We start from the raw sequence: 142,668 nt of genomic DNA on the forward strand, positions 1-142,668 counted from the left end.
GCTGAGGAGCACCAGACTCTCCTGAGGGCTACGCCAGGTCCTGTCTGGTCTCCAGGATGGAGACGCGAGATGGGTGGGAGATCAGAAACCAGCCCATTTCTCACAGCTCACCCTCCTTCGCGGCTGCGAGCTCCACCATGGAGATGGGTCTGGGGTGGCCACGCCGGGCGCCAGCTGTCCCCAGCCTCTGCTGCCAGTCTGCTGGCACATGCCTTACTCCAAGACCTGGTGTCTGCATTTGGTTGAGTTCTCGGAGCCGCGATCGCCCTGCGAGGCTGGAGGAGGCTGTGGAGCAGCTCAGGGGCTCGTCAGCTCTCAGCGCTTGAAGGATTCCTCGTGCATAGGGCTGCCGCGTTTCTGCCCGGGGTTTCCCAGGCAGAGCCGTGTGTGTGTGAACTCCGGAGTGGGTGGTAGTGTTGTTACAGCCGGAATGATCTAGGGATACCATTGAGATAAGGTTGGTTTGGAGAGGTAATATCCCTTATTGCAACACCTGAGATGGCTGGGGAAAAAAAACCCCAAACTACAAGAGCTTTTGTGCACACAAGCTCTTTCTCATCCCAAACTGAGCTGAACGCACCGGGGATGTTTCGGATGGACAGTGGCGGATGGTTCGTGACGATGTGCTCCGTGGCCGCTGGGCCAGGACGCTGCTGGCTCTGCCAGCCCCTCGGAGCAACTCCCGACAACCGCTCTGCTCCCGCTCCTCGGCTCCCGCTGCAGCGCAACGCCCAGGTGGGGCAGGAGGCCAGCGCTGGGAGGAGCAGGCTTCGAGCCCCAGCTGCAGGGAAGGGGGATCTTTGCGTCTTGGCTAGAAATGTGGTGGAATGAGATTAACTGGTTTAGCTGCAGCGCATGAAGAGTGCCAGTGTTTACTTATGAGAGACCGCAGATGAGCTGTGGCAGTACCCGGAGAGGCCTCCTGCCGCTCGGATGGGCTGGGTAGCTCTTGATTGCAGGGCAGGAGATGCCCAAGGAGAGCGATGCTGTGTAAAAGCGATGCTGAGAGAGAGGAAAAAAAAATAAATAAATTTAAGAGGCCCCCAGCAGAGACAAGCTGCATGGATGCACGCACAAACTTTGAGGCATCCCGTCGCACCCCTGCAGACCAGGGCATGCTGGGCAGGGGCTCGGGTGAGGACGGAGGAGGCTGGCAAGGCTTGGACAAGGTGGTGGGATGAGCCGGACGGGAGGGCTGAGGAGCCGCAAGGAAGGCGAGTGGGGCGGGAGGGAAGCGTGGATGCTGTATGTGGGGCTGATCGCTGCCTTTCACAGCTGGAAACACTCAGGAGTACGAGAGACCCAGAAGAGAGCCCAGGAGATGCGCAAGACAACACGGGGGACAGCACTTGCGCGGCTTAATGGAGAATATGGACCAGCAGCGAAGAGCTCATTAGAAAAGGGCATCGCGCAGCGAAGAGAGGAGAGCTTATAAACCATGAGAAAGCTGATAAAAGACAGAAATGGAAATCTTTTAGTCGCAAAGAAAGCAAGGATGGAGTACATTAATGAGCTCCTTAATGGCGAGGCAAGTAAAGGTGAGCAGCAAATGGCTGTTTCCAGACAGCTGAGCTGAGCGCGAAAAAACAGATGTTGGTGGGATGTGAGAAGTGACGGGCACATACGGGAACATCGGCGCACCCTGTCTCATTAACATTCCCAGAGAATTATTAAAAAGACACACGCAGGCAAACTCGGGGGCTTGGCAGCCCCTTTTGGTTACTCTGCAGGGACAGAGAAGTTGCAGAGGGAGAGAAAGCGGCACGTTCACATCCAATTTGGACCAAAATGAAGGGCAGCAAAACTAGAGTGAAAACCAGCACCTTGCTTGGCTACTCCCCGCATGGTGAAAATCCACCTCTGATACTTTTGTGCCTTCTTATCCCTTGCACAGCGGAAACTGAGTCCAGAAAAGTGGCTTCACTCTGGATCAGATGTTTCCCTTCATTAAATACTGGCTGGTGGGTGGAGGGAAGGTGGGAATGAGCAAAACTCTCAAGGTGGCATTTGGATAGTCTCTACCACCCTGCCGGTGGTGTCGGTGAGCTGGCTGAGAGGGGTAAAACAGAGGATATGACACAGAAGAGGTGCGAAAAAGGGGAGTGTTAACTAAATTCAGGTGAAGCCGAGGTCACTGCTGCAAGGCAAGGAGTAGCTGATGGGTTGGCTTCTCCGGAGCCACCGACCACGGCCACCGGCAGCTTCACTGCCTTCAGCGCCGCAGGGCATCGGCTGGCAGCAGTGCTTTGGAGACGAAGGAACGGAAATGTGCTGTACATCTCTCTCTGCAGAACAATTTCACCTCCTGACACCTACCCAGGAACACCAACTTAGGGCCCCTGGATGGAAAGCCTGTGGTGAGTGAATGGGTGGGAGGAGCAGGAGGAGCTGGAGGAGAGGGCTGGGCCACCTCCGAGGTCCAGACCGGGCACTGCTCCGTGGAGCCGGGCAGTGTTGCAGCCACGCTGCCACAGAACAAGACCCGTTCACATCCCTCCACATTTAAGGCAGGATTGGGGCATCCCCTGAAGCCCGTCCCATCTCCTCTGCTCCATCCCTGCCCTGTGTCCATGTCCATCCCCATGCTCACAGCTCCAAGCCTTGGGGTGGTGGCACGGTCCCCACAGGGGCGCTGCGGAGGAGTGGGACGTGGCATGCATGGAACTGGAGCTGAAGCCAAGGTGAGCCGGTCCCAAACTGGGCAGGGAGGGTGCTGTTGGTCCTGCCCGTGATGAACACACACAGATGCCAATAAATTCTGACTTGGGCTCCCAAATTCCTGCTCTGCCGGCTGCGCTAAAAATAGCCCAACGCAGTGCGTGCTGGCTTCAATCACCCTCATCGATCCGGCGCTTTTGGGTCGGGTCCAGCAGCGCCGCAGCTCACCCCTCCGCAGCCCACGGTCCCCCCCCGTCCCCTCCTCACCCAAAGGATGTGTACGATGGGGCCACCTCCACCGCGCCGTCCCCCACCCTTGCTAACCCCCTTCTCCTGCAAACGAGGTGATTTATTGCTCCAGAGCCCCACGGGCGGCCAGGCTGCAGCAAGTACGTGACCGGGGGTTCCTGTTGCACCTCCTGATTTCTGCAGAGCCACGTCCACCACGGTGATGAGTTTGGGGGTCTCGGGCGATGGAGCTCTTGCTTTGCCAAGACCCAGCCCCGATTCGTGGAAGGGCTGATCCAGAAGCGGGGCAGAGGCGGGTGTTTGGAGGGGTTTTCACCGGGGATGGTGAAATGGTGATGGTGATGGTGCCATCACTGGCAGTGAGGGATCATGAATGTGCAGGAGCTGGCTGGGCTGCCCAGGGCCCTGCTCTGCCACTGTCTCTCCAGTGGCCCTGGCCATCACCCAGGTGCGGATGCTTGGGCTCACCCATAACTATCAATGGACATGGGGGAGAAGTAGCTCCAGTGGCGCTTGCAGCCCTAGGAGAGGTCCCACCACCCAGCCAGCACTGCAGGTCGCTGGCTTGATTTGAGCAGAGCAGCACAGCCTGGCTGTTGTCATGGTCTGGGTGGCAAACGGGGAGCGCCTTCCTGCCTTAGGGCCCCTGTGCATCCTGATGGATACCCTCCCATGGGATCTGCACCTGCTTTCGTGGCAGACTCAGCTGAAGCCAGCAGGAGGCTCAAATACCAGACCTGGGGCAGGTGTGACCCCTCCAACACCCACCAGCTGTGCAGAAGGAGGCAGCCACCAGCTGCAGGGCTGCCACCTCCCTTCTCAAGTGCTCTGCTGCCTCGGGGAGGAATGTGGCCAGGCAGGACCTGCCACCCTTTGTTGTCCTACATCTCTATCTGTGGACATTGCGCTTCCCACGGGCCATGTTTTGAAACATGGACTCAACTGTTGTGCGCAGCGGGGCAGGTGGGTGCTCTCAGGGACGCTGGGCTTAAATGGTGTGTGTCTGTATGGAGAGAGGCTTCTGTCCTGATTTACAGGATTTTAAAAAATATCCAGGCTCTGGATGTCACACAGACTTTGCAACACGTGGCGGGGTCCTTTGGTGACTCTTGGCCGGAGCGAGGATTGAGCTGTGGGTACTGTGGGCTCTGATTTAGTCTTTGCTGAGATGCTGGGGGAGGGATCAGAGGGGGATTTTTGGTCCTGCCTTGGTTTTGCCCTTGAAGACAGATGGTTTAAACAACAGCAGTTTTGTGGGCACACAAAGGGCATCAGCAGGGTGGATTTACACATGGCCCCAGCGCTATCATCGTCCTGCAGGGAACGGCAGAGCCCTCGGGGGGGGATTCTGTGCTGGCTTCTAGTTCACTGGTCCCCGTTGTCCCTTGAGGTGGGGCAAAATGAGGGAGGAAGCTTTGCCCTGGCCTCCCCTCCTCCTCACTCGGACTGTCTGTCCCCCGTCCCCTCTTCCTGCTTGGCAGGGACCCCTCTTGCTTTGGGTGGGTTTGGGGCTGTAGGAACAGCCTGGCTGGCCAAGGTGTCATTTCTCTTTGCAGAAGCAGCTTGAGGGCTTTGGTGGTCGAACAGGAGATAAAATAAAGACAAAAAGCACCCAGCAGGTCGCGGGTGGTGAAATTCTCCCTCTGCCCTCGGAGGGGTCTGTAAAGCAGCTGCCTTGGGGGGATGAAGGATGCCATGGTCAGAGCTCACCTGCGCCTGTGCAGAGCCACCCCAGGAGGTCCATGCATAGGGCAGTGCCTTTGGGGACAGTGTGACTTCTCCCCTTTCCTTGCCTGGCTTTTCCTCTCAGCTCATCTTGTGGCACCTCATGCCAAGGGATGTGGACCACAGCTGCCAGGACTGCACTATTGCAAGGAGGCTGGAGGGCGCTCAGCAGCGTGGCCACTGCGCCGTCACCCAGGGAGCCATCTGGGGCTCTCCGAGACCCACGGCAGCGCCCCGCTGACTATGGGGGTACGGGGCGCCATGTGTGCAGGGACCTCCTTTGGAGATGGAGGGGCCTAGATCTTTTCTAACCCTCCTTTTCTCCAACTGCAGAGGGTTTGCATCTGGGAAGCGTTTCATTTGGAAAGGCCAGCGCTGCTGTATCACATTTCCTGGGTCGGTCTCTGTTGGTTTATGACCAGTGAAATCCTGGTGTGAAAACAGAAGCGGGCTTTGATTTCATCTGCCCCTGCTGTTTTATGCCACTAACAACTTTGCATTTCTATAGCGGCTTTTATTCTAGGAGCTAAATGGTCTTCACAGACAGGCAATTAATTAATTGAGCCTCCCCAACCAGCCTACGCCCTCAACGCCACAAGGAAGCATTTTGCAGAGGAGGAAACGGAGGCAGAGGGGAGCAAAATTCTTCGCCCCAGGTAAAGAGATGAACTCGCCGCTGCCTCCGCAGCGCGGTGTTGCGCTCTGCCGGTTGTGCCGTCGCCCCCGGCTGCCGTGGAGATGGTCACGATGTCATTGCCAAACTGGTGGGGGAACTGCTCTCAACGCGGGGGAGAGACTGAGGAAGGTCTCTCGGTGTCTGTCAGTGACTGCCAGCGACGGAGCATTGAGCCCAAATTAACTCAAAACTGCCACCGCCTTTGACCACCCCAGCCTCTTGCTGAGGAATCCCCTGAGGCCGTGAAGCAGCACCAGGAGTTTGGGCCACCGTCTCCCCCATCCGTCCTTGCTGACCAGCTCCTCTTTCTCCAGGAGGCACTTAGGGCTTGCAAGGAGAGGTCTGACTGAAGGGTTTGCTTTGGTCCAGGTGCCACAGCGGAGGTTTGGGGACGCACCCGCCGTGGCGTCACAGGACGAGAGAGGGGTGACCCTCAGCTCCCCTTTCCAGGTCCTGCTCACTGACTGGTGAGCGAGACACAGCCCTGGTCAGCTGTGTGCTGCGGGCAGCGTCTAGGGCACCTGAGGGAGGTGGAGGAATGTGCCTTTCCTCATGCAGAGTGAATATGTTCCCGGGGAAATTGCCTGCCTTTTATTATGAAACCCTGCTAATGGTTTGTTGTCTACACAAATAACCACGGGGAATGAACTCGTGCTCTTCCCAGCCTGCTCCGTGTCTTCCTGGCTCAGCTCCTTTCTGAACAAATATAACCTTTTGCAAGAATACCTGTCAAAATCGCTTTGAAATATTGAAATAACGGGATGGGATATGGTTTGCTCCTGGGCCCTAGTGCTCATCCGTCAGGACTTGGGATGTCCAAGAGACTTGCGAGCAGGATGCAAGGGAAAAACCTCTGGGAAGCAGCAGGGCCCCAAAGCGCTGCATTTGGGGAGCTCGTTGCCTCACTGGGCTCCCACGCACTCCCCGGGGGAGCAGACCTTTGTGGGGCCCCCGCTTCATGTCGGTCATGGGGCGAGACACGGGGGCTTGCAACTCAGCTGGAGCCTAATGTGGGCAAAATTGTGTCCTCTGGCCACCAGCATGGCCTGGAGTTGCCTTCATGGCCTGAAAGCCTCCCTCCTCCTCCTCCTCACCCCATGAGTACAGCATCATCCGTGAGTATTTTACAGATGGGGCAAAAAGCTATTGAGTCTTGGGCAGGCACTGGAGAGCAATGGTTCAGGGGCACGCGGCTGCTTGGTGGGCACCAGACGTGAGCACAGGGCCATCCCCTTCCCTTCCAGCCTTGGGGTCCCACGGGCTGCGCAGGGGCGTGTTGACTTACGTGAAACGGGAGCCAAAGGGCCTGTGGGCAGCGCTGGGCTGCAGGCAGGAGGTGCTGCACTCGCTGCCTGAGGCTGCGGCTGCGTTTGGGGTTATCCACGGGGGACCTGCTGGACGTGGGGTGGTGGCAGTCCCAGGAGCGAGGGGCAGGGTTCCTGGGCCAGGTCCAGTGCCTACTGTAATAGCTCCCAGCATGAGCAAGCTGTAAATGCTCAGTGTCTTCTCCCTCAACAAAACCACCCCTCAATGACACCCTTCTCCGGAGAGTGTGGCAGGAGTGTTTCTGCTCTAACCCGTCGCCGACTCCCCATCCTGCAAGGTAAGGGCATAATCCACCCTTCACAGCCTGGCCCCAATGGCCCCCGCTCTCCAGACACCCCCCCAGCTGGGGGAGAGACCGATACCTTTCAGTTTGCAGGAGAAACCCCACTGCTTGGTGGCACCTGCTCAACCAAGAGCCCTTCACTACTCATCCCCTTCCCTGTTCCTGGAAGTGATGGTCTCCCACCTGGAGGAAGGTGGGGGATTCCGCTTTTCTGGGTACTTGCCCTTTTTTCTCAGTGTACTTGGAAAAGACGAGAACTTGGTCACAATTGTTGGGAGAAATCAAACCCAAACACTTAGAGACCCAAACACTCCCCTGCCCTCCAAAAATATACCCCCAACCAACCAACAAAAAAGTCCTTCAAACCAAACTCCATCTCTTTCTCTAAAATCCATGATTAAAACCTGGTACAAACAGGTGAATATAGATATATATATATATATTTTTTAGTAGATGTAGTATTGTTTTTTTTTTTTCTCCTCTCTCTTTCTCATTATACAGCAAACATTGCAAATATAGAAATTTTCTCTGTACAATTAACGACTTCGGTTTACAATGCAATGTGTGGTAAAACCTCTCAGTGAGTGGAAAATGTGAACGGGCCTTCAACCGGGTGAAAGTCTAAACTGGAAGACTCCGTTTTGCAAAAACAGCCCAAAGGACGGATCTCCTTCTGGTCTCTTTTTGGTTTTTTGTTGCTGTTTTTGTTGCCGTTGATTTTGGAAGGGAAGGAAGGAAGAACACAAACTGTTCACAAAGAATCCACAAAATCACGGAATAGGGACTCATGCAATGCGATATTGGGAAACGCCAGACCTCAGCTCTCTGCCCGCTCTTTCGCTTTCTTTTTATATTCAATTTTTTCTTTTTTCTTATTTTTTTAAAAAAATCAAAATGAAACAAAACTTTTTTTTTTTTTTCACTCCACAGTTTGTTTGTTTTGTAAAGTTTGCGTTCAAATTTGGTGCGTGTCTCACCAATGTGAGGACGTTTTAATATCTCACTTTATATATTATATAGAATATTTATAGATTTTTCATAATTTGTTCTCTCTTTTATTTTTATTGATTCTTTTTTTTTTTTAATTTTATTTTGTTTCAAAGACAGTCTGAATAAAAATAGCTGCTGCAGATTTCTTTTGGTCCAGTTAGTGTGTTAAGTCACGAGTTGTGTGAGGACTCAGGACTTTTGCTGGGCAGAGACGCCCTTCCAGTAGTCTAAGATGTCGTGAAGATCCTCGTCTTTGGCAAACTGGACCTTTTTGCGTAGGGCATGGCCGGCTGCCATATACTCCTCCTCGTCTTTGTGCCGCTTGCGGTTGAGTTTGAAGCGCTCCCAAATGCTGTGCGATGGTTTGCAGGTGTACTCTGGGCTGGAGGTGTAGCTCAGGTTGTGGTATTGAGGCGAGAGCTGGGAATAGGCCAGGTCTCTGGGGCGAGGACGGGTCAGAGGCTCCAGGATGGAGGGCTTTCGCCCCGCCATGCTGTCGTGCTGCTCCCCTTGGTGCGAGCCGGGGTACGAGTGCCGGTGTTCGCTGTACTGACGGATCTTCTCCGCCTCTGCCCGCAGGATGGCCGCAGCCGGTGTCACAGTGAGGATGGTGTCAGTGGTGGGGGACGTCTTCTCGATGTATTTGGCTTCTGATTTGTGGCCCGATCCCTCAGAGCGGTAGGACCTGGGGCTCCGTATGGAGCCGCTGGAAGAGGTGCTGGAGCGTTTGGGGGCCGCCTCCATGCTGTGGTGCCGCTGGAGAGGGTGGTTGTAGCTTTCCTTGTAGACGGGGGAGAGGAATCCATGCTTGCTGGGGATCTGCTCTGATAAGAGCACCAGCTGAGGCTCCACCGTGGCGACTGCCCCTGATTTCACCCCTTGGAAGGAGGTGGACTCAGATTTCAAGGCATCGATGCAGTTGTTGATGATCTGGTTCACCTTGTCCACCTCCTTGGCAATGGTGGAGATCTCGGCCACAGAGCTCTGGGTGTCCGGCGGCAGGGACAGCTCACAGTCTCGCCTCTCAGGCTGCTCGCCCGTCCTCACCTCCATGTAGTTCCCCTTGGTGGCCTTGGGGGTCTCGCTGCTGTCAATCAGCTTGTACTGCTCGACCTCACCAGCAGAAGGCAGGTAGGGGATGCGGGTCACCGTCTCCCCGCCCAGCATCTGTCCCTGGGACAGCTGGGTGATGCTGGTGGTCTCCATTTCTGGCCCATATTTCAGCTCGATGATGGTCTTCTTCATGCTGCCGGCAGCCTTTTTGTGCTTCTCCTCCTGCTGGCGCCTCTTCCGGAGACAATAATACACAACACCCAGGACAATCACCATGCCAAAGAGACAGCCCAGGATTGTCATGATATAATGAGTGGCAGTGGAAGGGGTGGGCACCGGCTCCTTGCGGTTGGGTCTGGTGGGTGTGATGGTGACGCAGGTGTGGTTGTACTTGGAGTATTGGTGGACAGAGACTACACAGTAGGTGTAATCTCTTTGTGCTACTAGGTTGCTCACGGTGATGTTCTCCTCCTTCTTCCTGAGCTTGGTGATCATGGAGGAGAAGCCATTTTCGAACTGGGAGAGGATGTACATCTTGCTGAAGGGGTAGGGGATCTGCACGGTGAGGACGGCCGAGTTGTGGTTGAGGTGCTTCACCTGGATGTTGGGGCGCACCTCCGTCTCGCCGATGGGCGTGAAGAGGGAGAACTGTGGGGTCGTGCCATCGCCAGAGGAGCACTCGTCCTCAGAGCAGGGGCTTTCGGAGGGTGCCGTGGTCACCTGGTACCTGGGAGGGATAAAACGAGGGATCACAGTGTAGGAGCCACCGGTGCAAAGGGAAGAGAGCATGCTCAGAGCATTGCGGTAGCCAGTCCGGCCTTGGCCTAACAAGTAGTAGCCCGTGTAGTCGGGTGGGGAGTCGCACTGCATCCGGTCATACGTGCGTGTCATGTTGGTGAAAGCCTCCAGCCATTGCAGGAAACCAAGGAGCTCGCAGGAGCAGTAGAAGGGGTTACTGTAGAGTTCACAGACAGAGAGCTTGTTTAGGCCCCGAAAAGTGTTGCTGTCGAGTCTCTGGATCCTGTTCATGGACAGGTCAATGTTCACTATGTTGGGGCACTCCCAGAAGGCATTGGGGGTGACGGACTCGATGAGGTTGGCCTGGAGATAGAGGTACTCTAGCTTCCCCAGGCCCCGGAGGATGCCCTCGGTGAGGTTCCTCAGTCGGTTGTAACCCAGCTGCAGCACCTGGAGGTTGAACTGTCCTGAAAAGGCACCATCCTCGATGTAGGAGATCTCGTTCTTCGTCAGGTTGAGGTATGTCAGGTTGCCGAAGCGGCTGAGCGAGGCGTACTGCACGCTCTTGATCTTGTTGTCATTCAGCCGCAAGTCCACAATGGTGCTGTTGATTTGCTGGGGGATGGACTCGTAGGGGGGCTGGTTTTGGCTGCAGATGGCCAACCAGACAAAGCCCTTGTCCCCCTCGATGAGCCAGCAGTCTGCCCGCACCCCACCGGTGTGCAGGAGAGAGACGGCGGCCACGCACACGCAGAGGGCTGACGTCGCGGCCCACCGGCGACCTGCCATCTGGAAGGGCGGCGCAGAGAAGGGGTTCCTGGTCTGCCAGAAGCGGGGAGCGGGATGGGGCTTGGGAAGACGTGGGCTAGTGCTTCTTCAGCAGCTTTGCTCGCCTCTCCCTTCTCCTCATGGCTTGGAGACAGGGGGGAAGCATCGGTGGAGAAAGAGGACCTCAGGGCCCGCGGTACACGGCAGCCGCCGGCCAGGGGCTCCTACCAAGGCCTGGGTGGCTGAGGTTGGTCCCACATCACCAGGGCTCTGGCATCTCGGGGAGGGAGTCATGAAGTTAGGTGCCCGTGCGGAGGAGTCCCTCTGGCTTAGAGACGAGCCTTCCTCTCACTTTTTATAGTACATCTCCTCGTTTTCTTTTTGCTGCCCATCGCGACACTGGTCCCCATCTCTACGTGCCTCTGCTGGTCTGTCTGTCCCCACTCAGTCCCTCGGCTCACCTGCTCCAAACAAAACACAAGGACAAACTAAACACAAAAAAAAGACAGATAGCGCTTAGAGGTGTTGGAAATACATCCATCTGCCCACTTAATGTTAGGGAATTGCCTTCTAACTCCGGCAACCACCTTTCAAGGAGCCTTTGGTTTATTTGGGTGCTGCCGCCAGCGCCATTTGGCAGCGCGAGGGAAGGTGGTCACTGACCATGGAGGTCACCCTCCTTTGAGCGCATTGTCCAGCGTTAGAGGCAGGGGAGAGACCCACACGCATCCAGGGCACTGTTTGTCTGACCTATTTAGGTGTCTACCTTAGGAGGAGAGGAGTGATGCCCCAGAAGTGTCTGTTCCTCTTCACTGAGAGCAGATGAAGTCTAGACAACTCACTCTGATGTAGATTTGAAGCTGCAGCGTTTTGCTGAGGGGAATCCTAACTGTCTCGCGTGCTGGTGTGTGCAGCAGCGGTGCCTACAGAGGGGGATGCTGATTGAGGACACCGTGTCTCTCTGACCGCATTGCTGCGTAGTGTCTAGGATGAAGCCAGCATCAAGCGCCTGTCCTGTTTCTGGGAACCTGAGCAGTAGTTATGGGGCACTCTTTTGACTACAAAACATGCTAGCATGATTGTCCACCACCCGATGTCCTTGTCTGTGGTTGAGGCTTGCTGCCTGTCTCCAAGATCTCTCTCTCCCTCCCGAGTGAAGTGATGCAGAGGTGGGGAGGACCCTCAACCGTTCAGTGGCATAACAAGAGTATTTGCAGAAGACAGGACGAGACCTTCCCTCCTCAGCCACAAACAGCCATTTGAAGACCGGGAAGAGTCTTCACTAGACACAAACCAATGGGGAAAGAAATCTATGGGGCTTCCAGCAGCCTCTGTTCCCACAGAAAAACTCTCCTTCCTGGCTCACATTTTCCGTTATTTTTTTCTGCATTTTGGACTAACATAAATATCCATGGGCAGCACTTCTACTTCCTTTTGTAATTTCTTAGGGAAACAGGAAGGCAAAATGGAGAGGAGGGAACATCAGCACCTCCTGGGTCATGATGTTCCACAAGATGTTGAAAATATCATCTGTGGACATCTCTACTGCCAAACAGCTCTCTGGGCTGGTAGGGTACACATGCAGTGAGGTGTTGTGGCAGAGATGGAGTTGCCCACAAACGGGGAGGAAACATCATGGTCTATCTAGAAAAATCCTTCTTGAGACTTTTGTTGGGAATGGGAGCTCTGGTTGTCTCCCTTCTCCCAGGGCAGGCTGTCAGAGGCAGGGAAGACACCACCAGCGCTCACTGAAAGCACAGCTGGTAGGAACTGGAGGTTTCTTGGGCATCCATGAAGGAGACAGGGGCACATCTTACATCTAAATTGTCTTTCATTGGATCTGCAAAATAGTACAAATCCAGAAACCGGTTTCCAAACCGTTTCCCAGTGCCCAGGCAGTGAAGGGACTGTGCTGGGTGCTGCGCGCCTGAAAATCGTGTGAAGCTGATTGTCATGGGGTGTTTAGAGGAAGATGCCATACCCTCACCATTGTCCTGAAGAAACCAGGTTCTTTTCCACCCGTGACACCAGGCAATGAAGCAGACCATGTTTCGTTGCAGAGATCCCTGTTAACCATTCACAGTTTATACCTCGGTAAACAGGCCAGTAATAATAAGCAGTAAAACAGTTTATTTGTTCTTTCTGGATTATGAACAATGAGTCTATTCCCTGGTGGCACAGTTGGGTTTCCATTACGTGAGTAACAAGATCTGCTCTCGCATCAGCTCTCTGCACATGAGACTCTCTGGCTACTTTGTCCTCCTGCAGATGCCCCACCAGCTGCTGGGGGAGATGAGGCTGTGGGGAAACCAACAGCCAGACACCCCGTGCCCGCAGCGAGGGCAGGGCATGCGGTACACCCTGCTTACGGACTGTATTGTCTGCGGTGGGTGTTCAGGGTGAGATGTACTGGCCCTAAAATGATGCTCCTGTGGGGCCCTGCCCGGGTACTTGCGGGTCTCTGCCTCCCCAGTGCCTGGTGGTGTCCTGTCCCAGCTACATTTGGCAGAAAACTCAAAATAAACCCCAAGTTTTCAAAAGTTTACTAGAAATGGGGCTTGGGTGGAGGGGTTGCTCAGGGCAAGGCAGCTGAAGCTCAGGTCTGCTCCTTCCTGGGGTTAAGAACCTGGAGTTTATCATGCTTTTACATTGCTATTCCAGCCAAGCTCTTTTATCGCCGCAGTGATCCTGATGTTGTGGGTAGCCCCAATTTGGGGAGTAGAACGTGCCACACTGCGGGGAGCACGTTTGCAAGGTTGTGCTGTCCCTTCCCTGGGATGCTTTGCCAGGACCTGGCAGCTCATTTCGGCGTAGCCGAGTCCTTGGAGCCAGCGAGGAAGGGAAGAAGGACTGTGGTCCCTTGGGTGCTGCAGGTGAGTGTCCCCCTCCCCGTCCCCAGCTGCCGGGGAGGCACGGGCTGCCGTGCCAGGCTGAGCGCCGTCTGCTGACACATCCCTCCCGGCACCGGGCAACTCAATTAACCTCTCTGCGCTCCAGGCTCCTCTCCGGTTCCATGAGATAATGAGAGTGCTTCGTGGGGCTGTGGGACACTGAAGGAAAGTGCCCCGAGCTCTTCTTGTTGGGATGATAATCCCAGCAGATGTGTTTCGCTCCCTCTGGTTGCAAGCTGGGCTCTAGATGTGCCCACTTTCCTCTGCCACAGGGACCAGCCTGGTCCCCATCTCCTCAGCTTGCCTCCCGACGGGGGTGCAGGTTGTCCCTAAGGGTGTGGGAGAAGGGCAGCGAGGGGTGGTCCTGGCCTGCAGAGCCGTCAGCCAAGGGTCGCCCAGTTGTTCCATGGGGATGGCACGGGGGGTGCTTTCCCCGCCTGCTGCCCTGCAGTGCTTGCCCTTGGCATGGACATCTCCCTGCCCTCCTCCACGGGCTTGTGCATGTCGGGGAGCTCCTGCAGGCAGGGGAGGCCCTGCCGAATCGAGACAGCACGGGCAGCGGGGAGCGATGCATCCGGGCGTATTCTCTTTAGCAAGCACTTACTCTGCCTCCTCTAACTCCCGTTTTTGACCCAACCATCCTCTCTGGGAGAGCTCGCGTCTGGGATTGCTCTGCGGAGCCAAACCAGCTTTTTTTCTTGCAGGGGGGAGGGTTTTTGTCGCTCCTCCCTGGGGAGGCTGTGGGCTGCAGCCTGTGCCAGAGGCCATTAGCTAGCGGAGCGGGACCACCCCGTGAGCAAAGAGCAGAGACAGACCCTCCACGGACAGACCGCCTCCAGGCTGACCCCCTGTAGCCTCCTCATCACCTGTGTGACTCCCTCAGCTAATTGGAGGTGTCGGGGGTGAAGGGCAGCAATGGCAAATGACTCAAACACGTTCAGTAAGGCTCCTGCTGTGTGTTTTCTCTTCTTTCCTGTACGTTGCCTATCAGACAGTCCTTCCCAACAACAGAAAGGAGAAAAGGCATTTTATCAGCAGCCTGAGTTTAATTTCAGCTCATTAAAGCAAGCAATTTGCTGGTTTATTTGCTTTGCAAAGTGTGAATAAAATGACAGCATTAAGGAGATGTAAGAGAGGAAAGAGGGGCTAATCTCCCTTTTTATTAGATTGCGAGGACATGACTGGGGAGTGGAGAAGTAGGTCTTGCTGCTTTGTGCGGAAGGGATAATTGTTCATCCTGTTGGCTCCCGAAAGCCTGCTTCCCAGCACCACGCCGACGCGGGTGCGTGTGGGTGTGCGCCTGCGTGCGTGTGCCGCGACGGCAGCCCAGCGCCGAGCATCCCGCAAGGCAGGACGGGAGCAGGGGCTCTGGATGTGGTTCCCGGCTCATCCCTGCCGTGACAGCAGTCAGCAGACATCCAGGAGGTTTCTCCTTCCCTTTTCTACCTTTTCCCTCCCCTCTAATCTCCCTCTCCCGTTCTTTTCTGCTTCTGAAATCCCGGGCTTCGTGCTTGCGGGTTAGAAATAGAGCAGCCGGTCGGCTGAGGAGCCTTTGCTGTCCCTGACCTCCTGCAGCTGGGAGGTGGCTCTGGAGAGCAGGGGAGAGACCCCCCTGCCTCTTCCCCACAGACTGGATAAAAATCAGTAAGAAAAGCCAGTGTTTGAACCCTCCTTCCTGACTGATTTGTCTTTGCCCAGCTGTCCTGGTTTTATTCTCCCGATAACCCAATTGCACACCACTTTTCCCAGTCCTCCGACCCTCCACGGGGAAAACCTGGGAACAAACCCCCTGCAACTCTAATGAGAAAAACAACCAGGAAGGTGGAGATTTGAGGTTCTCCTTCACTGATTGAGAAAGAAGCAAAAGAGAGGAATGCATACCGTGTGGAATAACAATAGCAATGACTCAAAACGATGAATTTAATCTCAATCGGAGACATCTTGAACTGTGGCACCACGCTGACGATGACAGCAGGCCATCTCCATGGGGAGGCCGTGGTACTCACCCAGCACCTTGCAGGAAATATCATTCCTGCACAGAGTTACCTGTGCACCGCAGACACTGCTGTGTTTCCCTTTCTTTCTGCTTTGACAAGGCAGCATGGTTTGGCCAGCTGAGAAGATGTTGGGCTCATGTGGCTTACAGAGGCCAGCAAAGGGGCAACAACAATTCCCTCACTCCTTGCTGCTCCTACTCCTTGCCTCTAATCTCCAGTATCCCTGCTGGAGCCCAGATCCGTGCTTCGCCCTGCTAATCCTCAGCCCTGACCTGCAATGTCCTCCCCTCCTACCTGTCCCTGCTCCTCCAGCCCTGGTCCTCATCAGCAAGCCACCGGCAAAGAGGGACCGCTGTGATTTCGTGATGTCCACGAAGCTGCAGCCTGCGCTGGACGAGCAGCAGCAACCTCATCCCGGCCGAAAACCCACAACAAGGCAAGAGGAAAGGAAAAAACAAAGCTGGGGCTCCAGAAACCAGTGCAGGCAGGCTGGTAAGTTCGTGCTTCCATCTCCCGACTAATGGCATCTCAGTAAATTAAACCAGAGCAGCAGCTGCAAGGAAGCAAACAAAGCAGCCGTGGGGGCTGGGTAGGTAGAGGGAGAGCGAGCTGGGCGGCACATATAATAACATGCTGTCCGGGCACTCAAGTCCTAATTTTGTTATTCTACTGAATGAGTTATTTCAAACTGTGGATTAGATTTACTGAGTGAAGGCAAGGAGCCAGACTGACATGCGTGCGCGTGTGTGCACACGCATACACCCAACAGTGCTCCTCTCCGTGTCATTTCTGCGTCTCCGTAGCTTCCTTCTCCCTAGCTGCTCTGTCTCCAGCTGGCCAAGTTTCAGCTTCTCTCAGACCCTCTTTCAGAGCCGATCTGGCCGTTTTATCAATAAATGAAGGAGATCCACTACAAAGAGAGCCATAGTGAAACAGGAGCGATACATTACAAACGATAAATGTTTAATCACCCAAAGAAGCGGCGAGGGAAAATTTGGCTAACAGGCACCAAATTTTAAAATGATCCTTGGCTCTTCATTATGCGTAAAATAATCCAAGGAGGCAGCTCTAAGATGGCAGAGAAAACATTTATTAGTGATGAAGTCTCCCCTAAATGGCTCGATGTCCATCCTGTATATGTCAGGTGGGAAAAGGAGGCTTCCAGGCAGTTTTTTCTGCTCATTCGTATTCCTGGTGTTTGCTACTTGCCTCCTGCCGGGTGATGTTGGTCAGAATCACAACCACACTGAATAATAAAGATGCCCAGGCCTGTAAAATTCAAGTTCATTTTATATCCAGAGGTCCTGGAACTAATATTGCCTCCGAAGACAGGGTTTAGGCAGCATTTTGTGCATCCCAACCTTATTCCCAAATGCCTCACAGTTTTAGATAATAGAGTTCTCCAGTCGATTCTACTCTCTCTCCTGCTATTATTTATTATTTAAGAAAAATAGGCAAGGGAGAAGAGATATATTTTCCACTGAGGTTTGAAGAGAGACGAAGGAGGAATGAAGCAGAGAGGTAAAGAGGGGCTGGGAGAGAAGTGCCCAGCATTGCATAAAGGGTAGCTTTTACTGAGACGTTGGGAAGCCACGGACTAGACGACAAGTAGCCAGGTGGGCGAGCTGGGGAAGAGATCACTTTCCTGGGGTAGGTTGGGAGAAACAAACAGGTATTGCACACTCGGTCTCTCTACAGGGGCACTACTATTACCGGTGTATTGACGCTCATGGGCTCTATACGGTGCTAGAGCCAATGCTTCTCTCCTTGGGTTGTTCCTATCAAGGGGAATACAGCTCAACAGAGATAAGACGGTGATGACTCTTTGGTGCCCACGGACTCTCTGACGGCTGGATTATTTTGCAGTCTCTTTTCAGGAGGCATGGGACACTTTCTGCAGACCAGTGGCCAAATGAATGTCAATGTGAGGAGCCTCAAGTGCGTCTGGTTGTCAAGGCCCTGAAGACACTAACGATCCTGATCAGCCTCACCTGGGGCCTCCACCCACACCCTCCGCCCACGGGCCCAGGAGCTCCATATAAGCTCAGCCCTGGGCTTCCAGTCCCCTTCTGAGCTCTGCTGCTGGTGTGCCTGTCCCTAGTCTTCCACCTGGTCCTGTCTCCAGGGTGGACCTCAGGCCTATGTGGTAGGTGGTTTTTCTCCTGGACGGACCCCTCAGACATGCATTGTAACTTGTGTCCAGTTCTGCCCCTCGCCCCATCTCCTTTTGCTCCTGTCTGGACTCCTTGGATGGACCCTGGAGATGGTTCATCTCCTGTCTTGCCTGGGACTGTCAACGGAGCCTGTTGCCAGCACCCTGCCTGCTGTGTTCATGTGCTGGGAGACACCACCCTGGGTGGGGAAGGGACCCCCTGTGCTGGGGCCACCCCTGGCTCCTGCCTCACCTGCCCTTTGAGCAGCCAGCCCTGGCCACTGCCTGACGTGGATTGCCACAGGAGACACCTTACTCTGCAGCTGGCTGCGTGGGGAATTCTACGGAAAAATGTTTTTCTGGTGGGAAAGGCATTTTCTGCAAAATTAAATTAAACCTCTGGCTGAAAAGCTATGATCTTTCTTGGAAGTTGAGATTCGGGTCAATTTAGCTGTAAACTTGTGGGTGCTGTAGTGGCTGATGGGAGCCCTAGTTCAAAGCCATCGTGCCTTCACCAGCCAGGCTGAGACTAGTGCTGCAATCTGGGAATGGCCAAAACCACCCTGTTTGCACAAACATTTTTAAGAACCTTTTTGTTCTACGGCCGAATAAATCCTGGGTTAAAATGGCAATATTTTCAAGACAGGTTAGCTCTTGGGATTTTAGGAAATACAGATAGTCTGCTTTTCACTCAGCTGCAGTCTGAAGTCATTTACATCCATCTCATGCTGCTTAGCTTCCAGGGTCTATTGAGATGACAACCCTACTGCACACTGCTGTGGGCCACTGAGAAAAATTCTCCGCTGAGTTTAAGAAAATGCATAAATGATCTTCTGGTGAACAACCTCTTAAACCCAGCTGGGTTACCTGTGCATTAAACCAGCCTTCTGAAATACCATCACGGGCAGACACGAAATGTCAGCTGCAGCCCGTGACAGTGCAGTGGAGCCCTCAAAGAGCCAAGGAGTGCAATTAGAGGGGCAGAGTTAGAGGAAGGTGAAGAGGAAAAAGACTTTAAGGGATGTAGAGAACTAAGGGCTCTGATCAGGTAGAACAGTCGTGATAAGAAAAGTGTATTTCCGTGGGAAAAAGCCCCTCTATTATTTACTTGATGGGGTTCCTCCTTAGATATAATCAGCCAGAATCACAGTTCCGTTATGGGATGGTTATGCTGATGTTAGCCTGGGGGAAAGCAGAGGTCTGGTGTGGAAGCAGGACTCATGATTTCCCCCCTGTAAATAGTGCTGAAGATCAAAGCCTGTTTTTCCAGCCCCGATAGGATGGAGGGAGCCAGCCCTGTGCTGGGAAGCGAAGCCGCCGGTGTTCCACAATCTGAACTGTGCCTTGTCTCTGCTGCATTGTCATCCTCGCTCAGATCTTTGCTGCTATTTGGAAGCGGGTTTTACTGCTTTCATTCATTAATTTATTTTTGCAGGAGGCCCGCATAACCCTTTGCATCCCTGACAGGAAAATCCCCTTTTATACAGAATGAAATCTGGCTGGTGGATCCATGAAATGGTTAGCTCTGTTAGAAATTACTTTCAGAGGTGCAAGTGCTTTGTTTGCTCTGATTTATTTCTATGGTCATGTTTTCAAAAGGACTCTCCCCTCTCTGTTCCGCTCTTCCCCTGCGAAGGGCTCTCCATCCAGAAAGTGTGGGTCTCTGGCCAGTGCCTAGCTCAGTCACAATTTCTAGGTGGACTGTACTGCTGAGTGTTGGCAGGTGGACAAGAAAATAATACAGCACATGTAGGGCTTCATGGTGACGGTCTGCTGGGATCTCTGAGTAGGCAAAAAGAAATTCACCGCCTCATCAGCAAGTGTCCCGCACACAGGAATCGCTATGGCTGGAAGCAAACACCTCTGCTAACCTCTTACTGACTTGTTCAGGTTGGTCCTGCTTCCCTGGTTGGAGAAGACTTCCAGATATCTCTTCCAACCTAAATTATTTTGTGATTTTAAGGATCTAGTTCTCTTCCTCTGGAGCCGAGGAGCCCAGCTTAAGGCTGAACCCTCTGGCTGCCCGCTTTTGGAAGGGGGGATTCTGCCCAGTTATAGCAATATCTGGCAAGCCCCAGTGCCCTACAGGCCTAATTTTAGCTCAGTGCTGCAGGCTGGCTTCCTGTCATGGGCCAGGAGAAGGTTAATGATCATCTGGGCAGCTCTCCAAAACCAATCTAATGTTTATTCAGGATAACAGCATTGCAGAGGAAACCAAGCGTGACCACCTTCCACGCACAGCTTATCCGGCACAGCTCTGCTGGAGGAGTTCAGGTTTGTCAGCTCTTGGAGGAGGAACCCTCTTCTGCTTCCCTAGGTCAAGACAGGTCCTCTGCAACATCTCCAACCCTGCCTATGTCCTGCCCTCTTAACCCAAACAGATGCTATGTTTCTGGAGAAAAACACTTTAACAGGGTGTGGGTCTGTTGTTTAAGTGGAAATATGCACTCACCTTTCCTGCTAAAATTTGATAGCAAACTCCTCATGGGTCAAATACCCATGCTACAAACAAATATGCATGCCACGAGCACCTTTGTTGTCCGCTACGAAGGGAGAGTGTTCAGCCTCACGGCACCCTCCAGATCCCTGCAGTGCGAGGAGGAGCTGAGGGCTGTGGGACAATGGTCCCAGCCTGGTCGTGGTGGCTCGGTGGGGCTGGATGTTGTAGGTCTGCGCTCCAGCTGGGTCCGGGATAGGGGTGAGAGGACGAAGGGCTGGTACAGAATTGCGCATGAGGTTGTGGAGGGATGTGAGATAGCAGAGACTGTACCCTCTGGCAGAGGGCAAAGCCCATTAGATGGTTGTGGGTGTTTATTCACCTCAGCTGCTGTTTAACAGCTTAATTTCAGCCATGAACTTACAGCCTTTTCCTCCCACCAGTGCAGCCCCTGCAGTTATTCTGCCATGCCTTTGACACAACAGGAATGGACGTGGAATGGACTCATCCCAAGGGTCCCCCCCAGACCTGTAGGGACGCGAGTACGCCGCTTGCTTGAGGCTGCCCTTGGCTCCCTCAGGGCTCCATGGAGGGTTTGGTTATGAGCCATAAAGCCTGAAGGCATGGACGTGTTGTGCTGAGGGAATGACTCCTCCAGCAACGAGAGCTCAGAGACACACACGGGCAGCAGCTGAGCTCTTGCTGCTTCCCTTGGGGTGTGGAAAAAAAATAACAGATAGCAAAAAGTGTTTTCTCAGGGAGCCCTGAGATGCTGGTACTGGCTTCACCATTGACAGTCCCAAAATAGCTGGTACTTGCTGCTTCCCAGCCATGTGCTGGGAGGCATCGTGAGAGCATCTATTTAGCAGGGTCTCTGGGGACGCGCCTCCTCCTAGCTGGAATGGTCGGGGAGATGGCTGGGCAGCCAGATGGCCGTATTTGTGTGGAGCTGATATTAATGTCTCATTTGATTGTGTTTACAGCATGTGGCTGTAATGTGGCTCCTAGATTTCTGAGCAGGTACCTTTATCATGTTAAATCTAAACAGAACAAAGATACGGCTCTACCGTAGGCTTGGCTGGTTAAACTCTGTGCCAGTGATTCCCTCAAGGCCAGATGATTTCCCACTGAAGCATGCCAGTGTACTTGTGGGAATAAGCAAAGCCCATCTTTGCCCATAGAGGATGCTCAGCCACAGGTGTGAGGGACCACTGGGTGTCCTCTATGGTGTCAGCAAGCCTAAACCCCAACCAAATGGCCTTCTACCCAAAAATGTGCGGGTGGAAGCTTGGAAAAATGTGCCATGTACCTGCAAGAGAAGCTGTTTTTCTCACATGTGGTTAATGCCAAACTGCTGGGGAAAGCACCAGTAGGAGCTATTGGTGTGTTAGCATGGTCTTGTGGCACACAAAAGCCCTTCCTCACCATCATGTCTGCTCCTCAGCAGGGTCTATGGCCACCCTCAGGGCTGCTGTATTCCCCTGCTCGTCCAGAGACCTCCAAAAGATGTGGACAGTGGAAAGAAAAAGTTTGAAGCCCAGGACAAAAGAAGCAGGGAGCTGTGCCAGGATCTGGATCGCCTGTCCTTTTCATAAACATTTCATGTGGAGGTTACCCAGGTTGAAAAAGCAAGTGAACCCGGAACACCCACCCTCTCTGGAGGAATGGAGTTTATCGTTAATAATCTACTGCTAAAAGGGTAACATCTGTTTTGGGCAAACTGTAATGAGATTTAAACCCCAGGTGGAGGGAGGACTTCACAGTAATAAATGACTTTCTGTATGTCTAAATAGTTTTAATTTTTTTCCTGGCAGAAATAGCTGCGTTTCACCTCAGGCTTCTTTTTTGCCAGCTCTTTTTGTTTAATGATTGCTATTAATTTCCAGGGTGGCAGATGGATTCTAGCCTGGTGTAGTCTGAAATTAGGAAAAACAGCCCATGAAGGTGTGAGCTTGCCGTGAATGTGTGCACAGGTCACACGTGTGCTGGTGGGATGCCACGTGTGGGTGTTTGCTTTCCAGGGGAACTATTGCTTCTTGATAGCTGCTCCCCACCCCTGGGATGTTTGAGCATCCCTCCCTTGGGTAGGAAGAAGAATTAACGTTCCTGGTCACTGCTAGTGGCTCTGCCCGTTTAGACCTTGATTCAGCAAAGCTGCTGATTTCAGCAAGGCTTTGGGAGGAATTCAAACCAGCACTTAAGTGCTTTGCTAAATCCAAGCTGAAGTGAGCTGGAGAGCAGCACGGGGTCCCCAGGACATGGGAAGAAGCTCCCTGCCCTGGCCAGGCAATGCCCATGGCTGGGTGCTGCTCCTTGGGCATGAAACACACTTTTTTTTTTTTTCAGTGCTTTTCCTGACTTGTCGTGCTTATTTATTTATTTTTAATAGTGTGAAATGCTCCAAACAGGCAATCCTTCTCCATCCTCTGGCTGTGAAGACAGGTGGCTGCTGTTGAACCCAGCACACCCTGCCACAAGCTGCTAGTGTCCAAAGGAGGACATTCTATATCCTCTCTGTCAACACCTCCTTTTCAAGGAGAAGCCTACTGAAGAGCTCATCCCAACTAGCGCCGTGGGGTCCTGCTGGGGTGCCCTCCCTTCCCTTTCCCCCATTGTGGAGCACCTCTATATGCAGGTGTGGGGGACATGTGGGCGGCCAGGTGAGAAGCTGGGTCCAGGAAACAAGGCTGATGATGAACAACCATGTGGCAGCACCCTACAGCCAGGTAGCTGCCCTAAGGTAAGAGCATGGTGGAGGACAGGGGAAGGAGGGAGGGTTTTTGGTGCTGTGGGCTGGGTGAGCCCTGGGGATGGAGGAAAAGGGGTAGAGATAGAAAGTGCAGCATCTCAGGTGATGCAGATAATCTCCTTTAATCTCCTGCTCAAAATAACCCAAAGTCAAGTAAAGGAGGGATTATATGGCCTAAGCCACTGTTATTGCCAGGGTGTAACAGCCTTAGGTTGGATCTGAAGGGCTGCTGCGGAGGAAGAGGAGCGGCAGCGAATATTGGCCTCTACTGGAAATGCCTCCCGAGCCAGGGTGGCTGGGTGGGCTGGGGACCCTCCTGGGGTGGCCCAGGGCGAGTGGGGGCTGCAGGGTGGGCAGCTGCTGGCAGGCGTGGGGAGACATTGTCTTAGATGCCCACTCGTCACCTTGGCATTACCGATGGGTTTATTCTTAGTGCAGGATCCAAAGCGCTTTATAGCCATTAATTATCCTAATGGGGCAGCAGTGACCATCAAACCCATTTTACAGATGAGAAACAGAGCCCACGAGGAGGTAAATGACACACCAGGTGATGGGGCAGGGCTGGAGCCGGGTGGTCAGTCCCTGCCTTCCCAGCTTTTAATGGGCCTTTTCCTACACCCTCTTGGGTGCACGCTGGTAGGCTGAAGGCATCTCCTACCCCTTGCCAAAAAAGCCACACCGAGGTCCAGCTGCTGCCAGAGAAAACTGAATTGCAGAGCCCCGTTCACCAGCTCCCGGCGATGCCTATGAGACAGCAGCAGCACAGAGACGGTGTGAAGTGGGATTGCAACAGGGAGGGAGCAGAGCATGTTCATTTTAATGAGCTTGTCCCTGCCTAAAGGAGAGAAAAAGCGAGAGGCCAACCTGGTTTAATAAACTCCAGCATGCGGATTTAATCAGATGGATTATTGTTCCCCTGCACAGGGATGAATATATTAAAAAAAATGATTCAAACTTCCCCCCTTTGTTTTTCATTTGTATTATGTGCTACGGTGTGATAAAACATCCTGGGGCCAACTTGCAAGGCAATAAAAGACCCAGTAAAGCAGAGGAAGGCGCTGATCCGTGCGAGCGAGCCCAAGCGCTGCGGGGAGGGAGGCTGCTGGTGGGCAGGGCTCCGAATGAGGGGCTGCAGCATCCCCAGCCCCACACCAAAACCCCAGGGAAGAGGCGGTTATGGGGTCTGACCTGCCGCCAGCTCCTTCTCAGGCCTCCAGCCTTGACAGTGCAAAGAGTTTGTGATCTGAGATGACTGATAGGAGTTTAAGTAAGTCCAGTGCTAAAAGCTGTCCCTGGTCGAGCTTGAGACCTTCATCTCACTACAGAAATGTCTGTGCACAGGTGTATCCCCGTGCTCCTGCCCCAGGAGGGAAAGAGGGACTCACCCAGTCCCCCACGTCCTGCGGGGACACCAGCTGGAGCGATGTGCTGGCCGTGTTTTGGGGTTAGATGGCACTTGCCTTCAAGGGAATGGTGCAACAGGACAAAGTTTCCTCTGGACTCCCCCCTCCTCCTTATTAGGAGTCACTTCATTGCTGCCTCCCCATTGCACCACGTGCCAGGCAGCTAGGAGTGGGGTCCTGGGTGCTGCTTATTAATTTAGAGAAATTAAATGGCTGTGGTTGCAAATCTGCACGCTGTTGCGTGCACGGCAGCAAGGAGCGAGGGCTGTGCTAGAGGACGGAGCGGGGCTCTGCCACTGCTGGCGGGCTGAATGTCACGTCGCTGTGCCCTCGGCCTGTCCCTGGGGACAGCGGGCATCGCAAGGGGGCTCGGGAAGACCTTGGTGCAGCGCAGCGAAGAGCGAAACGGGTCTGCAGGCAGGATTGTAGCGGCGTGTGCCTCGGTCGTGCTTTTTGCTCGGGGCTTTGCAAGTCTCTTGCTACGTGGGTGTGAATAAAGCCAGCTTAGGCAAAATAGTCTTTTGCACTAAATCCTGGACAGACCACCTGGAGCTGTGGGCACAGACAGGTCTCGGGGCCTCCAAGCTGCCTCCATGGAATTCACCTCCTTTGCCCTGCCCAAGCTCACCGCTCAGGCACAGGCTTAATGTCCTCCAGCCCTTGCTTTGCTCACTCTCTTCTGGCCCGTCAGGCTGCGTGCCGCCCTGCGACACGAGGAATAGGCTCTCCAAGGCTGGGACAGGGCACCCAGCTGGATTTTAATCACTCTCCTTTAATATTAGAGCCAGAGGTGTCCAGCTGCACCGGTGTGTGGCGAGACAGCCCTCAGGAGGACAGCGAGCATCCCTGGCAGGTTATGGATGGACTAAAGGCAGCCCGGAGGCATTTTTGGCAGGGGGGCTGCATGTCCCCCTGCCATGGAGCAGGGCTGTGCCTGGCAGGCCTGCGGCCCAGCCCTAGGACACAGGCTGGGTTTGTGGTGAGAACCCAGAAATCGCTCTCGGCTCGGTCCCCACCTTCCTTCGGGATGGATCACTGCGGGGTGACGGTAGTGTTTGCAGGAGGGAGAAACGGTATCTGCTGCCTTTGGAAAGATTGCTGTAATTGTGTCATTGACCCGTTCACTGAAAAATCACTTATTGCCACTTGGTGTTAAGTATCACAAACTTTGGCTTCTAACACACCCCCATGCTACTGCTTCATTACTTTATCCATTATTGCTCATAAACACTAATAAATAATCCTATTTTCATTCTTACCATTGTTTAAATGGTCATTAATTGTGGTTTATATGCTGTCTTTGTGTATTTGTGTACGATCGCTTCTCCATGATTCCTTGATTAACTGTGATTGATTGTGTATTTTAAAACCAATTAAAAGTTTCAACACTAAAAGGTAGAGTCTTCAGCAGTAATGCTCCGCGACATTGCCATTTATAATGGAGCTATTACAGTGCCGGGATCCATTAGTGTGGCACGCTGTGATCTTTATTTTCCGGATCCATGCAAATACATATGGTGTATGTGAGTGGGCACATATGTCTGTGTCTCCTTTGTGTGGGTTGTATGGCTGGAAGAGGCTGTATGGTGTCCCTGCCCAGGGCAGGGGCGTTGGAACTAGATGACCTTTAAGGTCCCGCCTAACCCAAACCATTCTATGGTATGGGAAAGAGTCAGCTTCTCACGGGGTTGCTGGACCACATAGGGTGGGCTGGCATTTGTAGGTGACCAGGTATCACCCACTCCGTTCCTTAAGACATTAATGCAAGGGGCGAGTCCCAGGACCCCATAATTCCCTTGCTGGGCACGACAGCGCTGCGTATTACTTTTCTGTTGGTGAGGAGGAACTGGCTGCTAATACCCTCAGCTGAACGGGGCCACAAAGCGGGATGGGTGGCTTTCTGCGTTGCTGTTTTAGTGTATGTATCTCTGTCTTGGTGGGGTGGAGGTGGGGGATATGTGGGAGGGTGGAGGTGACTGTGGTGGTGCTGATATATGATGGAGGAGGAGGAGGGACAGCCACCACCTGGGCACCAGGGCATGTGCTGGAGCACAGATCTCTCTTCCCTATAACGTCATGCCTGTATTGTATTAGTCCTCAGCTCCTCATACTGCTGTTGTGCCGGGAAAATGTGTGTCCCCAGCACCGGATCAGGAGGAGATGGGGTTAACACCGCTCTCTTCGTGCTCACCACCTTCCCCCCAACATCTGAACCCAGCATGCCTACGCCTCTGTGCACTCCAGAGCATCTCTGCCCGGGCAAGTTCTCCTGGCTCATCCCCTGAATTAGGGCTGAGGACGTAAGAAATTTTGTGCAGGTGCTCTGCAAGGGAGCAAAATCCCCAAGGAGCCAGCGGGAAATCGGGCCCTTCCATTCGATCCCCTACTTGTCCCCCCATCCTCCTGGATGTCTGCCCGCTGCCCGGAGCAGGGCCCTCCCAGCCATCTGCCAGCTCGGGCAGAGGATTCCTGTGCACTAAGCTGCTCAGAGACATTTGTCACCTACCCCTGGTCCAGCCACATGCTGCAAAAAAATGCCTCGGTGCCCCCAGTGCAGCTGCTGGGAGCGCCCGTGAAGGGAAATCACCAGTCTTGTTAAACGGTGGGAGAACGGGTTTGTGTAAGCCCTGGAATGGGATCACTCTGTCGTATTAACTCACCCGCTCGCATTGATGTTAATGAAATAAAGAAATATGATGGTTCCAGACTTTTAAACTTCTTATAGCTCGATTTGCATAATGGCGACCGCTACCCTGAACAGGAACTGATCTGTCGAAAAATATTGTTCCAGTCCTCTATCATTCAGCTCAATGGAAGGCGCAGATTGGCCCTCAGGGGCTGTTTTTTGCTGATGGAGTGGAGTTTGCCTAGTGCCGAACATAAAAAGCTAAAATTAGGACGCAATCCAATATTGTAAAAAAGAAATTGGTTAAAAGTTATAGATCAATAACTGTTAACGTGACTCTATTTTTCAGACAGACCGGGTTTCTGCTGCTGGTGACGTGGAGGCAGGCTCCTTCCCACTGGCTGAAGCAACTCCGTGGTTCCCCCTCGGAGGAGCCTGTGGCTGCCAGTGGAGGCTCAGCTGCCTTGAAGGACCCTGCGAGCTCTCTATGCTTTGTGGAGTTTCTTGTGGAAGTTTGTCCCTCCCTCCCCTGGGCAATGAAAGGTTGGTCAGGGCTTCACCCAGTACCCAGGTCTGGGTGTCAGTCCCATCTCTGCCTTCCTGCATGACCCTGGGCATCAGGCTGTGAGCCCTGGAGTGATGCCGGTGCTCTGGGAGCATCCGTGTGAGATAGATCATGCCTCACTCCTTGATGCCCTAGAGCACTCCTGCTTAGAATCACAGAATGTGGTGGGTTGGAAGGGACCTCTAAAGGCCATCTAGTCCAGCCCCCCTGCAGTCAGCAGGGACATCTTCAACTAGACCAGGTTGCTCAGAGCCTCATCCAGCCTGGCCTTGAATGTCTCCAGGGATGGGGCCTCCACCACCTCTCTGGGCAGCCTACTTGATGCTTTAGTTTGTTGCTCCTTCATTACCTAGACCTCTGCTGCTCCATGCCCTAGATCCCTGCTCCTTGATTATATAGATCTCTGTTCCTCCATGCCCTAGATCCCTGCTCCTTGATTATATAGATCTCTGTTCCTCCATGCCCTAGATCTCTGCTCCTTGATTACCTACATCTCTGCTCCTCCATGCCCTAGATCTCCTCTTGATTATCTAGATTTCTGCTCTTTGATGCCCTAGATTTCTGCTCATCAGTGCCCTAGATCTCCGCCTGCTGCAAAGACCGTGCCTCTCCCAGCAGACGCTCCTGCAGTGCTTCCAGCTCTTCGTGATCAACTGGATGCTTTCGCCCCCGTGGGGAGCAGGGCCTTGGTCTTGGCATATCTCTGTCTCATTTGTAAAGCGAGGTAAGCATCCCTCCCCTCCACCCTGTGTATTTAAACCATGGTGCCCCCACGGCAGGGACTGTCCCTCTCCATCAGCCCCTGTTTAGGGTGTGCAGACCCAAACGCTCAGCTACGATGACGGGGACAGGGGAGCATGTGGGAGCGGGGAGCCATCTGAGCATCACACACCAGTGTGACGATGGCCCTTCTGCCCCCACTGACCTTGGGCTTGCCTCTGATAGCTTGTTACAGCCCGCCTTTGATCACTTGCCTCTCCTCCTCTCTGTATTTGGAAACGCTGGAGAGCTTTCCTGACCAATATCATCAAAAAGGACATTTTTATTTCCAAAATATACCACGTAATTAGAACGGCGAAGGGAGAGAGCAGCCAGTCCATAAAAACACCCGCTCTGCGACAGTCTCTGTCCTGACTCTGCGGGAACTGGGGACAAAAGACGACTGGTTTTCAGTGGGAACAGGGCGGTTTCCCAAATATTGGAAATACCCCTCAGGTCCTAGCCAAAAAGGGGTTCTTCCACTGCATGAGAAGGGTTTGGCATGGAAATGCCCTCACCTGCAGTCAAACAGGCTTTGCTGAATCGGGCCCGTTGCAAGCGTGGATTGAAAGGCTGCAACCAGCAGCACAGAGACCCTCACCTAGACCATCATCGTGTAAATGTACCTTCTGATTGAATTGCTGAAGATCTCACCGTCACCCATGGTTTTGCTAACACACTCGCTGAACTGGGACCATTTCCAGCGGGGCAGGTCCACCCCATGGCTCATGAGGAGCAGGTTCCACCCCAGCTGCTGGCTGTGGGCAGGGGCTGCCTAACAAACCCAGGTCCAGCCGTTCCCGTCTCTGCGGCTGCCCCGTGAAACAGCTTACATCTTAAAAATTGATGGGGTTCATTTCCAGCCTCTGTGCACTTACTGAAAGCACCACTTCTGCCATTACCAGGGACGTCCACATTAATTACTATCATAACCCAAGTACCTTTGCATGCGCTCCCTTGCCTGGAGAGTCTGTCCCAGCAGTGACCTGCATTTCTCTCCCCTCGAGACCTTTCCCATGGCTGGGATTTCCATCAGTGCTACCTGCAGCAAAACAAAGCTGATGCCGGGGTGATCCCGGGGAGGATCAGATCAGATAGGTCTGCCGACAGGTCAGCTCTGGCCCAGGCTCAGAGGTTCACCTGGAACATGGGGGTTTCCTTCCCCTCCTTCTCCCCTTGTCTCATTGAGCATCATCATCTGTCCTGCCCCATGCCAGGGGATGTGGCTTTTCTATATTGTGCAAATGATTTAAATATTCATTGGGAGCCAGAGACCGAGTCCGTGGCTGGGTGGTGGAACTGCTTCCCCTGGGACTGTCTGGGGTCCCCATGTTGAGTCCTTTCAGCTCTGAGACCCAGGGACCAACCTGCAGCTTTCCTCCGGTTTCTAAGGGGAAAAAAACCCAAAAAACCAAGTAATGGAAAAATGCCCAGCTCACTCTAAACATAGCTCCTGGGCGATGGGAAACAGGCCATTCTGGTCTGCTTTTCAGTGCCCTGTGGACTGCCGAAAATTACAAATCTCATCTTCTTTGCATAAAATGCTGATTATCCAGTGTTAAACACAAGCATGTCTTAGACCGTGAAAGGACACGCATGAAAGAGATAAAACACTAGAAATCATGAGGCAGAGGGAGCCAGCAACTTAAACAATCATCAACAAAGCCTCTTCAGCATGGACTGAATAGCATCCAACCCAGGTATCACACGGTCTAGTCAAAAGCCTGACCAAAAATGTACTTTGAATGCATGAACACACCAAAATCAGGGCCTGGAGGGGACTGGCAAGTACAAGAGAACACACGGTGCATTCAGGATACGTCATTCCTGCCTTTTGCTATTCACCTGAAAACCCCCGGGGAAACACCAAGCCTACAAACCATCAGCAGCAGTTCCCCAGGAAAAGGTCTACGAATTATAGCGGGTCATGAGCCGAACACGAGGTATCGGTGTCGCATCAAGAGGCAGACGGTGCCCTGGGATATACAAGCTGCCAGCATGGCCTGCGAGACTCACAAAATCATCTTTCCCGTCCATTCGGGGCTGGTGAGGTCTATGCTGGAGTAGATTCTGGTATCGGCGGCCCCTATCAAAGAGGAGGTGGCGCTTGCTGCAGGCAGCGCGGAGGAAACAGAATGATCAGAGGTCTACAAGACATGACCTACAAAGAAAGATTGAAAGAATTGGGTTATTTAGCCTAAAAGAGATGATGGAAGAAGAGATGTGATAACAGTCTTCAAGTGCTTAAAAGGATGCTGCCACAGGGAAGAGAATAATCAGTTCTTTATGTCCATGGTGGACAGGACAAGAAATAATCGGCTTAAATTACAGCAAGAGAAATCAGGTTAGACGTAAGGACGAAAAGGGCTCGTGGAGCATGGCAGTGGGCTACCTGGGAGATGGAGGGGCTCTGTCACTACAAACACACTGGGGACAGGTTGGCAAACATCTCTCGGGCTTTCCGTGGGGAGGGAGGATGTGCTGGGGCAGCACTGCACCCCCTCCACATCCCTGTGGTGCCTTCAACATGAGGTCTGCTGCTCCGGGTTTGCCCAAAGCGAGGTGGTCCTGCAGCGATCGCTACAGCTGGCTGGATGAATCCCAGGCACCTCGGCTGGTGAGAACTTCCAAGACAGAAAAATTTGATTTTTGTGGCAGATTGGGGGCACAAGTCAACATTTTGGGTTATTTTTTTTTGCAGTAAAGAAATACTTCAAAATGGATTTTTTTCCCCCCATCTCTTTCAGCTGCTCTATTGCAACACAAACAAAGCGGAGCATCCCAGCCACGCCACCTGGGCAAGCTGAAATGACACCGTCCAAATGAAACTTGTTTGATAATGTCCTTGCAGAAAACATCAATGAAATCAATGTCTCCCCTCCAAACAATTAGGTGAAGTCAAATCACCAGTTTCTGAGTGAATAGACTTGCCTTGAGACGTTTTTCAACCAGCTTGGAGGATTGTTGCTACCAGAGAGGCAAAAAGAAAACACAAAAAGGGCTCCTTCCAGCCCAAGTGTGCCCAGCAGCCAGTATGGGGGATCCACCAAGGTGTCCAACAGCGGCTTGATCCACTTCCACTAGGCAGCACCTCCGCCGCGCTGCTGAGCACGCACCTTTGGGCTAAAGATTAAGAAATTCTGTGTTCTCGGGAGAAATTATTATTACCCCTGGATTCCAAGAACCATCCTTTATTTTAAAACCTGCCTCCTAATTCATTTTATATTTGCCCATAAAATCTTGGCCAGGGTTTCTGAGAGATGCGGTCTTTTGGAAAGGCCAAGTTTTAAATGGAGCTGACTCAGCAGAAGCTAGCTCGATTGAAGCAGTGCCTATTTGAGTATACACCACTCCTGGACAGGGTTGAAAACAAAGCAGAAGAAGCTGGATTCTCCCCCGACTTTGTTTTCTCCACAAGCTCTTGGCTATGGGCAGCAAACCTCGCTGCTGACCTGCAGGGCTGGGGCTGGTGAAGTGGTGGCGAGCAGAAGGGAGCCGGCAGACTCCCTGCGGTGTATCCCATCATCTGTTGACTTACAGTTTAGTACAGCTGAGACGAGAATCAAAAAACAGAAGAAAAAGGAAGAAATAATGAAAAAAAAAAATTAAAACCCTGTTAGCGATTAATTTTCAGCCTCACTGCCCAGCATCGCTCTCAAGGAGGGGACTGGGGATGGAACTAAAACTTAGCTTATTAAAATAGCAGTTTGGTTCGCCCCAGGATGCTCTGGGACAGGCAATCCCTGCCCAGGGGAAGGTGGTCGCAGCTCCCTCCCACACCACAACGGGGGCATGCCAGGACTTGGACCAATTTTAACATAGCCCGTGGCGCAAAGCCTGTTTCTGCCTTTCTTTTCCCACGTTGCGATCGCCTTAGTTGTGCCTGTGGTGCAGCCTGGCTCTGGGCACGATGGCAGCACGTCTTGCTCGTTCATGTTCACGGGGCAGTGCTGTCCCAAGCAGCTCTTGCTTGGTAGATGAGTGTCCCCTCCACAGTGTTACAGCCTTCATCCTCAGGGTCTCCTCCTCACCAAAGACCTGGAGCTGGGAGGAGAAGATGGGTCACAGAGGACGGCCGAGCTGCCACGCCAGTGTAGGACTGGGGATTACAGTGGGATCTTATCCCAGGTGGAACAAGTTTCCTTTACTTCACGGAAAAATTCATTTTAGCAACAAGAGAAAAAGAGAAGAGTGCTGGAAGTTGACCACCTTCTCGTACCGTGAAGAGTGTCTGCTTCTGATGTCCTCGCTGCTATGAGGCGTTTGAGTGACAGCCAGGCTATGAAATATGGCCGAGGCTTTTTGAACTTGACAGCTCAATCCATGAACAAGCAAAGTCCAGAAGAGAGTCCAGAGCTGCTTAGCAAGAGCAGGCTAATAGCTAAGCACACAGCGAAAACCTAATGGGAACACCAGTATCTCCTAACTCCAGCTTCATTCAGAAAGCCAAGAATACAGAAGTGAGTCAATTTGTGTCCAAAGACCATAATGAACATGCCAGTGAAGATGCCCAGAAGCAATAATACCATAAATTGGCAAGGTGGCAGCTGCATTCATCAGCTCAAACAAGAGCTGGTCATCCATAATCCAGCGGTATCAAAGACCAGTACTTCAGCTTCGATGTTATTTCCACCTTAAAGTATGGGTGGGAATGCTTGAAATTTGCCAGCAGCCCCAACAGATGTGTCACTGCTGCCGAGAGCCAACACCGGATGGTGATCCAGGGGTATGAAATGCAATTAATTAATTATAGCAAGTGCTGAGAATCGTGATTTGAATCATGGGGACTGAAACCTCCTCAATCCCCAATTCCTCTGGAGAAGTGAGAAGTGAGCGTGTGCCTGGGGCGTGCACCAGTAATGGTGATCAATGACCCGTTGAAGTGGGGCAGCCCAAAACCTGCATTTTGGGCACCCTACAGCAGGGCAGCGATTCGGGGCCAGCTCTGGCACAAGCCAAAGCGTGGTGCCCGTTGGGTTTGTGCTGCAGGGACAACACACAGGACCCTGCTGACTTCTCCTCTCCACGCACGGGGCTTGCGTCCAACCTGCCGGCACGAGCTCAAAACCACAAGGCAACCCGCCAGCTCCCATCCTTCCCTTGGGAGCCGGGGAGGAGGGTGGGAAACATGCTGCAAGTGCCCAGTAACTCCTGCCCGCTCCCGCCCGCTTGCAAGAACCCCTCCATCATCCGCGTCTCTCGCTGCCGATGGGGGTTCGCGGCCGCCGCCACCACGCCGATCCCCACAAGAGATAGCATGGCGTTATCTTTGCCCTGCCACTCGCGCCGCCGCATTTGCCAGGGAGCAATTTGTGCGGGGAGATAACTTTCCTCCAGGGTCGCATCCTGCCTTCCCCCGCGCAAAGCGATGGGACTCCCGGCTGTCACGGGGCTCTGGTACCCTCCCCGGGGGGAGCGCTGGCTGTAGGGGGGCGGTTTGCTCACCCCAGGGTAGCCCATGATGCGGTGGCTGTGGGGAGAGGAGCCGTGAGTCCCCAGCGAGGACCTTCTCTTCCCCCCGCCCCCCACCTTTCAGGGAAAACGGGGTGATTTGAACGCCGTGGGCCTCCACGAGTCGCGCAGCGTTATTCATGTAGCAGCTAATGGAGCTCACTCAATCCATAAAGATTTTAAGTCAGGGGTTTGATGTTAATTATGGACCAAAACATTTAATAGCCCGTTACACTTCCACGAGGCATTTTTTTAATTAAAAAATGATATATTGCACAAAAGGGGAAAAAAAGGGAGAGGAATAATTGAAGACTCTTTTATTCCAGAACAACCAGAGGCAGGGAAGGCAGCGAGGAGCCGGCGTGTTGGGGATCGTGATGGAAATGCCGGGAACTGGCGGTGCGGGAAGCCAGGGAGGGAGCAGCCTCATCCCACCAGGAGAAGGTACCCTGGAAAGGGGAGAACAGCCTGGCCGGAGGCAGGTGGGTGGAAATCCAGGTCAGGCTTTTGGCCACCACATTGGCTTCCCCTTACCTGTTGAACCATTTCCTTGCGCTGCAGAAGGCTTTGTTTCAAACCCCTCGTTCTGAATCCCCATCAGCTGTCTCTCAGGAAAAACGGCTAAACCCCCAGGGTGAGAATTAGTCTGGAATAGTTCAGGGACGAAGAAAGTCTGATATGTCTCGCGCTGACGCTACTCCGCTTTTCATTCAATATTTAAAGACGGGTTTGAGCAGGGGCTGGCCTGCGATGCATGCAAATAGTCTGTGCAACATGGAAGGTCTTCAGCAGAGCAAACCAATGCTTCCCCTGGCGGCTCGTGGTCCATGGGGCAGGGGGGCAGCAAGGGAGAGCCCAGGAGGGACCATCTCCAGGTGGGAGGTTGTTATGACAGGAGGAAGAGAAGTGGGATGGAAACGGGGCTGCCCAGGAAAAGTTAGGGTGACTGCTTAAAATCGGAAGTAGCAGAGTATGACCCCCAAGTCCCTGGCCATGGATGGACTTGCCCAAGTCCTCCTGCGTCTCCAGCTCTGCGCCTTGCTGTTGTTCGCTTCCCCCAACTCTACAATGGGAATAATATTATTCCCTCCTCACAGGGTTTTGAGATGCTCAGTTACTATGGTGATGGGGCCATAAAAGTACCAAAGATAGCAAGAACAATAATAATATCAGACATGGTAGGAGCCAAATAATTGCATTTAGGGCACGCACACAAGACAGAAAGGAGAGCCACCTCCACGCACCACAGCTCTCAAACCCTGAAGACAAAACTTTTGTTATACCAACGGGCTCGCAGCCTGCTTAAAGGGCCAATTTCCAATTCCAGCACCACCCACCCAAATGCGAGGAGTTGGCCGCCAACGGCCGCCGCTCCAGGACTGGTCCCACCTCTCCCCAGGGCCAGCCAGGACGAGGGGGGAGCAGCGGGACACAAGGCCCCTCGCCAATGCAGAAATCAAATGTTCCTCGCACCAGCGCTGTAACACAAAGTCCCCGCAGATGTTCGGCCGCCGCATTGTTTGACCAGCTGAGCGTTTTGCCGCCCAGAGCGGTGAGCGTGGCCAGCACAATGCCGCTGGCGGCTTGTGCCTTTGTCTCTGCTGAGCATAGCGCTTGCCTCATTATTTTTTTTAATTTATGGGCTTTTAATTGAAAAAAAATGTATAACATCTGTGGCTGCTTAATAACACCTGTGCGCGACAAGGCTGCTTTTCAGCAGCGATTGTCACAGCGTTCTCATCTGGGCAACGCCGAGCCGGTGCTACGTGGCCTCCTCTGAACTGCTCAGGCAAGAACGATCCTTGGAGGGCACGTAATTAACAGGCGATGCGAAACAAGATGCCATGAAAAAAATAGGAGCGAGATCTCTTCTAACAAGGGGAAAGCTTTGGCGATGAGCAGGTGATGAGTTTGTAATGCCTCTTCTGAAGAAATGCCCGCTGGCACGCGGACAGAGAGCCGGGCTGCCAACCCAACGCTGGTGCTGTGGTCAGGGGAGGTGTGGAGCGGGTCTGGCCTTTCCATCAGCACTCCGGGCACTGTTTGCACCTTGTTGAGCACCCACCTTGTGGCTGCCCCCAGCTCTAGCCCAGGAGCTGCCTGCTCCCTGATGATGGCACGGGCAAGGCTCGTCCACCCCTTTACAGCAGCACGTGCCACCAGAGCAGTCACTTACTGCTCTGGTATTTGCTGAGCCCAAGGGGGCTGTCACCGACGTGAACACAAACTGCCCTTCTGCCATTTACACAGCAGCTCTGTCACAGCTGCGGGGGACCCACCGTGCGCATCCGTGCTCTAACAAACATTTGCAGCATCCCAGACGCGGGCTGGGAGATGTCACCACCCGTGCTGCCCACACGACGTGTGGGGAGCTGCTGCAGCACCGGCTGTCCAAGCCCGAGAGCTGGGGACCTTGCCCCAGCCAACGCAGAAGGCAGCAAACACCCCTGGATGGCCAAAAACCCCAAATCCTCCTCCTTCATCGCGAGGTCTGGAGCCCCAGCACCCCCCAGGTAGTTTTTACCACGAGTAAGAGGATCTCTAAGCTCCTTGCTGGTGTCACCACCCAAATCCTCATGGTTTTGACAGCCTTGAGTACTGAGGCAGCTCCTACCGAAAGCTGCCTCCTTGCAGCATCTCCCAGGGCTTGCCGTGCAGGTGCTGGCTATAACTGCTTGGCTGTTCGGGAAGCACAAAGCAGCCTGGGAGGCTTACAGGTGCCTCTTACATTTATACATGCTCATGACAAAGCTGCCGGCAGCACAAGTGAGCAAGGAGCCGGGGGGGACACGGCTCCGGCTGTGCCCAGGCTGAGGCTTCTTACTCGCCAGAGCCGCCCTGCACAAAGCTGGAGGAGGTTTTATCCACTCCTCACAGCTCTGGGAAGCTCAGGCTGCCCTGAAATCCCTCTTCCCACTGTGACTTGGTAAATAAATAAAATCCTGTTCCCTGCTGAGCTCAGTAGTGGAAACGGGGCTGCCAGGGCTGCAGGCAACCAGCCTTCCCCGGACTTTGCCAGGGCTGGTGGGTAGAAAGCAGGGGCCAGCAGAGAGGTTTGGCTAGGGAATAAAGGAGGCAGCAGTGCAAACATTTCCACGTCCAGCCCTTTGTCACCCTTTGTAGTCCTTTGTTACTCCACGTAATATGGGGTATTTGAGCAGATCCCCTCCTTGCACATCCCCCCCAGTGCAGCCCCCGCTCTCTCCCCTTCAGCACAGCGAGCTTCAACGGCACGGCCCCTCCCTCGCTCACACGCTCGGGCTATGAATTCCCCGCGTCTCTCAGGGTACATGAAAAAAATCAATGTAATTACACAGCAAACATTAATTATGATCCAAAAATGCAATTGAGAGGGATCGATCTGGAGGAGAGCTGCAGCTAGCCACCAAATTACCAAAAACCAAGTCAGCGGGGCTGAGGCCATGGGGATGTGTGGCCGGTCCAACCACCAAAGCATCCTTGGAGGTACCTGGCTTGACCATTTTAGTCTCTGGTTTCTTTTATTGACTTTTCCAGCTCGTGTTGTAAGTCGAACAGATGAATTTAATGTGCGTGTAGATAGATCTAGGTGCCCCTGGCCATGAGACCCAAATCCTAAAGGTTTCAGCACAATCAGGCATGGAGTCACCACAGCCACATTGGAGGGATGGGTGGTGCAGACCCTTCGCAGATGGTACAGACACAGGAATAACTCAACCTGGTAATTTGTTCACTGCAAAGTCATGCTCGTTTCGATCTTCTTCCCCAATCTTAGGCCGTGAATAGGCTCTTTAGGTATCTCCACGATGGACAGAAATGAAATTGTGGTCTGATAGTAGAAGAAACCTGGAGCAGAAGCGTGGCTGGGAGCATCTTGCCCAGGTGTGTGAGGGACACTGCCAGCAGGACCCTGGGTGGGTGGGATGAATTGGGCACATCAGAGATATAACCCCTGCGGGCCCTGGGAGGTTGGCCATGACCTGATACGGCTGGTAAGAGGACATGAAACAAGGAATTTCTTGTCTCAGCCTGATAACCGCAAGGACGTGGCTAATGCTGCTTGGGGTGCTGGCGAAACCTCATCCCCACAGTGGGAGAGAGAGTGGGTTGTGCTTGGAGGTGACCACCATGCAGGTGTTCCTTCAGTTGGTTGTTGAAACCCTCCAGGGGACAGGGCTCCCACAGGCCCTTTACAGCCTGCGCCAGCCAACTTTCTCTTAGGAAGCTTTTCCTCAGCATCTAACCCAAGGCCTCTTGGCTGCAGTTTAAGCCTATCGCAGCTTGTCCAAGCCTCAACCAATTGATCACCGTCATTTTTATAACTGCCTTTTCCACCCTGGATGAATGTTACACATCCCCCCGCCTTCAGTCGTCTCTGTCCTGGAGCACAAACCCGGCTCCTTCAGTCCATCTTCCCGGGGCATGTTTTCCAAACTCTCTGAACTCCCTCAATTTGTCTGAATCTCTCTTAAAGTTGTGATGCCCAAACCTGGAGATATATGTCGCCAGCTGGTGCCTCACTAGCACTAAATAGAGCCAAATAAATTACCTCGCTGTCTTCCACCTGAAACTATTAATACATCTGCGGGCAAGATGTGCCTTTTCTTTCCTTTCCTAAAGCACCAGGTTATTGTCTGCTGCTCAGTTTGAAGGCTACTCCACTGCTCGAGCCTTGGCCGCACTCCTGCTGGCTTACCAGTTCTTCCCCATCTTACATCTGCAATTTTGATATCGCCTTCCTAAGTGAAACACTTTGCACTTGACTTTATTGAATTTCAGTGTATTGATTTCAGGCCATTTCTCCAATTTATCAAGATCATTTTGCTCTGAGGAATCTTGCAGCAGCTTGTCTTGTATCTGCTCTGTTGACAAAAGGTCTTGAGTCCTCGGGGCTATCAAGCCAGGACTTTGCATTAGTCCTTAAAATAGTCAGAAAGAACCACATGGGAGGCGGGGGGACAGTGGAGGATGGAGGTGTCGGGCTGGCTCACGCAGAAACAGCCCCACGCTGCCATCGCAGCCAGGCAAGGTGCAGAAGCAGCAGGAGGAGATGGAACAAACGTGATGGAAATGCTAACGGTTCCCTGAGGGTGAGAGCAGGGATACCTGCTGAGAGATGCTGGGACCCTGCTGCAGGCCCAGGGACAGCCCGGGAGGACGGAGGGGAGGGAGATGAGCACCGGGATTTAATGTTTCCTCTTTCTATGCAGGTCAGTGTGTGATGAACTGCCCTGTTCCCACCTGGGGCCTCACCAGCAGACCAGGAGAAGCCCTGCAGCATCTGGCATTAATGGCACTATTTGGGGACAGCAAAAACTGGACTAAGATGGAGGCAGAAGTCCACCCTGGTGTGCACAAAACAGGTCAGATGGTTGTTTTATTATTATTATTATTATTATTATTATTATTATTATTATTATTGCCCAGAGGTCAGAGTGCTCCACTGTTTAGGGCAGAGAAAGAGGCCTGGGGAGGCGCTGCTCGTCCCAGGGTAGAAGGAGCAGCTCCTAACCCTTCTGCTTGGGCACACTGAAGAAGCACAAGGCTTTGGGGGAGCATTGTAGCTCTACAACAGCAACCACCCTCCCACTACGCTTTCCTTTCCCTGCTTCTCCCATCAGCTTGCCAACAGCACCTTCCCCTGCCTCCTCCTCCCACTCCCTAAGGCGGGCCAAAGTTCAAACAACATTTACCCAGGTACTGGGAGGAATTTCCTAGAAAACTTTGCAAAAAAGCACCTCCTGCAGAGCTGCCTCCTGATAAGTCCCCATTCTTCCGCGGGGGGCAGGCGAAACGGCCGAGCTTCAGCTGCAGGCACAGCGGGAGGGCTGGGGAAAGCATCGGGAGGAAGATGCAAACAAACCTGGGGAGGGGGCAAAGCAGAGGCGTAATGGAGGGGCCGGAACAGCTTGGGAGACGGCAGTGAAAATGGTTTCCTTAGGAAAAGGCTGGCAAGCCTCACCTGGAAAAGGGACAGCAAGAGAGAGACGGGAGAGCTCCTCTGGGTGTGGAGTCCACGGGGAGAGAAGGGAGAAGAGGATCGAGGTTTAGGTGAAGCCCCGGCAGACGCAGGAGCTCACCCTGGCCCCTGGCATGGTAATGATGCAGACACAGACGTGTGATAAGCCCTGCTCTGCACACACTTTAAAATCTAAGTAGCTTATGAATAAGTAATAATCCCTTATTCCCAGTGCCATAATCTATATTTAATTAAGAAAATAACTAAACGGTGGGAGTACAAGGGGCTGCGTGGGGAAATGGAGACAGAAGCACTGTCAGATAAGTCGCAGTAAGAAGGGGAACAAACGGCAGCCTCAGCATGGCAGAGACAGCAGAACCACGGCCTCCAGCTTGGCCACGAACTCAAGGCAACCTGGCCTGCAGAAGACCTGTCTACAGCAAAGCCGGCCACAAGCAGCTTCTTGGGTCAACAGGTGGGATGAAGGTTGGCCAACAGGGACTGGGGCATTCACATGCAAGCGTGAATTTTCCCTCCTGTTCAGTCCTGGTGGTGGTGCTGGAGTGTGCATGGACAACAATGCACCAACCTGCCAAAGCAGCCCATGACCTACATGGGAGCATTCAACAGCACCCAAAGCAGCGCCTTCAACGCTGCCGCAACAAGCTGTTTGGTGCCTGCATCCTACAATGTTTCTGTGCTAAAGCATCCTTGGCCAGGATGCTCCAAATGTCTTGCATTGGCAAATGGAAGCAAGCCCTGCTCGCTGACTAGCACTCGGGGCTGGGCTGGTGTGCCAGAGTAATCCACGCTGTTAGACTGGGAGGGCCCATGCCAGGCCAATGCTGGACCAATGCCCAAAGCAAGCAGAGATGTTCCTATTACATATGCAAGAGTTGTCAGTCCGGGCCAGAAGCCACGGCAGTGCTCTGATGGATCCCTTAACGCACCCCTGGGACCGCTATCCTTCTCACTGTCACCTCAGCACCCATGGGCATTAGCTACTCTTCAGAGGTCTTTGCCAACTTGGAGCCAGGGAGAGGCCAAAGACCAGAGTCTGGCTTTTCTCCTGGTCTCCATGCTGGGAGTGCTGCGGATGGTGCTCATGTCAGCTCTGATCAACCTCTGCTTTGGACAAGAGAGAAGATAGACAGCGTTGTGACCATAGATAGTCCAAGTACACGAGACCTTTCTATGCCACCAAAACCACTTCCCACCTACAGCCCCAGACCTTTCCCACCCGGCATCTTCCACCAGTTCCCCAAAGCAGCGCTGCAGCCCTGCGCCGTGAACTGTGTTTTGTTTATTGTTTCACTCGTGGGGTCTGCAGGTGACAGAAGCCTCTCTGCTTCCTTGCATTGTCAGTAGTGGAATCGAGAGCACGTTTTAAAGACCGGGTTAAAGAAAACAAAAAAATCTCGGTCCACATACTATACAGTATAAATAGACTGTCTGGTTTTTAAATTGAAAACCAACAATAATCACTGCTAAGAGCCTGCTGAAGAACAGCGGCCCCATTACCACTGGGACAGATTCGTTTTTACCAAAAGAGCACAAATATTTTTCAAGCTGCTCTTGAGCTCCTGAAGTGGCTAATGTCCTGCTGCTTCCCCTCCTCTCTGTCCTGGGGAGCCACGGGAGGCACAGAGCCGCCGCGGGGACGGGCAGGGTCGTGTGGGCAGGGCGAAGTGGGGACAATCCCTTCGGCTGTGGGCAAGGGAGAGGGAGGCACTGTGGGGGAGGCTCAGCCACGCCAGGCTGCAAAGTTACATAAAACTGCGGTATTACGGCAGGGTGACAAGAGGTCTGGAGAAACCGGTGGCTTGGCCTGGGTGGAGCTGGGGAGTGGGGATGGGACAGGCTGCGTTGCAAGGGGCACAGCTTGCAACAAGGCAATTAAGCTTGTCTTTCCATTCCTATTAAGCAATAGAGAAAAGCACAACTTCCAGAGCGGACGTAGCGTGCACAGAGCCCACGAGTGCAGTGGGCGTCTGCCGCTGGGAAGGTACTGCGCTGAGAGGTACGGTCCATGGCAGCTTGGTGGGCAGGTGTACGAGCTGCAGGGACTTCTTGGATTTGGGTTATCAAGGGGGCTAGATGAGATAACTCTACCTCACTGTCCCATCAGAGCTGTCACGCTGCCAATAGCAAAGTCCAGAGATGGGCAATGAATGCGCTGAGGGGCCTGGAAGTAGTGGGATGGTATCCCCAAAACTGCCTGCCCGCCACTCCTTGACCAGAACAAGCGACCAGAGCAGGGAGATGGGTCTACAGAAATTGCCATGGGGAGCAGGGTGCATCTCAGTGGGATGACGAGCATTGCCAGCGGGCATCGGGGCTGGGAGAGAGCACAGCAGCCAAGCACGGGAAGGGGATAACCATCACTCCTGCAGGGTGCTGCCCCCGAGGCAGGCTGCACTAAGAGTGGTGGGCTGAGATTTATGCCCTGCGGGAACATCATCCTGGGCACCACAAGGAGTCCAAGGGCCGTCCAGAGGGTGCAGAGCAGGCTGAGTTCTCATACAGCACAGACATAGCACAGGAAAATGAAAGCAGCCCCACGCTAAGGTCCTGTGATCTTTCTTTCCTCTCTTCCCAGGCCATAGTATGGCGAGATCACTAGGAGCCAAGTGCTGGCTGCTAAATCTAATCTGCCATGTACTTTGGGAACAGCGTGGCACTGCAGAAGTCAGCAACATGCTGTGAAGGTGGCCTCCAACCCGGAGGCAGGAGAATGGCTTGAGCAGGTGGGAGACTGGAGCAGGTGGAGCTAACAGTGTTTTACCTGGGTTTTGGTCCCTGAATCTGAGGGCTGGACACCATTAGCCATTACTGATCTGGAGCCAGCATCTGAATGACTGCTGAAGAAACTCACGCTCCCTGGATCCCTGCCTGGGCACCGGTTCAGGCACGGCTGCCAGCAGGCTCATGCAGTTGGCCCATCCTGTGCTGTGATCAGAACAAGTGACATGGGACTGACAGCGTCCCACAGCCCCGGCCACACTAGCAGTTACCCCGAGTACAGCACTGGAGCAGCCATACCCTCGCAGATGGGGCTAACGGGGTCTTCTTTCTGCCCGAGTCTGAGTGTGGCCAGTGGGGAGCGACCATGGACTTGTAAGGTTGATCAGCCAAGTGATGCCGACTGCCCCATGTTGGAAGTTGTCTTTCTGAGTGCAGCGTGCAGGTTCAAATGTTACAGAGAGATAAGCAAGGTGCAGCCTTGGAGCCGGAGGAGAAAGGAAAGGAACAAAAACAATTTAATAATGAATACATTATGTAGACATGTCATGCCTCTTGCCTGCTGGCATGGATTAATATCCATAAATCAAAGAGGAAGGGACTGTTTTTAATGCTGGAGATGGAGGCTGGTCCTCAGAAAATTGCTAAGGGGGCATTAATGAGGAGAGACATCTGGGAATGGCTCCAGGTGCATTGGCTGCACGCACGGGAAATTCTGCAGAACTGTTTTCAGCTAAAATTTATTCCTGTGCTGTGGACGCGTGTGGTCCATGAGGACAAAAGCGTGGGGACCATGGGTCCCCATGTGGAGGCGCTGGTCAAGCTCAGGAGGAAGGTGGATGGTCCCTTGGTTCTCTGCTCCTCAAGGCAGCTCCTCACCTTCCTTTCTGTAGGCCTAGCCTTGCACACCAGGAAAGCTGGCCCCAGCTTTTGACTTTGCTCAGCAAGAAGGTCCACATGGACCGAGTGACAGGACAGTCTCAGCCTGTGAAAGCCAGGAGCCAAAACTAAGGTGGGGCATGCTATTACATCCATCCTGCCTCTGCTGGGCATGCAGTCTCCAGAGATAGGGGTCAGGGACAGTGTTATCTCACAGCCACCATGATTGCCATGACCCAGAGGATGAGGAGCAGCACCTCTTCCTGCTGTTTAAATAAGCGTTGGATTGGCCAGAGACAAGGACAGCCCTTTGGTACTAGAAGGAGCCTTCCAAATCTGAAGGAAGGAGCTCTGACATTACATGGAAGGGACAAAGGGCTCAAAGCATGGAGCATCTTCCTACGACATTTCTGGAGCCCACCCTGAGGGTGGCTGGTGGGTATCTGGGCAAGAGGCAATGGCCGTGATGCACAAGCCCCAGTGCATTAATCAGGGTCTGTCCTCCTCGGGACGCTTCCCTTTCAGCAGCACAAGGCCCCTGCCAGGATTTCATAGGAACATTAAACTCACTGGAGATGGCACAACGTGACCTTTCACGTCCCTTGGAGGGCTCTGCATGGCAGGGGCTGCTGTCGAGAAGCCGGGGGTCACTTCTGCTGCCGGTATTTTTTCCTAAGGAGAGGGTAGTGAGTGCCAGGATTTCATTAGTCACATTCCACGTGCATTTTAAAAACCCTTGAAACCTTCACTTTTTAAGAACGTCACCCTCGCCTTCTCCTCTCCCCATAATCTGGCATTGGTGGCCTCGTGCCTGCTCTCCCTCTGCCCTTCCCAGGACCACCTCCTTCCACTCGCACTGACCCACTTTAGCCGTCAGATTTACAGCCGAGCAGCTCAGCCGGGGAAAGAGGCTGGATTCACGGAATAAATTTGCAGAGCCGGGGAGCCAGGCGGGGAGGAGCGAGCAGAAACAGTCTCCGGGAGAGAGACACCCACACCCGCGCACACGGGGAGAGGGAGAATCCTGCCGGGGAGATGACTGGGAGCAAAGGATGCTAAGAAAGCATATGCTTGTGGTACGAATGGATTAGAGGGGAAAAGCCGAGCAGGAAGGCAGTGAGGGAGGGAAGGGCATGGCAGAGAGGGCGCAGGGCAGCGGGAGGGAAGCCCACCAGCCAGCCAAGGAAACAAACCCCGCCACAGCTGCCATTTTTCAGGTTCCACTGCAAGGAAAATGTGTAATTTGGGAGAAAGCTTGGTCCTAGAAGGGGGCGGAAATCTGCTACCAGGAGGGTAAGAAGGGACACGGGTAGGGCAGGACGGGGAGCAGGGAAGTTGCTGGCTCAGAAGAGGGAAAGGGGAGGCTTGGAGGGTCTCCAGGGCTGCAGGGAGGGAGCTGTGCAGAGGGAAAGGAGGGATGGAGGAGGCTGAGCATTTGGAGATGCCTCAGCATTTCAGGGCTTATTTGAAGTGAACAGCCAGCTCCTTCGAGGCTCACCTCTCATCTGATGGAGCAGCCCTGGATCCTGACAGCAGAGCAGAAGTAGCTGCCGTCCCAGGGTCCCGGTGGAGGGATGGAAACCCCAAGCACGAGATCCGGAGGGTTACTACAAGCAAACCCACGTGGCGACAGGAGAAAGCCATGCCGGGGCTGAGCTCACAGGCAGACAGGCTTAGCCCTCGGAGAGCAGGGAATTGCTGTCTGTCTGCGTCTCTCTCTGTTTTCCCTGATTTTATTGTGTTTTGTTTAATTGAATCACACACACACATGCACACAAAGCCCCAGCTCGTGGTGTAAAGTCTGTGAGGAAACGAGCAGCAAATTAACGTTCCAGGAGGAGCGATGCCGAGCAAAAACACGGCACGAGCCACAGGCGGGAGGGAGGGAAGCATCAGGAGGAAAGGGGGAAAGAGGAGAAATCTGCAGAGAGGGAAGAGGGAGCTGCAAGAGGGTTTTCCAAGGGGAAATGGAGTTCAAAAGGGAAGGAGGAAAACCCAAGAAGAGAAGGGAGAGGGCAGCACAGATGATGCTGGTGTTACCTATAAGGTCATTGTGACCAAACTCTCCCCAGTCCCTGTGTGGAGCAGTTCAGAGCACGGGAAGAGGAAGCTCCCACATCTCAGGGCCGGGGGATGCTGGGCTGAAGGGACAAGGCTCAAAGTCCCGGGGGGTCCTTCGCTGCCCCAGAGCTCTCCTGCCCAAATATGAACAAAACACCCCTCTAGTCCACCTAGGCTTCCATCATGACCTGCTCAGCTTCTCTTGGCATGGCAACCGCACCCCCCGTCTCGACCCCCGGCTCAGCTACAGCCCCCACTCCCCTTCCTCTTGTGGTGGTACCTGCAACTCCACGCAAGGTGCTTATCCTCAGGAAATTATGGGATCCTGAGGAACAAGCGACATGCGGGGTGAGACCGTGATGTGCTGGGGGATGTGCTCCAGAACTCTCCAGGCTCTTCGTCCCCAAGGAGCAGCACACCAATGGCACCATCCAAACCCTGGATGACCGGTGCAGCCCTCAGCCCTGCCAGAGCTGGCGGACCAACAATCTCCTCCACTGTGACCACAGTGCAGAGATCAGGGACACCAGAGGAGAAGCAGCATCTCCAGGATGGAGGGTTGATTGCAGAACGGCCTCACCTCCCAGCTCACCCCCGCTCCCGAGGTGCTGGGAGGTAGCACGATGCTGATCAGCCACTCCACGAGAAGAGATGCTCTTCAGCGCTGGAGAAGTGCGAGGTTAAAGAACGTGAACATCCTGCCCAGGCTTGCTGTGACAGGCCTCACATGCGTTTAGTCACATCCAGCTATGAAGCCACTCTGGAAACCAAGACATTTATTCAAAGGAGCAGCGGCATTGCACACACATCTGCCTGTGTGAAGGAGAACTTCAAAAGGGCTGACAGTCATGGAGCCCAGCAGTAACCTTTGGCTAATTAGCTGTCTTGATTTCCTTGCAGTTTATTTTTACACTTCTTGGGCTCTGAAATGCATTTACTGTAATGTCAGAAAGGTCGCGGTAAATATAAAGCTTCCTAGCAATAACTATAACCACCCCACTGGGCTTTCGGGACTGATAGCTACAGCTTGGCTCGGGCCAGGCAGGCTGACAATGCTTTCCCGAGGTTTTTGTCTTGCACAGGAACTATTGAGACTGTGCTGGGGGGAACGATAAAGGCTCCTGGGGCAAAGCAGGTACCTGCACGGAGCACAATGCGCACAGAGCAGAGGGCATGTGTAAAAGTGCTCTCCCGGGGTCAAATCATAGATGAGCAGGAAAGACAGAGGGACAAGGAGACCTGCAGGATGCAGAGGCATGACCCAGCTCAGGAAGCAGGTAACTAGAGGGATGGGAGCGATGCTGAACCTGCAGAGAGGAGCAGGTGGGACCCCACTCTAAGCATTAATGAAATCATCAGCTGGAGCTGCTGTCCTGAGAGCCTTCCTGCTCCCGGGCAGAGGAGAAGGGAGCTGGGAAAGATGCTGCTGTTAGATCTCAGTCAAGAAGGGATGTGAAAGCCCCAAGCCCCGTTGAGGTAGAAGGTGCCTATGCTCATTGAAGTGGGCCCCTCTGCTCCTTGCCCGACCTGTGCTTGAAATAAGCCCGTGCTTCACGCATCACTGCGCGGTGCCACAGTCTCCCTGTGACCCTCATCGGAGGGTGGGGACTGTCACCGGCTGGGACCTGACGTCCCAGGGCCCCCCTCGGCTGCTGGAGGAGCTCACAGGCCCCGGTGATACCCCCTCCATCCCAGGAGCTTCCCGCCCTCCACAGACCGGAGCATTTCAGCGCTCATGACTTCCATTTGGCCGAGGTGTTGGGGTTAAACTGCAGGTGGCCACAACCTGAGCTATTCCCGCTTCTCTCCACAGGGGCACGCAGCCCTCGCTGCCAGAGCATCTGCCTCCCACCGCCTCCTGCGGGCTCGGGACCCGCGCTGGGCAGAGGCGTGAGCCCAGGCTGAGCCGCACCGTCAGGGAACGCAGAGGGTAAGAAAACAGCTTCATTATCTTTGCCCTGTGATCTCCAGCACAAACCACTCGATATTTGGCTCCCCTCAGACTGTGCACAGAGAGGATCAGGGGAAGGAAACCACAGAAGAGACTGTTGCATTAATGATCAGAAATGAAGCAAGGCTCCTCTGCTACGCTGGAGAGGAGACCTCCGAGGACCCGCAGATGGGTGGCAGGCACCCAGCGCTTCAAACAGCCCTCCCGCCTTGGCTCCACCTGGGTGTCGCTCTTCGGGACCAGTCGGAGAACTCAATGCCAATTAAAATCCAGGCTGTTGTATCCTTTGAACCGCTGAGAAACAAGGCCCTTGAATTCAACCTTTGCCTTTTTTTCTTCCCTTCCCCCCGCCCCCCCCCCCCAAAATGATGTCAGGAGTTGAAGAGACAGAACAGCGCGGAGTGCAATCGCTGCCGAAAGCTGCTGGCTATTTCAGCGTGCTGCTTGAGCTGCGCCGGCGGAGGCTGCGCTGGAGTCGGTAGCCCAGCTGCTTAACTCCAGGTCTTTAATTTTAAGGGTCAGATCATTATGAACTCTCTCAGGGAAGTTAAGAGGAAGTTTACCCTTGCTTCAGCTATGTCAAATCAACAAGAAATTCCCCACCGCCCACAGTGATACACTGTCCCATCTCCAATCCCAAGCATTCCTTCCTACGATTCAAACTCATGTTCCTTTTTCATTTTTAAACCCAGCCTTACAATTAAAGCTTACGCTGCCTGATTAGAACCTAAATGTTTTGGATGACTGGCAATAAGACAAGGGGCTTGATTTCGGGGCTGACATCAGCCAGCTCTCCAATCTGAGCCTCCCCACTTCTCCTGCTGAGATTCAGGTATTTCAGGCCCGAGCTCTCTGCTGGGATGACACACCTGCATCTTTGCAGCGCAAATTCTGAGCACGGCTCCGTTCGGCCCCTCGGTGTGCAGCCGGCTGGGCCCTGGCCACACCAGCAAATCTCTCTGGCTGGCACCCAAGCACCTTAAAAGCCCTTTGCAGCTCCCTGTACCAAGAACCCGCACCTGGGCTGCTACAAGGGGTGAATAACCTGGGCACAGTTTCAAAGCATCTTATTGACCATCAGGCAGAGCAAGGCACTTCGGTACCTATAGTCTTAAAACCACACAGAAATAACGGTGAGCCATAAGCAGTGAAGGTTTCAGCGACATGAAGGGAGTTGTTACATTGCTCCAAGGAGGCAAGGAGGGACGAGCAGCATGGAGACCCTCATCCCTATCGGTCATTTCACTGCCCTTCCCCATATACCTGGGACAGATGTGGGGGATGCCTGTGCATCTGAGCCCTCTGGCACCCCCGTGATGCAGGGATCCTTTAAAGGGGTTGATACCATTCAGGAAAGGAAGGTCCCGAGCTCGTAGGTCATGCATATATACGTGCATATACATTATTTATACCCTCCACATGACAGCTGCTGGCTGTATCTACAGACTCTCTCCACTGACGCCTCTCTCTGAGTCATGGCTGCGTAAAGCTCCCTGACAGACCTGGAGGATGAGAGACGTGGTAAAATCCCAAACATGAGTATTGCATCAAAGGTACGCCGATTATCAGAGCGCAGATAAATAACAGCTTCCTCACAATTTCGGGGGTGGGGGGAGAGCTGGGGCATCCTCCCGGAGCTTTCACCCCGGGGGGTGGCAGGAGCGTGGGGTCCAGACCCAGGGACACAGCAAATCTGTGCCCGTGGCTCCAGGGCCAGTCCCAGATGCTCCGCTGGGGTGCGTTGAGGGTGTCTGTCCGTGCTGGTGGCAGAGGAGCTGGGGAGCTTGGCGAGGAGCTGGTGGGTGGACTTGAGTGGGATTTCTCCTGCGTGGAGAGCTCTGACAGTCCTCCACGCGCGCCTGGCTGCGTAAGCCACTCTTCTTTGGGCTGACACTCAGCAGAAAGCCTCATACGAGACTTTTAGAGGATGTTGCAGGCAAATAGTGGGAGATTGACCCAAATATCCTCCTGGATGGGCTGTGGTGAGCCTGAGCCTGTGACACTATGCAGCGCAGAAGGAAGAGGGGTGGCTGGGATGGTATCAGCAACCCGTCCTGCCACTGCATCTCCCATCTCCTGACGATTTTCCTTCTCTCGTTACCATCTTCCTTATTTTCCCCAGGACTTTGGCCTGCTCTGAAACTGCCGCTGTGTCAGCTGCCCAAGATGTGGGAAGGATACGGGAGCATCCTGATGGATGCAACAGCCAACAGCAGGTACCCTCCATTGCAAGGGGCATTCACATCTACAGCCACTATTCCAACCAGCCCTTGAGGCTGGCCAGGAGCCCTTCCAGCCACACGACGGGGGAGCCCAGCCCTGGGGCCAACTGCAGCCCCAAGGAATCAGTGCCTCTGTACAACCCTACTCAGCACCACCAGGCTCTGAGGCCTGGGGACCAGCACCGGTTAAAGATTGCCCCATCCATACCCACTCTGGGAACAGGGACAAGGAGCAAGACATCCAGCAGGATCATCACTTTCACAGGGGTTTGCTAGCAGTTAAATCTGCTCCTTCCAACTCCCCCTCTCTGCAGAGTCAGTGACTCCCCCCACCATGGATTACATTCTATTCTATAAGCGCAGCGCAATTTCCATTGAGGGCAGGGACACTGAAGCACAGAGAAAGAGGAGAATAATATCTTATCTTCCTTTAATCCCCACCATCCCAAAGGATCCCGGTGCCGTTTGCTTTACTTTCTATACGTATGCACAGTTAATTAGCATTACCACAGAACTACAGGTATTCTCAGACTTAGTAGAGGGAATATCTTGTAACAGGAGGGTAAGCAAATTGTTTCTGTGGTTTCTATTACAGCCAACTTTGATTATCCAGGGTAATGGGATAACAGGGACAAAGCAAAAACATGGATAACATGAAACCTATGCAAATTAAGTTAGAAAAAAGTGATGCTGAGAGTAATGGAGGAAAGAAAGGTCAGCGATAGTGATTAAGAAGCACGGAGATCCCTGCGCTAGCACTGCCCTAAGCTCATAAATCCATACACGCCGGTACCTGGGCACACGGTTATGGAGCAAATCTGTAAGGTCTGTCACTATGCAGAGGAAGCAGAGACACAGTAAAGCCAAGCTGCAGCAGAGGGAGGCGAATTGCATTTAAGCCGAGCGTTTCAAAGCCTCCATGTGAGGGATTTGTCATTAAAATGAATAAGATTTGGGCACTCAACCCACCTCCTCCCTACACGAGCAGGAAGAAGCCCAATTTAAAGGTCAGCGTCTTAATGGCTTTCGCTGTGTATATACCAGGATAACTCCTCTCCAAACAGAAATCCAGCACCTGCTTGGTGAAGCCACAGCCACTGTTTGAAGGAGCACGACAAGAGCATCCATGGCTGAGGAGGTATCGGTATACAGATAGCTACAGCTTCTCCGTGAAAACAGGAGGGGAGAGGCTAAGAGGAGAGAAGAGCTGTCTCCAACGGCATCTCCTTGCAACATGGCCCACGTTGAGGAAGGGAAACAGCACTTGAGTTCCTCTGTAGTCCCCCGTCTCGGCAAAGACCGGATTCACTCTGCTCTGCCAAAGGGGATTTTCAAATCCTCGGCACCAACACCGTGGAGGCAGCTCTGAAAAATCTCTGGTGGTGGGTGGATAAAAAGGGCACTGGTGGAGATGAGACAGAAAGAAGAGAGGGAGGAATCTTAGAGGAAGACGAACCTTCTTAATAGGTTTTATTGATTTAACCCAAAGAGAGAACAGTAGGGGGAAATTCATGCCATTTAAATGCAAACCAGCAATAAAAATAATCATTAGAGTCATAATCTCAATCTGTTAGCATTTGATGTAGAAATGAGCTTAATGGGAAATATTTTCCATGTAAACTATTTGCATTTACTTAGTACGAATGAGCCTCTTAAATATAATTCAATCATTACCACGGACTTTTTTTTAAGGGGTTGTTTTCAGTCCTCAGTTCTTCAAAGTGCCTGGTGGTTTCACAGCCCTCATTGAGCCTGACTTGGAGAAACTGCTGGCCCACCCACCCCAGCTGTGAGCCAATGTCCATATCCCTGTGGATGTTCCCGTTTCCATACTGGAAATACACGTGGATTTGGATGGCGATTAGAAACCATCGTTCCTCACCCAAATGGTGCTGAGATTTTGTAAATGGCCAGGGAAGCTGCATTGCTCAGTCAGATTTTGGGATCTTCGATTGAGGAAAAGTGACTTGAGAGCATGTTTCCAAACCCTTCATCTTCCAGAAGAAATGGGAATCACCTGACAATCATTCTTGGCTTTTCCTCTTGTAAAAGAGGAGGAAAATGTGGGGGTTTTCCTTCATGGAGCAGGGCTGGCGGTGAAGATGCCCAGCCCGGGCGGGATGCCCTTCCCTGGCGCGGGAGGGGAAACAGGATGTGTCCGCCTGCATCTCAGAAGGAGCTTTTCTGGCCGGTGCCTTGTCCCCAAGATCAGCCCCTGCGGGGACACGGTGCTGCCCACGTGCAGGTGCTCAGGGGAGGTCACCGTCCCTGTGACTCCCACGCCACACACATCTCAGATGCAAAGAAAGAAATAAATACCCTCTTCTGCCTGGGAACACCTTTTAATCTTCTTGCTAGATTTTCATACGCTAGTCCGGAGTCTCAGCTGGGCCCGCCATGATCTCATTTAGCATCCCATCCACAGGGCTCTGCTAAACCAAGGCTGCTATTTTATGCCACATGCTGGTAGGGGCTGGGGCCGCTCTCATTCATGGCATCGGGGGGGTCCCCACCAGCCCACAGCAGCCCACACCCTGCCCTAGAGAGGAGAACATCCCATGGAGGTGGCCACCTGGACTAGCATCCCCAGTGTTGGGAAGCTCCCAAGCCTCTTGCAGACCTGCTGGTGGCAGGACAATTGCAGGTGACAGCGAAGTGGCTCTCCAGGAGCCAGGCAGCTGTCAGGGTCCCTTTGGCCAGGGGCCGAAGCCACCGCAGCTTCTTGAGTGGGTCTGGCCCTGCGTCCACAGCCTGGGGAGCTGATGCAGCCCCCGATGCTCATTGCCAGGTCTCTAAACGCACACCGGACCTCACACCGCGTGGGTAATTCCAGCTCCCAAGGGGGTTATTAAAATCCATTCAAAGCTAATGTCAGCCATTTCGGTGTTAATGTCAGTGGCTGAGAGGCACAGCAGGAGCAGGGAGAGAAGGACTTTGATTTCCCCACTTTAATTTCCGAGCAGGGTGAGCGGTGGGAGACAGGGAGCGGCGGCGGGTGGGAGCGGGTGACGCCGCATCTCACACCACAGACGGGTGGGATTCGCAGTTTAATCCCATCAGCCAAACATTTCACTCCGTGTTTTACTTGACAGCATCTATCCTTTGCCGGCCGTTTCAGAGGCACGTTACCTGCCAGGATCCCAGCAGGTGAGTCCTGAGCCCTCAGCTCCAGCGCGGCGGCTGGAAAGGGGCTGACGGTGCCCCGGGCTCCATCAGGTCTGGCAGGTGGGATCGGGCATCGCACCCAGGCACTTCCCATCGGGTGCATCTGAGGTTTAAAACCTCTTCTCCCAAGTTCAGCCCTGGGGCTGTACGGACTCGCAGACCCCCACAGCCGCTGGAGGTGAAAGCGGAGCTGGAATTTGCTCACGTTGGTCAGGTGAGTCCGAACCAGCCCCTGGATTTTGAAAAAAAGCCGGGTAATTTCAGGATGTGGCTACCATCATGCAGGCTAAGATAAGAGTAATCGGAGCTTCGGGCCGTAAGCCGATTCCTTGGGAGTCTCAGGAAGGAATTAGCCCCGTCTCCTCCGCCCCGTGCTGCCCAGACGCGCTTGCACACATGGGCGCACACCTGGTGGGAGGCTGCACCATGGGGACACACGCGTTCCGGCACTTGCTGGGTGACAAGGACCCTGTGCAGGCAGTGGAAAAGTCCCACGGGCAGAAGGAGGGGCCCGGAGAGAAGCGAAAATCTGCTCTGACCACGGTCTGTGGGGCAGATATTGCCCTACCTCCTTGCACAGGCACGGGGGTTCTGGGACCCCGGGGTGCCATGCTGCTCGCTCTCCATCCCCAGGAGGTCCCTGCCCTGTTTCTCGCCTGGTTTCGGCACGTCTTTGCAGCAGGGATTCCTCCATGTTTGCTGAGAAATGCATTGCAGTCTCTTAACAGCTCATCCTGGCTGGAAGCTTTTCCTCGTATGTAAATACTACGTGTATAACAGTGGCCTCATTTCATGCTATGGAAGTGCAGCAGAGGCAGCTAAATGTTTAAGCCATGAAGATGGCTTAAAAGATCCAAATTTAACATTTGGTTATGTAGTCTGAAGATTTCATTGAGTTTTTAGGTCGGAAAACACTGTAACTGCACTCTGACCTCCCGGACAGTGAATTTTTCCCAGGGATTTAAAGCAAGTCTGACCATTAAGCTCCATCCTTCTGACAGACAGAAAGTAGCCTGGTTCATAAGCAAGAACGGAGGCTGCTGGAGGCAGATTGATCACAAGTCACCCAAATACCAAAGACTGAAATGTTGACCAGCATCTCTGAAGGGTAGCAGGTCCTGGCCGACAATACTGCCACAAACCGGGTTATTTTGCTTTAGTTTGTCTGATTTGTGAAATGAAGGTAACAAGCGGTTCTGAGGTGAAAGCTAGTATTCCGTTTTCAGAATATTGCTGTTTTCAGAAAACTGCTGTTTTTCACCTAGAAAAGTGCTCCTATTCAAAAACCAACAGTATTAGAGAAAAGCGAAACTCTAGCGGTTGGCAGCGGTCGGCCAGATGGGTTGATGAGGTGGTTTAGGATGACAGGACCGCCGAGGAGATGCGTGGCACCGGCAGCCCCAAGTCCCATGCCACGTCCCTGCCCTCCTGCCCCGGCACTGGGGTGGCCGGGGGAGAGGGGCCGGGGAGGTGGGAAGGAGCCGCGTCTCCCCGCGGCCGGCATCTCGTGCCACGTGGCAGGTTACCAAGCAGCTGAGAGCGGGCAGTGATTTCTTTTGCCAGTTTTCTAATTTATCTAATGGGCAGGAAAATAAATCAAGCTGACAGTCACCCAGGTGGTTTTGAACCTCAGCTCCTCGCGGTCCCCTTGTTCTTCCAGCCCATTTTATAACAGGGTTACAACCCGAGGACATGGCAGTAACTCCTGCTACAACCTTTTCTTTACTAACGTCACTTAGCAGATGGAGCCATTTAGAGGTGCTCACGTTTAAATGAGTGGCTTGCCCTGAAAGGGACAGAGCCGGGGCTGCTGGCAAGGTTTTTGGGATCGTTAGCCTAGAAAATGCTTAGCAGGGGAAGCAGTTGGCAGGCAGATTTCACGGACATGGCGCCGTTGTCCTCTGCCAGCAAAATTACGAGGCTGAAATCCTGGAGCTGGATGGGCCCAAACTGTTCACAGCAAACAATTTAATTGATGAATGAAGTGAATTGCCCAGGAGATGATTTCCAGTCATCTGCTCATTGCATAGAGCCGCTTGGAGAAGGGTCCATGCAGTTGGGTGTTGCCGGCTACCTGCCCACATCAGGGATGGGCTGGTGGGGCTCCCCATCATGTGGACCTTCACCAGAGGCATCTGGTCCCCGAATGAGCCATCCAGTGCTGCCAGCACGGCTACCTTTGCCAATCCAAAGATGTTATGCTTCCCTGCAAACGTTACTGCCTTCGTGGCTAGACCAGTGATGGGATGGTGCAGAAGATCTCAGCATTGGCTGTTTTGCAAGGGAGCCTACACGACATAAAGAAGAATGGCGCCAAACTAAACAGCAACACCTACTTTTCAGTTTCTGCAAAAAATTCAGTGGCAATCTCAGAGGACTCTCCTCTCCAGCTCCCTGACCACCCCCTCCCCCGCCCAGTGCTGTACAGGCTACCTTCATAAGCTCCTTTCATTCGGTCTGCAAAGTAAATTAGCTCTCCAGCTCTTCCAAGGAGAATAGCCATGAAAATGTACACTGAGATGAATGCTTGCAACCCTTGAAAACACCTCTTGCTTGTGAAAAGGCTTCTGAGAAATGAACAGAAGGGACAATAATTACCAAAGAAGGGGGAAACATTGTTCGTGCTGTCTGGGCAGCATCTGACCCAGCCCTTGTAGAGGCTGGGGAGAAGGAGGAGGAAGGAGGCAGGGAGCCGAGGCATTAATGGCAATCATTGTTCTGCGGGGAGCAATATCTCATAGTGTCCACAGAGACCAATCCCACATTATTCAGACTAACAGTTCTCAAAACAAACTCTTATTCTGCTCCTTTGTGGCAAGCATGAAGCTTTCTCTGCAAGTCCCATTTTACATCTCTGGTAGCTCAGTGCTGGATGGTATAACATTCAATTGTGAAAACCCTGCAGGAGCCTTTGATGCAGGCATCTTCAAGACAGGGCTTATCAGCTCAAATAACACAACCGTCTTTTATACTTTGCGTCCCAAGCCTGCTGTTTTGGCACTTATATTTCTAATTCATTGCCTGGCTCTGGGTCTGGATCCATCAGGACAGGCAACGCTGTCTATCTGCCTGCATTGCTGAGATATTTGTGTCTGCCTGGAGGGACCCGAGCACCTAAGCTCTGCTTATCTTCAATGATGCTTACATTCCTAATTGGTTAAAAGTCACTTTGGAAAGGGGGTCTTAAGAGCTATAGACTTGTAGATGCTTTCAAAATGAGTACCCCCAGGCCAGGCTGTCCATCTTTCCTCCCTCCCGTCAGGGACTGTCTCCTCTTGGTCCCATCTGGCCTTCAGAGATGCCCACGCTTCTCCAACACCATTGTTCCTCCCTTCCAGACCAGCTCCAGCCCGCGGACCTGCACACCTTTCACCAGCACTACATTTTCTTCAAAAAAAGGACAAATGAGGTGGAAGAAAAAAAGGTGAAACCGTGATAATAGCTGTGGGAAAGGGCCACTGCTATAGACTTGACAATGCTGGAAATGGAGGCTCTCAGAAAAGTTTTTCTCCAAAAATTACTCTTTTCAATCTCAACAGCACACTGAAGAGAAGTTTAAGCACACTTTTAAACACCTTTTGTACTCAAATTCCAAATTCACTTGTCTACCCAAGTAATAACAGAAATAATCTTTTTTTATCCAGCTACACATTTTGCTATAGAAATTTGTTTCCATTAAACTATTCCCTTTTGTCCTCTTAAAAAGCACATTTTAAATAATAACAGTGTAAAAAAAAAATTATACACTACCCAAAAAACTCAACGCTGTTGACTGTGCACTTTTATACAAAAGTTATCTCTTTCTTTCGAAGGATTGATGAAAACCCTTTTCATAATGTCAAGGTGGAGAAGAGAAAGACGGAGAAAATTCCTGAGTGCCCAGCACAGCTAGTCATTTCAAACAGGAAACACATGGAAAACTCCAGTCTTAGAAAACCAAATTACAGCACCAACATGAGCCTGATGTTCTCTTTCTGCTTTGTGAAACACAATTTTGTAGAAGTCGGGATGGAGGCACACATTGCACTTTTCATCTGGGGGAAAAAAGATGCACTTTTTCCATATTCCTTAAATCTTAACAGGAGAATGTGAACTGAGTCTTGAAAAATAAAAATAAGAATTACAACCATGATAACTTTCACTGCTACCACACTTTCAGGAGTGCAGCAGCCGCAGCTCAGCCATTCGGGGTTTCCCCACGAAGGTCCATGCTTGGCCAGCACTCAGAGAAGAGGCCCACCAGAAATCACCCCAAGAACAGCAACGTGAGGAAGACAACCCTGGATCACTGTCCATGACTGCACCAGCCTGTTCCCCCTCGGAAATGAATGCCATGAGGATCCCCTTCGTGATCCACTCCTGGGGAGGATTTCCAGGTTCTTGAACCCTCTCCAGAGAGACTTGCTCCATCTATGTGACCGCTCTTGGCTCTCTCCCATGGCCAGCTGTCTCACACCAGCTACTTCTCGCACTCCGGAGATGCAATTGAAAAGGTCACCCCTTACCTTTGCGTCCGTGTGTCGCTGCTGGTTCCTGCTACAGTCATGAACGTCTCCTAGTTGTTGTCTGCAGGGGCTGGGAGGCACGCAGACACAGCATTCGGCATCCCACACGATGGTCACCAAGCCCAGTATTTGAACTGCAAGCAAGAAAAAGAAAACATAAGAGGGAGTTTCATCAGGGGGTATCAACGACGGACTGATGGCTTGGTTAACACACAGCCATCCCAGGGACAGCACAGCTACTTGGGTCATGGATCAGACACAGACTCGGAGTCTGGAGGTCAACGGGAAGAGGACCAAGGGGAAGTGCGAAATGAGATCATCTGCTCAACACGGTAACTCAAAGGGAAAAGAAATCCACCCGCCAGTGGAGGAGGGACTGTAAGAAACACTGGAAGGGGACCTGGGACTGAAGTAAGAAGAACGGGACAAATGCCAGACGGGGAATGAAAGAGATGCAGGAAAGATGGATAGCTCTGGGCACGCACAGGGCAGACGGTACAAGACGGACATCAAAGCAGAGCTCCTGCAGGAGTGAGGAGCCACTGCCACCACCAGCACCAGCCACCCAGCAGGGACAGATTTTAATAAGCTTAATAATCCTCCTTACACCTGGGGATTGGTCGTGCAAATGTGTTTTTAAATCTTAATTGTGATTTTATTGTCCTCGTTGGTCCCTTCCAACCCCTCCTCTGTTCTTCTTTTAGTTGTGGATGCCTGGCTGGCCAGGGCTCTCTGCGCTCACCACTGCTGTCAAGCTCCTGCTCACCTGCGATGCGAGACAACCCATATAGCAAGAAGAAGTGACACTAATCGTAGCACTACTCATCTTCGTGATATTCAATGTCTTGTTTTATTATTATCAACATAATAACAATAATAGCGATATTAGTGACAACCATTTTATTATTCCTCCTGTTAGTAATATTCAGACATGACCATGAGTATTTCAGAAAGACAACGCAAATCCAGTGCAACATCCAGGAGAACAGGGCAGTTAATTAAACGTCAGAGTGATGGACAGAGCTGGGACAAGCCTGGAACAATATGAGAGAGCTGGACAACCTCTGACAAGCGCAGGGAGATAGATGGATCTGGGACACGTCCCAGACCTCTCCTCCGGTGGAGGCAGAACCCTCCTACCTACACGCATCTTTAAACACAATATTGCTCCCTGCTCTGTCGCGGTTTCTTTGACTTACGCAGGTGAGGAGATTTTCCGGAGGAAGCTGCCTTCCCAGCCGTGTCACTGATGCAGTCTGATCTGGTGACATTTTATCACCTCCAAATAGTGCAAAGAAAACAAAGAGCCCCATTGAAAACAACAGCATCTTAAACGTGGATTTCAACCAGCGTGTGTGTGAACTCACAGCAGGTAGGATTTTTTTTTTTTTTTTTGCAAAAGCTTTCTTCTCCTTTTCGCAAACTAGGCATTTGTGAGAGAGGACGGGGAGAGAGAATGGCAGCCGGAGGGCATTGCAAAACTCCAAGAATAAATATTACACAAAAAAAGCGAGCGCGTGACAGATACCGGGCAATCTGTAAGTCATCAGGAGAGCGGAGAGCATAATAGACTAATCAATCAGGTAGACAAGGGTGACAAGTGTCACCAGGAGGCAATAGGTAGTTGGAGGTCAGTTATAAAACATAATCTCTAAATTGGAAGGAGAAGGACAGTAGCACAAGAACAATGACAGGTATTTGAATGCAGGTAGGCGAGTGTTGGATGGGTGATTTCCAGGAGAGTGAATGTCAGATGAGAATATTATGGGGGTAAGAAAAAATAACCCAGTATTTTAGAGACGGGCACAGATTCTGTGAAGTGAAAGGCTGATCTGGCGAGACTTTAAAGTGTAGCTCCATTTCAGAAAACGCTGTTGAAAGACAGACGGTGGGGCTCCCTGTTGCTTGTTCCTCTGGGTTTACAGACAAAGTTTGTCAGATTAGAAGCAAAAAAAAAGTGATGCTTTTTCTAAGCCTAAGTCCTGCAAATACCACCTGGGATCTGAAAGCCAAGCCAGATTCTTTCTAGCTTGTGCTTTCTCATCAGTGATTCTGGCATGCGTAATCTCTAATCTAGTTAGCCAAGATGCAGGGAAGTTGCACGCTGCCATGCATGAGAAGATGGGGGTTCTGCAGGTGAATTTAATTATTCCTTCTAGGGAGAAAGTGGGAGTCAATAAAGCACAACTCACTCTCCATTAGCTATCTGGGCTGCACAGTGACGACAAGAATCTAGGCAGCATCATTTACTTCTCTTGCTAAGCTAAGCGGGTAGAGTACCAATACACCCAAGGAAAAGCCTGACTTAACATGAAGTCGTTTCTACCGACGCTTTTCTGACCTTAACTGCATACTACAAAGGCGTCACGCAGTCCTTCTAACAACAGCTAGACCCAAGCAATTAGAGCTGAATGAACAATTCGTAATGAATAATCTGTTTGGCAAACTTCACCTCGTTTTATGCTCACAAAGTGCTCAGGCGCAGATTGCAAAGTTCTCACATTTCTTTGTTAATGGAATTAACTTGCCATTTTTCCCCCCTAAGCAAATAGCAGTGTAACAGTTCATTGAAATCAATCTATATTCCAAAGGTAGGCTGCACTCATGGCTTACGCTGGCCACGTGGTGCTGTCTGTTTCTCCCATTGGGTGAGGGACCGGAGCGGCTCCAAGAACTGCAAATCAGGACTGTTACCTCCCTCTTCTGAAATTCCCTTTTGCCAAACCTGTCAGCGTTACAGCACATTCACTGGCCCAAATACCAGCCATGGATACAGGTAATGCGGGAACAGAGACAGCTAAGGTCCCTCTACAGCTGATGGAGAGGGCCAGGTATCTTCAGAGGCCGCTGGAGAGGTGGACACCAATGGCACGTTGGAGAAGCTGGAGACCTTAAGGTGAAGAACGTGACTCCCTTAAACCACGTGCTTAACTCTCCATGCCCAGCGCTGGCCAAGGCGGGCCAGATCCTGCAGAGGAAGGGGCACTGGTTTGTAGCCCGGGAGGTGGCACGCTGCTGGCAGGAGGCTGGACCAAGGGCCAGCAGCTGACCCACCTGGCTGCTAATGAAGCCGAGAACAATGTGTGCTCTAACGGACTGAGACACGCAGGGAGATAAGAGACCGCGGGGCAATACATCAGGGTTTCAAAGCAGAGCATATTAGGAGATCAATGGGACAGATATTAGACCGAAGGAGCAAGCACCGGAGAGACAGGAGCAATTCTGTTCCTCCTCCTTCCCCCTGTTGCTAAGGAATTTTTTTTTTCCCATTTAATAACATCCTCATTGTTTTTAAATGAGCAGCAAAGCCAGTGGGTTCCACGTGGCATTAGCAATGTGTTTGTGAAAGGGAAAGCGACTGGCTCCTAGCAGGATTTGATAAAAGCCTCTCCAAGCTCCGAGTGATTTACAGCTCGGGAAAACAAACACGGACTGATACAAATGCAGAGAGAGGCAAAGACGGCACCAACATCCAGGTACACTCAATTACCAATTCATCAGCCCAAGTGAACTTGAAGGGCTTTTCAAACTCTACACAGCTCTAAATTAAAGGAAATCTTTAGATGGATAGCATTCTGCAACAGGGGGAGAAGACGACTAATTTGTTGATCTTCAGCTCGGGAGTCCTCGCCTTTCGTGGGCGAAGGGCCACGGGTGAGGGGGGCAGGAGGCAGCTCCCGCTCCCCACGTGAGACCGGGCAAAGGACCAAACATCAGGATGCTTTTCGCTTGCTGCTGCAAAGCCGCCGGCGCACACCTCTCCTTCCCTCCCTCCTTCCTCACTGTGCTGTGCCCCAGTCCCCAAACAGCCTTTTTTTTTCCTGTTTCTACTAGAAACTCTGCTTTCTCCTGCCCTGGAGGTATTTATGGCAAAGCTGTGAAAATAACCGATTTTTTGGATCATTGGCTGAACTGAAAAAAATGGAGGAAAAAAAATCACTGCACAGTGACCCCAAATTGGAATTGCCCAGTCTCTCCACGGTAAAATATATATAGAAAAAAAAATATATATCTATGGTCAACCGATTGTTTAATTCAATCTGAAACTAACTCATGGGAAATGTCATTTTTCCCTCCATCCCCTGCCTAGAAACCCATTTTTTTCACAAGAAGAGATGATTTACAGCTTCCCAGCTCCACGCTCCAGCGGCACTGACACCGACGTGGTGTTTGATATCTTCCCCCGTTGCATGAAGCTTCTCAGAGCGGTGGGGGACGAGGCCCTTCAGTGCTATTGTGAGAAAAACTGGGAGGCAGCTGGGGGTAGCGACAACATCGCAGGAACAGAGGGAGTCCGGCTGCTGGGAGACTGCGGGAAACTCTTTGTTAATTGTTCATGCGGAAACTGTTTTCATTTCGGTGTCTAATTGATATCTTGGGGAAACAGCATCTTTGGAGAAGACAGCACATCCTCCCCAGACGCCGCCTGTGCGTGCCCAGGAGAGGTGCCCCACGCCGACGGAGCGACTTGCTGCCCCCAAAACTGCAGTGCTGCCCCGGTCCCCTCACCCCACATCCTCACCCTGTGGGTTGGGAGAGCCCAAGGAGCGTGAGAGCCCTGGGGCGGCTGGAAGGACGGGTGCTGAGCTCAGCCGCATCTCAAACCTTTGGCAGAGAGGAGACTTTGGAGAGTTTTGCACCGAGATGCCCGTTCATCAGCAAGGAGAGCTGCGTCAGCCACCGGTCTCTACTCGGGGGTAGGGACTGCCGCATCCCTATGGGAGCTGCCAGCAGCATCCCTCCTCCTGCCAGAAGGAGCATCCAGCCCTTAATTTCCCACTGGATGTCAGCCCTCCTCCCTCCGCTTTCCTTAGGCCTCCTCCAAAGACAGCAGCCATCGCTCACACACACAGCTCCAAGGCTGGCTCGGAACTATTTAAAAGCACAGCAGGTATTTTAATTATTCACATCAAGTGCGCCGCGCTTGCTAACAACTCTCTGAAGCTGTCATAGCCAACGCGGGGCGGAGAAAAGCCCTGCCAGGCAAAGCTTGGGTCTGCAAAACAGCCACGGTCAAGTGTTGTCACCGAGGGCAGCAGTGGCATGGGGACACTTGGGTGAGGATCAGAGCTGCCTGGTCCCATGGACACCCACTTGTCCACCCAACCCATCATCCAAGGGCAGCAGTGGCATGGGGGCACTTGGGTGAGAAGCAGAGCTGGCCGGTCCCATGCACACCCACTTGTCCACCCAACCCATCATCCAACCTCCTGCCCAGCCCACCCTGTGGCCACCATCGTGGCACCTCGCATGCTCCAGGCCTGGAGTATCTGCCAAATGTTGTGCTGTTGCTGCGAGTGCTGTGCCCCATGCTGTTAGATTAGCTCTCATGATATTTTAAGGGTGCTGGAATTACCAAGACGCAAGGAAATCGAGGGGTACTTATACAGCACAGCTGGGCGGCTTCAGATGAAGACAATAGCGGGGATGGCATGCTTCCTCCCTGCCTTGAGCTGCTCCCAGGGTTATATGAAAAGAGCTGCTTTGGAAATCAATCCCTGCAGCAACGTCTCTACTTGCTTCTTCCTTTCTGGTACCATCAAAAATATTTGCTGTGAGAGCATCCACTCTTCTGACCCACATCCCACTTTGGGGCCCTCGCACTGGGGGCTCCAGGCAGAACGAGCTCATCTTTTGCAAGAGGAAATAGGTACAGAAAGAAGGATGGTGTCCCACTTTCATGGCTGGAAGAAAACCAGCTTGTGTTAAAGGGAGCCAGCCTTGCACCAGGCTCACAGTGGCTCTTCTCAGCTCTGGAGCACAGGTACAGGGCAGACATGGGCATCCCACCTGCAGAAGGCTCAGGGCTGTGGGGTCCTTCATGTTGCATCTCAGTTAAATCTGAGCTTTTCTCAGACCTCAGGATTTCTGTCTGAGGTTGTTCCTTTCCCTGGAAGGTTGCTCTCGATTATTTCTCTTATTTCTGATAATTATTCTTCCTGCTTTTGCTCACCATTGCCTCAGTGTAATTTTGGAGGATTTCCAAGAATATTCAGGATCTGCTTTCCCCCGCCTCTACGCAAGCAAGAACTTCATCATGGGTAACCCTGAGCTTCAGGGCCCTTCTCCAGCAGTGACACCCCATAGGCAAAGCCTGCTAGCAGACAGCGCCCCAAGAAAGCACGTCCCCTGGTTGCAGAGGTGGGGTCTTCAAGCCTCCTGGGCCATGAGAGCCAGCCCCTCTTTTTAATCTATGTGTTTTTTAATGCTAATTTCCACCACATGCCCAATTCGAAGCTCTAATAATGAACAACTGCTTTCTTCCTTTCCTTCTGATTTCATATTCATGAGTCAGGGTTTCCTGGCACTAAACGTAAATGCTAAACGGAAATCGCTGCACAGTGACATGTCTGTGTAGCTTCACTGTCCATTTATTTGCCTTTTCAAAGAGCTGCTGTGTTAAGCAAACATCTCTGCCTGGATCCTATCTGGAGGAGTTTGTCTGGTACGGCATGGTGCCTGCCGGGGTGGGGGAAGCGACTCCGTGTGATGGTGTCTCACTGCTCTGTTTTTGCTTCAGGGTATTTCTTGTACAATAGTTCGAGCTCGGTGAATACCTCAACCTTTTCTTGAGTATTTGCTTGAATCTTGGCAGGCTGCGTTCAGAGCTGACACGGCGAGGACTGAAGGAGGGAACTCCCGGAGAGAAACACATCCATCGCTTCGGCTCGGACTGCACCGAGGGCTCCGGCAGGCAGCAGTGGGCAGATGTCTTGGCAGGGGAGGCAAGGAGACACCTGTAACATCACTGGGCAAATTATTTTTTCTGGCAACTAGAAAATTCACATACACATGCCAAAAAAACCCCATCCAAAGTTACTGCCCTCTCCCAAAAGAGACACAAAAGGCATCTTGAAAAAAGGAATGTTTTCAGTAAGGCATAACGGTTAAAATGTTTCAGTATTTTCCTTGAATACTAAGCTTCCATATTGAGTTGAATTTTTTAAAAAGAGAAGGGCAAAAAATAATCTCAAAGCAAAAATCAAAGGACTTAAATCTTCATGTATTTCAAGGCAAACCAAGATGTTCTCTGCAGAACTACCAAAGGTGAGTAGTCTCTTCTCCTTCTAACTTGCCTGGGACGGAAGCTTTAGACATACAGACTGTCCCCCCTCCAACAGTCCACCCTGCCTGCGGAGCAACACGGCTGCCCACCTCTGTTGGTGAACCACGTTGTCCCACTGGAGACATCATCGTCCTCACCTATCTGCTCTGCAACCAAACAGGAACCGATATCACCACCCTGGGAGGAAGGCCATCCACCTGGGACAGCAGTTGGGCTGTGCTTGCCTCCGATCGCTGTCCGGTCTCTTCATGGAAACACCAGCTGCAGGTGGCTCTGCTCTAAGACGTGGGCTGGAAAGGGGAGCGGCCGATGTTCAAGTGCCCCAGGCTGCTTTGCTGGTCTTTGCTCCTGCAACACTCGTCTCCATGGGGCGAGGTGGGCAGTTCGCAACTGCAACAGTGGATCCGGCAGCTCTTTGCCCGTGCAATGTGAGAGGTTTTAGCTCCTCTCATTTGTTTCTACTGCAGCCTCCTTCTCTGGGTCTCCATGGATGCACTGCAACTCCTTATGGTCTTGTTACTCTGTCACCTTCTCCCTTTCCTTCTGCAGTCATCCCTTGCCTTTCCCTGTCTGCCTTTCCCCAAATGCTTTAACAAATGAGCTCATAGGAAAGCAAGGATGAGAGATGAATTTCAGACCATGAGAAATGAACTCACAAATGTGTTTGCAACCAACCAGCTGAAGAGTTGTGGTCTTGCTCATGGAGGACAAGCTCTGTGGCATATGTTCAATCAAAGTAACCAATGGGGACCACATTTTGAATATTATCTACATGGAACAGACTCCTTGTGAGGAAATTATGCAGCAATATTTAATGGTGGCAATGATTCAGCAAGTAACAGAAAGAAATATTCCTCAAACCATCATCAACTTCTCATGGATAATTCCCAGATGGGACTGAGGGTAAGAACCCTTTCATTAAAAAGCTATTCAGTTATGGTAAAACTGCCATATGTGTCTCACTGAGACAGAAGAAGTCTGATTGTCAAAAGTGACTTCAGCTTGAAAGCTGCAGGGAAATCAGAAAGCTACTTCGCATTTGAACAGGGGTTTTGAAATCTGTCTTTAGGGACCTGAAAGCATAGCTAGATCTCACACAGCTGAAGGTGTCTTAAAGCTGGATGTCTAGGTTAAGGTAATTGTCTAGACTTCTTTTATCATCAGTGAACAGAGAGATGCGCACCAACCCCCAGAGAATGATTCATTCTTCCTGTCTTAGACATCTATTTTTGGATGGGATGAATTACATTCTGGAGGTGTTGAACTTTCTCCACCAACGGTGGAGGAGTCTAGATGATGAACTTAGCCTAAACACTTAACCTTTATATTGCTAAAATAGGCAGTGCTCAACTGGTGAGAGCAACCCAAGTGGTGAAAATACAGTGTCATACAAATGGTAGGGTGGGAGCCCTTGGACAACACCTACAGTGAGAAGACACAAGAGAAGCAGTGCTCTCCAAAGGCAGGAGATGGATGAGGACAAATCCTCTCTCCTCCTCATAGGCTCACACGGTGGCGATCTCAATCTTTAACGGAGACATAAGGGCATTCTGGTGCCGGATCATCTCATCTAATTCATTTATGTCACGCAAAAGGCACAGGTTACATCCAACCCCTTCCAAAGCGTGGCCTGAAAGTTGTAATTTTGCAATCCTGAGAGGAAAGCAGGGACCGGCCTCTCAATTGAGCGTAGCCTTTCAAAAAGATCAAGACATTTACTGATCTTGGGCTTTCCTGAGATTAACGACCCCAATCATCCAAAAATCAATTATTTAGTTCTGAAAAATCAGCTGTATTCTTGTACCCATCTTCCCAGTTTTGAGCAGCCACGTCTTGCAATTTTAAGGGTTTGGTTGCCACCTTGAGAGCTATTCTGTATACGAAAGGCTCTATGTCTCGGTTTTGCCACCAGTGCTAATGACCGACACTGCAAAAATAATCCCACTGTCTTCTAGGGGGCTTCTTGCTACGATTCCTCCAGAAACCAATGAGATTGTTATTGCCATGACTTCAGTGGGGGCCAATTTCAAATCGCAGGAAAGCAAGATCTACACACCTCTCAGAGCCATCACGCCCAAACCTCTCCAGCCTCCACTCCTGCAATACAACATGGGCCAAGTTATCTGCGCAAAGCCCAGCACTGGAGATCCAGGAACTCTACAGGAAAACCAGACATTGCAACTTCAAAGATCAACATGAGAAAATCAAACAGAAACAGGGAAATAAGCGGAAGAAGAAGCTAGCAGAGGAAGGCCAGACTGCCATCCATAAATAGCTTTCCAAACAAAATGTTTGCAACCTGTTCTGAGGGGACCAGCTAAATTACAAAAAGCACATCAGGACCCTTCTCCAAAGCCAAAAAACATGCAGGAAGAGTGCTAATAAAGCTCATGAGGCTAAAGAAAAAGGTGGAGGATTTTTAACTACCCAGAGTTGTGGGCTTTAATTCATGAGGAGAAAGATTTGTGCTCTTTCCTGGGGCATAGTACTGCCAGACACAGAATGCAGCTGATGGCAAAATGCCAATGGCTAGAAGCCAAGGGGTCCCTTGGGGGCCAAGGAAATGCCTTGGAGACTTCAGTTCCCTATACCAATTGGCTTACACCTGTCAGAAACAAACAACAGTGGTTCTTCCTGACTCATCTGGAAGATCAAGATGGATCACACTGTGACGGATGTGCTTAACCCCTTAATCAAACTAGCAGCAATTTGGTACTGGCTCCAAAGGAGGTAAAGGTCTGAGCTGTAGCCAGGCCAAGAATTCCTCTAGCTCAATCTGTTCTCCGAAAACCCACAAAGGACACAGTAAACAACAGTATAGATGAGTTTGGAACATCGATCATGAGCTTAACGCATAAAGAACAGGTGGCTTTTCCAAAACTCTTTTATCACGGAACAAAGAAAGTTGTGGGTACAAGGAGTCTCATGCATACCTTTTCTATTGCACGTAATTTGACTATGTGCCAATGACTTTATCCCACAAATACAACAGCCTAAGTGAGCCGCCTTTGAGCTCTCCCAGCTAGGCAGCGTGGCTGCATGGTGGTGATCTCCCCTTGAGCTGGGACATCTCTCAAGGTAGATCCTCGAGGTAGAGAGACCTTTTACCAACAGCAGGTCTTTGGAAAGCGACCTGTATTGCATGTAACCCTGTAGTATGATAACTTTGATTTTGCCTCAGTAACACTGATTGCATTCTGAATTGATGCTAATGACCAAGTCTGGGACTAAGTCTGGATCCAGCCACACCCAGACTCTGAGTTTAGGAGTTCAGAAAGCAAGGGGGTCCATTCTGAACCCGGTGACTCAAGGGGAGGGCCTCCCTTACCCTTTGTGTCCTCGGTCTCTCTGTGAATCATTCTAACTCGAGTGTAATTCAGTTTTCCTTTGTATGTTTTCCCATGCAGTAATTAACAGAGCAAATCTTGCCATCAAACTTTAAGTTGCACTTTTGAAAGATCGTATTAAAATCGCTTTGCTAACACTTTTGACAGTGGTTCTTTAAGTGATCCTAAAATTTACATTTGCCACACATACTTATTTAAGGGGATGTTCACGGTACTCATGGGAATGTGCTCAAGAGAGGGTTGAGCAAGACTTCAGCTCACGGTGTGATACCAAAAGTAACGTAGACATGTAAACTGTGCATCTATCCATCTGTCTAGGAACATACACGCATGCCCGGCACACACACTTCTTGGAGCCTAGCGATATAAATTAGACTCCTATGAATGGAACAGATTCACTTAACGGAATGACAGCCAAGCAGGACGGATACAGCACTAATGGTTTGGTTTCTCCTTTTCTGCTTGCTTCAGCCATTGAGTGACTTGGGACAAGGTTCTACAGTTGTGCCTCAACTTTCCTGTATTGAAAAATAGGCTAATCTGACTGTGAAGCGTTGGAGATCTCTTAAGGAAAGACACTGCATGAGAGATTTTTTTCTATTTTAAATCGTGAAAAGTGCTAGCCAAATGCTAGTTCTTAAATATAGCTGGTGAATATATAAGGAAAATTGATTTCTGCAGAAGGCTACATCATTTAACTGAAAAGTCAATAATGATAGAATCATAGGATAGTTTGAGTTGGAAGGGACCTTTAAAGGCCATCTAGTCCAACGCCCCTGCAACGAGCAGGGACATCTTCAACTAGATCAGGTTGCTCAGAGCCCCGTCCAACCTGACCTTTCAACCTTCATCTTCCATACTAGCATTTAGGTATTTGATCAAAAACATTCAGATAACGGTATAATTTTGGTTCAGATTGTTCACTGGAAAGCAGGGAAAACACAGCATTAGACTCGGTATTAAATACTATGTTGACGGAGAACACAAATGTCAGTATGACCATCTCAGAAAAGATATTTTCGAATATGTAAAATTAAATGACTCAGGATTACTCATGATGGTATCTTACAAGAAGCAGCGAAAGCTCTTACTTCAGGAAAATTCTTGGAATTGCTAACAATGTAAAGAAAACATAGTTACAAAAAAGCCTGCCTCCCTTGATAAAGAAATACAAAGACTTCAGGCTCCAAAGACGAACACTGTAAACCAAAAGCAAGACAGAATACTAAAAAGTCTAACGAAATCTCTATACATAATCAAGGGAAAAGGCAAAATCACAAATAAAAATGGCCAAAAGAGACTTCCATGAAAGGGACAGTAAGATAAAAGAGTTTGGCTTGCCTTCTTAGAAGAGAGTTTATATATATGTAGAAAAATATGTAAATTTTTCAGAACAAATGCAAAATTATTTTAATAAGAAGATGTAGCTCAGTCAGGAAAAAGACAAAACCCAAAAAGCCCAACACTACAATATCATACCAATGGTCAAAGGGCTAAAACCCACTTAATTCCGGGCAAAGGCTGTGACCAGCTGGCTCTCCAGCAGGCAGTCCTGGGGAGACGTCAGCTCGCTTTCCCACCAGAAAGTTGCATTTCAGCAAAACTGAAACTTTTCCTGCCATGAACAACTTCTGGTAAAATGACATTTTAAAATAATTGGAACTGTTTTGATAAATCAAACATTTCATTTCAAGACTTCGGGAGAATTTTTCATTTCTATTTTTATCACATAATAAAATCTTCAAGCATTCACATCTAAATGACATTAAAATTAACCTGAAACATATATTAACTTAATGTTCTATTCAGAATGCAAACAAATGTCAAAATCTTCTAATTTCCTGCAAGACACAAATTCTTCTATCATTGCTAAATTTTCAGGCTTTCCAGGTACCTATTCCAGAACTTGTATCGAAACATAAGGAAAAGGCAGATTCTTGAAAGCTGTGAAGTATGTTGTTGCTATTCTAATGGGAAACAAAGGGAAATCTATAAGCAAACTTGTCTTCAGCCCACAGAATCAGCCCAAAATATGAGCATCGGGACTGTAGTCTGTTAAACACCCTCGGCGCACAGTGAACTGCATTCGCCCAACCTAAGTGAAGAAACGGAAATTTAAAAATACTTTTGGGTACAGAAAAGGCATCTGACTGTGTAGAGTGGCCATTCCTCGTGAACATTCCCTTTTTTGTCTCCATTTGGTCTATATTTAGAAATGCTATAAGTATCTTCTATTTAATCAAACGAAATAATGTTTTGATACGCTACTCACTCATTTAATCTCCCCAAAAGAAAGGCTGCAGGTAAGACTGTCTGTTGTCACTGCATCTGTTCATCTGGCAGAAAAAAAATAATTTCAATGGAAATGTTGCAAAACCCTTTCTACCCAGATGCTATATTTCCATATTTCTGATGCCATCCTGCCTGCAACCATTTCTTCAGATTTACATGAATTAACTAGTGTAGGACAGATACCAGACTACAAAGTAAGTATTCAAAAAAGTCATGATTGCTTTTGCTGATGACTTTGGAAGCTGAAAACAAAAGCTGTAATCTCTTGTCCACGTACAAAAATAAACATCACGGGATGGGTTTAATATACCTAAAAGTTTCATCCCATAAGGTGCTTTTATATCCGTTTCAGAATGAAACTGCAATCTAGGACAAAGTATGCAGGTTCCAACGAGGTAGATAATGCAACATGTGGATGAACTCATTTCTCCCTGATTTCTACTCATTCTGCGTGTTACCTCTGCAAGTATCCCGGATCTCGTTTGGCACTTAGAAATAAGTACAACCATAACTTCACAGGCCTTTTTTAATAATAAAACCTATTGAGTCAAGTATAGTTCTTCACAACTGTTTTTAGAGCAAACTAGTATTAAGCTTCAAGTAAAAGTACTGACCAGAAGAACAGCAGATATCCGGGATGGAAGTTAGGAATAATTTGCATTGAATCCAAACTGGAAATTCTTTCAACTTCTGTGGGTCTTTTCACGACCACGTTTAAGGAATCAACCATCAAGAAAAATCTATACTCTAAGATAACACCATAAGATAACACCTTATTCTGTATATACAATAAAAATACAATATATAAAATACATCTATACATGTATTGTATATATATTTATATATATATAAAACCAAATTGAGTTAATTGTTCTGATACAAAGTTTGTACAAGGTGTAGAGCAGGGGAAAATTAACCCGTTTGATCTCAGGGAACAGGCAAAAAATGCAACATAATACAATTTTCCACAATTACGATCCTCCTGTTTTCTCCTAAAGCACTTGATTACTAGGAAAATAGCCCAGAAGATCACACAAAGTACTTAGGATTTGTATTGTAATAACGATGATATGGTCCAGTGAGGGAGTAGGATTTTACCTATGATCTACTGAGCTGAAAAGCCAGGTTCTACCTCTGCAGAAGTTTGATGGTAAATTTAGTGCCTTCTGGAGCATAGCAGCAGGCAGGAGAGCAAACAAAGAAAATATCTGTCACTGTTTTTTGCATGACTGTTTTACAGCATCAAGTTCTAACTGCTGTCAAGATTTTTATAGACTTCCCCTTAAGGAACAGATAATAAAAGACAAAAATCAGAAAAACAATTAAAATGAGTTACAGCAAGAGGGTCCTTTTTGCCTGTACCCCCTATCACACAACTACGCAACAGCAAAATCAGATGAACAGGAGAATTCTGCTGTCATCAGGCAAAAACTCCAGGTGAAACCCTTGCACGGTCTGAATTAAAAAATAAGCCATCAAGATAAAAGCAATTGCTTTTCAAATGGACAGGCAAAAACGGATTGATAAAAACATGATCAAGTAGCTATTGCATGTAATTTGATGGCAAGTCTGTATAAAACTTAATATAGAGTCTATTGTGCCTCTTCCAGATTATGGTGTTGATGTTACTGGCTCATGAGTAGTGCTGGAGAAACTGCAGTGGGAAAAGGAGCTTCCAACATGTAATTTGGTTTTGTCCTAAAATACAGACATATTGTCAGGAAATAGTAACTGTTACCAAAAATACTGCTGGAATGAAAAATACTGTGTTCTTTCCACTGGAAATAATCTTAGGAGAAGAAGATACCAAAATAGCTGATGCTAAAACACAAAGTCCCTGTAAGGAGAACATGCCCTGATTCAGCAAAACAGGTAAATACGTGCTTACTTTGAGGGAGTTCTGCCCAGTTGAAATCACTCGTCTTACAATTGTAAGCAGTTTATGGCCCCCTGAAGTCAGTTGGATGCGTAGTGTTCTGCTAAATTGGGTGGTAGTAGGGATCCTTCACCTTCCCATGGCAGTGTGAAGCTATGGCACCAAGTATGGGGAAAACGGAGACCCGAGAACAAAATTCACCTGAAAACAGGTGGAAGAGCTGTAAAACTCTGCAGTGCCTTTTTCCTGCACAACACACAAGAGAGGAGTGGAGGAATGGATCATTTAAGACGAGATTGAAGAAATTTATAGACTGCGGGTTTGCAGAGTGGTAACTCATGGGATGCTTTGGGTCTTTGCCTTGTCCTGGTGCCTGCAGAGGGGACCAGTCCCTCTCTGGCCTCTCCTAGTCATGGAAAACCAAGTGTAGGATTAGAATTTAAGAAATCAGTTCCACTCCAACTCCAAGCACGAGTAGCCTTGATACAGTTTGAAGGTCCCAAGCTTTGTGTTGTTCAGATCTAAACTTCCACCAATGGCCTCCACGAGAAGATCACGGATGGAGGCCACTGTGAGGTGCGTAGCAACTCTCTCATGCTTCGAGGCAGCAGTCTGTGACCCTTCCTCACACAAAAGGAGGACCGATCCCGCTGTGAGTCTTAGATCTAAGGACAGGTCGTTAAATATTTACTTCAGAATCTGGATTTTCATTTTCGGCTGTTTGATCTTTTCTTTTTTTCCTCTGTACTCATTCTTGAGTATTTAGTCCCATCCCACAGCTCCTGAGTAGATGTGTTAAAAATAAAATAACAACTAGGGGTGGGATTTTCCAAAGCACTCAGCATTGCCTGACTCTGTTCTCTTTGAAGTCAGCAGGAGTTTTATTATCAACTTCAATGGGAGCGGTTAAGCCAATGCTACACATTGTGAACGTGCATATTCATGAAGCAAGCAGCGTTTGCTAATGGTACATGGATTCAAAGCGTTGATAAGATTTTAGTGAAAAAGCTACTTGAAAAAAAAACACCCAAGTAGTTCCATGAGCACCAGAACTACGAAATCCTACTTTCTTTGAGCCTGATTGACTCGGGCGCCCGAGAAGGTGCGCTTGCTGATTGAAGTCCTTCCTGTGGGTGGGGTGCCGAGACGTGCTCTCTCTCCCAAATGGATTCGCCAGCATCAAATAAAGGCTCAGCACAACATGGCAGCTTTTTCCTCAGTAGAAGTAGGGCATCTCTCTTCTACCTCTGCCTGTCTGCTCAAACCTTGAGGGAACTTGCTATTTTTGAGACTGCTACCCTCTATTAAATTCAGCTGGAGTTGGATAATGCACTTAAAAGTTGCTAGGCGTATACGCACAGGTAGGCACACGCTCCATGTGAGCATGAAATCCACGTTTTTGCAGGAAGTCATGTTAAGGCCTCTCAGAATCAAGTTTTGAGGGAGTGAAAAAGAATGGATTCAGAGCAGCCGATCAGCAAATAGCCTCAGATGGATAAACCACGATCCTCTGAGAATCTCAGCTATGGAGAAGGTGCTAAGAGAAGGGCAATCCTTGAGGAAAGAAGATGAAGACAAGGATATGGTCCTTGAGAGGATTTAGGAAAATGGCTGCTGAGATAAAAGTACTTTCCAGAGAAGAAACTGCCATATATAAATGCGGCAAATTTGTTCAAAGTGCTCAAAACATCTAAAAACCCACAGCATTTTAAAGGGCGCACAGTTTTTGAGCACCGGAGGTGCTGCACTTCTGGAAAGCCAGGCCATTGCCATTCTGGAAAGCCAAAGCATCCTTGGCTGCACAAAGAAAATGAAGGGAAGCAGCAACAGCGACTGGTCCCTTTGGCGTCGGGGCTAAAGCAGCCCGAGAGGAAGACAGAGAGAGTTGGATGTGGTCCCCAAACTCTTTTCATATGGGAATCCAGAGTCCCAGGAACAAAGCCTGGCAATGGACCTTCCCTGCCAAGAGCAGCCACTGCCAGCCCAGGTGCTCACATGCGCTGTCACTGCCGCTGGCACCGGGGATGTCCAGAGAAGAAAGAGGATCAATTCTCTTTCCACCCCACAATTTCCACACCGCTGACAGCTCAGAAAACAATTCAAGAGGGAATTCAAAGGATCTGTTGAAATTTCAACGAGGAAATCTGAGTGACTGAGCATATGTAAATAGAAAGAATGAGTAGCACATAATTACATCAAATTGTTACTTAGCAAGGGAAGTAAATAACCCAAAATATGCAGAGCAAAAAATGGCGATGAATTAGAACTAATTACTTAAGGCCAATTAAAATAAGAATGGCTTGAATTGAAATATGTTAATAGCATTGAACCTGCCACCTACGAGGGAATTTAAATAAAAATGATAATGTCGCTTCAACCTTCACCTGATGGGAGTGGGAAGTTGGGATTTGGAGCTCATGGATGCTTTGGGGGTATTGACCACAGCAATGCGTTATTTATGATTACTCTGGGAACGGGCTGGAATTTGCTGGTGGGTGCGGGTCTCCTGGTCATGGGAAGACAGGGTTTTTCTTGGATAATGGATGTGAAGCGGAGAAAATAGTTTGAGAGACAAAAGATAAATCCCTTGAAGATGAATACATCCTGAGGTACCTCCTCATGTCGGGAAGCGCTACGGTTGAAGAGAGTAAAAGAGAAAGGCACAGAGATAATGAGATCACGAAGAAGGAGAGAGAAATAGGGAATAAGAGAGTCTGAGGGAGCAAGCGGGAATGAAATAGATAGGGAGAGCCTAAAGCCATGACAAATCAGCAGCAGCTTCAATTACACGAGCCTGCTGGGCTATGAAATCTGCCAAAGGTCATCGGATTCCTGTCTTTGCAATTAAGAAACAAGCGGCTTCGCTGGTTCCGCCCCACGGCCCGACTGTCTGGTGCAACTGTCCCGGGGCCAGCGGCACCGCTCATGGCTGTAGGTACCTGCACCGACAGCAGGGCACTAACAAGGCAGTCCAGAGAGCATGGACAGCCCCGTTTAGGGGGAGAATGTGCCTGAGCCACGCACCAACTCCTAGCATGTAGCCAGCACGCCAAAGTCCTCCCGTGCCAGCAGCTTGTGCCCTGCCAGAGAGCTGCGGGGAAACCTCAAGCAGCAGAAAAGCCCGGTTCAGCATCTTCTCGCCGTACCGCAGCCACGCCACAGGGCCCAGCTTGTGCTTCACCACCGCCCTGCAAGGGCTTACTCCCCAACCCATCCTCAGCTGGAATCCCAACAGACTTGGATCCATGCTGGGCATGGTCTCATCTGGTTCAACGGCAGCGTCTGCATGTGGACAAGTCCTGACCCCCCTCCTGCCACAAGCAGCGAGCGCCCTGGCTGTGCACCACGCTCTGGGGCTCATCTCTGTGCTTGGCTGGGTGTGAAGCTCCCCCTGCTCCTCCGGGAGCCGAGCCGTTAGTTGCGTTTACCACCTCGCTCTTCCCAGTTCCCCTGGTTCACACCGGAGTTGAAAACCTCTTATCCCTCTCCCACCCTGGGATTCACATGAAAACCATGAGCTCCGCGTGCCGGCATGCCGCATGGGCAGGGGCCATGAAGGGGATGGAGGGTGGGATACGGGAGCGATGCAGCCTTTCCATTTTCACGCCAACTCCTGAGCTGGATTTTGAGCCAACTGAACGGAAAGCTGGTGCCAGGCTTGCTGCCAGCTGATGAATCCAACTGGATTCATCTTGGAGCTGTGCATCTGAGAAAGCTCTTAAGCCCAAGCACGGTTGGGTTGTCCCCAGCGGGATGGGATGCTGTGAAACATCAGTAGAGGAGCTGCAGTTACAGCAGCCCTGCCCTGCCTGTAACAGCCTTCCCAGCACGGACCAGCTGCCGAGACTGGTCTGCAAAAGCCACTCAACAGCATCTAGAGCATGGACTGACTCCTTAAGTCCTACGTGGGCGATGGTAACAAGCCTTGGACTGATTGCCTGAACTACAGGCTGTGATCTGCCAAGGACCATCTCCTCAGAGCTCAATCTATACCAAATGCCAGCCAGGATGGGCGGCAGTGGGACATACCCTTGGAAAACATCACTGTACTGAGTACCAGGGCTCTGCTTTGAGCATGCTGGTGGGGTAGATCCATACCAGGGTGGCTGTAATGTGAGTTCTAATTTCTCCAGCCTCCTGCAGAGACAAAAAAATACCTCCGAGAAAACCAGAGTTCAGACTCGCTGCTCCTCCTGTGCATGGAGGAGCTGTGTCAGACGGGGAAGAGGTCCCGTGAGCCAAGGTCCCGACACCGCTGTCGCTGCCCTGCCTGACCCTCTGCCTTCCAGGGAGGGAAGCCCTGGCACCGGCGAGGATGCTGCCGCGGCAGACACGAGCAGGCGGCTGAAAGACATTTCCTCTTTGTTTCTCTGCACGGTGTAATGAATCCTGCCTCCCACTCAGATCTGCTAAGTAAGAGGAGCTACTGTGAGTAATCCCCACTTCGGCATCTTCTGCTGTAATCGCAGAGAAATCACATTAGCTTTTTTTTCTAGGACAAGGAGAGATTCATCAAATTGCAATCCGGGGAGAGCACACGCCAGAGAGAGAAAGCCAACAACAACACACACGTACCCTGCAAAAATCCCAAAGTTGACATTTACATTTCAAACACTTATAACAGCTAAACAAATAACAGTAATTATACTATTTGCATACTTTGCTAAATAATTGTTTGTTAGGTAAAGGGAGCCCGTGTGTGTGTGTGCAAGGAGCGGATGCTCGACGCCTGGGGAGGCAGAACAGCTGCCTCTTCCCTTCCCAGGTGCCCAGTTGGCTTCGCAAAACGGTGACAAGTCACCCAAAGCCCTCGCCAGGGGGTTGGGTGTGCTGATATGTGGGACCCGCAGGTATGGGAGCAGGAGGCCCTTGGTGTCTGTGGCCTTTGGAGGACAAGGATTGTGAGATGTAACTACGTCCCTGAGCACACCAGCGAGCTCATTGCTCCAGGCCTTCAGCGCCAGCCCTTGCCAAGGTGAAGCGCCCATGCCCTGCACACAAATTTAGGACTGCGGAAGCAGGTTGTCCCCGAGAAGCAGGAGAACCATAGAATCATAGAATCATCTACGTTGGAAGGGACCTTTCAGATCATGGCGTCTAACCATCAATATATATCAACCCGACACTGCCAAAATCACCACTAAACCATATCCCTAAGCGACACGTCTACCCATCTTTTAAACCCCTCCAGGGATGGCGACTCCACCACTTCCCTGGGCAGCCTGTTCCAATGTTTGGCAACCCTTTCGGTGAAGAAATTTTTCCTAATATCCATCCTAAACCTCCCCTGGGGCAACTTGAGGCTGTTTCCTCTTGTCCCATGGCCTGTTCCTTGGGAGCAGAGACCGACCCCCCCTGGCTGCCCCCTCCTTTCAGGGAGCTGCAGAGAGCGAGAAGGTCTCCCCTCAGCCCCCTTTTCTCCAGGCTGAACGTCCCCAGCTCCCTCAGCCGCTCCTCACAGGACTTGTCCTCCAGACCCCTCACCAGCTCCGATAGAGGAGGAGAGCGGCAGGAGAAGGCAGGGAAGCAGGACGGAGCCTCCTGGCAGCCCTCCAAGGGAAGGTCCCCCCTTTGCAGCACCACAGCCTGAACACCCCGCTGATGCCGCCGCCTGACTCGGAGCCCAGGAACCGTCTCATGGCTGGCGATTTCCCTTTGCTCCTGCAAAAGCATCTCAGCTTTTATCCCTTCCTGCTCAGCTCCTCGGGCAGATGGCTAATTGAAGGGTTTTTCTTTCATTTCTAGTACAGAAAGCCCAGCAAATGCCTTTTAATCTGCTCAGCTTTCCCCGTGATTGGCTCTGTCTATCCTCTCGCCACTCCTATCCTGTTTTGTTATGGTGGCTTTTTTTTTAAAGTAGACTTGAATGATGCGAACTGGTGGAGAGAGGAGAAGCCTTCTGCCTCTCCTCACATGGTCGGAAAAGGTGGAGCGGAGCCAGAGCCACTGCATCTTTTCACACCTGGCTGGAACCAGGTCAGGCAGCTAATGCGCCTCTCAGGCTCAGCGCCTACTTGTTGGAGGCAGAGGAACGTCGCTCGGCTCTTGGAGTGCTGGAGGCTGGGAGAAGAAATTCCAGCGAGAGACGTATGTGTCGGAAGGCAAGAGGGATGCAGTGCCAGGAAAACAAAACGCGACGCGTGCACGGAGAGCTCTGCGCCGCGCAACAGAGAGAGATGCAGATTTAATAAAGGCTCGATGACTTTGAAACTGTCCCTCGTAGCCTCAATTAAGACAGGAGATTTCATTAACCGTGAGAGAAAGCACTCGTGCCCTGCCAATGGGCGAAATTCCAGCTCTGGAGGTTAAAACCACCTGTGTGGGTCCATTAGCCTGGGAGCAAATCCCTGCTAACTCCGCGTCCCTCATCCAGAGTTTGTTTCCCCACGCAACAGCAGGAAAGTCACAGTCCCAAGGAGGAACCCAAACGTTCCCTGGCTGTCATCTGTGCTGCTCACATTTTTCAGCGTACAACGAAGGGCATCCCATGGGGACGGGGAAGAGAAATGCTCCAAAATAACCGCTCTCCCCTCAGAACATTTTCACTAGAAACATTTACATTTACCCTTCAGCCAAAACTTTTTTCCTGATTTTTTTTTTTGCCTTAAGTTGAAAGAACATTTTCCAGTTCAACTCTAGTTCTTTCAAGTAGAAATCTTCAGTTTTCTTTAATGACTCCTTTCTCTCCCGCTACCCTGCTTTTTACTTAGAGTTAAAAAAAAAAGGAAACGAGGGAAGGAAAACTAACAAAATCAGAGAGAACTTTTTCCCATTAGTTTCAAGTAACTTGAAACAACTTTTTTTCTTTTTCTTTTTTTTTTTTTAAAGTTTTACAAGTGATTTTGAAGGATGCAAAAGCTTTATGCAAACCTTTTTATGTAGGTCAAAAAACCCTTTTCCAAGGATTGGAAAAAAAAAAAAAAAAAACAACCCCAAACAAAAACCCTTAATGTGTGTGAAACAACGTGGACCAGCTCTAAAAATAAGCTACCGGAGCGATGAAAGTTTTGCCCCAACTGACTGAGTGTTGGTGTCACCTTCTCCTGCCTGGAGCACCCTGCATTCCTCACCTGCCTTTCCAGCCTGCAGCTGAGGGGACTGGAGCAGCTCTCTTACAAAGAAAAGCCGAGGGACTTGGGTCTTTTTAGTCTGGAAAAAAGACCACTGAGGGGGGATCTTATCAATGCTTATAAATACCTAAAGGGGGGGTGTCAGGAGGATGGGGCCGGGCTCTTTTCAGTGGTGCCTGGTGACAGGACAAGAGGTAACAGGCACAAACTTGACCATAGGAAGTTCCATCTCAACATGAGGAGGAACTTCTTTACCCTGAGGGTGGCAGAGCCCTGGCACAGGCTGCCCAGAGAGGTGGGTGAGTCTCCGTCTCTGGAGACATTCCAAACCCGCCTGGACACGTTCCGGTGCCACCTGCTCTGGGTCACCCTGCCCTGGCAGGGGGTTGGACTAGATGATCTCCAGAGGGCCCTTCCAACCCCAGCCAGTCTGTGATTCTGTGAAGCCTGCACAGGACACGCCACGGGTGCTACACAACCAGGGCTCACTACGCTCCACCATGATTCACACTCCCTTTGCCCAAGCGCAAACGCCTTCTCTCTGGGAACACGTCCTCCATCACGCCATCCCGCTGCCCTGCGTCTCTCCACGAAGGCAGGACCCCGAGGATGAGGTGAGCGAGCTCGGTGTCCTACCCGCACACTGACACATCACCCCTGGCTTGCAGAAAAGGAGGATTCTTTGCGCTAGACGCTGGTCCAATTTAGCCAGCCAAATGAGAGGCGCTCATTAAAAAAGTAATGAGCGACTGAGGCAAATTTTTTTTTTTTTTTAAGCTTTTTGCTGAGGTAGACTTGCCAGGGAATGCTGCACTCAGCATGAGATAACGTCCCCGTGAAGGTAGCAGCGGTCAGGGAGGAGATGGACTGCCAGGGAGTCAGAGCTAAGAGCTCCTCGGGATGGCTGAGCCCTCTGCGGACCGAAGGGGTTTGACAGCAGAGCCGTGGCCGTGCCTGCACGTTGGCTCGAGCCGCAGCTCTGGGATGCCGTCATCCCGCTTTGGTGCAGCAAGGGAGCCCGAGCTGACAAAAAAACACACGTAGCAGCTCCGGGAGCCGAGAGGGGACGCGCCTGCAGGTCACCACGGCGGCCGCGATGCCGCCAGGAGAGGCGTCAGCCCCGAGCGGGGCCACAAGGGTTGGCCCCTACGCTCGGCTCCAGCACCATCACCCCGAGACTGGAGGATGTGAGCGGTGAGGGCTGTCCCCGCGGCACAGCGCAGCGGCAGAGGCTGGCACGTCTCAGCCACGGCAGAGCCAGGAGCCTCGGAAAGTAAGCTCAGCTTAGGACAAAAAGGCAAAAAATCAGAGAGAAAAGAAGTGCGATCCCTGCGTCACTTTAAATAATAACACTAATACTACAAAAAAAAAGTTCACGGAAGTGGATAAATTTTGCTTCAAAAGATATTTAACACTTCATTTTGCTTCATCCCTTTTGAATACTTCTTATAAAACACAAAGGCTTTAAACAAAAGGTCATTAAGAGATAAAGAATTGAAGCCCTTCTTGCGAGAATGAAAAGAGAAGGCATCTTGACATTTTTAACAAGGGTTTTGGTTTTTTTTTTTCCTCTTTTCCAAAATGAAAATTAATCAACATTGATTTGATTTCACACACAAAAGCCCATTTCGTGGAAGTGGCATTTTCTGACAGAGAGCTGTTTCGACAAGAAAATTCCAGCCAGAGGAGCACACAATACGCTGCACACCATTAGGGTACACGAGCCGCAAGGACACCGGTCTCCCAGGGTTCATAATAAATCCCATCCTTTTTCTGGGTCAAGAAACTCATAGCTGTCTGGAGGTTATGCTAACACGCCGGGGTTTGGGGACTGATGTCAAGATCTGAGGAATTCCTGTTGCCTGGAATAGAAACAATGAAATTGTTCCAAGGCACCATTTATTCCCAGGTGCCTGCGAGCTGTCATTTCTGGGGAAGATGAACAATTTGAGAAGATCTAATATCTTCAGAAATAATTCAGGAAGACAGAATTCATTCAGCTCCCCAGGTGAATAATGAATGGGACCCGCGTGAGGCGGAGGAGGACATGGGGAGCCGACCACCAGCCCTGCCCAGGCCAGGTGAGCTTTGTGCGGCCATGCAAGGGGCAAAGAAGAAGGTTTTCAGCAGAGACAACGCGTGGTCCATAGGGGCTGGGTGGGAGCAGTGAGGACCAAGGGGTGCAGTGACCACGGGGCTGGCAGGCACTGGCCGACAGCAGGATGCTCCTCTGCCAGCATATTAAGGACCAGAGCGGCCCCCTTGCCTTGAGCGTTGTGCTACTCAAGGCTAGCATCCCAGTGCCCCCCAGTAAATGCCTATTTTATTTTGCCTCCTTTCTCCTGTCAGTTCCAGTCTAAGGACAAATACAGCCTGCTCTAGCTGGGAACAAGCGGGCGATGCCACCAACACCAAGGTGCAGAGTATGACCCCTTAGATCCCTGTCAAATAGCTGTGAATCACCCTGAATGCACCCCAGCGTCTACCTGTGATGAAGGGCCAGAGGTCAGGGATGGGAAGGGAAGGGATAGGACAGCACGGCAAGAAGCTACCTGCTTCCCCGATATGACACGGAGCCACATTAAGCCCCGGTGCCAGAACTGGTCCTGCCTCCCTGCGGCACTGCCCTGGCTCAGCGCAGCACCCTGTCCTGGCTGCGTTCGCTTCCCTGCGGACCCCACTTTAAATTGCCCCGGGTCCCCGGGTCGATGTCAGGGAGCAGAGAAAACAGCAAGGGAAAAGCAAACAAAGCGACTGGGTAAAGCATCACAAAAACAGTGGAAAACCCTTCCCACGCCACTCTGTGCTTTCAAGTAAATGAGGCTAATTAACTAATTGCCTAAATTATTAGGGCTATTTTTACCCTTGTATAAAGGCTTGGCATTATCGCCAGTTTCTCAAGACTCAGCAATGAACTCTTAAACTTCTCGGAAAGTTAACGAAGCAAAGCCCCTGGAGCGGGGAGCCGGAGGGCAGAGCAGCTGCTGGGCAGGATGGGGCTGGGGCTCAGGTGGGCACCGTCGCGGTGGGGAAGGTGCATCTGCGGCAAAACAACCCCCGCTGGGTGCTGCTGTTTAACACAGACGTTCAGTGTTGTTTGCTGAAATCTCACCTGCACCTGAATGTGCCTCCCAGTAAAGGATTTATTCTGTAACTAAGCATCCCCTCTGCTCCACTGGTTTCCCATCGCAGCCGAGGTGACAGAAGCTGATTTGGAGGAAGGGTTTCACACCCAGGCGAGAGAAGACGACTGATGGCTAAGGGTGGGTCAACCTGCCCGTCCTGGCGGTGACTGCAGCTCTCATAGGCAGACCCAGAGTAACCCTGGACAACCAGGCAGGAAGCAAGGATAGCGCACGGCTCAGTACCAGCAGCAAAACCTGCTTGAAAACGACTTTTTTGGCCACCAGAGATGTGCTAGCAAGCTCCTATCGACCCACCTGGGGGCAAGGTAAAGGTGGGGATGTGGCTGCAAGAGGGGACTTTGGCGTCTGCATGGAGATGGAGCTTGCTGGAGATGGCTTTAACAGCTGGTGCGGGACCTGGCTGGGATTTTAATCTACAGAGCTTGCTGGCATCTACAGCGCCACCGTGGAGTTATCACACCCCATCGCTGCCAGCTCCGGTCTCTTGAAGCAGCTATTAGCAAAGGAAGACCCTCCTGGGGCCGGCTGGAGCCTCTGCTCCCCCCGGTGCAGCCGTGGGGCACGGGGCAGCGGGCTCTGTGCCTGCCCCGGCAAACAACTGCTTTTCAAGCCTGGTTTCCCCGCTGCCTCCTTGGGGAGCAAGTTCAATCCCGCGTGTGCTGCTTCCAGAACTAATTGGGGTTTGCTGTGCTAGTGATGCCGGGTGTCTCCACGCTTACGGAATGGGCTGCAGCCAACTAACCCACAACATGTGTGTCCCTCTCCCAGCGGGGAGATAAAAGCAGTGCCATGTCTGACAGAGCGGCTACTGAAACCCTCTGGATGTATTTATTGAGATACAGCCATTGCTCTTCCTCTGGGGACGCCGGCCACCATAAACCAGTCACCATTGCTTTGCACATCAGCCCCAAAAATCTCTGGAATGAGATATATATTCTGCAAGCAGGGATCTGATGTTACACAGGCTAAACACGCAAAGTCACCCCTCCATCACACACACACAAATATCTCCTTCACAAATTATCCAGATGATCCTCCACAAGAGGAAAGCGCTGGTCCATCTGCTGTAGCCCTGACAGACCACACGTACCGTCCCAGGCACCGTCCTCCCTTCAGGCAGGAATCCAGGGTGGCAGGAGCCACCTCCTTCCACTCTGAGAAAATGCTATTTTTCTTCGCTTTTGAGGGATTTTCTCCCAAAAGAAAACTAAATGTTTTCTCCTCTTCAGCTAAATGTCAACATCTTACATCCCTGGTGGAAATTTCAGTTAACTCCATTAAAATCCCCCAGCCATTCCTGCTGACGAGCAAGTCCCCCTAGAAGCAAGGAGACTGATAGACCTCCTTTTCTGTAATAAACCTCACTTATCAGCTGTAATGAGGTGACATTTCAAGCCTAGATCTTTTCTCAACACACAAGTACACGACGGTTTAGGGTGGCAAGTCTCTTCCAGGCATGTCATTGAGGAGAAAGGCAGGTGAAAGTCCCCTGTCCTTCGGATGAAGGAGCGAGCTCCTTTCTGAGTTATCGCCAAGATTATCTGCAACATTAGACCAGCCATGGCTTAGTGTGGCTGAGTCCTGGAGACCTCCGAGGATGGAGATCTCACGGCTTCTCTGGCCACCCGTTCTGGTGCTGCACCACGCTCTTGGGACACACCTCTTTCCAAATATCCTGAACCTCCCAAGCTGCTTTCATGCCCGCTGCCCCCTGTTAGGCTGCCTCCTGTTATTGAGAAGAGTTTGGCTCTATCATCTGTGCAAGCTCTGTCCAAGCAGCTGCAGTCATCTGACGCTGCCCTTCAAGCCTGGATTCTGCTGGCCATCAGGATGCAGAGTCTTTGGATGCCCTGAAACATTGGTCTGACGCTGCTGGTGAAGGGAATATTGGCACCACATTAAACTATAAAGCTTGCCACAGGCTTCCTTGGGCCAGTTTCTGCCCAGGCACTTGTCCCTCCTACTGGGCTCCTTGACCCTTCGCAACTGTTTTGGTTTGGATCAGTACGATGATGAAGGTGGACCAGATGGCAACCACTGCTGTATTCAGCAATGCATGAAGGACACCTCACAACTCAGCTAGGAAGATGATCTTTTGACATCTTTTCTTTCTCTCTGCAGACTCTCTCCTCACACCCTGGACACCTTGTTTGCTGAAGACCCCATCTCATGTGGAGATGGCCAGCTTTTGAAAAACGCCATTTTGTTGAGTTTTACCTAGTCCAGAGTGAAAACTCTGTCAGACCAGGCTCTCTTCCCTTGGAAAAGACTAATAATTTCTCCTATTTTGCCAGTGGAGCCCAGGGAACAATTGTCCCAAAGTTTTGTAAATATAAAATGAAGATTATGGCCCCTGGGCTGATTTGACAGGAAACTTTTCAAGGGCCTTCCTGTGTGTGAAAGGGAAAAAGCAACGCTGCCCTGTAGCTCTCTTTGCAAAGTACTTAGAAATTCTTGAATACTTGGCACTAGACATGCCGTATTATCTCCTATCTCATCTCCCGCGTCTAAAGCTGGTGGCCTGACAAGGGGAATTATTCCAGATTTGTTCTGTCCAGAAACTAGTCTGGCAGGAAGATTTGCAAGTCGCGTCTCCCCACTCAGTGCCACCTCCTGCCCCATTGCTCAGTAACCCACTAGAGATGACGGAACTCGTGCTCTCCATCCTGGGGTTAGCTCTCAACCCCAAACCAGGAACTAGCAGACAATAACTCGCTGTCTGCTGTTCTGGGACCAGCTCCGAGGACTGGTCACTGCCTATTGCCATCACACTCGATGTTGCCTCCAAGACACCACCACCACCTCAGCTGTTACTGCAGAGAATCTGCATGCCACATCCAATGCTGCCCATTCCACCCACAGCTGGGGACCAGCAGGGAGACTGGGTGACACTGGTAGGGCCCGAGGGAGGTCAGTCCTTCTGCAATATTTGCAATGCAGGAGAATGTCCTGGTTTCTCCATCTCTCCCATCCCCAAGCCCATGTTGCAGTGGAGATGGAGAGGACTTTAGGACACTGATATTTCCTTACTGCTCTACAGCAGGTCCCACTGGAGGTGTTGGGGCAAAGGGAGGAAAAGTCTCATTCAATTTACCAAGTGCCTCTTCCCAGCACAGTTGCAAGTCAGATTCGATTTCCCAGTGTTGCCCTCTGCATATTTTATCCGCTAACAGATTTTCCTAGATTTAAATACAATACAAAGCTGCAGACACCACCAAAAGAGGCTAGAGAGGAAAGGGCAGGAGAAGCTTGCCCTTTTTCTCTAGGCTTATGGAAGATGCCACTCTGAGAGCTCAGAGAAGGGGCACTGCCAGGCAGGCGCTGTGCCAGACCCTTGCCTGAAAAACCCCTGCTTGGAGGGACAGACGGGAGGCTTCAGCAGTCGGTCCAAGCACCCAAGATGCTCAGAGCAGGGACGGCTGGTGTAAAACATTTAGCAACCCCAACCCACACCAGCTCCACCTGAGAGAGCAGGATATCAGCTCCAAACTTGCTACACGGCATCCCTCCAGAGAGAGGAAAAATCCTATGTTTAATGCAAAGGTTTCATGGGAACACCCCGCTGGTGAAAGAGGGCATTCCCCAGGAGGTCTCTGCACAGATCCAGGTATGCAACACAACCCTTTAAACAGATGCTCGGCAACGAGAAGCATGGTGTCAGATGATTAAATCCCCCATGTACCTGTGGGAAGTGGGGAATATATCCTGCTCATCAGAGCTGTGAAACGGAGTCACCTGTTGCAGGAATTAATTTTTTTTTTTTTTTTTTTTAAACTAACAGAGAGTGGCAGAGCTGTGCACATGGAAATCCTGTCTGAAATGAATCCCTGATAAAGAGGAAGCCAAGTTAAAAGGTGAGTTTTACTGCCTGCCAAGGCTTCAGGTTTTTAAAGGGTCTCTTGTAGAATTACTGTATTAGCAGGCTATTACGGGTGAGGATATCAAACTGCTATGCACAGCAAGAAAAAGCGTGGAAGTTTTGAGATGGGAAAGAAATGCATGGAAAAAATGAGGCAGAAGAGGGCAGGAGGGGGAGAGAGGAGCAGCAGCGATGGGCAGAGGGGAGGGGGGCTGATAAATGATGGAGGAGATAGTGGAAGGGGGGGTGAAGAAGAGAGCAACGAGCGGTAGGGTAAGAAGAAAAGAGAAAGATAAAGAGAGGAGGAGAAAGGGAAAGAAGAGATAAATGAGGGCAAAGACCAACTCATCATTTTGCAATTCCACCCCGGTGGAGAGGAAAATTGATGTCTGGAGCTTTTTTATGGCCAACCTCGTGGGCATGGGACAAAAGACAAGTTATTACCCAACCCCAGGTCAGGTCTGTAGCCTGCCAACTGCTTAGACGCATTCAGAGAGCCCATGAGAGCCGTAAATCAAGGGGGCCAAAGAGATCACAGAGGCTGGGAGCAGGCACGGAGCGACGGTGAGCTCAGCAAATGCAATACAACCATGGGAGAGGAGCGAGCCCGGGAGCGACACGGGCTGACGAGGAGTGCCCAGCCCAAAAGGGCTTGGCTCATCTCTCCTTCACGCCATTCCTAAGGACGGCGCTCCCCCAGAGACGCAATTCCCCCTGCATTTCCTCCTGATTTCTCTTCCTATTGATTTTTCAGGCTCTGAATACCATTTATTTTTGCTTGCTTGATTCACTCATTCATTGAATAAAGGCATCATCACTATTATTATTATTATCCCCGTCATCGGGCTCCTCATCACACATTATATTATTTGCATTGCAGAGCTGGAAGATTTCAGGTTGAGGCAGGAAATTTGTGCGAGTTGTTATTACTGCAATCAGATGAAGTGAGAATTGGATCGGCAAAGGCTGCCAGGGCGCAGCTCTCCCAGCAGGACACAGAGCCTCTGCCCAATCAAGGGAAGCTGCGGTTTCATTGCGCGGATCCCACCAACAATTTCAGACTTGCCTTTGGTGTCCCATCCCTCCCTCCCATCCCACCGCCCGACTCCACTGGCTGCCAGCAGAGAATGGGGGAAACGCATCGGTACAGGAGGGCGAGGAATCAGAAAAGACTTGGCGAGATTGCACATTTTCTGCCTTGCTGATGGTATTTATTAGACAACAGAAAATAGCTATTTTACCATCTGCCTTGTAAAAAAAAAAGAAATAATAAAAAAATCCTCATTAAATTAATGGAATGTGCAGCTGCCGAACAGAGCGTTCCTCTCCCTGCCGCCTCCCGAACAGCCCAGTGCTTGCTGGAGCGGAGAATTGGGCTGCCAAAAGCAGCTGAGGCTAACTCAGGCTCATGCGGTGGGAGAGGATGGACAGACGGACAGACAGCCCCCTGCTCCTCCCAGCCCGGCGCTCTTGGTGGGGGACATATAGGTGCCCTGTTGCTGCATACGGGGTGTGAGGGCTGCCTTACTCGCTGCATTACGGAGCAGGGGGCTCGTCCCCTTCCCGCAGGCACCCCTGCAGGGTCTCAGCTTGTGAAGGGAACTGGATGAGCGCTTTGCCTAAGCAGACAGTGATCCAGACAGGAGGTTGAGGAGGTCAGAGCTGCCCATCGCCCTACATCGAGCACGGTGGGATTTGGGGGGCAAGTAAAGTCCAAATTTCTACACTTCCACCATCTCGGTCAATGCGAACTAATCAGTCCATCCCTATCATCCACCTCTACGTGCCACAGTTTGATCTGAGTTGGTGCTTGCCCTGTGGAAGCGCTCAGCTGAGATCGCAAAACCAAGAAAGCCTTAAGACCGGCTGACAGCACAGCCCAGAGGAGCTCCTACACATAAGCCTTCATTTTGGCTGAGAACAGACCAAAATCATGAACCGAATCCTTTCTAAATCCCAGCAAGACAGGAGCACCACAAACCAAAGGTCCTGGATGATTTTAACGATGTTAACTGACCTAGGAGAACAACAACCAGTCTGATGCCAGCGTTACCAATGCATTTCTACTTGGCACTGAACAGCACTGAAAGGTTTTAAGTGAACCCCTTCTTCTGATACCTGGTGGAGCACGAGGAGCATTTGATGGAGGAGGGGTTGCCAAAATCCCATATTACATAGGACTTTGAGGTGCAGGTCCACCAGTTTGCATAGCCAAGGTCTCCTGGAGGTACCAGATGCCACAACACACTGCCTTAGCCAATATACTCATTGCCTCACCACCTCAGCATGAAGAACACCTGAAGAGCGACGTCTAGGACTACTCTGGGTCCACCAGTTCTCCTGAGGAAATAAAGCCCTTTGTTAGATGTCTCAGCATCCCTACAGTGTAATCCACTTTTAATCCTCACTTGCATTTTCTGCTCCTAACCCTCAGCTAATGCCGGGGAATTCCCAGCGCTCCCACTGCTCCTCTGAAGGTGCACTCTCTCCTTTGGGGTCCTCTCCTCCTTTCTCTAGGAGGCTTTTCTACAGAGATTTTTCACCTAGATGAGTTTTTACATGTCTTTTGGAGGGAATCTGCACCGTTAAATTTGCTCCTTTAGCAGTTACGAAGCAAGTGGGGAAAGCTGACCTCGGGAGAGGGGTCCAGAGGCAGAGAGGTTGTTTCCATCGTGCCCATGGAGGAAGCAGGAGATGGCCTCTTGGATTTCAGCACACAAAGGGAAGTTACAGGACTACAGCATGTCGAATCACTTCATGCCAAAATAAATCCTGACATAATAAGCCCTAATACCGCCAAAGAAACTATTACAGTCAGTCACAAAAATAATCCACGTTGAAAATCGGTGAAAATACCTCTCCCCAGTGGAATAACATGGCTCCAGAGGATCAGTTCCAGTCAAAGACGATAATTTCACATTTACCCCACAGATAAGGGCAGCTCCAAAAGGCAATGTTTGTTGCCAAAAAACCTTTGCTTCAGTGAGGTTTTGCCACCTCCCATCAAAGACTTGCTTTTAAAACCAATGAGCGAGAACCAAAGGGAAGACCAGTCGAGAAGGATGTCGTGGCCGTCTCTTAGACCATTGTCTTCAAGTCCTAACAATCCTTAATTAGCGGCAGCAAGGCCTGAATGCCAACCTGGTTGCTTCACAAGCACAAGTTTCCTGGTTTTCAGAGGTTAATGGCAAAATTTCTCCCAGCCTTTGCCTGCGTTGCCGCTGTCCTCGGGCATTTGTGGGCAGAACCATGTCTGCGAGTTCACTGACTTTATCTGCAGCACCAGTTGGTTACCTGTGGAGGGTTGTAGGTGTCTGCGCATGCGCGGATCCTGACGGTGTGGTGCCTGCACGCCACCTCGGCCAGTCCTGGAAGTGCCACTCGCCCGGAGGAACCTGCGAGACACGGCCACCGGGCTGCAGAGCTTCCTCCTGGAGCAGCTCACGGGGCTGTCTTAGAAAGCAACATAGCCCAAAAGACATTGTAGGGTAGCAAAAAGCAGGGACAGGCTTTTTTTTTTCCTTGAAAAAAAAAACATTTGCTTTCTTAGTAAAAAATTATCGAGCATCCTTTTTAAAAAAAAAATAAAAAAAATAAAAAACAAACAAAAACCCACCAAGTTCCTTTAATTCAAACTTGAAGCCTGTCATGGGGAATTTGGATAAAAACTTTGACATTTTGCAAAGTTGCCCTTGGACAAATCATAAGCATTGAAAGCTCCGAGACACAGACACCGTGGAAGGGCCTCTGCGCACACCGGAGCGTTTGGGAAGGACATTCATCTTCCTGCAGCCAGGTGTGCTGGTAATTCTGTGATGTTCTCATGCGTTTGTCCTTCCCAAAATGATGTAGGTAGCACGTGGGCGAAGGCCAGAAGAAGGTCATGTGTGCACACGATTAGGAAAAAATACAGCTTGTCTGGGTCTGCAGGCATGCAGGGCTGTGGTAGAACAGGCACAAAGGAGGTACTTTCTGCCTGTGTGTCTCCTGGTGCTTGCGCAGACACGGAGGTGCATCACTTCACGAAGCCCAGGACACACTTGCACAGCCGTCTGGGGTGAGGGTTGCTGGCTGGTGAAGCGCAGCTCCCACATTTCAGGTAACTCGTTCGTTCCGGGGGGATCTGTGGAGCTGCGGGTTGATGCAGTGCCCGCAATTCTCTGGGACACCTCCGATGGTCCTTGCGCAGAGGGATGCTTCCACCTCGTGAGCCAGAACTGCCGGTGACGAGGCTTTCTCCTGCTTATGAACATTTTTATACATCACCTCTTGCTCGAGGTCCCAGCTGCCGACAGCTGCCCTTCCACAGGCACTGCTCATGCAGACACGGACCCACGGCCACCTCCAGTCACCCATGGAGGAAAACAAGACGACAGGGAGAACAGTAGTGAAGGACCTCATCCTCTAGGCCTGCCCGGGGCTGATGAACGGGTGAGGAGCCGCTGCTTTTTAATACCAAGGGTCTCATCTCAGCATCATTTCCCATCGCTCCGCTCCATCCCCCCGCTTCTCCTGTTCGTATGGGAGCGCTCGGTTCACACTAACAAATCTGAGCATCCCCGGATGATTAAAGGAAGCGCTGCCTTTTAAATCGCTCTGATCGGGGTTGATGGCTGTGTGGAGTTGGACACTCGGCTCTAATGATGTGTGAAAATCTTCCTGCTGTGACCTGTCGTTCTGGCTGTGGAAAATAAGGAGAAAGGCGGAGGGGAAAACAAAAAACAAAAAAAAGGAAACAAACCAAAAAATAATAAAAAAAAAATCCACCAGTGGGAGTCCCAGATGAGACAGAGGTTTGTCACTCAGGACGGTCCCTCTGGGGCTCCGCTCGCTGCGGAGCTGGGAGGGGCAGCCCTGCTTCGCAGCGCTGACGGGGATGCGCAGGATGTGGCACCGATGGCTTTCTGCTCCGTGGTGGCGGATGAATCGTGGTCCTCCTTCAGCACAGGTCAGCGTGACCAAAGCAGCTGACCCACGTTGGAAGCCCACTGCCGGGCCTGCAGGTTTCATGGTGGCTCCATCCTGGCTCCGGGTGGTCCCACCAGTATTCCCATGCTGGTGCTGGGGGGTATTATCTGAGATGCCGGAGCATCACTCAAGGCCATGACTCCTCTGAATGTCACCCCGTGGCGAGCTGGATAGGGGGTCCAACACCCCCGGCCTGGAAGCACAGCACTGTGGCTTCACCAGAAGCCCCACGGGTGTAGGAAGAAGGGTCTGAGCAAGCAAACCACACCGTCCCCGACGCACAGGGACCGCTAGCGGACACCTCTCCAGGTTAGCCTCCACCGCTGCTGCTGACAGGGGACCAGCCGTCAGCCCTCTGCACGATGGCGATGTGAATCCAGCCAGTATGTTCTCTGCCCTCTTTCCCCACCACCTTCCCCATTCTTAACGGCCCAACGACACCCAAATTCAACGCAAATCTGGACATGCACAGCCCAATCCTTCCCCTCCGGACAAGTTTGCTTTTTAGAGGTTCTCCTCGCTGAGATTTGCCATTCTGCGGCAGAGGAGAATGGCCGGGTGGGCTCTGAAACGAAGGATGCGTTTCCTTACACTCGGATGGGGCTAAACAGAGGCACGGGGGGAGGCCGGGCGCCTGCCGGAGGTGTCCCGCGGCGAGTGGCCCTCAATGTGACATTGATGGTTCTTAATTCTTAAGCCTGCTTTGGAAGGATTTCAGCAGATCCTATTTAATCACTGCAGCCTCTTCATCTCCCCTGTCTCGGCTGGGGGTAATGTTACGGGTTCTGCTCCGCCGGCTCTCTCCAAGAACTGGCCACCCTCCTCTTCCTCCCCGTGTCCCCATCCTGGGAAATGCCACCGAGCCCTTCGCCTGCCGCAGGGTGCGGGGCTGCCGAAGCCAGAGCCGCCCTCGGCTTGTTTATTAATGCACAGCTCAAAGAGCATTTGCTTAATTTCCCCCCGTCCGCAGGAGGACTCCGTCTCTCGCTAACGAAGGGCACGGCTTCCTGCAGGTGCGCTACCAGCTCCCCGCAATTGGGCTGCGCCTTGCATAGCATTAAATATTTAAGCGCTTGTCAAAACGTTGTAACGATTTTTTTGCCTTGTTCCATTAGCTCCATTTCCAAAGGCCACCACTGGAACTACCGAACATTTATTTCTATTGAATCCAGCTTAGAAGTTATGATCTGAGAAACCGGGAGACAGGACAGTATGTTCCGCGGCACCTGCTTTTCCCCACCGCCGCTCAGCCGAGACACGTCGGCCTTTGAAATATCATTTTTATTCCTACCTTCAAAAAACTAAAATAAAGAGATTGATTCCTCCGCCTGCTTGATTTGCTTCTGCTGGCTAAATAAGGCACATTAATATCAGTTAGGTGGCTTCCCCGTGTAAGTTTTGGGGCCGTCGGTTTAAACGCCTTGTGCGGTTTGTGGTACCGGCCACCTGAGCTGGGTTATTTCCTTCCCCAGTGAAAAATAAAGTGTTGTTATTACGTGATTTTCCTGCTGCTAGCAAGGTGAATCTTCCTCCCTCGCAGTCTGTGCATGAACAGCATCCTATTATGCTAATACTATGAGTATTAGACAAAAAAGCACTGAAGAAAGCCAAAGAAGAGAGCAGTTTGTTCTGGGGACAGAGGGTGGGCAGGGGGGGCTGCAGGGGGTCTGTGGTCCTTGGCTTTGCTTTGGGTTCACCGCATCGGCGAGCGGGGCAGGGCCAGAGGGAGCCGCATGGGGTGAGGGACACCCGCAGCCCCCAGGGACATTGGGGAGGTGCCCAAGGCACCAGCCCTCGGCCACGGGATCCCACAGCAGGGCCACCACAGAGCTCAGCTCCCCCCCAAGCAAACCCCAAGGGGATGGGACTGCTGGTGGCAGCCCCGCAGTCACCACCCTCCCCTCCTCTGGGGGAAAAAAGGGGAAGTCTAAAGCATTCTTAAAGACTTCCCTGCCTTTTAATTCCTCTCTATTTAAAGAAATGCGAGAGCCCAAGAGTTCCAGCCCCCCTGCCTGCGCCTGGATGCTTCGAAAAGTTGTAATCCCCGCTAGTGACATCACGGGCCGTTGCCATGGGGATGTCACAAACTCATTGCCATGGGGATGTCACAAACTCTGGCGCTGTGACTTCACCGCGGCGGGGATGGGCAGCAAGGGAGGCAGCGCTTCCCAGCCACCAGGGTCTCCGGTAATTAGCAAACTGGCATGGAATAACGAGGCTGAAACACAGGATAGGAACATAAAACCATTTTGTAAGTATGATCTATCGGAAAGTATTCCCTCTTGAGAAAGTGCCTCCTTAATGGATCCCACGCTCTTAAGTAAACCACGAAAGGCAGAGAATAAAATAGAAATTATAGTGATTTGTTTTATTGGGCATTTCATTGAGTAATTAAGAGGATAATCGGGAGAAGGAACATTAAAAGGCGTTACGCTCAGCCCTCGCCTTGCTCTAGAGGAGCGAGCTATTGAATGTGCAGCATCATCTGATGTTTCCCTGTGCTAACGCGGGGTTCCCTGGGATGGAGGAGGCATACATGCATGGGCTGCAGCACGAGGGGTCGCATGGAGGATGGGAAGGGGTGAAAAAGTAACTCCACCATGGCCCTGGTGGGATGCCAGAGCTCTCCCAAGAAACGCGGGGTGGGAATGGCAGGTTGCAGGGAGCAAACCCCCCCCTTCACAGCATCCTCTGGCACGCAGTGCCAGGCTCTGCCGCTCGTGATGGTGCGTTTCAGTGCAGGGGAGGCTAAAGGGGGAAATGTAAACCAGCCCCGGCTGCAGAGGAGCTCGCCGTGGCGAAATGCGTGCTGATGAAGCACCACATCCGAGGCAGAAGTGGCAGAATGCTGGAAAACCAGCTGAAAGCTGAGCACAAGGGTCACCCTGCGCCAGGAGGGCAGCTCTGTCACCCACCCCCGCTTCTAACACCTCTCCCCCATTTTACCTCCTCATCTTTTCCTTTGGAAAACATGTATACAAGTACCTGTATAACTAATCCGGATCCAGACAGGACCCAACACCACTCTAAGAGCCCTCAGTGGTCGCAACTCAACCTAAGCTGCTTCTCTGAGACACCCAGCCCTCCCCACAGACGAGGAAACCTCGGTGCTGGCCGACACATCCATGAAACAAAGACCCGCTCAAGCAACAAAGTCTGCAACTCCTTTCCCATCCCCAGCACATCTCGCTCCACCCCATTTACCTGCCGCTACGTCCACGCTCCAACACAGACCTCAGGAACACCGGGTCCCACCAGGGGCTCTGCAGCCCACGTCACAGGCTGGGGACCCCATTGCCCACACATAGCCATCTCCTAAGTGGCCCCAGGCAAAAGCCAGCCCCAGCGAAAGCAATCTGGCCACTGCAAGTCCCAAATGGCCAGGGCAGGGAGCAAAAGTAAGTGCGGCGATGGGGAAATGCAAACTGGAGTGACAGACGCCATGAAAAGAAAGGGCTTTGCTGAAAGCAGCGTGTCCCACTGGACACGCATTCATAAACACCAAGACGACAGATCGGCTAGTTCATGTTATTGCCTCAAACCACTTGGCTCGGGAGACAAAACGAGCACCCAACCAACCCAGATAAACGAGAAACCCCAACCTGCAACATGGCAGTGCTGACCAGTTGCCAAGAATTAAGTAGTTCTTAGGTCCTTGCTTGCTCCAGGACCCCACACTTAGGAAAGCACATCGCCTTACACGCAGGAGAAGGCTGGCTTGGTTTAGACTGGCCTCTGTGGCTGGAAACCCTTTCTTCCTCCCTAAGAAGATGGATGTGACGGCTATAATCCAGTTGCCATGCTGGACCAGTGTTTCAGGGACAGTGGTTTGCCAGGGCTGAGCCCAAAGTGTCAGATAACTGTCGGAAAATCCATGTTCAGAACGTCACCATCCCTCCCTTTCCCTGTCCTGGGAAGCACTGCTCCCCTCCGTCCTCCCCTGCTCAGGGGCAGCAATCCCATCCTCTTCAGAGCAAAGTAAAAGACTTTTTGGCTTGTTGCTGGCCCTTACTGGCCTGAGAGCAGCTTGTTGGGAGACTCGGTGCTCAGCACAGCCCTAAACCAAGGCTCCTGCTTGAAGCTCATGGATCAAGGCTGGATTAGGAAAGCCCAGGAGGAGCCTCCAGCTCTGCTCCTACGCTGCCAAGGCTGCCCGGCAGCAGCAGCCAAGGCAGCTTCACCCTGCCCAGCCCTTCGTGCAGTCCCTAAGAAGCCGCTACGGTGCTGGGGAAGCGGCGATTTCATATGCGATGTCCGACTTGACCCAGGCAGGGGGTAATCGCGGAGCGTGTGCTCTGCTTTTCAACGCCGCTGCAGGAGCGGAGCCGAGCCGGCCGCTCCCACCCTGTCAGCATCGAGAGGAGCCGCACAGCACACTTCCACAGCAACCGCAGGATAAAACACCGCCGTTAGCCACCTCTGCCCGCTCAGGCAGAGCGGACGGAGCCCGCAGAGCCCAGAGGTGCTTGGGTGCAGAGCGGGTGCCCGGCAGGCACACAACTCATCTGCGGCTCGAGACAAGTTTAGAGAAGCACTTCTGAAGTTTCCCCTCATGCAAACACCGTGTTTCCCCCCCTCTAGCCAAGGCAACAAGCAGGTTTAGTGCAACGCAAAAGGGGGAACGGAGAATAAAACGATATACCAGCCCGTACCTGCAGGTGCATCCTTCCTTTCTCACCGAGCAGCGGGGAGGACGTTGCTGTCTCTCGGTAATTTTCCAACATCCTGTGTTGCAGGTAGATTTACGCGCGGATCAGAGTTGGAGCTGTTAATAAAAAAGTGCAAAGAAAACAGATTTTACTGTGAAGTGTAGGGCTGCTTTTCCTCCAGCTTTGCATTATCATGACTTTCTCTTTTTTTTTTTTTTAAATTTTTTTTTGTATTTTTTTTCCTACGATTGACCACGTTTGGTGTTCAAAGCTTTAAAAATAAATTGCAGATCTTCTTTCATCTACTATGCACGAGAGAGTCACGATCATTACATGGCTTAAATGGATATTTCGGGAGGGACCCCGGCCCCAGCAGTTCCTACTTTAACTGGGAGCCAGGGGGATGAAGCTAATTTGCAAATAACGTTACATGCCGGTTTTACTTGAACTCAAGGGAAAAGGCTGCAGTGGCTACTTGTCATTCCTTGTGAGAAATCGAAAGAAATGGAAATTGAGTTCACTAGTAAAAAAAAAAAAAAAAAAAAACACACCAAAAAAACACACCAGTTTGTTTGTTTGGTTTGTTTTTTTTTTTTTTTTTAAAAAATCAGCAGCAGACCAATTTCTTCCCACACCGGGGGAACATCCCAGGACTGCAATGAAGCCTTGCCTCAGCACGTAGCGCTGCCTGGGCCCTGGGGACAAACAGCCCGGCCGTCCTTTTCCCGACGGCGGGTTTTTGACTTGGAAAGGTGGAAGCATTTCTCCAGCTCGACTTGAGCCACTTCTTCCTCACGCGGTTGGAAAGACAACTTTCCCCTTTAGCATCGCAAATGCCTTCCCCCGGGAGGGGGGAGCTCCGATATCTGCAGCGCTGCATCTTCACAGCGAATTGCCCATCGAGGACTTTGTGGCTAATATATACAGTGAGAAGCAGAGGAGCTAATATAATGCAATTTTCCATGTTTACTGCATTCTTCCAGTGGTTGAATCCACTGATTACTTCCTATTTTTCTTGCCATCTCTTCCCGAGCATCCCTTTTATTTTTGCCCTGCTTATCTGCATACAGAGTCATTTACCCGTACGGCTGGTGTAACGGCAAGCAGGGCCAAAGCTATCATTTCTCCTCCCTTTCAAATTGAATCTTGCAGACCTCGATCTTTGCGATACCGCTATTATTTTGCCCGTATCTGATCTAATGAGAATCAGCCATTATTTTTGCCTTTAAAAAAAAAAAAAAGAAGAAAGAAAAATGGAAAAAACTAATCCGAGCAAAAGATAATGATGGCTGTGGCACTAATGATCCTTGGCATATCTCCTTGCAGCAACTCTGGTGCTAAAACAGAGACCGTTTGTTTCCCTTCTCTCTACAGAACCGCAGGATTGACCCCTCACGCGCAGGCAGCTCCCTACCAATAAACAACGTTGCCCCGATCTCCCGGGGGATTCATCTCACTGCCAACTCTCGCAGCAGCCCTTCTTATTGTCTTGACTTATTTACCCAAACAGTGGAAAAACAACTCAAGTGGAGCCGGACGCTCTCCAGCAACATGACTGCAACCAGTTTCTTCAGTTTCGGAAAGTTCCTTCCGAAGAGAGACTTGATCAAATCAGTTATTAATCGAAAAGGGAAAGGGACATTTCTTACAATACGAACAATACCAGGAAGTGATCTTCATCACTGCTCCTTGAAGATCATGGCAAGACATTTTGCCCCCCGGCTTCCTTGATGCCCCCCATCTCCCAGCACAGTCTCACCGGCTGGAGACCATCCGCTGAAGCATCAAGCCAAGCTGTTCTGTACGTGCCAACCACATCAGCCAGCGGGGATTTACGTGGGAGAGGTGAGGAGGCAAATTGAGGAATCCTTCTCCGCCCTTCTCCTGCACCCCAAACACCCAGAGGCTTTTCAAACAGCGGATGCGCCCACCCGCCCTCCTCACTGCACGTCCACAATCTGCACCATTGCTCTGCGGTTTCTATCTACACCGCGCTCTTCACCTCTGCCTGCAGCCCAGAGACCTTCAGGCGCCCTCCTCTTCCCCCTAGGAATATTATAAATAAATCACAGCGCCACACTGAGCTCTTGGGCTCACGGCACTGGCAGAGCACAGGATCCAGCCTGGATTTACGCAGGTGAGACTCTGGAAACCAAACCAAGCCCTTCCCAAATACTCTGCCGAACTGGCCTGATTTGGGAAAGCCTTTGCTCACATCGACACGGAGCTGCCAGCTGCCCAAGCCGTAGCACTGCAGGGACATGAGCATTTCTTGGTCTAGATACAACACAGCCTGTATTATATTTATTATTAATGAAAGATTAAACATTATAAAGAGCATTATTAATTTTAAAGCTACTAATAATTATCAGCTGTCCCTCACTTCACCCTGCAAGCCTGAGAGCTATAACAAAAGAGCAAATTCCAGCTCAGAGCATCTTTAATGGAGGTTGCCATGACCCAGAGCCCAGCTCTGCAGCTCAGGGCCACGGGCGTTTTCTGCAACTGGGGAGGAACCTCAAAGGTCTTCTCATGCAAGCAACAATAAAAAGCTGGGGATGACAGAAAAATAACTCTCCGTTATCCTTGTCTTTGGAAAGAAGGACTGGCACCATCCTCCTAGCTCTGCAACACCAAGTTGTCTTCCTGTGTCCGCACACACATCACCACCCCGAGAGCCCAGGTTTGCACAGTGACGCGTGTCACCGCAGTCATTAGATGGTGATAACCCATTTTAGCACCAAGGGAAAGTCTGCATTTCCAAGTGTTCCCTGCCCTCTTCCTCCCTGGGAAAATGCAGCTCTTCATGGTCTTAGAGGAGCGTGAGCCAAACAAAAGTCACTACAGACCCTTCACAAATGAGTTATCATGGGACAGGACCATCCCTGTGACCAGATAACACTCACCTCACCTCCCAAAAGCACCACCTGCTCCCATCAGACATGCTCCACCAGCACCGGGGGGACCGAGAGCAGGGCCATTTCTGCCCTGAATCCTCCAGCATCTCAGGAGAACAAGCAGAGCGGGGAGCCACCAACCCCAGCAGGAATTCAGGGTGTCGGAAGGGCGCGTGTGCAAGTGCAAAGCATCCTTTGCGCGCCAGCGGTAACGTTCTCCTTCTGGCTCTGGCACATCAGCATTGACGGTGAATCACATCTCCTTTGTATTTCACTTGGAGGAACAGGGAGAAAGAGGTGTTTTACAGAGGAGAGTCACAAAGAGCCCCTCTTTGGAAAATAAGCTATTTTTGGTTCCATAATCCCTTTCCTGGGGAAAAGGGAGGGAGGCCCAAGAGACTGAGGGAGCTGCTGAAACCCAGAGAGGAATCCAGCAGCAGAGACTGGAGCATAATTCAGGTATCAGGGACCAACAACCAGGATCAAGACCCATGTTTAAAGACCGTACCAGCCTCAGGACGAAGATCTGTGCTTCAGCACACGTCTGCCCACCAATACTGCTGCGGGCCACGCCAACACGAGATGCTGCAGAGCAAGAAGGTGGCAAGGAGCACTTTGTTTGCTCACCCAGATCCTTCCTAAGCATGCAAACACCTGGCTCCTCATCCGAGTGCTAATTCTCACCCTCTTCCAGCCCAGTTTTTTTTGCAGCTTTTCTGCACATCCAGAATACATTTGAGCGATCAGCACAATGTTTAGCGAGAAAATCGTACGCTACATTTCCGCTTGGCATGATTTTGAAATGGTTAAGCTGTTAAGCCCTGAAAGGGAAGTTTTAAGAATACAGTAGGGGGGGGGGTTGTGTGGAAAAAAGCAGCCAAACCCAAAAATAAACCAACAGTGGCAAAATTAGTGTGTGACATAAAGGAACCATTTGGATGGATCCCTTTTTCCAGAGAAACGGTGCATGCTGGCTGCTGCTTTCCAATGTCAGGATCTCTGCAGTTGTGTAGCACTTGGACTTTCATTACGACAGCAGGGAAAATAACAAATTGAAAGTCGACGCTAGCACACAAGAGAGGGAGAAAGTTTTCCTACGCTAGCATTAAACCTCTTACAAGCTTCTCTAAACCACAGCCACGTTCCCCCCCGAGGCCCCTTTGCCCATCTCACTCTCCCCCAGCAAGGAGAATGCTGTCGGGGCAGGAAGATGTTGCTTGTCACACACGCAAACGCTGGTGTAAGGACTGGAAATGGTCCAGGGTGGGGAGGGGTCATGGCAGGTACCCTAGAAATGCTCGTGTATCCACATTTTCCAAATAAATCCTTCCAAAGAGGAGCAAATCCTGCCCATGGCTCACCTTTGCGCAACATGACCCTAGCGATGCTGGTCCCTCCAAGGATAGTCGGGTTCTGCCTAGGGTGTGCAGGGGGACGGAGAGGACTCCCCACCTCCACCCCGACCAACTTGCTTTGCGCAACGCAGTGACAGCAGCGCAGCCCCTACGTCCCCTGTGTCACTCAGAGATCCCTCCTGCATTATGCATTTCTTTGCTGCTGTGCGAACTGACTTGGTGACCGACTTACGCAGCCAGTTACTGGGCTGAAGGACACAGCTCCACTCACAACCATTTGACACTGATTTTTACCACAAAATGCGATGCAATGCTGGATCAAAAGACCTCCCAGAATCCATACATGTGACAATATCCCACTACAGCTGTGACACAAAGCATTAAGGTAATGACAGTGCCAACAGCATTCATACCTGCTACTTTTAGATCCACCCAACCCAGCGCAGCCGAGACAGACAAGGGCTCTTTTCCTCCCACTCCAGCCTCCCCTGGGTCGCTCTGAAGTGTTTGCTATTCAAAGAGTTCTTGGAAGAGAGCTGTCTCTCCCGGGAGGGTTTGGATCAGAGGCATCAGGTTAGGTCACCTACAAAGGTAACGGTGGGAAAAACCTCCCTCCCCAGAATATTCGCATCTGTGCGCATCTCTGCAGAGGTCAAGCACGCTCCTGATAAGGGCATCTCCTGGCCAGTTCTGTACATTGACCCAGCTTCAGCTGGGCATGATAAAGACGACGAATAAAGAGCCAGAGCCAGCCTTTTCCTCCATCTCCTAAGGGTTCTCCCGCCTGGGTCCTCCTCTACCTTTCTGAAGTACCAGAGGATCTTGCATGGGATGAAACCCGTGACCTGTATCCCCAAATACTTCTGCTCCCCCAGGGAGGCAGGGACCCAAGCAGCCAACCCATCATCTATGTGCAACCTGAGAGGTGTTTTAAGACCTGCCTAGACAAAGTCAACACCAGCCCGATACACCACCGGCAAAAGTCCTGCTTCAAGGGGGAGGCTGGACCGCGGGCTCCCAGAGGTCCCTTGTGTCAGCATTTCCGAGTCCCGCCTCGCGCTCTCCTCTCCTGGATTCACCCTCCTCCACAATCGAAATTGCAATTCCTCTGAAAAGCTCTCTGTCGCTGTAAGTGGAGAATCTCATATCTGAAGCATTGACAAAACCCTGGCATTTAATTTTTATTGCAAAACCAAAGCCCCCTCTGCGCATGGCCCTTCCCTAACGACATACAGCGTCTCCGTAGCTGTCAATTACTCCCGAATCACAGCGCGGTTACGAACAGGTTGCGCGATGGGGTAGAGCACACAGTGACCCGCAGAGGACTCGGGCTGAGAAAACAGCACGATAAATAATTACTGTATCGCAAGCCAAAGGGCAGCATTTCCGCTGATAACATTCTCACAAGGGGGGAGGAGGGGGGTATTTACTCCACGCTGGTGTTTCTATAGCAAATTGCTTCCACGGTGCCGGCTCAAGGAGCTCTTGCTCCCCATTGCTGGGGGAGGAAGGTGTTCAGGCATCCCCAGCCCCTCGGAGGAGCCAGGCGGACAGGACACAGCCTGGCAGCCCCCTCCCAGGGCACTACTTGTACTTCAGGCAGGGGGAATCTTTCTTCTGCGTAAGGTGGGTAACAGCACAGTCCTGCTTATGGTCAGGAATGCAACCAGCCTCCAGCAACCACTAATGTGCATGGACTCCGATCCCCCTTCTGCTGTTTCAACCTTCCTCCATCCCACTTCCAAGTGAGCTAGTGGGATTCATGGCAGGCTGGTGCTGTATCCAGCAGATATCCAGGAGATATCACACAGCTCGCAGAATAATACCTAAACAAGCACACGCCTCCTTCTCCCCTCATCCGAAGTTCCGCATTATCAAGTGCTGAGTCCCTTTAATGAAATTACTCTGCAAGTGTCCCTACTGCAGCACAGCAAAACAGATGAACAGAGGGTGAAAATAAATCAGCAGCTCCAGAGGAGGTCCCGCCCATGGGCACTTCAGGGAGAGTATGGGTATTTCTCCACACTGGCGGCCCAGTGACTCTCGGTGCAATACATGACTTCATGACAAAAGATGCTGAGAAGGTGCCGGAGGACAAAGGGAAACTGTTTTTCCCTTCCTTTTGATTTACACATCCTTCTGCTGGTACTGGCTCCTGGACATGTATTTCTCCATGCTCAGCTACTGCTGAGCACGATAACACAGAAGCACAGACCCAAGCATTCGCTGTCTGTGGGCTCCGCTGTAGATCCGTAGCGTGATGAGGAAAAAGCTTATTTGCATTGCTGTCATTCGGTATTTGCAGCAGGATGCCAAGAGCACGCAACGGCCACGGTAAAAAGCATCTGATTTAACCTTCGCAGCGCACACCTTCCTGAACGTGTTACCCACCGCAGGGAGGATTCGATGCCAGGTCTACCAGCCCTCCATGCCGTCCCATGATGGGAAGGCCATCAAAAGCACCTCTCAACTGCCCAGAGCACGCGGCCAGGGTAAGGTCGCAACGCCCAGCACTGTCCCCCGAGGTGGAGGAGGTTCCTGCGGCACCACTCAAGCCACCATAGCCTGGAGCAGCCCTTTGCCTCCTCTCAAACACATCAAGTGTTCTGTCCTCAGCTACAGAGCTGGGAAACACCAGGAGAGCCTGGAAGACAAGCGGTTGCATTACCACGCGTTCATCATCAGGAACGAGAGCACACAACTCAACACGAGTGTCCTCCATTGGCTTCAAGGGCACCAACACATAGAAATTCCCAGCTGATCAAGGCTCTCATTTGCACTTTCATCACAGCCATGGCCAGGAGCTCTGTGAAGGCTTTCCCAGCAAACCCAGGGGTTCCTCTAGGACTGGCAGCATTGGTTTTCGTGTGTGCAGTGCTTTGTGGATGCTCCTGGAACGGAGCATGGGAGAGTGATGGAGGGATTTTAGCTATTTATGAATTGGAAGAGTGGTTTACATATTTTAATGGGAAGATATAGGAGATTTTGTTCAGAATAAAGGCTTTTCTTTCTTCATTTTTTTCTAAATAGCTTTTCTAATCATTAATACTTCTTGCCACGATGAACAACCAGGCAATTCCATCACGTTACCTCGGACATACCATGGCAGGCAGCTAATGCTATCGGTCATAAATCATGTCCCTTTCAGTCTCCATTATATAGGAAGAGCAAATTTATTATGATGCATGTGTCATTACACACCAATGCCTTTCCATTATCATATAACTGGATACCCCCAAGGCTTATAATTTGCAGTATAATAGTAATTTTTAAAGAACCATTGGTAATCAATAGCACTCAGCATCCCTGTCAGGATCATTTGCAAAACAAATAACAACACTGATCTCAAACAACTTTACAGGAGGGATATTTAATCCCCATGAACTGCATTATATGATGGATAAGCAAGGAATCCTAGACTATGTATCATGTATTTTCCTTGGCTTAAATATCACTTCAATCAATGTTGCTGCCGGCTGCACAATGCTGCCTGTGTTTTCACTAAGTAATGCTGAAGTATTGTCTTACCAATAGACATCAGCTACGTGCCGGGCACCAAAACCCCACGGGGGCACGAGGAGGGGGGCAAGGCAGAGAGGTGAGTTGACATGACGCTGGGTGGGGGGCACACGGCAGCAGGCAAAGCTGGGGCACAGAGGGCTGATGGGGACCCCACGAACGGGGCACTGCTGTGCTGAGGGGTCCCAGTGGACGTTTACCCCCACCGTTACCCATGGTGGGGTGAGCACAGGCCATGCTCAGCCCCATCCGTGCAGGGTCCGAGCCCGGCAGAGGCGACGCTCCCTCCCAGGGAGGGTTTGCTCCGCAGAGCTCACCGAGGCACAGACCTGCCCTCGTTACCAGAGCCCCCAGCACACGCCGAAATCAAATCCCCAGCAGAAGGAGGTGCTGCTTTCAGCCCCTTGTCGATACAGAGCTTGGGTTTAACCCAGTTACCACCTATAACTCTACAAAAGTGCTAGGTAGTATTATTTAATAAGAGGTTCAGCCATCTGCCTCATTAGCTAACAGACAGACCTTAAGGACAACAAACAGAGGCTCGATTTACTTATTACTTCTCCTTTTCCTTCAGCATGTACCGCCAGAGGCTGTAATTGGGAAGGTAAGTCTGTCCCCACCGCCCCTGCCCTGGCTGCGGTCAGTCTGTCTCAAGTCCCTCCGCATCCCAGGCGGTGATAGCATTTAATGGAGCTTTTACATATTAAGGAAAAAAAAAAAAAATGGAGACAGAAACAGCTGACCCAGCAGGACCCTCTGCAACCAGTGCGTGGAGAGGGACACATGGGGACAGCACTGACGATGCATCCCCGTGTGTACCTGGCTGTGCTGCAGCCCTGGAGACAACCCAGCCGGCGTCCAGCCCAGCGCTCCCTAACGAACATCTCCAAAATCAGACTAAAGACGGCCCCAATGTCTGTGCTTCAGCAACGTCGTGATCGGGGAGCCCGCGTTACCTGTTGCACAGCCGAGAGCCGGCCAGGACCTGCATCTTTCCTTCTAGCTTCTAGGCCGAGGCATGAAATCCACATTTGAATTTTCTATGCAGGTTTCTGCCTCTTCCGAGCTCTCCGGCAGAGCCGTATCTCACTACTTGCAGCTGGAGACACCTTTAGCGAAATCTTCAGCTCCTACTGATGTGGAAAAATTCATGCATTTCTCTCCTCGTGTAAGTGCGGGTCTGGCATTCACGGCACTTCCCAGCGATAAGCCCTGAATCGCTCATCACTAGGAACCCCGCACTTCAGTAAGGATGGACAGAGTCGGGATAAAAAAAAAAAAAGGCGAAAAAACACCCTTGGACCCTAACTAAACACTTGAGCTGCTGGAGTTTACAGAATCCTATTTAGCAGTATCAGAGAGCGCGTTCCACAGAGGAAACATCTTCAACCTGGATACAGGATGCCAGGAAAAATAAATACTTGGGGAAGAAGAAGTAACCCGCAGAGTTTTGCATGTTTTGGTTCGTTTTTAGAGACAATTGTGTTTTGGAAATGGGATTAACTGGGGTGTCCTGACACCCCTTCCCGCTCAGCAGCGCCTCGGCTGGGATACGAACCCCTGCAAGCTCCTGGGCCGCCCCGAGGAAAACACCACTAATGAAAATACAGCTATTTTTAAAGCCAGAAGGACAAATTCTCCTCCCAGTTACACCAGTGACCTCGTGACTCTCCACAAGGTTGAGCAGGCACAGCTCTGATTTGGGGCTATTTTGAGCATCTTCCGGAGTCACCGGGCACCCAGCAGGCAGAAAGCGCAGAGGAGCAGGATGAGGCCCTTCCCTCCAGACAGTCAGGCCCAACCTGTTAAGACACGGATAATTTTCACCCACTAGAGGGTAAAATGAATCCCCCAATTAAATAAAACACTTTAATTAAAGCCCGCCAGCCCCACCCACAGCGGGGGCACAGCCACTTCGCCCCCCGTCTGCTGAGCACGGACCCGAGCAGCGCTGGTGCCCCGCTGCCATCCCTGCCCCAGCATTACACGTGCAGATGGAGTACAAAATCCGTCAGGGCTCTTACACAGATGAAGTATTTAAATGGTTTATACATTACTATCCCTTTTAACTTAAATAAGGTGGAATTGCTCTCCCCGACACTTTTTCTTTTTTTTTTTTTTCCGGCTGTCACCCAGCACGGCCTCAGAGCTTCAGGAGCACAATCCGTGCTGGTAAATGGATGGAGACCTCTAGGAAAGCTCAGATGCCGCACAGTGATGAGGAAGCGCCTTTTGCTCCCTCTTGAACAAGCATCTGGGCTACGGCGTGGCTGAAGGGATATCACGTATCCTAAGGGATGCAGAGCCTGGACTTTCCCATCCCCGTTTGCCCGTCTGGGATGACACCACCTGCCTCGTCCCCAAACCCAACCTGTTTGTGTCACCCTTTTTGGGAGCTGCTGCTCTCACCCCCAAGGCAGCAGCCGCATTTGAGCTGCTGGTGACACCAGTAAAAAGAATACCTGGGGCAAGCTCTGGAAGATAAGACATGACCAACGTGTTGTTCTCTGCTGATGTGTTCAGACACAACCCAAAACCTCCAAGAGCATCAGGCCGGGAGGGATTTCCCAGCTCATGAGGTGCAGGGAAAGATGCTACTGCAACACTGTTTGCAAGGGCATGGAGCGATAGGACGAGGGGCAATGGTTTAAACTAGAGCGGGACAGGTTTAGATTAGACATTAGGAAGAAGTTCTTTACAGTGAGGGTGGTGAGACACTGGCCCAGGTCGCCCAGAGAGGTGGGGGAGGCCCCATCGCTGGAGACATTCAAGGCCAGGCTGGATGAGGCTCTGAGCGACCTGATCTAGTTGAAGATGTCCCTGCTGACTGCAGGGGGTTGGACGAGATGGCCTTTAGAGGTCCCTTCCAACCCACCACATTCTATGATGCTGTGAACACTCAGGCCTTCACCCCACTGCCGTGCCCAGCTCCCGCCTGTCCCAGGAGGCCACCCGCACACACCGGCTTCATTAGCCAACTTGATGGACAATGAGTGATCAAAGCAACCAGCAATTCCATCCAAATTCACCTCCACCTTCTCACTCTGGAGGCCGGGGGAACCCAGCACTGCTGCCCGTGGTGCAAGGGGAGAGAGGGCACATCCCTGGGCAGGGAGGGAAGATGTCTCCATTGCACTGCAGGAGACCTAAAGATGGAAAACGCTTACAGCTGTGTACGCATCCATATGCATAAGAGAACAGGCCCTGATCCAGCACACGCTTACGTCAATCTGCCGTCACCAAGATTTAGGAGAACATTTAAAATTAAGCAAAAATTTCCTGGCGCTGCAAAACTAAGGACAAAGAAAGGAAATAAATCCCGTGGTTAGAGCAGAAGCAGGTGTCAAAAGACTTGGTCCCAGCACAGGTTCCAGCATCAACACCCGAGGTAACCCCTGGCATGTCACTTCACCTCCGGGTTCACCCACCGAATACAGCTACCGGTTCCCCAGGCACGATCCCCCTTCCAGCTACAAGGGGCTCTCAGACGGTCACAGAAAACCTGACCAGTTTTAAAGGTTATTTCCCACCTAGTCCCCATGGCCGGCTCTTTACACGCCGTTTGCGGAAGAGCAGGTCACCTGTAACTCAGCAGCTCCAAGGAACCCCACAAGCCTTGGCTCCGAGGAGATGCTTATAGTCTAAACCACAGAGGAAAGTCAGGATTTGCAACAACACTTCAGATTTGGCCTGCTGAAAATAAAGACAACAGCTTTTCAAAACAAAGGGGGTAAGAAAAACCCCAAAATCAATAAGTGAAACACTTATTTCCCAACCCAGCCTAATTAAAATGAAGCGTATTACTCTGTTCACCATCACAAGTATGAGTTCAAGTGAAAAAGAGAGCGCGTCATCCAAGAGCTATACAACATGGTGCTGGTTTGTACCTGTTTTGTTAGTAAAATAGGGACCGGAAAGGACACACACACAAAAATCAGAACAGGAACCAGTAATTTTTCATTGGGGGGGGGGGGGGGGAAGCCATGCAGAAAGTTTGAGGCTTTTTCTTAAGGCCAGCGTGGAATTAAAGACCCTACAACTGAGCTCACAACTGGGAAGGATTTTAATCCTTCCTGCAAAACCGTTAGTGAAGATCAAGATTAACAAACTGACCCACGCAGGAAACAACATGACAAACTTCTCTGAACTTCGATGGGGCGGTGACATTCACTTTGTCTGTAAGCATTACGGTTGGACTCGATCTTAAGGGTCTTTTCCAAGCTGAATGATTCTATTTCTTGGGGAGCTTTAAGAATCACATTCCAGAGATTTACTTCCCCCTTCTTTCTTAAAGATGCAGCAGTTACACAAACTCCACAGCCTGACTTCTGCTCCTTTGGGAATTGGGACACCTGTTGAAACGTGTCGATTTATTGAAGTTTTCTTTTTACTCGTCTGTGATAGATGTTCTCCAGCAGCAGTTGCATTATTCCTGTGCCCGCGCTTCGGCACATCCCTGGAGAAGGTCGACAGGAGCCAGGCGGAGCGAGCCACACAGGATGGGCGCAGCCGGGTGTCCATCCCCCCCCCAGCCTGTTTGTACCCACAGTCTCAGTCCTACCTGCCGGCACCGCAGAGGTGGGCAGATGCACAGCTCCATCCCATTCCCACCTCGCTGTCCCGCTCCGCTGCACAGTTCGCAAAGTGCAGTCTTTTCCTAGCACGGACCAGGTCCCCGCAGCCTCCAGGGAGAGAGGCTCAAACCCAGACAGCATAAAAGTTCAATGGTGCCATAAAACACAAGAGATAGGTTTGAACTCCTGGGTTTTAAAGAGAAAACCGCTTCCAGCGGCTCTCCGTCCCCTGGGGCCACGCGCCAGACCTCACAATTCACTGCTCAGCGCCGCCTTCCCAGGAGAAGGTGGCTGGAAGTGACACTCCCACAGTGCCTCCCTCCATCCCCAGGAGTTAATCAGCTCGGTGACACCAGCAGTCACGTCCCTTGTCCTGCCAGCCCTGCTGGATGCCCTGTCTGTCACCCTCGCTACGTCTGCCCACAGCGCTTGTACCTGCTGCGTCCGGAGCAGGGGCAGAACGAGCACTAGGGTTATGGGGTTTGTTTCCAAGCCACGTCCTGGGGCAGGATTAGAGCAGAAGGGGGTATTTTTATAGCCTAAACCAGATGTTAAATACCTTATTTATTTATTTTTAAAAATCACTGCCTTTTTTTGCATTGCTTTAACAACTTTACTCCTTTCGCAACAAGAGCTCGGGGCGGGGGGGGAAGTGCCCCTTCAGTGCTGCTCCGCACTCCCCCCTGCTTTTATTCCAGGCACAAACTTCTCACAGCAATAAGAATAAACTACTTCAACCCCTCGACTGTCCCAGGCTTTTTCCTTGTGATCGGACTGACCAGCTGCCCAGCCTGGAGAGGGAAGAGTTAATTAATAATGTCACAAGGTGAGCACTTGGGCCACACAATCACCATCTCCCACAGGAACACCTTGGTGAACCACCAGCACGGATGGAACCAGCACCGAGCTGAAGTCAAGACATTCCTCCTTTGACAATGCTCTATTGCAACAGCTTTATTTTGATGAGACCGGATGATTAATGCTTACAGCCGCTGTCATCTCCTTTGATAGATTTTTGGGGCTGTGGAGTGACACTTGCTCAATGCGCCGTTCTTGAAAAGCTGCACTCATCCTAGCGGAGAGGAGAGGAGCGGAGATGCTCCGTGCATCCAGCCGGCAACAACCAGACTCTCTGCCAGCTGCAGGTGGCCAGGAGCGTTACTTTGAGGAATACGGGAATGCTTATGGAAAGCCTTGCCTGGTAAAGGCTGGAGGGCCAGAGGAAGGTGTGTTAAACAGCCAGTGCTGTAAGAAACGGTGAGAGTTTGTCTTATTCAGTGGAAGGAGAAGAGAGTGTTGGTTACAAGCATCACAGCCGTAGCAGACTCTGCTGTTGTGCCACAAACAGGCTGGAAGATCAGATCCGGAGCGGAGACTCTCCAGGGCTGAGCTGCAGCCGTACCGAGCTCTCGCAGCTGCTCTCAAAGCCAAAAAGCATCCAAAAAAAATCAGATTGATCAATCAGTAAAACAAGACGCAGACAAATGTCTTAACCTTAGCATTCACTAGCGGCAAAAAAAATAAAAACAAACCCAAACCAAACTTGGAAACCTCCACCTCAACCTCTGTGCCCCCAAGTTCCCCCCACCTGTAACACGAGAAGCAGAATCATCTACCTCACCCGGCTGCTGCAAGGTTTTCCTAATCAATCAGCTCATTAATTCATGCAAAGCATTAGCTGAGACAGCAGATGGATGGCTTTACACAATAGTCTTTTCTACAGTGAAATATTTCTCTTTAATTCTCCGCCGGCAGCTGCCTGCCCGCTCCCATCTCCCCGGCACCGAGGGGTCTGGGCTCACCGGGGGCACCCACGGGGTCGGGAGCAGTGGGGTCTCCCCTAGACCCCGACGGCACCTGGGGGTTTCCCTGGCTGGAGACACCCCTTTCGCAAAGGCTTCCGTACGGCTTTGATTTTCACCTCGTCATATTTAAAAAGCTGTCTCAGGAGCGTAATGATTTTAAATTCACTCACCGCCGCAGTCAATCAATGGAGCGGCGGCGGCCGCCTGTGCCTCGCTAGCGGGCGGTGATGAATGGGGCTTTCGAGGCAGCACCGCTCGCCTCCGAGCCGGAGGAGAGAGTGGGCAGAGGGTGGGGAAGAGAAGCAAAGCCAGAAAAAAGAAAAGAATCAAGAGAAGAAATGGGGCAGGGGGTAAGAAAGCCCAAGCTGCTCGCTGCAGACTTGGGACAAGTGTCCATCTGCTCCTGGGAGGCACGGCTTGGAGGGAGCTGCCTTGGCTGGCGCTAGTCTCCCTGAACTGTTATTTATCATCCTGCATTTGTAATAAATGTATAACTGGCTTATTTAAGATAAATGTTAACCCCAAACTGGGCTTGTGCAGAGGTCCGGAGCCCCAGCCGGCAGCCTGCCCCCTGCACACATGCCCTGCCCCAGCTTTCCTTTCCAGGAGGAGCTGAAGAGCGAACCCCCGGGAGCAGGGCTGGAGAGCACGGGACAGAGCGATAAAGGGCACAGCGCTGAAGGTGTTACCCCTCAGCTCCTCCCCTGCAGCAGCGGGGCAGACATGAGCCCCAATGGGTGACACAGCACCCTGTGCCTCCCCATCCCGGAGCAGCTTTGGGTGCCGGCAGTGGAGGGGAGCAGTCCCGTGTGATCGCATCCACCACAGAGACCACCGAGGGATGGGAGCAGCCGTCCCTGCAACCACCCCGAGTTTCCAGGCAGGAAAAAAAAAACAAACACAAACAAAAAAAAAAACAACCCAACAATTAAATACACACAAAAATCCCCGTGCTCGGGGGAGCCCAAAGGGCCCCATCCTGCTCCGGCCCTGCTCTGCCGCGAGAGGATGCTGCTCGGCTTTTGAAAGGAGCCACTTCACATCTGGGCTCTTTTCGCTCCCTCTTCCTCCACTTACAGGGTCAGGTCAGCACTGCGCAGCCTGCAAGCGTAAAAATGTTCATAATACAGAAAAATGGTACCGGCAAAGAAGCTGGAGCTCGTGGCGTGAGCGTCACAGCCGGGTGTTACGAGTCCCACAAAGCCGAGAGGGGACAGAGGCAAAGAATGAGCCCCACCGCACCAGCAAAATAAAAACAAGAGGCAGTAAAAGTAAATTAATGATGTTGCTCCAATTTGAGCAAACACTAATTAAGAACATGTAATTGAATTAATGCATTATTTAGAAACCCCAGCAAATCCTGATTGGGGCTATAAATACATTATAGGGTTCCTTTGACATCACATACATCTCACGCCTCACCACCCGCAATTTATTTTAATGTCACCAGAATCGCCAGATTTGTTTACTTCCTTGTCACTCACCATCGTTTGCATTTACCCTGCATCTCTCTACCCCCGGTTCCGCACACCCAAGCGCTCCGTATGGGGCAGCGATGACCATTTGCTAGTCAAAGCCGTGTAAGAAATTAGCTCAGCTTATCAGCTGCTTCCCCTCCCTACGGCCGGTAGCCACAGGTCCAGCTCTAATTTGTTTAGAGCCTGAAAAAACATCAAATGCCTTGATAAAGAACAAAATCCGTCTTCTAGAAATACATTCTATTTTTTTCCTACAGCCTCAAGTGCCGGTTTATTCCATGTTACATTAGGAAAGGCCCAGCACAGGTCGAGAAACGAATACCATCACACCCTGGAAATAGAGGGAAACAGCATCTGGGGGGAAAGAGGGGGGAAAATAAATAAATAAATCAGCCCCTCAAGGGTTTCACAGCAGAGGTTTTTACCTGCGAAAGGTCCCGAGATATTGCATTTGCAGCGGGGACAGTTTACTTGTGCTTTGGGTATTTAGCAAGAGGCTTTACATACATTATTCTTCCCTCCTCCTGAGCCCTTCACAGCAAGGCTTAGGGTTCTCACTACACCTGGGTTTCTAGGAAGAGATACAAATACACCAGAAGGAAAGGAAGAAATACAATGAAATTGTTTAAAACAGCTAAAGACACGTGCAAGGAAAGCAGCACGAGAACATAGCATGGGTGAATCCGAGTTCACGCACACGCACAGCTCTAGGAAAGGGAAAAAACCAAAGCAGCGTTAGAGTCTCGTACTTAGGTATGAGCATATGCTGTAGCGAAACACGCATGCTGTTTATAAAACATGTTGGAAGACTTTTCCCTAAAAGATGCCACATAAAGTGTAAAATTTTATTATCTCTGCCTGTCCATTTTACAAAGATATACACAAACAAGTTGCCAAATCTGCCTGCAGTTTGACTCCATTAAATCCAATGAATGAGTTTGGCCCACAAAAAACTCTGCACTTACTGTAATAAAGCTAAAAGCTGATAGCAGCTGATACAGTAAAACACATACATTTCCATACACTTATTCCTGCTGATTTAAAAATACCAGTGAGCCACAGAGATTGCCCTTGTCCAGCTCCTAAAGAAATACTGAGATGGGGAAGAAAAAAAAAAAACAACCCCAAACCTTGGAGTTTTTCCCCCTTGGTTCCCCCCAGGCACAAAGGGGAGAGGGATGGGGGCAGCCAGCGGGGTTGTGTTCATTCGGCTTTCTTCACCGAGAGCCCTGAACACGTACGACGTGCGTGTTTGAACACAACGCCTTGACGACAGTCTAGTCCCCAAATTGGGCAGGATCCCAACAGCAGGAAGAGGGGTCGCAGCTCTGGACCCTGTCCTGGGACCCCGGCTTCTCCCCAGAGGGGAGAAGGTGCTCAGGCTCCCGGGATGCTCCGCTCCCCGTGGCTGCCAGCCACAGTTTTGTTTGCAGAGGGTTTTTCCTCATGATCAGCGGTTCTCCGGCCACTGGGTCATCCAGAACTATACCTTGAGCCCCACATCGCAGGGGGGACCACGCCAGGCTGTACAGGGGCCAGACCCAAGTGACAGATAAGCCTCCCCTGATGGATAGGGGGTTTTTTTGTTGGTTTGTTGAGTTCGCTTTTTAAAAGCGCCCGGCTTTCTCTCAGGCCGCTGTCAGAACCACAGCGACTCCCTTCTCCTCCAGCTCCCTTACACAGGCTGACACCCTCCCTGCGCCCCCAGTGCCACCTCCTCCAGACCCTCCTGCCCCAGTTCCTCGTGGCGCGCGGAGGCTCCGGGTCCCCCTCACCTGGAGCTGACTTTCACATCTCCTTTCTTAGATATTCATTATTATTTGCTTCTATTACAGGGACATCTCAGGGACCCAGATGACCCTGGTGCAAGGGGCTGTACATGCATCCACCACTCCAGCAGCCAAGCTACACCTCACGTATCATTTCATGCTCCTTCTCCGCACCGAGCCCCTGCCACCCCCCCCCTCCTGGGGGTGTAGCAGACACAGGATCAAGGCTCAAGGTCTGCACTCCAGCCCCTTCACCCCAGGGTCCCCAGAGCCCTACTGCTTTCACAGCTCTGCCTCCTTCCTCTCCTGCAGCTTGGGGACACGCACAGCTCCATAGCTGCCCCACTGAGCCCCACTCAGGTCCTCTCCTCCCCACCAGCCCACTCTGCTGCTGGCCATCACACCTCCACCTCACCACACCAGACACTCAGCCCCAATGCTGCCCCACCATCGGGCTTGCTCAGACTCTCCCCAGGCCCTGAGTTCATGACACGCCAAAAAAATAATCCAGCAAACACATCAGACCATGCAAAATGCTGCTCAAAGCCAGGCTCCCAGCTCATACCCCCTCACAACCCCTGCAGTAGCATCCCCCCCTCCACCTCAAAGCCTTGCTGCTGGCTCCACCAGCTGCCACCCCATCACCAACACCTCAGAAAAGCACAGCCTACCTGCGCCAAGCCCACAGCCTCTCCACCTCAGGCTCCTCACTGCCCTGCAGCAACTCCTCCTTAAGTCCCTCTGCTCCACCAGGCTTCCCAGTGCCCTTTGCTGAGAAACCACCTAATCACAGGCTTCTGCTACACCTGGAGTTAACACCAATTCACAGCTGAATGCCGGCAGCTGGGATGCTGCGGGTCTTGCTGTGCTGCTGTGGTTTTCCTTGGCTTGAAATCCCGGCCCTGGAGCAGCCGCCAGAGAAACTCCACCCGGACCAGCGTGGCTGGGATGCGCCCAGCCGGTGCTTTCTGTGTCCCTCTGGGACACGGGGCTTCACTGTCGTAACCCACTCGCTTGTCCCCGGCACGTGCACGGGGAAAATAAGCATCGGAAAAAATTGCCCAAGGATGGGGTTGAGACTTTACAAACAGGCGGGAGAGTGCTGAGGTCTCCAGGGCACGGACCGCGTGTCCTGTCCCTGTCACAGCTTCTCCAACCTCAGCGCTACATCCAAAGCTCGGCTCAGAAACCTTTGGAGCACTGGCCACGTCCTTCTGTTTGCACGCGTTGTGCGATCCTATATTTAGTATATGATAGGAGAACCGAAATAAATAATCCATAGCTCATACTAATAAACCCTGCACCTTGAACAAGCCGAGAGCCTGACCTTTCATAGTTAAGCCGTCCTGGTGAGAGGTTGGATCCTGTGTTTTCTGATCATCAAACAGGAAAGCATTAGGCAGACAGGGAGAACAAGCTCTTATCTAGACCTGATTTCTCTCCCCTCCAGGGGATCCTGTAGGATATTTCAGTTCTCACTCGCTCGCTGTATGACTCTGCCCTCCCCCAGTTGCTTGAAATCAGCCAAATTCACAATCTAATCTGGCCGGGAGTCAAAGGGGAGAAAAATCAAGTCCTAATGCAGTGACTACTTTGAATGGGGAATTGAAGCCAATCAGAAAGGCATTATTGATTCCTGCTCGGAGCACCTCGGTCAGGGAAGGGAAAGCCGCGGGCAGCCGCAGAGCTGCCCACCGCAGCCAGCCAGGGCTGCCCTGCCAGGCCTGCAGCCTTCCCAACACCCGCCTGGGCTAGGAGCTGGCATGAGGAGGTAGCCATCCCCGTACGGTGCCCATGCACGCAGGCAGGGAGAGCACACACCAGCCCTGTGCCGGCACCGGTGAGCACCCACAGCATGCGCTAGCCCACGGCATGCACTAGCCCACGTGTGTGCGAGAGTGTGACCCATGGGCTACCTACTGCAGCATGTTTGTGTGCAAACACTTCTGGCAAGCATCGCTTTGGAGAGGACCCATCTGCGCGAGCAAGGCTGCTACGCGCACCGGCGTGTGCGTGTGTGCGCAGCCAGGGCTACACGCATTTCGGCAGCGTTAGTGCAGGGCAGCTCTGCATGAGAGCCGAAGCGCAGGCTGCCGGGCAGGGGAGGGGGTGTGCATGTGTACGTATGTGTGTACCTGTCCCCCCCCCCAGCCAGCTGCCCGTCTGCGTGACCCGCAAGCACAATGCCCGCAGCAGGCAGGGGATGGCAGCGGGGTGGCTCACCCCAGGCGGCGGGTCCGGTGCAGCAGAGGACGGGGAGCAGCCGGACGGGGCTGGGCTCAGCTCTGGGCATCCCTCGGATGAGATCCCGGGGCTTTGGCCCGCGGTAGCGCTGGCTACACGCTGCTCTGCCTTATGTAACGGCAGCAGGGACATAGCGGTGAAGGGGGGACGGAGATCGGGAGGAGAGGAGCTCCCCACTGAACCCCCCCACAAAGCAAAGGGGGCCGGAGCAGAGCTGGATGCCCCCAGGGGGATAAATCCGGACGCCAGGCAGAAGCGGCTGCATTGCCACCGGGCGCGCTGGGCCCGGCTCGGGGCTCCCTGGTGCGGGGCTGGTCCGGCCGCCGGTGCCGGTGCCCGCCGGGGAGCTGCGGCCCGGCTCCCCCCGCGGCGCGCAGCGCCGAGCACCGCCCGGCCGCCTCCCCGCCCGGAGGGGGCTGCCCCGGGGAAAGGGGCTCAGCGGGAGCCAGCGGGACGCGGGGCGGCAGGACCGAGGCGGGGGGGAGTCCTGGGAAGTTTGGGGAGTCCCACATTTTGCAAGGAGGCAGGAGGGAAACGTGCCCCCCTAAAAAAAAAAAAAAAAAAAAATTAAAATAAAATAAAAATAAAACCAAACCCACGCGGGGTCCCGGTGGCTCCCCCCGCAACTCGGGCCGTGCCCCCCAACCTGCCAGCCCGGGCATCGAGGGGGACATGCGGCCACCGGCACCTCCTTACCTGCCGGCATCACGTCTGCTGCTGCCTGCCCTGCTCCGGCTCTTCTTCTTTTTCTTCTTCTTCCTCCTCCTCCTCTCCTCCTTCCTCCTCCTCTCTCCCTCTCCCTGCTGCTTGGGGCTCTTTATGGAGATTCATTCATTCATGCCTTCCCATCGGTCCCTCAGCGTTTCCCTGCCTCCCGGAGGCAGAGCGTGTGACGCCTCGCCCCTTTCCAGCCACTTTCTGCTGTCACAGAGCGGCGCTGCCCCAGCCCGGAGGGGCGGCCGGGCCGGGACACGCGTGGGGCAGCGACGGGCCGTGGGGGGGGTAGCGTCCCCCAGCGCGGGGTCGGTGGGGGGGGCCGTCCGTGGGCACGGCACCGACCCGCCCTGGGGGGGGTACAGGCGGGTCTCCGGCGCCCGTCACCGAGGCGCCGGGTCGCCCCCAGGGCTTTCCGCGCTGCCCTCCGCCCGCCCCATCCCACGCCACGTCGCTGCCCGCGGAGAGAGGACGGGTGGGCCCGCATCCCCCGGGTTACCCTCGCCCGCTCCTTCCCTCTCTGCTCGCCAACCCACCCCCCTCCCCCGCAGCCCAGCCCCGTCCTTCCTCCCCTTCTCCCGCTGCCTCCGCACCCGCGGCAGGACCGCAGCTCGCTCCGCTCCGCGCAGCCCCATCCACCCGGCTTCCAAAAGCGCTGACTCAAGCCCGGAGAGGAGCGGCTGAGCCCGGCGTGGGGAGCCAGGGCATCGCCCCCCCTCCCTCCGGAGGACTCCCCCACCCCGGGGGCCGCTCGCTCCTCCAGGTCACCCGGCAAAGTTCATCCCCGCCCCAGCCTTCCCCAGGACGGGGGTCCCTCCGCTGCACAGCGCTGCCTGCCCCCCCCTGCACTTCGGGGGGGCTGGGGACTCGCTCCCGAACCCACCCCCCCCGACAGCACCCCGCTGCCCATTGCCCCCCGCTGCCTGCGCACCCCGCCAAGCCGGGGCAAACCCGCGGGATCTGGGGGGGTGTAAGCCCTGTGAGGTGCCGGCGGGAGGTGCTGGGAGTGGGGGTGGGTTATTTTAGGGTCTGAACTTCAGGGGGGTTCCCTCCTCTCTGCACAGGCACGGGATTATTCTTTCCAGTCAGGCAGAGCGGAAAAATCCGCTTTTTCCCTTAAAAACACCTTCGGAAATTTGAAGAGCAGCCTCTGGGTTTGGGCGCTGCCGGAGCCTTCAGAGCGACAAACCCTTAATTTGGGGTGAAACCCCTTAAAAATACCCCCCGAAGGGCCCCGCCCGCTGCCCGGTGAGCCGTGCCGTTTCCACAGGAGGTGCCACCCACTTTGCAACGTTGCCATCAATGTCGATTAACGATCGCTTTATTCACCGCCGCAAACTTCTCAATATTTAATCCAGTGCAAAGAGGCACCGAGAGGCGCGGAGCTGCCGGGAGGAGGCGAGTCCCCGGCGGGGGAAGGCGTGAGCGGCTGCCTGCGGCTCAGCCCGGCGGCCCCGCTGCCTCTCCCCCCGCCGGGGGAGCCTGTTGATATCGGTGTATGTGTGTCTGTCCCCCCCCCCCATTCCCCTCCCTCCGCTGGGCTTTCCCCGGGCTGCAAATCACAGCCTGGACGTGGGCAGCAGCGCGGTTCCCCCGGGCTGCCCGGCCCCGGGGAAGGCAGGGATGAGCGGGGATGCGGAGGTTTCTGGTCGGGAAGAGCTGGAGGAGGAGAGGAGGGTGCTGCGGGGACACCCCGACGGGCCGGCATGTCCCCAACACCGGGAACATGCTGCTGCCGGCCGGGTCCCGCCGCGCACGGGTGGAGCCGCCCCGCTCCATATGGAGTGGGACGCGGGCTGGGGACCGGCGGGGGCTTGGGCTGGTTGGAGGGGTCCTACCCGCGGGGGGTCAACGGGGGGGGCTGCCCCCCCACTGCCCCCCACCGCCCTGGCATCAGGGTACGGCCTCGGCGGCAATGCCAGGCGGGAGGCGGACGGGGAGAGGGGGTCCTTGCCCAGGGACCCCCCCAGGGAAGGCAGGGAGCGGACGGGGCACCCCCGCTGGCCCCCAGCCCCGGCCGGGCTTCATTAAAATGCCATCAAGAAAATTCTTTGGCAACTCCGACTGCGGTTTAACAGCGGCTCCGCCGACGGGGCGAGTGCCCCGGTCCTCCGGGCTCAGCCCGAATTCGGGAACCGAGACGGAACTTCACAGCAACATCTGTCATTATAATTAAAACTGCAACGCACCCACCCGGCAGGAACACGCTCCCGTCCGTCACCCCCCCCCCCCTTTTTTTTTTTTAAATAACAAGCGAAAGCGGCTCAAACTCATAGACAGGCACTTGCCCCCCCCACCCTCCAGCCTCCCCCAGCCATCAGCGCGACGGCAGCCGCCCGCCCGGCCCCGCCGCCGCACCGGGCGGGGATGCTGGGCCGGCGCCGTCCCAGGGACCGGCCCCCGGCTGGATGCGGTGTGTCCCCCTCTATCGGAGCACGGACAACCCCCCCCTCCCCAGCCACCACCACCCTCCTCCACTAATTTTCTTTAATTAAAGCTCTGTGTGCGGCGCGTTTCGCGAGGACAGAAATAGCGGCTGAAGGAGCGCATGTGGGGAGGCAGGTCCAAACTGCCGGCGTGGGAACGCAGAAGGGACCGGGGGGGAGCGGGGGGCGAGGGGAGCAGAGCTGGGGGGCGGCTCTACCACAGCCCACACCCCGAGGCCCGGCGCCGCCGGGGTTATTTGGGGTGGTGGGTGAGAGTCCGTCCGTCCCCCTCCCCGTGCGGCGGGGAGGGGATGCGGGCGGAAGCCCCCTGCCCCCGGGGGGGGACACTACTGCTGCCCCCGGGGGGGACGCTGCTGCCCGCGGCACCGGCTTTTCCCCCGGAGTATGGGGGGCTTTCCGCAGGCAACAGCTGCGGCGGCGGCACCCCCGGGGATGCTCCGGCTTGGGCGCACCCCGCAAGCGGTGGGGAGACCCCGAAATGGGGTTCCCCCATAGGCGGGGGGGACACACACCGGCGGGGCTCTCCCGGCTCCGCGCTTCCGACCCGGCCGGGGGGAGCCGCTCCGGGCCCGACCCCTCCTCGCACCCGGGGGTAGAGGGGGAGCAGGAGCGGCTCCGGCCGAGCACGGGGACCCTCCCGCCCGCGGAGGGGAGGGCACCCCGCGGTCCCGTCCCCCCCCCTCCCTCCCGCCCTTCATCCTCCGAAGTCCCAACCTGCGTTGCAGCCGCGAAAAGTTTGGCGACACGGAGCGGCCACCGGGGGCTTCGCCGGGCACCGGGGGCTCCCCGGGCGGTGCCGCGGCGGGGAGACACCGGGCGGGGGCGGGAGGCCCGGGGCGAGCTGGCACCGGGCGCGGGGCCGGTGCGGGGTCTCAGCCCAGGGCCGGGGAGGGGGGGGCGGTGTGACGGAGGGGGGGGGGGGGCTGCGGCGGGGGCTGCGGGCGCACCTACCTGCTCCGGCGGCGGGTCCCGGCGCTCGGCGGCGCGCCCAGCCCCGAGGCGCGGTGATGGGCGGCGGGCGCACCCGGCGGCTGCGGCTCCCCGCGCCCCTCTCCAGGCGGGCGGGCCGGGGGCAGGAGGCGGGCAGGGGAAACGCAGCCGGCAGCCGAGCAAATCCCAGCGCTGGAGCCGGCCTCCGAGAAGAGAAGGGCTGCAGCTCCTCACTGCGTCAGGCGGAGAGCCCTGCCCGTGCGGGCGGCGCCGGGCAGCGCTGCCAGGCCCGGGGGGCTCCCACCGGCGCGGCGGGGCGGGGGGTGCGGGGCGGCTCGGCCTAGCACGGCTCGGGTGGGCTCGGCTCGGCTCGGCTCGGTTGGGCTCGGCTCGGCTCGGGTCCGTTGGGCTCGGCTCGCCCGGGCTCGGTGCGACCCGGCTGGGTCCGGCCGCGCTGCCACGGCACGGAGGGATAAGCGGCTTGGCCGGGAGAGACGGGCTGGCACCGGGGGGAGCGGGGCGGGCGTGTGTGACACCGTGTGTGTGTGTGACACCGTGTGTGTGAGATACTGCGTGTGTGACACTGTGTGTGTTACCGTGTGTGTGTGTGTTTGTGTGACACCACGTGTATGACACCGTGTGTGTGAGACACCGTGTGTGTGACACTGCATGTGTGTGTGTAGCTGTGTGTGTGACACCGTGTGTGTGTGTGACACCATGTTTGCCTGTGTGTGTGAGACACTGCGTGTGTGTGAGACATCATGTATGTGACACGGCCTGTGTGTGTGAGATACTGCATGTGACACTGCGTGTCTGTGTGTGACCGTGTCTGTGTGTGACACCATGTGTGTGACACTGTGGGGGGGGTGCGACACTGCGTGCGTGGCTCTGTGTGTGACACTGAGTGTGTGTGTGACACTGTGCATATGTGACACTGTGACTGTGTGTGACACTGTGTGTGGCACTGTGTGTGTCTGGCACTGTGACACTGTGCATGTGACACTGCATGTGTGACACTGTGTGTGACACTATGTGACTGTGTGATGCTGCATGTGTGGCACTGTGCATGTGAGACACTGTGTGACAGTGTGTGTGACACTGTGTGTGTGACACTGCGTGTGTGACACTGCTTGTGAGACACTGTGACACTTCTATGTGTATGACACTGTGCGTGTGTGACACTGTGACACTCCACATGTGGCACTGTGTGTGTGTGACACTGTGACACTCTGTGTGTGCCACCTGGTGGGGGGGGTGAGTGTGTCAGGGTTTGTGAAGTGTCAGTGTGCACCTCGCAGTATCTGCCTCTCTGTGTGTGTGACACTGTGCCTGGGGGGGACACACCTTGGGGCAGGGGCACGCAGCGGTGTGTCGGGGTGTGTGTGTGTGTTGGGGGTACCTGTGCGTGTGTGTGACAGGCCGGGGGGGTGCAGGACCCTGGGTGCGTCTGTATTTACGCGCCTGTGTCTGTATCTCTGTGAGTCCACGTGGACGTCTCTGTGTGTCCCCATGTGTGCATGACAGTCCCCCCCCCACACACCCCCCAAACCCGAACATCTGTGGGTCAAACTGGGCCCAGCTGGACAGTGCCAGGTGACACTGGGACATAGGGGCTGGGGTGACTGGCTGGGAGAGCCGGGACCCCTGCCCGCAGCCCCCCGGCATCGCCCTGCGCTCAGCCCTTCCCAGGCATCCTCCTGCCCCTGACCACCCCTCGCCTGACCCAGAGACCGCCACCCCGCCTCCCCATTTTGGGGGGGTTTGATGCTGTTTTAGCAACACAACACACAGCTTCAGGGTGATGAAAGCGTGGCTGGCACTGAGCTGGCCCTCAGAACAGAAGTGCTCTTTCTCGCTCCCCAGGCACTGTCATTTGAGGTAAGGACTGGCCAGTGCGGTTCTTGTGCTGGCCCAAGGTGTCTCAAGCCATCTCCAAAACCACCCCTGAGCCCGCGAGTCCCTTTTGCAGCCCTGCAAGGAGGCGGCAGGGGAGACAGAGAAGGTGGGGTGCAGGAGAGAAATTTCACTCCTCTCAGTTTAATACCACCACCACCACCCCCCAGCCAAAAAACCTGAAGCGTGGAGTAATAGAGCTGGGAGACAGCCTGGGAACAGGCAAGCCATGGCCCCTCTCCAAACGGCAGCTGGCTGCGTTAGACACACAGCCCTGGGGAAGGCAGGAGACACCCCTGCGTGATGGGGAGGACGGAGCAGGGAGAAGGACTCCGGCATCCTATGCTCCGTAGCCCTGGCCTGGACCCTGGCCCACTGGAGAGGCTGTGGGGCTCGGGCTCTGTGCCAGCTGGTTGCTCTGGTGTTCTTCCCTTCCCCTTCCCCTCCTTCTCCTTCTCCTTCTCCTTCTCCTTCTCCTTCTCCTTCTCCTTCTCCTTCTCCTTCTCCTTCTCCTTCCCCTTTCCCCTTCCCCTTCCCCTTTCCCACCACCACCTGGTCTCATGCCCTTGAAGCATGGGAGACCCCTCCACCCCTGGAGCAGGGAGATCCCATTTCTCCCACGTCCCATGGGATGCCCTGAAGACAAGGAGTTCCTGTTGAAATTGCTTTGGACTCACAAACGTGCAGGCAGCGACACGAAATAGGCAGGAGGCCGCCACGAGGGTGGCTCTGGGGTCAATGTCTTCCTGGGGAGGCTGGAGATGAGAGGTCCCGTCCCTCTTCTGCCTTTGCTGGAGAAGGTTCTCGAGCCCAGGGCTTGTATCAGCAAACTGTCACGTCTCCCTGGGCAGGGAAAGGGCACTGCCAGGTCCCTCCCAGTGCCAGGAGCCGGGTGTCTCGGGGCACAGGGCACAGTCCCCTCCTCGGTGCCACAGCCCCCGGTGCCGCCAGCCCTGGAGATGAGCCTGGCCGCTGGCAGCCGGAAGACGAGTCACCTGGAGAGGACAGGGATGCCACCAGCGCCGTGCTCCACTGCAGCTCTTCACAGGTGGAGATCAGCAGCGAGGAGAAGGAAGGTTTGCAAAAACTCTTTGCAAATTTGCTGCCCGCTGGCACACAGCACCCAGCTCCCCGGGGCGGCTTTGGGACAGGCAGCCCCCCCAAAGCCCCAGCCTCACCCACGGATCAAGGACAGCCTCTAAAGCAGCATCACTCCTACCAGCTGCCGGGCCAACGGGGGGGGGGGGGGGGGGTGGGGGGGTGGAAAGACTTGGCGCAATCGAACAACTTCACAAACCAAGCTAAATTAATAAAAGAAGTAAGCACGTCTGAGCGAGCTGTTCCAGTTCGTCTGGGAGGAAGTGACGCCAGCCCAGCCTCTGGGCCTATATTTAGTAAAAATCTAAACCAGACATTGATAATATTATTAAAGACAGGAAGGAGTAAAAGAAGACGTAGCCTTGCTGGGCTGAGTGATCTATTTACACGAGACGGCGGGGAGTGCTGCGAGAAAGGTGTCTCGGGTCAGGAGAGCCTCTGTGGGCCCTTCCCCTCGACCAGCAGCAGAAGACATCTGACACAGCAGGTTCCAGCAGCCCTAACCCAGTTTAACAAGCAGTTTGGGAGGGAGAGGTGGTTAATAAAACATCGGCTGCTTCTCCCAGCGATGTGGAGGTGGTGTGGGAGCGAGAGCTCTTCTGCTGCCTTTTGTAGCATCACCTGGAAGGGAAATGCTGGCCAAGGGACAGAGCGTTGGCTGGGCAGCGCTCCATTCGTCCATGCAGAACAGGGAGGTGCTAAGTTAGATAAAGGACATCGATGGCTCTGAAATGCGGTGTGACCTTGGGCGAGCGATGTCCCTCCTGGCCTTGCTCGGGACCTGAGTTGTCCCCCGTGCGGTGCCCACAGCAGCGGGGCTCAACTCCGGATTCTCTTTGTGTCACAGTGATTGTGACAACCTGGTGTCCTCCAAGAGAGGAAAGCGATCCCCAAAATACAGGAGTCTGGAGGGAAAGGTGACAACGTGACAGCCTGGGGGAGAGCCAGATGTTCCCACCCTACCTTCATGGGCACCCAGGGGGGGCTCGGGATGGAGGTTTGGGGTCCTTTGCTCAGTTAAACCATTCCTCCCCCTCAAAAGCAACAGCTTTAAGTGTCTTAAAAATCACAAATGCCTGAACCCCCCAGTGAGACCCGTAACAGCAAGGACCACCGTGCACAGCGGGTGAGAGTCCAACCGGCGGCACTCCACCGGGGCCCTCGCCATCTGTGCCTGCAGGGATGTGCGGAACGTGCCAGGACAGGGAGCTCTTGCCTGCAGAAAGGGAGAACGATCCTTGCGGGAAGGGCACGGTCTCCCCCCTTCACGCCCCTGCGGCTGGTGTCCCCCAGCTCGGAGGGTGGGTGGATGTGCCCCACCACCGGGTCACCACCCAGCAGCACGAGGGGATGCTGCCGTGCGGTCCCACAGCGCGGCTGGGGGGTACTCGCCATCCAAGGGATGATTTTTTTGCAGCCTGAGATGCTCCTTACCCGTCGTTGTCAAATCTTATCTAAAAATCATCAGACTAATTAGAAAACAAAAAATGACATTTTACGGGCTGTTAGTGCTGTAAGTGGACTAAGGCCTTATGGTATTTAAAGAATGCTCGGAAAACAACGGCGATATTTACATCTGGGAAAGTTACCGGGCTCAGGCAGAAGCTGCATTTCAGAACATTTTTGTTTAACGTACTCAGCCTTGGTGATGACAAATATTACTGCACATCATTACCCCAATTTTTCAGGGTGTTAATACCTCATCCATTGCAAATCGTATCTGCTGTAGACTTGGCAGCTTGGATGCGTTTTTATAGACTCCCATTTGTTCTGATTTTCTTTTTCATTTTTGCCTTTGAAACTCTGAAGAAGTGAATTTTGTGTCAGGGAGAGGTATCAGCGGTGGGGCCAGAGGACTCCTGCCAGCCCCCAGCCCAGGTGAAGAGTGGTCGTGCATTATGAATTGCTCTGCATGGGGCCTCCTACCTGGAGCTGCAGGAGACATCCACGACTGGTTTGGTCTCTAGATCTACCTCTGCTTGCTGGGCCCGGCAGCTAAGGTGATGTCCGTGAGGATGGTGGAGCTGTCACGCAGACACTCAACCACCTCTCAAAGCAGACACCCTTCCCAACATCATGTGCTGCTTGCATTGACCCCCAAAATTTGATGACGGGCTTGATTTGGTCCTATTCCTCCTCCTTGGTGCTGATCACTGTCTCCCTACCATGCTTACGTCCCTGTTGAGCATAAGGGATCCTACTGCTATGACTTTGGATTCAGTGCAGCAGAGGTTGGGTGTCCTTCACAACAGCCCCAGGGACTCATCCCACTGTTGATGGCTTCTTTTGGCTCCCCCTGAATACCCTGACTCACTATTGTAGTGCAGATTACATGGTGCCTTCCACCTGAGCCCCTCCAAGCGAGTAAACAGAGTGAATAATTCACAATGAGTAATTTCTTTAAAGATTTTTCTTTTTTTTTCTCCCTCTCATTGTCCATGAAGAGAATGAGAAATTCCCCAGCGCACTTGTTTGGTGTTATTCACAAGTCTCTCTGGTGAATAACTCTCAGCTTGAGGGTGCTTTCAGACCACAAATCTGGAGTCTGCCATCAAATCCTCAAGTTGCGATTTGGGTTGTGGCCCAACAAAACACACATTTCAAACCGTGTGTCCCAGGGCAAGGTCCAAAATCCACCCTGCTTGTTTAGTCACCTCCAGACATCAGTGGATGGAGAGAAAAGACTTCTCGCTGCCCTTCTTGGCACTCCAGAGACCCAAACACAGGCATTATGACTCCCGTTTTTACAAGTGGCTACTGATTTGGGAGCCTCATTTAAGACATTAGAGGCACGCTGCTGGTACCCAAGGTTTAGTCTCTGTTGGGGTGGTGATAGAGGCAAGTCAGCCTGCGTCTGAAGGTCTTCACAGCAAAACCTTTCCTTTTTTGTTGCGCCTTCAGTTCTTCTACACTCCTGGTGTCCATCTGAGGACATCTCCAGTGACCCTTTGCTCGAGGGGTCTCACCTTGTCGCACATGAGGGAACCTCATCTGTCCCTCAAAAGGCAGAGCTGGTTCAAGGCTTGTTGGTGGCAGTGGCCAAACCAATCGATGCTATTCCAGGGCTGCCACTGGGATGAAGCTACTCGGCTTTGCCAGAGCCATTCCTGAAGCTGATCCCCAGCAAGAAAGGTTGACAGGGAGCACACGCCTGCCTCCGAGACATGGAGATGCAGGATGGCTTTCTTTTTATTTACAGAGCATCAGATTGCACATTCCCTACGAGCTGGGATTCATCCCTCCCAAACCCTAGAACAAATACTCCAAAATCAGTCTACAGCATGGGGACAGGCTTTGTTCAGTGCTTTGAAAGAGAGCAGGTAAAGTCATTACCCTCACTTTGCATAGCAAAAATGATATGCATAAAGCTGCATAGAACAACCCTGCAAAGCTCAAAGGAAACAAATGGGCGACTTGCACCATGAATTTCAATGGGACTTTGTGCCGCCAGGATAATAGCCAGCGAGACAGTGAAATATTGCAGAGAGAGACACTGGGCAGTAAAAACAAGTTCGACCTGCTAATGCGGTGGAATATCCCGCAATATCGCACGGGGGGAGATTGCAGAGCAGTTGTGCGGGGGCACGTGGAGCAGGCTGAGAGATAACGGCGCACGCTCCGGCACGGGATGGGAATAATTCGGGATGGTGGCCAGGGGGGTGTTTTAAACACAGGGAACCACCCTGCAGCTTCTCACTGGAGCTGCCCCCCGCCCCCCCGGCTTGAAGAGCTATTTATCCAGCTTGTCTTGGAGGCAGCATCTGGTTTGCAGGGAGCTCTCCAGCCAATTTTTCACATGGGTTAGCTACAGCCCTTGGAGCACCCGACCCGCTGGAGGCCAGCAGTGGCTGTGGGATGGAGATCTGTAACCAAGTTTCTTATTATTATTCCCAGCGACTGCCTTCACGCCGATCCCTGGCTGCCAAACACAGCCCAGCTTCGGGTTCCTGGACCCAGGGAAGCCCTGGCCAGGGCGGCACCATCCCCGACACCATCCCAGCTCCGTGGGGACGGTGTCCCAAAGCATCTCTGCCCCCTGTGACCTCTCTGCTCCCCTCAGCGAGATGCCCTGCAGGCCACGGTCTCAGCAAAGTCCCAAAATATTGACCGAGGGAAACCATCCTCCTATTTGACACCCAGAGAAAAGGAGGCTTCCACGTAGCTGGATAACTCACCCGAGGCTGGAGCGGAATGAATTAGCATCCTTTAAATTAAAGAGCTTTAAACAGCATCTTCTCCCCAAACTGCCACTATATCCATTGCAATAGTTACAGCAAACACTCTGCAAGTAGACCCAGAGGAAGAGGAAGGAGGAGGGAGAAAGCCAAGACAGAGAGGACGGGCGATGCTCCGACGCGGCAGGGAGACGCCTGTTCGCACCAGGAGCAGCCGCTCGGTTACCGAGGCAAAGACGTTGAAGCGAGCGATTCCCTAAGGCGCCCTAAACTTTTATAGATTGCTGATGGTGAAAGCAGTAAATGAAAGGACACCTTTGAGTGAGCACTCGTGTATTAAACAGTCTCGGAGCTTGTCCCCATGCAAAATAGAGAGTGTCTTTCAAGGCCGTGTGACTCCACGGCGGATACAACACACGAGGGGTGCTAAATCCAGCCAGGGAGACCTCACCGGGACCTTCCAGCTGCATTTTCAAGATGTGCAAAACAAGGGGAAATGGCAGTGCAACAGTCTGACTGCCGCCATGGAGACTGGCCACCTGTGTGTGGCCACCTGGCTATTTAAGGGTCAGTTGTGTTTTGGGTCAAAGGGAGATGGGGAGAAAAGAGAGAAGAGCTGAGACGTGCAGGTGAAGCTACAAGACAGGGTCAGGTCACAGCTGTGGTCACTTAAATTCTGAAAAGCAGAAAAAAACTACGACGGGTGAAAGCAGTGGACAAACTAGAAATTCCGATGGGAATCCAGCTACCCAATACACCGAGTCTGGGATTAGTGACACCACCTCAGCTTCCTCTCTTATCTTAAGGCTGACCTGAGATCCAGGCAAACACGAGCGTTTTCAGGCAGAGATTTGGAATCCGGTTCGGAATGAGTCACGGGGTTCGTCTCCTTTTCCCCCGGATCCCGGGAGCGGAGACCTCCGAGTCCTTCATCTTCTTTACCTGCCTCCAGATGGGCTGAGCGCAGCCTGGAAACAGGAGTGTGCAGAGCAGCTCCCCTCCATCCACACCAAGCCCAGGACTGCGAAGGCGACGCTCGGGTAATTTCCCTTTTATTGACACGCCGTTCAAAATAGCGCAGCACGCGGGGCCGCTGACTCAGAGGTACCCAGGTAAGGACGGAGCCGCCGGGGAGGCTGCAAAACGGCCAACAGATCCCACGACGAGACCCGGCCGCGCAGTGACTACAGCCATCCAAAATAGCATTTGTCTCTGCTGAGACTCACAAGCCCCTTGGGAAGGGAAAGGACCCGCTATTCAGCGATGCCGTCAGCTCCCGGGGGAAGATTTTGCTCGGAGAATGGGAGTTTGGAGGATTTCTGCAGCTTCCCCTCCCAATCTCAATTTACCTCACCGAATTAAAAGCAGTGTGGGCTGGAAACGACGTTAAAAGGAAAAAGGAGACAGAAAAATCACGCTGAGTGTATTGTTCTGGATAAATAAGACATAGGCGTGTTGCGGAAGGTAGCTAAACCCATCCCACAAACGGTCTTCTCCTGCCAGCAAGATGTGACAAAAATAATTACTTGGGCTACACGTAATTATTGTGCTGCTTTGAGCAGCCGCTTGCCCTTGGCACAGTTAAGGGAGCCTTCGCCTAACATTGGTTCATGACATTAACCATTAGCCTGTTAATGTCCTGACCCGCTAAACCGGCTTGGATGTCACCAGTGATGTGGCCGGGCACCCACCTCTGCGTCTGCCCACCCCAAGGCGGGAGCACCACGGGCCTCTTGCAGGAGAAACGCTCCCAGTTGCCGTTCCCAGCTGCACCAGTGCCTGGAGATGGCTGGACCCCAGCGCAATCCTGCATCGAGATCTCCGCTCTGGAGATGCTTCTTGCCACTGGCAGGGCCAGGTTGGCCCCACAGATGCCAGTGGTGGGTTGGTGGTCCTCAGGGGGTTTGGACCAATGCTGGAAAACACAGAATTGGTTTGATGATGAAAAAAGAAAGGGAAGAGGTAATGAAATCACTTTTTTTCTCCTCCAGGTGGAGAAAGCTCCAAATTCCTCCAGTTTTGGTCCAGCTGCCAGAAAGGGACCTGTTCCATGGATCACCTGGGGAAACCTCCATGGGATAAATTAAATGTTCTTCATTTAATTCCTTCAAAGCAGGAAATAAAAGCTTTACAACCAGCTGTCAAATGCTCTGCAGCTAAAATATCAACAAAGTATGACAGACGCAAGATGGAAAAAGCCTCTGAGGTTTCCTTTTATTGGCTGGGAAGTCTCTGTTTCTTATCTTATTATCTTTCAAGCTAAACCGATATGAGCTGAACAATCAGGAAATTGAATAGCATCATTGGCAAAGACCATCCTCTCCTCAAATAGCTGACAGTGATGAATACCTGAGAAGACCCATCACTTCAGCACGGTGGGATCTAACAAAACAGAGCATTCAATCTCATCCCATACGACCCACTCGGAGGGAGGTGACGGAGATCCAAGCGTCCTGCATCTCCTATAGGTTTATCTGGCAATAATTTAACGTTTTGGTCACGTGGAGCTGGGGTCGCAGATTGATAATCACATACTTGAAGATCACAGGCTATGAAAATTATTGCTGTGCTGGCTGGAATAAATTATGCAAAGCAATGCGTTATCTGGGAGCCTGCAATGCGCGCGCACACGCGCACACACACACACTTCGGTGATCTATCGCTCTCCATGCAGATGTTCTGCCGCAAAGACATTTTAATTAATACATTGAAAATATGTTTCCTGCCTTGTCTGAGCCGGAGATGAGCAGGGAAATGACGCCGAGCAGGGGAAAAGCAGTGACTTAAAACCAGTAAGAACTAAAGGGTGTCTGAACTGGGACCCAGTTGTGCGTTGTGCGGTGAGTGGTGGGAGAGTGAGCGGCGGGGACTGGCGATGCTCTCCCGAAGGCACTACAGGGCTGTAGCTACAACTCCTCAATACTCCCTATCCCTGTTCCTCCTGCTGAGGACATCCCTGCAGCCAGCCACCGCCCCCGGCAGCCCCACTGCCTCCACGGCAGCGCCGGGGAGGGCCCGGTAAGGCTCAGTGAGTCACCGTTCAAAGCAGAAACCAAAACCTCACGTGTGGAAATGTGGCTCTTTCAGAAGGGCCACCGGCATTAAAAGTCCACACCAGCGACATCTGGGTATTGCCTCCTTTCCAGCCAAGAGAAATAATTTGAGAAAGCAATTTCCATCCCCCAATGCAAACTGAAAGGGTGGGACACTTGGCTTAATTAGGAGAAGTATTTTTGCTTTTTATGCTTTCCTCCTTTTCTATTTTATTTGTACTGACCCTCCTGCCTCGCCCCCAAGACTCTCCCATACGGACCAGCCAAGGACTGTAGAGGCAGCAGTAAATAAAAATGGGCAACAATTGCCCAGCTGTCCTCGGCGCCCGCCCCGAGAGGGGCAGCCCTGCGCTGCCACGAGCTGTCCCTCCCCCGTGTCGCTGCAGGTGCTAGAGGTGGCCTCACCCATCGCAAAAAAACATCTTAAAATCACTCCACCAGAAGGTGGTTGAAGAGATCCCCAAGAGGACGGGAGAGGAGAAGGGGAGGGAGGTGAGCAAGGCACAGACCAAACGCCGCTTTGCATCCTGGTGGCTCCGGACGGGATCCCGCGGGGAAGGGAGGGCAGGGGGAGGTGGGGAGTTGGGGCAGGAGGAAGGACGAGCCAGACAGCAGCCAGCCTCCCCAGGGGGACACCACCCCAGCAAGCATGCCCTGCACGGTTCGCAGCTGATTTGGGCGCAGAGGGGTCGTTGCAACCATCCGACACATCCTTCTTGTACAGTGATGCTTGGCCACAGCCCAGGATTAATCCTGGGTGGAAAAGTGGGAACCCGGAGCTGTTTTCCCCTGGGGAGGGGGACCTGCCCGTGAAGGCACCTCGTGCCAGGAGCCGAGTGGGGTCCGCTGAAAGGAGACAAGTCACCACTCCAGGGTCTGTCCTCGCCAAGGGGACGCGCGGGCAGGTGGGCGTGTGGGATGCAGCTGGGCTGGACACCTCTGTCACGCTCCATGGGGACTCATGGAGAGCGATAACCAAAACTCTCAGCGGAATCTAATCAGCACGGAGGGCGCTGGCCTCAAGCCGGGAGAAACCCAGATATATTCCCTGGAGAAAACGAGATGTGAAATTAGCCTTGCCAGGCTAGGGAGTGCTTTTAAATTGCAGCAGAAGTGTTTGAGAGATAGCTCTGCTCTCCACAGGAGCTTCTCCCCATCCTTGGGATTTAAGCCTGTTAATAGCGGAGTATGATGATATTATCTGTTTGTATTGCACTTTTTATCGCAAACGGTTCCCAAAGTGATTTGCTATCATGTCCTCTGAGAGCCGCTGAAACACAGCGGGAAGCAGCAGCAGAGCAGCCACCACCCCACTTACAGGCGGGGGAAAGGGGGAATTTGGATCTAGAGAACCATGTCCTTGGTTCCTCAGACCCCTACGAACCAGCAAGGATGTAGGATTTATGCTCTTACCCAAAAGATGTGCGTACAAGAGAGTCTGCTCTGTCTATCTAGCTTGGTGGGATGACAGAGCAAACTCCGACCTTGGCCAGGTTTGGAGCAGAGGCTCCAGGCAAAAGCAGCAGCTCCAGCCTTGAGTCTGACCCATCCCTCGCTGCTCCACACGGGACCCACCTTCCCCTCATTGAACGCAGCCCGTGTTCACCTTGTCTGCAGGACCTGAGCCACCACCCCTCGTCCTCACATAAGAAGACGTGGAAATGCATTTCTCCAGCCTACCTTGTGGAAAGACGCTCACACAGCAAAAGCCGGGAATATTTCTGTAACTTCTGCTCAAAAAAACTGCCTGACCCACCAACAGTCGAGCCCGGATGAGGGGAAGGTGGTGTCAGAGGGAAAAGGAGACGAAAGGTGGAGGGGGAAGAGAGGGGGAGTGAGACTGGGAGAGGAAAAGCGAAGGGAAGATTTCCCCTCGGTGAGCAACGTCCAGGGAGGGCGGGAGAGGGAGAGACTCGCAGCCACGCAGTCCCTGCTGCCATGGAGCCCCAGAGGATACCGCCGTGTCTCTCCCCTAGGATTTCTCCCCCTGCGAAAGCTGCAGACGAGATCCCAGCAGCTGATAGCAGCGGCGGCAGGAGAAAATGAAGCGAAAGCCTTTTGCCAGGTGGGGAAAAGCCTGTGTTTCTCACCCTCCCATTGACGAGGAGAGGCTCAGGTGTTGGCATCTGTTCTCCAGTTCCCGGCCCAAAACAGGGAGGATCGATGGGGATACAGATCTCTGATGGAAAGCAGAAGCTCGCTACTGTGTTTAGACACAAAATTGAGCAGCTTTCTCCCAAAGAAATCAATGGAGGAGCCCAAACCCTGCAGCCGCCACTCCAAAACCCAAATAATCCACTCAACCCAGGTCCAGAAACCTCGACTCCGCAGGATTAACCTGGGATGCCCAGACGTCCCCCTTGGTCCTTGCATGGGGACACCAGGAGCCTTCAGGGAGCTTCCTGTGCCACCTCTGCCACTGGCCGGCTCTGCTCAAGGTCTGGCAGTCCTCCAGCGCCGTGCCACCGTCCCCCGCGCACCTGCGAGGGCAGGCAGCCTCTGCCACCGCGCGTTTGTCACAGCCCTGGCAGCGGGAAGAGCCGGTCCCAGGGCCCCCAGTGCCGGCACAGGGGAGGCAGCGTGCCGGGGCCGGCGGTGCAGGCACACCTTGCCGGGAGCATCGCCGCGGCTTCGCTGCGGCTGCGGGTGAGGGAGGCTGTTGCGTACGGCTCTGTGCTTGCCAGGACTAGCAAAGGCAGGACCAGCTTCTGCCTGGACCACCTGGACATCCAGGTTGGAGGTTGGAGGACTGCAGTGCAGTCGCCTGCGAGCATCACCTGGTGATGGACATAATTAGGACAAGGATTTATGCGTGTTGTCCTTTGATACAGAAAGATGGACAGATATTTCGCAGAAGCATTTCCTTCCCTAAAAGCCAAGCACAGACGCCGTGCCCACTTCTCCTCCCTACAGCCACTTTTTAATCAGACGTACCGGGCACAGGCACACAGACCTCAAGAAGCATCGCGGAGAGACGAGAGCCCGCAGCTCCGTGCTGGGAATATCAGTGGAGACACAAAGCGATTTCACTCGCAGCTATGTTGTCGCCTGATTGACACCCTGTAATAAAGAGATTCGCCACATAATTACCATGCATTTGGGATGCAGCACCAGTATTTTTTTTTAACCCAGTGACAGCTTTAAACAGTAGTTAAAGTATATGTTTATATTAATGTCATTAGTTATTTTTGTGTATTTTACAGAAAAGGCTTTTCCTTGAAACAGCAATACAGTAAACAACAGCTCGGGTGTCTTCCGGAGACATCTCTGCCTCTACTTTGAGATGAACTGTTGAAGTAAATGGGAGGGGGAGGATCAGAGCTGGGACTAACCAAGCAGCAGCTTGACTTCATGAAAACAAGGGGTGCAGGAGCAGGCGCTGCCGTGGGGAGCCTCTCACCGCTATGGGGTAAATGCAGGAGCCTGAAAAAAACTCGTCTGCGCTTAGTGTCCTGCTGTGGCAGCAAGGATGTGCCACGTCTTCACATGTGACACGCTGTCAGTGGTTGAGACCTGACTCTGTTAGCACACCTACAGCTGGGCACAGCCAGGATGGGGGCACAAGCGCCGTCGGATTCAGGTATCTCTCCCAGCCTTGCCAGAAAAGATGTTAAACTAGGCTTATAACAAATGAGAGAAGGAGCTTGGCATTTACTGGTAGAGAGAAACAATAATAAATGATGTTTTTTATTAAGAAATATTACCTAGAAAGTTTATTTCTATTCCAAGGGCCTTCAACAGCCAGCAATGTAATAAAGCAGAAAAAGAAGACGGGAAGGGGAAAATTAGAATAATGAAGATGATCAAATAAAACCACACGCATACATATGCCTTAAGTCAATAACACCTAGACGTCACAGTTGGGTTGGTGCTTCTCTGCAATGAAAGAAAGGCCACATTTCATAAACTGATACAAATTATCCTGGAATCAAAATGAAAATGGGTACAAAAGAGGTGGTGAAATATTATCAGTCAGGAATGGGAACATGGGTCCTTCCATCACTGTGACCTGGAAGCTGCGGCTCCAGCGGATGCTCAGAGCTCAGCCCCGGGGCCTCCTGGTCCACCATGAGGGTTTGGGCTGGTACCAGAGCCCCAGGAGATGCTCTGGTCTCCCCTCCATCCTCCACATCTCTCCAACCCCCCCTGGGTACCGTCTGTGGCTGGGCACAGCAGCGTGGGGCAGAGGAAGGCTGCCCTCTGCTCCCACCGGGCATGGGTGCAAGTCCCTGTCCTTCACAATGATGCATTTTAAAGATTCGTTTGGGAGCTGGGGGAAATCCAGCTTTCACAAGGCTCCTTGGCCCTGCTCCTCAACCTCCCACCGTCACCAGCAAGCCTTTGTAAATCAGAAACACCATTTCTTTTCTTCCAGAAGCGTGATCCTGCCTAAGAGCTCCTCATCCCACAGATATGGGCAGCACGGATGCAGCCGGAGCCATCAGCAGTGCTTTGTACCAGCTCTGCCCTTTCCACAGGGCAATGCCAAAGAATCAGATCAGGATAGAGCCCTTCAAGGTAACACCATCGCAGCCGTGCTGGGAATTCACTAACAGAGTATCCAACAGAGCATTTCTCTGAGTATTTCCAGCAGCCGGCCACTGCCCCATTACACCACGCTCCTGGAGGTATCAACGTGGTGGCTTCAGCCCTCTTCGCGAGGTCCTTGTGGTGCCCCTACGTGCCATGGGTGCAACACACCACCTGGGAATACTCCTCTCCTCCTTCTTCCACTTACAGCCACTTCTTGCTGTGAGGCCGTGATGGACATGACAGACCCGTCCCGGGGCTGGGCTGCCTCTCCGCGGTGGTAGTCCCCCACCATTAACTAGGTGACTCAGGCATTTTTCCTCAGCTGTGGCTCAGTTCCCAGCTGGTGGCAGAAGTTCTCGTCATCTGCCCTTCCATGGGCGACCTTGCACTGCTGGCACTCTTAGATTTAATCACTTCTCTTCTACTCATGTCGAGATCACCCAGGTCTTCTGGTATGACATTACGTGCCTCTGTATTGAGGATACTTCCCAGTATTGTGTCTCCAGAGCATTTCATGAGGATAAGACTAATCTTTATACCGAGGTCATTAATTAAAACATTATATGATGAAAACATTGTCATACCTGAAACTTGTTCTTGAGAAACCTGGTGAACTGTCAGCCCTTGGCTCAGTGCTTCCCTGCTCCACGCTGCCCTGCCTTTTATCCCATTAATTCCCACCTCCTCTGGTTTAACAGGACATGAGACAGGAGAGGCACCCAGCCTGTGAAGCCGCCCGGGAAGTGAATTTTGGGGCAATTAAGGAAGAAGGTGACACAGCTTAGGGAAGAGTCTGGTCTGCATACACACATCTTGCAAAGGTGACCCAAGCCTGAAGCGTGCCTCTTGGCAGCCTTGACTCGGTGGGGAGGAGGGGACCTGTCCCTCTCAGGGACAGACCGAAGCCATCTGCGGTCCCAGCGATGGCCTGGCACAGTGTGACTCTCTGTTCCCACCTCCTGCTGGTCACTGCCTTCTCGGGAGGTGGAAGCGATGTCTGGATTTAAAGGTCTGAATCTGAATTTGCTCAGGAAACACCCTGAAACCTTCCACTTTGCACCCACCCTTCCAACGATGATGCTTGCCCTCCACAGCAGACCCTCAGCCCGATCCTGGAGCACCACAAACCCATCCCACCAGCTTTTACCACGGAAAGGACCAGCATTACAGCATTGCCACGTGCCGGAGGGATGTCACTATTAGCACTCACTGGATGTGGATCACCAAAGTTAATATCTGTGCCTGGAACAAAAAGGAGGCCTGCAGAGAGGATACTGCAGTGCAAGGGACAAGGAAGAGAAGGTCCCCAATGGACGGAGGAAGCCACGGTATCCACAAGGAGCCGTTCTGGAGCTCAGCCGATGGGAAGGGCAGCACAGACGTCCTCGTGGCCCAAAGTCTCCTTAACTCTTCCCTCCAGCTGAGTGGCAGGCAAGAAGTAACCTCAGTGATTGCATTTCTTTGTATGACCCCATCTAAAACTTTCGGCATCAGATAAACAACTCCCAAGGGTCAATTAACATGTCTTGAGATGATTAGAGTCTGACACTGATGAAACCCAGCAGTAATTAGCAAATTAAAAAAAAAAAATCCTTTTGATTAGTACTCAGCATAATTCCCTCCAATTATTCAAAGTTCATGACTACAGGGGGTGGAATATCTCCAGGAATATTTATTTATATCCCTATTTTTTTCCAATCAACTTTGTGAATCTAGTTAATCATCAGCACTTGAACTTGTTAACTTGGAGAGTTTCGGAGCTGTCACTCCGTCTGATTGCTGGAGACAGCCTGGGGAAGAGTTTGGGGAGCACAGAGAATCCAAATACCCGTCTCAGGCAAAGAAAACGCAACAAAAAAAAACCAAGAAGAAAGCAAAAAAAAAAATCCCAACTCACTGCAGCAGCAGAGAAAATAAAAATACAGTGTTTTCCCTCTCTTTGTTTAGAGTCACAGCTTGGTGCTGGCATGTTTTGCATCAGCCTGTCAGACGACGCTTTGCAAAGGCGGGCAATACACCTCCTTCTGCACATGGACAAAATCCTCTCCGAAGAGACACTCGTGCCTGCAAAGCCCAAATATCTGGGCAGGAGCAGCCGAGGCAGCCAAGCTTCCCCCGAAAATAAGCTCCGTAGCCACGCAAGCAAAGAATGGCCTTAAGCTATGAAGCTCCTTGGCCGCAGGCACAGTAAATCAGTGCCCCAGCCAGCCCCCCGCTGCGCCTGGGGCAGGGCTGACCTCCCCACCAGCCATGGGAAGCAAGGGCAAGCCGCAAAAAAAAGCCAGAATTACTCTGGAAGTCGTTGTTACCTGCAGGGAAGCTTTGCTAAAGCATTTCATGCCTGTCTTCAGATGGTATGAGAACAGCTTTCCTGCCCTAAATCCTCCCACATCCTTTCCAGCAGGAGGGAAGGGATGGGGGACCATGAAACCTCTCCTTCTCCATCCGTCCCCAACGCTGCCCCCGTGACCAGCACTCGTGGCTGCCTGAAGGCGGAGATGGGGTGGGGACCAGCATCCCCACGCTGCCATCAGGGGAAGGTGGACGTGTGACCCCATCCCGTGGCCCCAGCTGTCCCAGAACTAGCACTGTCTCCTTGTTCTCCCGGATGCTTCCAGACCTACGGGAGAGGTAGATGAATGGGGAGCCAGAGATGCCACCACCTCAAAGGATCAAGGTGATTGGAGCACCGTGGAGCTTTATCAGGAAAACCCTGTGATGCAGTTGGTGCAAACCTTTCTGATCAAAGCTCCACGTTGCAGAGAGGACAGGGACCCTCTTGTCTGCTGACACAAGGTCTCAGCAGCCCCACCTCCGCTGGCTCTCGCCTGCTACAAGCCACGTTGCTTGGGCAGAGACACTCTGCATCCTGGTGGCATGGAGGGACTGCCCTTGCTGACCAACACGGGCAAGTGCTGGGGGCACGGAGATGCGACCACCTGGAGAGTGGGCTTGCCAGGCTCTGAGCTGCGACTTCTCCACTCTCTGCTTCATTAAAACCTTCTTCCCTGTCTGAGCGAGCCCTGAGGGATGGAGAAGGCTAGTCCCAGATAGGAAGACATATGCTAAAACCTTTCAAAGCCATTTTTCATTGGACTTTTCTATATTCATCACTGCAGACTAACAGAGATTTTCTCTCTAGTTTAGATGATTTTTTTTTTAATTTAATCCTATCCAGAGAGAGCCCTCCAGGGAGCTCCTAACCCTGCTTTAATAACGTGCTCATTAGCGAGGTTATTCAGGGAGTGGTTTCTATTTGACACTCCAGCATCTTTCCAATTAATGTTGCTTTAAAACAAGCAAACCTTAAAAAAGAGAGAATATCAAACAGCTCAGAGTCAGCACTGCGGGAAGCCAGCAATCTCCTCTGGATTTTCATCTCCCTTCTCTCCAAAATTTGGTTCTTAGTATCTCAGCCATTTCCTGAGACAGGACTAAATTAAAAGACTACAAGGCCCTGCGGTCCCGGTAGCTCAGGGATGTCAAACCATCAACCGGCGCACCAAGTGGGACACCAAGGGTGGCCTTGTTGAGTGGGATTAGGTCCTGCATGATGCACGCTCTGGGTCACGCACGTGCCAGGTCGTACCAGCGCACACAGGCACTCCCACGGGCAAAGGGACAACAGAGCGACATTTCTTGCCAACTCCTCAACGGGAAATCCCCCCATCAGCTCAGCACCTCCCAGCACAGGAGGCCTTTCCCTTGGTCCCTCACTTGAGCGTGGCAGCGTTTGTGCATGGGCTGGGGTAGAGAGCTGTACAAGTGACAGGGTGTTGCCACAGTTGCTGGAGCAGGGACACAAAACTCCCCTGATATCTCTCCAGGTGATCTGGCTTACCTATCCATTTACAGATTGACTTTTCCCTTTACCTTAGTCATTCCATAATGGGATGGTCCAAGGGCTCAGAACTGAGCTCTGAGCTCATGTCCACCCAGTGACCTCATGCGTGGTATTTGCAAGGCGTGTGCCTCAGTTTCCCTTCCATGAAGGCGAGCTCTGGACACACGTCCCACAGCCAGGTGCTGATGCCTCTTGGTGACTGAGAAGAGGGAGAGCCTTGGAGGCACTGCAGAAGGTGAAGCACTGCCACATCAGGGCATGAGTTACTGAAAATGGTTTCAAAACATGCTCAATTTGCCCATGATAAGCAGGACTGAAGCACTTCCTTCACTGCCCACTGCTTCCCCTGCTGCAGTACCAGGACCCATTAATTTCATTTCAGAGATAGAAAATTGAAATCTGGGTCGGGAGCGGGGAAAGCAGAGGCACGCATGGTACACAGCCCACTGTGAAGAAATTCCACCCTTGGCAAGTCAGCAGCTGCAAAGGGAGCGCGACAGGGACAAATTCTGTGCTGTGGGAGAGCCAGCACCACTCCACCCACCAAAGAGAGCTGCGGCCGTTTGTACCCCGGCTGAGCTTGGCCCCGGAGGGCTGAGAGCAAGTGCTGCTTGGGCCAGGAATGAAATCAAAGCGGTAAAACGGCAAGAGAAGAGATAAGAGGGTTAAGAGCCTGCAAATTCCTAGAGCTGGTAACAATACCAGGAAGAGATTTGCGCAGGGCTTCCCTCTGTGTTGTCCTCAAGTCATTCCCCATGATTTGGACTGAAATAAGTGGATAATTGTGTTGCTTACCACAGCTTGCCGAGCACATGTCTCTGCCTGTGACGCAGGGAATAATGTCGGCGTTACCCGGTTGTGTGAAAAGCTAAACTCTGAGTAAGTCTGCTGGCATCCTCCGCGCTCCATTATCACAAGTTCCCCCTTAGGCTCTTCTCTTTGCCTTCCCCAGTCTTAAGCAGAATTTTGGCTCTTTCCTTGTTAATTAAATGACAACCGTCTGCAGCCAGAGCTTGAATTACACCTGCCTAAAGCGATCGACAGTGATTGGAATTGTCGTATCATTTTGATTGCAAAGATTCCCACGCAAGTCAAAACAAGCAGGGAGCGCAGGCATATGCTGCGAGCTATTACCAGGGCTGCGAGACGGCTTCCCTTCTGCCAACAGGCGCCCAAGGCCTATCCCAAGCTTTTCTTTGCAAGAGTTTAAGAGCAAGGCTGAGATTTTTCTCTTTTTCCGCCCCCCCCCCCCCCGCCTTGGGCTGTGGCTCCATGCAATGGTTTGCAGCAGGAGCAGGAGATGCTGACGCTGGCCGGAGCTGTTTGTGGGACCCGAGGGAGCGCTAGAGATGAGGCACAGCCCGTGGGCATCCGGTGCCGCCGTTTTGGGAGTATTTCTTTCCATCAGGCTGGCAGCAGCTGGTGTTTCCCTGGCTTGTTTTATGGCTGTGGTGGAAGAAGAAAAGCCAAGGAAAAGGATATAACCGAAATAGGGCAAGGCAGAAGCAGGCACATAAAGATGAAAGAGTGCCGACTGGTGAGGCTCTATGGAAGCTCTCCCTGGCAAGCATCGGGCCAGGATTTCCCCGAGGATTGTACACTGCTCTCCACGCTGCACTGCGGTGTGAATGCCCGGCCTCCCCTGCAGTCGCTCTCCACCCCCCCGTAAAGTCTTGATCAATCACGCAGCAAATGGGATGCCCAAGACATCCCAGTAGGATGGAAAAAGTCTGTCCCTGTGTGATGCAGGCAGAGCTCCTGGGAAGCCGTGATGGCACAGCCGCGTTGGGAGTGCTGCGAGAGGAGCTGCGGGCAGCCTGGGGACAGCAGGGTCGGGCATCGGCTGAACCCCTGGTCCCCTAATTCCATCGGCTCTCCCATCGAACCGGGCACGATGCTTTCAGTAAATATCAAAGCAGCCAGTAAACACAAAATCCAAGAAGCAAAATCATTGGTGAAATCAGGCTGAATATGGGAAAATTGCAATGAAAATCCCCTGGGGAAGGAGCCAGAGGGAAGATGTTGCCCTTTTGCAAATGAAAATTTCCACTGTGGTTTCAAAGGGAAGTTTTCTTTAAGACCAGACCTCATTTTTAAAGTGAAGCAGGGAGAAAGCAGGAAAAGTTTTTGACAGGTCTAATAATCTAAAGCAAAACATTTCCATTCAGGTCCAGTGAGACAGCTGGGGTCCCCAGCTGAAAGACAAAGGGAGAGGGGTGTGCGTGGGGGGGTGAACCAAATATTTTCCCCCTGATTTATCAGATCAGATACCAGCCAAACGCCCTCCGACTCGCCAGCTCTGCTCTCCAGCCCAGGGCCATGCCAGGGGCACCCACAGGATGCGCTGCTGGGGGAATGTCTTCCCTCCTGCTCCATCCTGCTCCGGTGCCACCACTCAGTAATTGCGATGCCCCTTTGTGCTGCTGCAGAAACAGCCGTGATGTCATCTCACCGCGGATGAGGAGGGAACGCAGGAGCTCCCGGGAAGGGCAGAGAGGTCACACCGGCTCACGTCCTCCCTGTGCCGAACCCCAGGCACCCTGTCCCCGGGCACACAGAGGTGCGCCGGGGAAGGCAAGAGCTGCAGGAGGAGAGATGAACAGCTTTGTGTCCTCAGGAAGCACATTTTAAGCTTTCTGTACTGAAAAGTCACATTTTTTGGAGGTCTGGAATAGCTTCTTGTATGTATTTGTTTGGAGCAATAATGACATCCAGTGGCTGGTTAGCTTAGTCCTCAAGGGGAATCGTGCATGAGCATCCCCTGTCCTGTCCCTGTTCCAGGGTGTTAAAGTGGGACAGGCTGGAGCAGGCAGAGCTGATTGCAGGGCACTCCAGGCGTCTCTCGCACCTGGAAGGGACGGCACTAGGATGAGCCCTACGGCTCCCCCAGCAGCTACAGAACCTGCTCCCAGGACGCGTCCCTGCTGAGTCCTCCCCAGCAAGCCCCAAGCCTGCTTCTTTTGAAGTTAAAAGTCTCTTGATTTCAGGGAGGGAGCGGAATGAGAGCCAAGAGCTCTGCTGCTCCTGGCCGCCCCGGGTGTTCCCTGGGCTTGCTGGTGGAGCACATATGGTGAACACCAACCTACAGAAGAGAGTCAGGCAGTGTGGGGACTACACACTGACACAATTCGTGGCATTGAGTGACAAGAGCTGAGAGATTTGAGGCCAGGCTGAGCTCTTCCTGTGCTCAGGGAAACCAGGGCACCCTGAAACCCTGGGACAGCATGACAGGGTACACGGGCCACAGGATGCCAACACAAGCCAACCGGATGGGGTGTTGCTGTGCCCACAGCAAGGGTGACACCAACAGCTGTGCCCCGCAGCTGTCTCACCAATTGCCCTGAAAGGGTTCCCCAGGCACATACGCCATGGGGAAGGGGACAATGCCTGGGGAACATCCCAACTCCAGTAACTTCAGCATAGGAGAAGCACCTTTGTCTGCACGGTGAGCAGGAGCACATCTTGGTGTTGAGCGGATGGCCTGGATTCAGAATCTCCTCCCAGCCATGCTGTCCCTCCATCAGTCCCAGCCAAGCTGCGTGGGTGGCATTTGCAGAAGCAGCGGCTGGAGATCCTCTTGGCAGCCCTCCTCCTGCAAGGTCAGGCTCCCAAGCGGGCACAAAGCCAGCCCAAAAAAACCCAAGCAGCATCTCGGAGCCTTTGGCAAGACATAGGGAGTTCTTGTGCCTTTTGCCCAAACCAGGGGCTGGGACAACACCCTTTGGGGATCTGAGGCACAGCATATCAGCAGGATTTACGTGGGATGAAACAAGACTCAGTGTCTGGGGCTCAGCCATCACAGTGGCTTCATCACATCCCCTGATGACAGCAAAGGCAGGAGAGTGATTTATTTGAAGCCAGAGCCCAGCTGTTGGGTCTTTAAGGTCTGTGAATGCATCCTTTGCAGAAACCTGGGTTGGCAAAGCCTGTCAGGAGCGGTTTCTCCGCTCACCCCTGCCAATGATTACTGGGTCAGGCGGAGGTTTCACTCCGGAGCTGATGGCTTTACATGCATGGATGTCCCCGGTTCCCCTCAAGGCTCCAGCAGCAAACGCAGCTCAGCTCACGTGCGCCTGCCCAGACCCTGAGCAAGTCACTGAGACGTGAAGAATACAGTTACGCAAGCGGAGCAGCGAGCGCTAGCGCCTCTGCCCCGGTGGCTCGCAAGATGGGCTGAGCTGGCAGAGGGGATGGCAGAGACCGGGCTGCCAGCACTGCCGGCTGTGGCCGAGCATCCCACAGGGGCTGCACCCACCACAAGGGCTCTGGCACCCTGCATCTCTGACGGAGTAGACTAGATGATTTGGATCGATGCGGGTGCAGGTTGTGGCCATGGCACAGTCTCAGGAGTCTCTCACCCCTTGGCAGCAGCCACAAAGCTCTCCCTCGCATGTGCCCTGATAACAGGGGGAGGTTCACCCCACGTCTGCTTCTCGTCTGCTTCTCATCTCGGTTGTAACTGCATCTCAGGAAGAGCCGCCTTTGCCCTGGATTAGCAGATGGAGCCATTCATCTCAAAGGAGCCTGGGAGAATGTTAAAGTCGATTAAGCCAGGGGTACTAATTGCAGAGGGTCAACAGGCATCTCTCACTGCCCTGGAAGATATGCAAAGACCCATGAACAGTCAGGGACCCAGAAGACTGGTTGATTTAAGGAATCACCTCTTTAAAACGCCACCTTAACTGTAAGGTCACCACCTTATTGCAGGATCTGTGCTCTCCACAGTGGCTTACGTTTCCCCAGCACTGACTGCAGCGGTTCCTGTCACAGCCTACAAGCGCTCGTACACCTTCATTTCAGCGAGACGGCTGCTGCGATGGCCTTGCTCCCACTCCTCACTCCTCGGAGAGGATCGCTGCGGGTGCCCGGCACCCACGCACGACTGCAGGGGGAAAGTGCCTCCTGCCATTGCTGTTAGCTGGGCACGTCCATGGCTTAACAGTTGTACCTGCCTCAAAACTGCTGCTCTACAGCCCACAGGGGAAAGGGACTCTGCCAACTTGGTGCTTCTCCACTGGGTGTTTCGCCCAGGTGATGAATAAACAGGCTTCTTGTTCTTTTCTGCTCTTAAAATTAATAGCAATTGCTCAGAGTCACATCTGCATGGG

General features: G+C 52.5%; 1 protein-coding gene across 5 annotated transcripts; it reads right to left on the reverse strand.

Moving 5' to 3' along the window:
- Positions 1-7,379: 7,379 nt before the first annotated feature.
- On the reverse strand, positions 7,380-119,184 carry ELFN1 (extracellular leucine rich repeat and fibronectin type III domain containing 1). Of its 5 annotated transcripts, none has more exons than XM_063344862.1 (4): positions 118,986-119,184; positions 95,236-95,348; positions 56,960-57,093; positions 7,380-10,927 (listed from the first exon to the last, which is right to left on the reverse strand). In XM_063344862.1, the coding sequence occupies exon 4, from the start codon at positions 10,485-10,487 to the stop codon at positions 8,097-8,099; it is 2,391 nt and encodes a 796-aa protein (XP_063200932.1). In that variant the 5' UTR covers positions 10,488-10,927; positions 56,960-57,093; positions 95,236-95,348; positions 118,986-119,184; the 3' UTR covers positions 7,380-8,096. The 5 variants fall into 5 exon arrangements, with proteins under 5 accessions (XP_063200932.1, XP_063200929.1, XP_063200935.1 ...); XM_063344859.1 differs by lacking the exon at positions 118,986-119,184 and adding an exon at positions 115,570-115,677; XM_063344865.1 differs by lacking the exon at positions 118,986-119,184 and adding an exon at positions 115,570-115,677 and having other exon boundaries at positions 7,380-10,930.
- Between the last annotated feature and the right edge of the window lie 23,484 nt (positions 119,185-142,668).

The sequence above is a fragment of the Chroicocephalus ridibundus genome, chromosome 8 (assembly GCF_963924245.1).
Source record: "Chroicocephalus ridibundus chromosome 8, bChrRid1.1, whole genome shotgun sequence".
NCBI lineage: Eukaryota > Metazoa > Chordata > Aves > Charadriiformes > Laridae > Chroicocephalus > Chroicocephalus ridibundus.

What these genes read in the sequence shown, in the direction of transcription:
- ELFN1 (XM_063344862.1), bottom strand. Translation starts at nt 10,487, where the DNA reads ATGGCAGGTCGCCGGTGGGCCGCGACGTCAGCCCTCTGCGTGTGCGTG.